At 36.7% G+C, this 110374-nt stretch overlaps 1 protein-coding gene across 1 annotated transcript; it reads right to left on the bottom strand.

Annotated features, from left to right (window-relative positions):
* Positions 1 to 7382: 7382 nt before the first annotated feature.
* On the bottom strand, positions 7383 to 101467 carry LOC146165465 (parathyroid hormone 2 receptor-like). Its single transcript, XM_083381181.1, has 17 exons — positions 101309 to 101467; positions 99322 to 99435; positions 44997 to 45111; positions 39064 to 39186; positions 34360 to 34508; positions 30554 to 30648; positions 24410 to 24605; positions 23367 to 23520; positions 20749 to 20809; positions 16081 to 16147; positions 15457 to 15554; positions 14313 to 14454; positions 12810 to 12851; positions 12337 to 12465; positions 10369 to 10479; positions 9464 to 9562; positions 7383 to 8830 (listed from the first exon to the last, which is right to left on the bottom strand). The coding sequence occupies exons 1-17, from the start codon at positions 101411 to 101413 to the stop codon at positions 8276 to 8278; spliced, it is 2355 nt and encodes a 784-aa protein (XP_083237307.1). The 5' UTR covers positions 101414 to 101467; the 3' UTR covers positions 7383 to 8275.
* Positions 101468 to 110374: the final 8907 nt, after the last annotated feature.

Here is a 110374-nt window from a genome sequence, read left to right as displayed (position 1 = left end):
ATCCGTTTTTTTTGGGGGGGGAGGGCCATGGTTTTTTTAGACGTGACGGCACAAAGTTACGTCAAAACGTGACGTCACAAAATTACATCTTAACGTGACTTTATAAAGAAGTAACCTTAATAACACCACAAATTTCGTTCATTTTGTTAAAGCTGAAGGTTGAAGGTGTTACTTTGATTACAAAACCTATAGTACAATGATATTATCGATTCTCGTTTAAACCATTTAGGTTGTAATCACTATGGGTAAAAAATTAAAATCGTCAAAAAACAGTTTTTTTTTCGGGGGGAATGGTCACGTGTCATCCCCCTTAAGATCCGTCCCTGATGAAGCCAGATATTCATTCCCGCTTATTTCCATCCCTGCGCCTTGGCTTATCTTGCGACGTCAAAGCCTCAGACAGACGGATGAGGCGCGCTTTGGAAGGCTTCGGCTCGGCGCAGGGAGAAGCACAATGAAAAGCACAGGCCGCAACACAAATAAAAACCTACAAGGACCAGACCGCAGCAGACTTTGCCATGCGGTGATATACGCACATGTGAAGACGGAAATTTCGAGACTGATTTCGCCACGGTTATCTCGCACCGTAGAGTATAAAACAGTGCTTCTTGAACTTTTTAATTTTGTTCACCCCTAGTATTTATCTCCATATTTCAATCACCCTTGTCTTTTTGGAAATTGTTACCTGCAGGTTTTTTTTTAAGGTTTGGTTTGGGTGACCGCTAAGTAGTTTTAAGAGACCGCAAGTGTTTCATTTAAATACCGAAAAATAGCCATATTTGCTTAAACGAATTATTTATTAGGCTATCGGCAGTGCACATATTCTTTTTTCCGGACGTGAACTATTGATCGTAGGCCAAATTCGTATTATCGACGAGACATAGCGAGAAACAACCATTACTTTTCTACTGTAGTTGCAAGTCCAAATTTTGGGAAACCGCTGGAGAAATTTGGGGGACCGTTTTGGTCGCCCAAAACACCTTAAAAAAACACTGGTCACATGTTCACTGAACAAGTTGAACACCCGGAATATCCGCCCTGTTCGCAAGCTATGATCCATTTATGACGGTTCACCCTTATTCACCCCTTTTGGTTGGTTCACCGCTGCAAAAAATGTATTCATTTTGGGATGAACCATTCAGCTGATTAAGAAACCCTGGTATAAGGAACGTTATTGCGCCTTCCGGTATGACAAATGCGCCCCGTAGTTAAACTTATAAATTTGGTAAATTCGTCTGATTATTAGCAAAAAATCAACACAAAAAACGCTATATACAGCGTAAAAATTGTTTTAGGAACAAAAAATTAAGACAAAGACCCTGCCATGCTGTGATACACGCACACGTGTATTTCGGTGGGAATGCTGCGACTGATGTGGCCACGGTTAAATCAAACCGATGCCAACCGCAGTTGCTGGTGGCACAAGAAACTTTTGTCACTTGCGGCACACCTACGTAAATACTAGGGCTATTTGGATTTTCAACATTTTTAAAAAAGTCACGTTTTTCGAACTGTTTCCCGTAATTTAGACTAGAGCTAAAAATCAGTGCCAGAAGAATTAGCGAAAGTCGGTAAACTGATGGGCAAAAACTCAAATAAAAAACAAACAAAAGAAAGCTATATACAGCATAAAAATTGTTTAAAGGACAAAAATTAAGACAAATCACCTAATTTTATTTAAAAATGTAACAAAAACACTTATTTTTAACCCAAAATATTTGTTAAAATGACAGAAGTCCACGTTATTGCGCCATGCGGTATGGCAAATCAGCATAGCCTCTCAATATAAAGTTTGATGTTGTTTCATCAATCAAACTGACAAATTTGGCGTGTGTGTGCTTACTTGAGGTTTCAAGCCTTTTGCTGTGCCCAAAATAAATTGAGGTGTTGAGCAAAACGGATGTCTATTTAAGCACAGGAATGTCTATTTTGTATTGTGTTCAGAAGCCCTATTTTTGGAAACAAGAAATTACGTCATTAATGTAAACTAGGGGTCACCAAACTTTTTTAACTAAGAGTCAAATAGCGTAAAGGCCTAACAATAGCGGGCCGGATATATTTTTGTGTTGAACATTAATAACTTGAAAGGAAATATAAATATCTTTATTACAACAAATAACGTAGTGAGCTTTACTAAATTGTCGATTAGTTAAAAATGTTAATAAATTTGGCTTGGAAATGCATCAATTATTATTTTGACTGTACTTTATCTCGATTAAGGAATCAACCGCGGGTAAAATAAATTGATTAAATAAACGTGCAAATGCAATGTTTTCTAGGTTTTAGGCAACAAAGATGCTTTCGCGCTGAAAATCCTAATTACTTTATCGTAAAAAATCACCGTAAACGTGAAAACTCTTACTTAAATCGCAAACCAAAAATGCTTGATCAACTTGGAATCGGATTGGCACCTAATCATCCTTATGTTCAATTGGATGAATATCAATAGTAACATGAGACAACGGGTATCAGACCGACCCGATGTTATTGAACATTCCTCACGTTAATTGTGTTTCAAACACAGCAGCACACCCAAGGATACATATGCCAATTTCACCCTGTATATAGGAATTTAGTCGAATGACACCGAGCTGTAGTTCGCCTGCCTTTCGCGTTGTACATGCTGCGTGAAATTTACACTATGCTGTGTACTTGGACGGTTTAAAGTTTAAGCAAATCCGAGGTGCCACAAAAACGAGGTTTAACATTGGGGTGTGTTTATCGCTAAGCCAATAGGTAGGGTAAGTAAATTATCAGGTAAGTAAATAGATACGGCTCCGAAAAGTCCCTTGGTGAGCCTTAGCAAACACTGTACGGCTTACATCTTCCAATCTTTGGAAGTTAAAACGTTTTTTGGCTAAAGTTCGAACCAGTTTCATGAATTACTATACTTAATTGGCGCGCTACAGTTGAGTTTTCAGGCTCAAAACACTTAGTTGGGGATGAATTGCAATCCATATTCTCCATAATAGATTGCTTGGCTACACTGTAAACATTATTCTTTCACATTTTGTTTTAAACTGCTTAATCTGTACATAGCTTAAGTTTAAGGGTCCTGTTGGTTGTGAATTCATTAACATTGGTTGGTTCTGAAAACAATTTCTTCAAAGTTTGAGAATATTGCGGAAACAGTACAAAGACATTGCTCATATTAATTAATTCGCACTGATTAGTGCTTTTTTTTCTTTTCAATTGTGCAGATGCCGTTGTTCTTTTATTTGTGCAGGCTTTTCAATTGTTTTGCGGGCTGATTTCGAAATGTCGCAGGTCATTCTACAAAGCATTTTTTTTTCAAAAACCACTGCTCCATGCAAACCGCCTATGCGTACATGCAGCTTGCGTAGATAATGGCAATTTCTGCCACAAATTGAGAATATTCGTCACGCTTTCATAACGTAAACAATTTATTTCCGCTTGCGTTTCCTGGCGATCAATAAATTTTAACGACAGTGAAGCGGCAGCTTAATATTAGGTATTGTCTGCTAAGCCAAATTTCACTAAGTGTACATAGCACATCAAATACTGGAGCCAAAGTTGTTATTTTCGGGTCTGATTGCAATGCAGACCTGTTGCATAATAATCAGTTCGTTTGACTAAAATCTATTCAAACCTCAATTATAAAAAAGGTGTAAAGTATTAAGTAATTCCCTAAACGTTTAGAAACTTAGAATGATAAGAAAAGTGTTAAATGGTATGCTTGTAATATTAGGACACACTTTAGAAAAAAAAAACAATTTGCCGTTCTAACCTTACCCATTTTTCGAAAAATTATTATTTTCCTGAAAAGTTTTAAAACCTTTTTCTATCTCTGGTTCGGTGCTTAATTGTTGTGTCTATAAATTAAGCAAAACATCCAGCGAGTTTCCACGTGTGCTGCAACTACTGGTGATGTCGTTGTTGGCCGCAGAAGATGACTCATTCAAAATTCCGGCTCCGCTTAATCGCGGTAAAACTTGTTTATTTGCCGCTTATTGCAATGCGTTATATCTCGCACCACATCTGCTAAAAGAACCCGGGCCGGTGCTTGCAGGAATTTACGAGAACCCGCTTGGTTTTCGATTAAAATTGCGAGGTTTACGTCTAGTTGTTGCAATTTGTCGGAGACTTTTTTTTTGGACAGCAGCTGTCCTTGGAGCCAAATTAAAATGTATCCGCCTGAAATGAACATAACTGAAGGATTGCAATTTAGTTTTAATTGTAATTTTTTTTCTCCCCTTTACTAGGGACTTTTATTTGATTAGTCATTTTTTTGCTAAAGCGCTCGTTAGACACTTTGTACAACATCTAAACATTTTCACTAAAAACAAAAAAACGTTACAACCTAACGTTGGTATATGACAGTGACCCGCGTCTAGTTAGTTATACGTGCAGCCATTATTTAGTTAGTACGAAAAGTAGTTTTTATACACAGTTCTGTTCAGAAAATTGTTGAATTGCGTGTCAATTAATGCAACTTTTTAAGCTTACTAAACTTAACCTAATAATTGTTTTATTCATTCAGCAAAGATATCAGAAGAATTTTGAGAAGGATGACGAAAAATCCAGATGTTTTCATCATTTATCTTTGCCTTTTAACAAACAAATAAAACGAATCTAAAGTTTGGGGTTACAGTTAGACGTATGAAAATGAATAAATATTTATGCGAATCATTGTCATTAGTACAACCTCCAGCAATTATCTTAAAATTATTCAACACCTAAGAACGTGCCACCTATACTTTTGTATGGGCTTTTATATTTATTTCACGTGTAACTCGAATGATTTGTATGAGTTTATGTTATACTTAAGGATTTTAGGTACATTTATCCCTATTGTTGATCTTTGCATTTTGAACTATAGAATAGTTTTTATTTATTTTCAATTTTTGAGTCTTCTCATTATTAAGATTTTAGAAGGTAACCGAAAACAAATAACAACAAATAAAGCATTACCTCTGTATTGCTAACGAGTAAAAACAGCATTTGTGGAAACTTTGAAAGTCTAGCGGGAAATAAAACGCCGTTCGATGCGAACAGGAAAGTAACGCGGAGAAAAAACACGACAAAAATAAGGAAAACAAAAAAGAAATCGGTAAAAGTGAAGGTTTGGCTGGCGAAATCGCACAGCCTGGGTGCTGATAACAACTGTTTAAGCAAAACCAGTCAACACAATACATCAATTGTTCGTTTAAATTAGAGCAAACGGCATTGTTCGAAATGACCAGCCAGTAAAAGTTATGCCCTAACAGTTAAGCCTATCCAAAGTCAGACACTTTAAAATGTACAAGAAAACAGTATAAATTACTTCAAACCAAACAAAAATTGTTACGATTTTAATTTATACCTTTTTCGCACTGTTAGGAAATGATCAGGCTGAATAAAACGGCCAATTCAAGGTGGAATTCGAAAAAATGGACAAAATAAGCTGTCATTTGGCTAAATTGTAGCACAAGGAAAGTAATACAAAAAACACTTGTTCGAAGGTAATTTTGGCAAAGAAGAAAACTACACAGCTTATTTTGTACGTTGGACAAAGCATAAGCTAACCATTCAAAATTCGCCTTGATAAATACTGTTTTGTTTAACCAGTGCCTATATATAAATATACATTTTCTAGTGACAATGCAACACAGTTCTTATTTACTGCAATATACAAATTGCTTAAACGTTAGATTCCAGAAGCGCTACTATGACGTAATAGTCGTAATAGTGATGGTTGTCGTTTTTGTTTTAACAATGCATTTGAAAAAAATTGCTGTTTTTAAATAGAGCATTTTTGGCGAAGCACCATTTGCGATTGAACATTGCCGTAGACATTTCACTTTTTTTAAAACAAATACAACATTGTAAATTAGGTGATAGATTGTGTTTTACACCTAATGTTGGCAAGCGTCTGCCCAAAACATACATGTTCGAAAACAGCTCAATAGATGGAAAGGTAAAACGGTTAGGAGAAAAAAGTACAACGCCATAACGTTGACTGTTTGTAAGGAAACTAAAACAATGATGAAAAAGTGAAAGAACAAGCCTATGCTTCTCCTGTTGTGACTAGGAATGTCCAATATATTACCGGCACGTATCCGGTACCCAATTAAGCTAGTATTTCTAGATCCAGTGATGTCTGCTTTGGAAGACATTTTAGTCAGCAATTTATATTTGTAAGTTACGCAGAATGAAACTGGATACTTAGTGAAAATATTGAATGTCTTAAAGATGTATTGAAAACGACGCAAACAAAGCTAGAAAACCCTGGCTTTCTTGTGGTTTGAACTCACGACCTCAGCTAATTCGGGCCGTGAGCTATGCAGGCTCAAATAAGACAGAAGTAAGTCGAAAAACAACCATGCACCGTTGTCTGCTGCATGCTGCTCGTGAAACTAGTCTGCAGTGAGATTCGTACTCAGGATTCAATATCATGATTTGAACTCAAGACTTCGGTATCATAGATATGTTTAGATATGTTTATTGTTAGGGAAGTAAATTCCATAACGAGTTTAGTGATTTCATAACGAGTTTATTGACGCCTTAAGTAAGACCAGCTTAAGTCTAAATTGTAAATAAACACGATTTTTTGGCTTTAGATCTACAAAATTGGTTTACCATGAGTCAAGTGAAAAAACGTGCTTTTCTTATGCATTTTAGTTATACATTTTAAAGGGGCCCTGAAGGTAAAACGGTAGTATCAAGATGGTGGATGTCGTAAGGTTAAACCCCGCCACAGGTATAAGTTTTCTAGCCTTGTCTTGCTTGTGCGAAAATCCTAGATGAAAAGATTTCAGCTAGCCCCCTACCATATCCCTGTGTACTATGATAAGTGTTTATCGATGGTCAGCACGACTTAAGTGCTTGATCATAATTCAACACGAATTGTGTATGAATGTTTCAGTATTTACCAGTGAGTTGAACATTTATCGCTGAAGAAGATACTGACTCAACGCCGTGTTTAAAATGTTTAATCCATATGTGAAGTGATTCTCATAGCTACTTTGTCCTAGGTTAAAAAAACTAATCGGTATCAAATCGGATAGCCGAAGTATTTACGCCCAAAACATACAAACACACAAAGTGTCGATTTTACGACTCAGGTGCCTTTGGAGAAGTGAGCGACGAGCAAAAGTAACACGAACAAATGGAACATACGCAATATCTAGAAGGAAAATAAAACTCTCGGACATTCGGAAGTGAAAGAGAAGCGACCTTCGTAACCAGGGCAACCGCGCGTCTGGCGCCCCAAGCGGCACAAGATCCGGAAAAATAGAAATCACAAACGAAACATCGCGTGAAATAGAAATCTTAAAACAGTCGGAAAACCGAGTTCATTTTTTCCCCGAATTTCACTCTGGTAGACCTAAAACTGAAACGGGTCGCTTTGAAGAATTGGGAGTGAAGAAATATAAATTGGGATGACGCATGTGAGCGGTGTGAGCACTGACGTTAAACGAAATGATTTGCTCGATAACGAATTGCTCCGAAATGATATGCACGATTAGCACCTTATGAAAGACGAAATCAGGAAAGAGCCCTTTCTTGTCTATCATCATAAAAGCAATATTTAATGGTAGTTCTTATGGAGTAACACTTATTTGGCGGACATAGCACCAGGTGACAGCGTTTTCAGCTGAACAGCTATAAATGACTCTTGTTTGAAGATTACAACACCATTAGAACAATGGAATGTTAAGCAGGTCCAAATGGATGATTTTGCTTGTCGAAATGGCATAAGTTTAACGTTTGCTGTTCAGTATAGTAATAAATGTTTGAAATATTGAGGTTTTATTTTTTCAACAAAATTACCTACATTTAAAAAAAGCAAGCCATTTAGGTTTGAAACCGTCTTTCTGTTGGGTGCATTCATTTGTACAAAACCAAGTGTAGGATGTGTGGACAACTGGAAATCGTTCTAACTTAGTAAGTTGGACACGGTTGTAATTTAAATATGCAATAAAGTATTGAAATGTATGAAAAATAGTTTACAATTTGTGGGTTTTGTGTCCAAAGTCATCCGTCAAAAACGCTTACAAACGGATGATCTAACCTTATCGTCCAAAAAGTGTTCGTGAATTTTCAACTGGCCGGGAGTCGTCGAGTAGCGCACTCGACCCGAACTTAAAAAACTCGCTAAAACAAGAGTTACCGAGTATCGAACTGGCACCGAACTCGAAAAAAAAATAGTTTCAACGCGTCACGAGTTTGCGATTAAAGCACTCGCACTGTCAACACGTCACACACTGCTACACCAAGAGTTAGCGAGTCGCGAACTCGAACCGAACTCCAAAAACTCGCAGAAAATCGAGTTTCAAGCCGATCCCTCGTCGCTCTCGAGCAAGGGCGCCACCTTGCAGTCGAGAAAACCCTCGCTCTCGCTGCCACTAGCGGCGCTGTCGCACGCGCAGTTGCTCCTCCTCTGTTCCTTGGCTCTTCCGAGAGCCGGAGCGCCTCCAGAACCGCGTCTCATGCTCGAGAAGAAATTACTCGAGATGCCAGAATCTTCTGACTCGGCTCTCTTCACTCGCGACCGATGCTTCCTCCACATCACAGCGTTCTCGTCATGCTCGATTACCTCGTCGTCCAGCTCGATTGCGTCATCACGTGATGACGTCATAATGTCCTCTTGCTTCTCCTGCTCCTTGCTGAGGTCGAAGCTCCCGGCCGGACACGCGATCTGCTCCTCAGTGTGTCTCTCGATCGCTTTCTCGAATTCCTCTTCTAGTTCTCCTTCCTCTGCGATCGGAAGGATGACGTCAGGACCCCTGGATGCGAATCCTCCGAGTCCTCCTGAAGATGAGCTGTGGGTCCGGATGCAGGGAGCGCGCAGCAGGGGAGAGGTGCTGGTCGTGGTGATGGGGGGATCCTGAATGGAAGAGGTGTTTGTTAAGTTGCTGTGTGGAATAGTTGATTGTGTTGTATCAAATTTTAAGGGTGTTTTCATGAATTAAAGGTTAGTTCAAAAAGTATATTGAAATTTTAAACGTGGTAAGGGGATTTTATAAAATTTGAAAGTATATCGGAAATGTTGAGGGTAATTCGCAGAAGTTTAGAGTAATTTAATGAAATTGAGGTTGTTTTAAAGAAACTGAGATTATTTCATATAAATTAAGGGGAGTTTGAAGAAATTGCAGTTATTTCGAAAAAAATGGGTTTCTTTTCGGGAAATTTGGGGTAAGAAGAGGTGCACGTAGTGTTGATGGGGGGATCCTGGATGGAAGAGATGTATATTACGTTGCTATGCGCAATAATTGATAATGTCCTATCAAATTAAGGGTGTTTTTATGAATTGAAGGATAGGTGAAAAATCATATTGGAATTTCAAAGGTGGAAGGGAATGGAAACTTCAAAGATGAAACTACCAACAAAGATATGTCCCGAAAATAAATTTTCCATTTAATTCTAAAATTAGTTTTGGAACATACTTAAAAGACTTAAGACTTAATAGACAGTTCGGTGCGTCCCTCAATCATTGCAAAATCCCCCTATAGAAACTTACCCCATTCTGGTGCAGGGGAACAGTAAGGTTGTTGTTGTCGCAATGTTCCGCTGTGAACGAACTCTCCATCTCACAACCAGTCGGCGCACTTGACGCGTGCTGAAGAAAAAAATATATCGGTTGCAGATTTACTCCAAATCGGTGAACAAATAGATTCTTTTCAGACAAACTCTAGCTGACTGTATTTGGGGGGTGAACACATAAAAACTTGATTAACATCGATTGATCCAGGAATAAACACCTTTAAAGCAGGTACTTTCAACCTTTGTTCAACGAAGTATAGTTTTGATTAATTTGAATGAATGGCGCACCCCTTAAAAAAGAATTTAAAAGACATAACATGTTGGATTATCTTAAAAAACCTGTCTTAACTACCTTTAACACGCCATTGGACTCCACAGTACTATATTTGCGGTCAGTAACGTCACAAAGCAAGCTCTATTACGAAACAGACAATAGTGGGCTACCAAAGAAAAATAATGTCAAAACAAAACGTTGGGTATGGCTAAGTGATTTAACAGTTTGCTACTAATAATAGCATTCCAATAACAGTAGTTTGATGAAGTCTAGCAGCAAGTCATACAAAGATGTACAGAATGGTGGTTTAAGCTAAAACGCTCCATTTAGTAAATCAAATTTTATTCTCGATTGCCACATAAATGTACTCAACGATTTATTGAAATTACTATTACTAAAAATCGTCACAGGAAAAAAAATCGTTACTCTTGGCGGATTTTTTTCTCAAAATATATTAGTAGAGTGTATGCTAGGAACTTATTCAACTAATAGTAAACAGCGATACAATTGCGGAGTGCTAGTAGTCTATTCATACTCGTCGTATCCCAAAGTAAGTATATCGCAAACGAATGGAAACTGTTTAACAAGCAGCAAGTACTACAACTTACATTCACCTCTTTCAGATCGGGCGCAGTGTTGAAGGGTCGAGTCATGTGTGAACCGTTGTGACGATGAGCCATCCCCTTTCCATTGGTCGAACCTCCGATGGAAAGGCGCGCCTAAGGATCGAAAATAGGGGTTAAATTTAAGTAGATTTTAATACACTTCGATGCTTTACATCTCACTTTTAAGATTAGAGATGACCAAACTTATTAATAAAGAGCCGAACAACTTAAAAAACAACAATTTAGCTTAGTTTTGTATATGAATCAACCTTTCGCCAATAAATGCATTATAACCTGTTTTAAGCTCGTGTCGAAAATATGCTGCGGACTGCAAAAATAAACCTGTGGACCGGAAGTGGCCCGTGAGCCGTGTATTGGTGACCCTTGCTTTAAGTCCCAAATCAATAATAGCGTGGAAATACATCTATTTAAGGTGTAATATAACTCATCCAATTAAAACAGGCACTTCAGAAATAATAATTGTTTTTATAGTCCATAATAGCTGTTGTTGTAGTGTTTTTCATTTTAATTTTTGCCCAAAATACGTTATATTTTTTATGCTACAACGTACGAAGAAGCCATGTTGGGTGAATTTGGAAAAATGACTTTGATTTAAGTCATTGGGTTAAATAACTTGGTTTAAACTTTAAAATTAGTTTTTTTTACTAAATAGTATTTTGTTTCCTTGTGGTTTATGACGATCAGCAGCCACATCAGACGAATTGCGCAGTAAAATTTGCGTTTGCGCACTTACATCATTCTTTTCCGCGGGATCGCTTTGTTGCCATATTCTTAAACGTATTTAAATCCGATTGCAGTTGCACATACAAGTTTCTTGAGAATATTTGTTACATGACGTCACGCTTTGTGGCGCCATCTTTACCATTTTTACGACTCAGTTCAATACAAAAACATTGATCTTTTGCGGGCCCCTGACAACGCAGCCTTAAAATATTCTTGCGCACTACAAAAAAAAAACTTGCGCAGTAGAAAATTTTCTTAGAGGGAACACTGCTTAAGTTATTTTTAAACTAGCTGTTTACACCACTTCAAAGTACTAACTACGAGTCAATGGGTTCAAAGTCGATCTGAAAAAGTAGATAAACACACGAAAAGCTTGTCATACCAGAATTTCTCCCTGGCAAAAACGACAAAATGGACACAAGTACTTTGTGTCATTGGGAATTGAGAAACGTTCAGTGTGGAGCCAATCAAGGCAAAATGTATATTTTTGTGCATTTTTTGTGGCATCCGCAATACCGAATACCGACAGCACAACCCACATACTTCCACGATCGCCGGAAACAATAATAATGTCTGCGTTTGATTTGCAAAAAAAAAGAACTCATGGCGTAGGTTTTTCGCAAATACCAAAGCATCGGGTAAACTTAAATTGGTGCTTTGAAATATGATTTTTTGACTTTTCTTGTGACTCCTGTGCAAACTTTTTCTTGAACGTTTTTTAGTCGCAAGTTGACATTCGTGAACAATGAACATTCACGGAATTTCTGTTTTATTTATTCAGTGTGATTGCGTTTATTCTTTTAGTTTCGAACCTACTGACTGGAGGTTGTAGTGAGACGAAATGATGCAAAAGCTTCTATCATGATAGCCTTAGACCGAATGCATAAACATTGAAAAATCACAAAACAAAAAACTACATGTAATTAAATATGAAAATTTTTCGTAGTTCGGAAAAAATACTAAAAACTGAATCAACTGATTAAATTCTGTACTATCTTCATTAAATTTAATATTGATTCCATTATTTTTAAAACTAATTCCACTACTTCATAAAGTTTGTAATAATCATCTCAACTCTAACATAGTCATGTTAAATAAATCCAACATTGACGCAAAATACAATTTTTTTAGCAGGGAACACTGGCCACAAGCCATAAAAAGTTTGGCAACCACTTCCATAAGGTTCCCTCGGTAAAAAAACACCTTGCGATCCTGACGTTTGCTCACCTGATGGGAGGCCGAACTGTTGAAGCTTGTGAGCATGGTCACGGATGACCGACTTCGCTCCCTGCGCCCTTTCTGTATTTCCACCGAAAGGTTGAAACGTTCCCAAGCCTTTTTGAATTCGGCCTGGACCTGTGATAAAACAACAGGGCTGGGGTTATCTAAAGAAAAGCAAAAAGCTGAAATTTTAACAAAAGTTAAATTCTAAACTTTAAAAAATGTCAAAGCTAAAATTTTAACAGAAGTAAAAAGTTAAAATTTTAACAGAAGTAAAAAGTTAAAATTTTAGCAAAAGTAAATATCTTAAATATCTATAATATCAATTTAGTATCGGATCGGCACCGATACCACAATAGTATCGAACAAGTACCGTTGGTATTGAGTATCGGCTCCGATCCGATATTATGGGGATCCCTATTGAATATATGTATAAACACAGTTAGTATAAAACATTAGGTAAAAAATCAATATCTTACCTCTCCATTGCAGAAACAGTATATGATGGCCACAAAGAATCCCTGAGAAAAAAACAGTAAGTTAGTTAAGATGTTAAGTTAAACAACCCTGCTATCATTAAGGTCCAAAGAAAAAAAATCCATAGAAATAAAAATTAAATCTTAATTGGTCTGGTTACAGATAATTCGATGATACAGACATAAAATTGAGAATAGCTTACCTCAAAAAATTAAAATTACTCATTAATCGAAGTGCTAAAAACACCACTTTTAAAAAAATACATTGTAAATATCTGTATAGGACTACGTAATAAGAATATCAAAGCCCATACCGAAGTAGGTATCATTTTTGAACGTTTCGAATAACTCTTTATTCATTGAATAATAATATTCGAAACGTCCAAAATGATACCTACTTCTGTATGGACTTTGATATTCTTATTACGTCTTACTACAACCTCCAACCATTATGCTCCAATGTACAGGACTATATTTTAGTTCTCACCTAAATTACTATCTTTTTATATATTTTTTTCGATGCCATTTTTGCATTTTGCCCCAAAAGAATTTTCTTTTTTTGTCGCACCTGCCGCCGGAAACCCGCAAAACAGCGCGACAGAATGACCTTGAGCTGACCGTGAACCACGTGTTTACGTCAAGTGGAAAATCGTTACATTGGCGCGCCGCGGTGACCTTGAACAAGGTCATCGATTGTGCAACGCGCTACGGTCTTTTTAGTGCAACTGTTATTCGACTGAACCGCTTTGAACCAGACAAGATTTTAAATTTCTCTACAGCAGTGGTTTTAACATTTTTATCCAGTGGACCCATTGTTGTAAACAAGTCAATTTGAAATGACTTAAGGCCAAGTTAAGTTATTTGTGAAAAAACTTAGGTCGAAGTCAACTCATTTTGAGTAAATGACAAAGTATTTTTGAGTAAAATGACAAAGTTCCAGTCAAGTCATAATTAGAGCAAGTCAATTTTCAGTGTACACTTCTGTCAAAAATTTATCACGCCTTCTAAAAAAATACACGCACTTTTTAGATTTTGAAGTGGGCTCTGCTCATAACTTGCTACAGAATGTCACCACTAACTAAAACGTGCTGTTTTGGCAAATTCTACCCCCCTAAAACTTTAAGATTGCTGGTACCGAAATAAAACGCACAATATTCGACATCCCTACACGATCTATTACACGGCGTGTCAAACTCGTTAGTCACTTTTACAGGGTGTGTCAAAATCTCCTGGATCGAGTAAAAGAAGAGCTCGAAGTATCGGGTAGCAAAATAAAACGCTTTTGTAAAATAAAGTATCAGACATCTCTACACGAGCTATTACAGGGCGTGACAAATTCGTGTGTTACGAACAGGGCGTGTCATATTCATTTGAAACGAGTTAAAGAAGAGGTAAAAAAACGGGTATCAAAAAAAAAGCAAAGAATCAGAGTCAGACATCCCTACAAGAGCTATTACAGTGCGTGTCAAATTCGTTCGTTACTTTTACAGGGCGTGTCAAAATCACCTGAAAGGAATTGAAGAATAGGTCGAAGTACATCCGGGCGTACCACCACGTACCGGAAGTGACGTGATCTGGCATGGCGATGAAGACAATTGCGTGAACTCCGAACATTGGGATCAGGACAAGGGTCGATTTGGCGAGTTTTCTATAAAAAAGGGAAAATTTAATGGTTGATCAAAACAACAGCGATGGTTTTTCTAGAACAGCTGTTTTTTATTAACTGTGGAAAAAATTACCAAAAGGTTAGTATAAAGATTTTTTTATATTTATACGAAGACATTCAGTCGTAAGTCTTCAAATTATGTTTTTGATAATTTTATTGATTAAAGTAATTAAAGAGCAACAATAATGTGTGATCAAGGTCGATCAGGCAAATTTCTGAGAAAAAGCTTAATAGTTGAGTTTATGTCTTTATGCAGTGCATCTTGAATTGTGGGTCATATTTCCTGAGGAGGTAATTTTACTTGTCCACATTTAGATTCTTACGACTTCAAATCTAAGACAAGCTTCTGTTGAAATCCTAGTATGATTTGTGGCAAAATAGGGTTTTGGAAATAATAAAAATGCTTCACGCTTGAAATAAGAAATGTGATTCGGTGGAGTCGTAAAAAAGTCAAAACAGGTAAAAATCTAAAGCAGCGTGTCAAATACGAGGTCTGTATATTAAGAAGATCTGTGTTTAAACAGTGTGGAAGTCCGCCAGGTAATATCGTTTAAGACAGGGTTTCCCAAACTGTGGTCCGCGGACCATCGGTGGTCCGCAACGACTGCCGAAGTGGTCCGCGGCGATATGACAAGAAATTCAAAAGTCACACATATACGTTGTACAGTATAGGCTACGTACCTTTTTAATAATGGCCGCAGTTATTCTTACTTGTTGCGCGAAAATTGGTGAGTAAAAAGTTGGTTGTGAGGCAGATATGAGAAACGTAGTGCGGTTATAGGATAATTTAATTGTGTAATTTATACTGCCATTAAATTAGTTGTTAACTTCAGTAACTTAACTTTAATTGTATTGCGGTCCGCGAAAACACAGATTTACAAATAGTGGTCCGTGGTCCAAAAAAGTTTGGGAAACCATGGTTTAAGACCTACTGTTAAGGAGTAGATCCTTAGATACCAGGTTCAACAAATATCTCCTACTCACTTGTACTGCCTCCTGTTGTCCGACCTTCCCGTTCCTCCACGTTCCCGCATCTTGTACCAGAGGACTCGGATGATGTTGAGGAAGAGGAGGAAGTTGATCTGGGAACAATGGGAGATTAACAGCAGGAGGAAAAAGAGAGGGTTTGAAACAAAGCCAACAACAAATAAGCGGAGGGTAAATTTAAAGATTTTTTGCAGTTTCTTTTACATTTCGTTTTTTTATATCATATATATATATTTTTTTCTAATTGTTTTTTGAAAAACCTCTCAAAGAAATTTTTGAAAAAAATCTTCTTTTTTTCCCAACTTTTTCAATTTTTGGCAGTTTTTTTCACATTTCCTTATTTTATATTATATTTTTGTCCTTTTTTTCAAAAACGTTTTTTAAAAACTTCTAAAAGCAAAAACTAAAAAAAACAACATATTATTACCCTTAAGAGTTAACTATTGCCCAAACAAAACATAGCTTAGTTTAAATAAAAACGATAAAAACGATGATAGACCGACCACGTATTTTATCCTGGACAAAAAAAATGCATGAATTTCACAAATTTAACTTACTCTTTTAAGCTAGTCTATTGTCCGCTAATTCAAACCTGTCTGATCTATATACTGAAAAACTTACAACGCTGGCGACAAGAATGGGTCCATTGTAAATCCACTTGTATTCTTCAACCGCCACATCCCAACATCTGCAACAAAAATCAACCGAGGTAGAAACAATTATAGTCGGGATGACGACCAATGGAAGAAATGGCTAACGAGCTTGCAAGTTAACTATTGATAAAACCGGCACGCCCAACCGTTGTTTTATCATGTTGCTCAGCTTTAAACAAGAATGCAAAGTTTTTACAAGAGTTGGCCTGATAATTATATTATTATAATAATCGGCAGGGTGGTAAAAGAAGAACAAACGCGACCACTAACTTAAGTTTAAACCTCCTTTTTCCTTTCCCGTTTTTATTAGAAGTTTTTTCCGAAATGCACTTTTTTACCTTGCGCAAAACTAATTTTTTAATCTGCTTTAAAAGCAACCACCACAATCAAAAATTTCCCAGGAGCAAAGCATCAAACAAAAAAGGCAATTTTGTTGCCAAAATACACTGGTGACGTCATAAACCAGATGCACCTACGTCATTGTCAACAGCGACAGTGACCTCGTGTCAACAGCGGTCAATTGACCTTGACGAAAGGCGTCAGATCAAAAGATGAATTAAATCTAAAGTAGAGTCACTCTAAACCAATGCATCAAAGACTATAGCGGCGTGGTGCAACCTCACTTAGCCATGTAGCGAGCTAAACTGCACGGTTGAAATGCATTTGAGTTACGGGTTCCGGCTCATTATACGTTGGGCCATAGATGTATTCACTTCAGAGCTAGTGCAGGGTATACAATGTTCTAAAGCAGTGGTTCTTATTTTTTTAACTTGCGGTATAAAATTTACCATGCCCTAATACAAGACAATTGGAAAGAGAAGTAATATTATCGGTTATAGTGTGTATTTAAACTTGCATACCTCGCTTGTTTTTTTAAAACGAAAACAAAATAATCCATATTACAAAAAGCTTTGCGGCACACCAGAAAATCTCTTGGGGCACAAAGTTTGAAAATCACTGTTGAAAAGGCATTTTCTTGACCCAAACACATCACAAATGAATAGGGACTTTGATGCTTGAACAATAAAAATCAGGTTTCCGTATTGTGGCTTTGAAAAGGTCGTTATATTGCAACAATTTAGGGACAAACGCAATATTTAAAAAAAATAAACTTCCGCCTCCCAAGTTTCATTATCAGCTGACAGAGTTTTAAACAAGTCATATACAAACGATTTAAGTCAAGTATTTTCGCTTAAATGACTTTAGTTAAATCAAGTCATTGGAAAACCATGGTCATTGACTTATTTTCCTGTACTTTGACCTGAAAGACCTTAGCGAAGCAAAATCCACAGAAGACGCCGATTCAGTGAAAGTGGATGACAAAGTGGCGCTCGATTAAAAAGGGGATTTTATGCCTCACAAGCAAAAAGTGCAAAGTTCATTTCCTTATGCAGGTGGCACTCTTTAAAAGGCAAATTGTCGAAAAATAACCAAATGAAAGTGAGACTTGAAGTTAAGTTAAACTTTTAGAGGTTTTTAGAGGTTAAAAAATGAAATAACAACTTATTATCAATTTACTTAAAACTTTAAACTATTGATGGTAAAATTAGTGAAATGGCTACCTGCGAACTGATTAACCTTACGTACAGTTGGGCACTCTCTTTTACTTCCTATATATACACGCTTCTTGTGGATTAAAAATTCAAGGGAAAAGAAAGGAATGCCGTCATTCAGGTGTCAGGTTGATATCGAGCCAAAAATTAGACGAACAAAATTCTACAAATACGGCGGGTCGCACGTCAATCTTCCCTTGAGTGTACTTCGAAATGTCAGCCAAAAAGTATATTTTAGCCAACTTCCTATCCAGCGAGCGCTAATTAGATCTTATGACGGGAGTGCGGTTTTGAGAGTTGGAACTAATTCATTTAAAAGTCTATTTTTGAAAGGCTCTTATGTTGTTTTGGCATGTTGTTGTTTTTTTAACCAACGGGGTATAAATAAAATTATTGAACAAGGAATCGGGACCAAAAAAGTAAAACACGCTGACAGCAATTTTATAAAAAATAGATTAAGAAAAGAAAATATAATGAAAAACCTGGTTGAAAAAAAATATTAAAAAAACACAAGTTAAAACAATAAAAAGGAATAATAAAAATAAGTTAAAACGGAAATAAGGGGTTTAAAAAACGGCAAAAAAATTAAAATTACGATAAATAAGAGGCGCTTCTCAAATTTGCCGTAAAACCCGGATTACGACGTTTTCTTGCAAGGTGTTTCTCGGTGGTTTAGGACATGCGCAAAATTACTGCCTTGCCAGTCAAAGTACAAGATTTAATGTATACGTTGGCCCTTTAAGACGCTACCTAATGTACTTCCTAATCTGGTGCCAATGCAAGGCAAAGTTGGCTTTAATTGACAAGCTGAAGGGACTGACATTGTGTTTGTGATTTACCGCAAGGTGACAGCACAGAGACGTATACGACGTTTGGCGTTTTATGCGCAAATGCTACTTTTGGCAGCAACGACGGACGAAGGGTAGGATAATCAGGCTTATATAAATGAAATTACTGCCGTAACGGTGTACCGGTTAAATGCATTCTTTTTTTTTTACGAGACCATGTCACAAAATTTTATTATGCCTACTCTAAAATCGTAATTTCAAACATCGGTAAGCAAATATTTGTGTTTACGTCTCGATAATATCGCTTTTCGACACAAAGAGTCCACATGAAGTCAAGCAGTTAATCATGTTTATTTTGCATGTAAAACAAAGTTGCGAACGTAACTTAAAGTGTTTTTCTCTGAGCTAAAAAAAAATTGAAAATCTCTCACTCGGCTTTTGTGTAATTTATGCTTCAATCCACACAACTATGTACTTCGTTATAATTAAAAAAATGCCAAAAAACATGTTTTTTGGTAGAAATATAGTGTAAGGGGCCATGTTGTCGCAAGTTCATTTCTTCATTTCTTAAATCGTGTTCCTCGACTGATATTTACATTTTTTTTCAAAAATCAGATTAAAAAATAAAAGTCACGTTCAAATCTTTAGCCAGCATTCCACGTTAGCCTAATATAAAAGTTTATCCAACACTTATTCGCACATAAACCTTAACCCCAAATAACCCCCAAAACAATCCCACTTTCTGTGCGTCACAGCGGAATTACGTCGGATTTTAAACGAACAATTTAAACATCGAGTTTAAAGAAAGCTGAATGAGATGACGTGTTAGTTTGCATAAAAGACAACAATTTTCTGACGCTAAGATTTGCAAAAACGACAAGATTAAAGGGTTCACGTCACCGGATTTCCCCAGGGTTAGCAGTGGAATTTTTTTAGCAAAATTACACGCTATCAACTGTTTGGCGAAAAAATAACTAATCTAGGAGGTTATGGTGTAAAAAGTGTTTTGTTTGTGTGTAGGGATTTATGCTTTTAACCGTGAACAACAGCTCGTACTGTGGTGCTCCGTATCCTGTAATTACGATTTGCAAAGACAAATACCGGACTCAACACGTCAATGGATTTGCGTCAAAACTGGTGAAAGAAAAAGTGGAATAAAAAGTGTATAGGATTGGTTTAGGCCCGTCGATTTTAAACTTTGACGGTTTTGAGAGCCTGTAATTGAGGTTAAACCCCATAATTAAAAAAAAGGGAATTGTGAAAACAACAAAGCGGACAGAAAGATGGTTTTCACCAAAAAACAAATTATTAAGGTAATTTTGCCAAAAAACGCTTACTTTGCAAAGGCATCGGTTCAACTAATTTCCTAATGCAAACCCAACATTTGCCTACACCGATAATTTAAGGCTACAAAAATCTAAGAAGAGGGGATTTTTTACATGTTAAAATAGGTAGGTGTACTATGCACGGATCTGCCATGTAGCTTAATAACAAAGGCAAAGCCACATATATTAACTGACTACATAGTACATATATTAATTGATAAGTGCGTATCGAAATGTCTTTATCAAGATGATGTCGACTTTCTCGATTTCTTAAGGGACGACATCCATTATTAAGCTATAATACAATGATCGCAAAACATCTGTTGTTAAACGCAGCGGAAAACAAGTGATACGGGACTTTTTCGCACTTGGGTGGTGCCGGGGCGGGTGGGTATTATTGTGGACTAAACCGCGAAGTTGCAATTAAGTTTATACCCAAAACGAATTAGCCAGGTGAGACTGATGAGGGAAAGTTCCACCGATACTTCAATCAGTCACCACAGTTAACCTACAATTTGGCTCCTAGTATTTCAACGAAAATTTCGCAATTTTTATGTTTTTGTCGAAAAAATACATCCGGCATATTACGATTGATTTATATTTTTTTTATAATAAAAAAGTATAATGTTTTTTTTTATGAGAAAATTAGAAAAGCAAACATTATTAAGATTAATCCATGTTTCGCAGAATTGCAAAACAGATTAAAAAATAAAAAATAAAATCTGCACCGCTATAATATGAATAATTCATTGATATTTTCCAAAATTAAAAATAAAAGAGTAAAAAGGTTAAAAAAAATTCAAAAGTTTACCAACATACAACAATAGATCGAAACTAAAGTTTAAACATTCACAAAACAAAGCGAAAGAATAACCAAGCAGATTCACCGTCATATAATGGTTTGTCTCAACTTTGCAAAACAGTCTAAATATTCAATATTGTTGAAACATTAGTATTCCAAAATACTTACGATTCTCCGTCCAGTACAGCTCGTACGATGGCCCAAGGTACAACAAAAAGCACTGGAACGCCTGAGAAAATAAGGTATACGTTAAACTTTATCAATTAAACGTAACAAAACAAAAGCTGTTTCATCAATAAGGCTGTGCAGTTAGAAGAGAATTTATAAATCAACTGCAAAAAATGTTTATAGCAGAAATATTATTCATTACGGAAATAAACAAAATTGAATTGGTGGAAAACAGGCTTTAAATATTTTTATTAAATGCTTAAATTCCAGTGCCGTCCCGCTAAAGATCTTTGGAATACCAAAATCACGCCAGTGACATCATTTGGCGTGTAATTTAAAACATTTTGACGTAGGATTGCGACCATCAATTATGGAATGCAGTCGGGCAAAGTAGGAACACAGGAGTTACAACTGAAGAAATACTGGTCAAGGTTAACTTTTCATTGTTATTGTGTCCCGCTAGGCAAAAAGTTTGAAACTTGATTCTTTGACCAACGTTTTCGAGTGTAGTTCTAAATTTAAGTGAAAACCGGGTTGTTTTTGTAAAATTTTTGTGACGGTGACATTTGATCCCAAAAATACCAGTCAAAAAGCGTTTAAGCTGCCATTTTACGGTCTGTCACCTCGCACTAGCCAACTGCTAACAAACGAAGTTCGAACAAGGACCAAGATACAACGCAAGGCCAGAAACTTGTTGTTTTAACGTTAATCTTGAGCTGTTTTTAGTAAACAGAGAGAGTGGTTTTTGTCCGCTTAACAGCACTTAACACGGTAATTATTGTGGTTAGAAAAACACGAAAAATTGAAACTGCAGAGAAACCAACATGGTTTGAAAGGTCACAGAAGAACGGTCTAGCAATGCTGGTATTAAGGTCAGACATTTTATAAAGATGTTAAAAAAGACAATTATATATATAATTATATTCGAAAGTATTCAATTATATTCCAAAGTGTTAAGATATAATGACTTTATAAAGTGTCTGACCAATAAATACAAGCATTCCTAGACAGTTCTGCTGTGACCGTTTAGGAGTTGAGGTCGTTTATTTTACAAGGGTCAAGGTGATTTCAAAGATCACACATTCAGTGCAATATTTATTTAAAAGCTAACATTTTTATAACGTGCATATCTTTGGACGTCCTTTTCATGTTATTTACAAATTTACATGACTCAATTTACAAATAAATAACCAGTTACATTTACTAAATGTTTTTTTTTGAAAATTTTGTGAATGAAATTATAAAGATTTTTGTTCGATTTATTGTTTTTTACGTTTAGTTGATAGCATTTGGTTTGTTAATCGTATTTTAATAAATCTGGTTGTAAAAACTGATTTTGGCGAAATTCTACAAACATTTCATTTAACTAACAACACAAAAAACAGCCCAGACACCTTGACCTAGTAAAGGGCCGCTAAGCCACGTTGACTAAACCCATTGTTGCGTCACGAGAGAAAAAGAATGGTGCGTGACGTAAACGCGGGACCACTGTGACGTAACAAACACTAAGCTGGATACTTAACGCCGCAGGGAGCGCTATAGTGGGGCGAACACCCGGGGTGCAAAATGAATTGCAGCTCGCAAAATAATTGAAGGTGTTTTCAGGAGATTTTGCAATTTGAAGTTTGATATATAAATTCAGATTGTAGCAAAACTAGATTAACTTATAAGCAATTTCTGCCTTAATAGACCTATTTAAAGCCAACAATTGTTTATTTTTTATGTTTTGCGGCAAATACAGATTGTAGCCAAACTAGGTAACTATTTTTTTAATTTTTAACGAAGTAACGTGACTTTTCTTTTTAGTAACGTTATCAAGGTATATGTTTTTTATAAAGACAAAATTAAGACATAGCAATCCCAGAACAGGTTTGGTTGGTGTTGTATTTTCTCGTGTTCAACATACGAAATCACTACCAATGCATACATTTTGGCGGTAAGTTTTAAAAAAGGACTTCTTCCTTAACATGTTTAAAAAATTGTCGCGGCTGGTTTTCAAGCCTTTTATAATATTTAGATAAATTTAACACGGTTTACATTGGGCTGTTAATATATATATTTTTTTTGCAACATTTTTTAATAAGCTAACCGCATCGAATGGGTTTATATTCTCCTATACTAAAAAAAGCTCTCATAAAGGATACTGCAAAACTATAGTAAGCTCTTTTGTTTCCGTATAACGAAAAATCTAGTGACGTAATTAACATAGCGGGTATCTGCTTTTCCGTTTTCGTGTTGGAGTTGTAACGATTAACTTGACTTTCGCGTGATAATAAACTACTTAGGCATTAGGTTTAGGAAAATCAATTTTTTTGCGTGATACTTTTATCCATTATACGTGAATTCTCTCAAAGAGTTTAATATATTTGTGTTTTGCATCAAAGTCAACTGTTTTCGAGTTTTGTACTTAATTGAATTCTACTCGTTATGATATCATTTTGGTGCAAAGTGTGCCGCTGACTTATTTCGCTTATTTTAGAGAGCTGGACGCCGAAAAATTGAGAAACACTGCTTTAGACACTGATAATGCTCTCACAGGAGTACAATACCTATATTTTACATCCAAACAAACCGAACCTCGGTGTCAAAGTTTTGTACTGTAGTTGGATTTTACTCACCCCAACCAGTTATGATGAATCTCCAGAGGTACTTTTTGTCGGAGAAGAATGCGACAAAGATGAGGCTGTGAAGGTAGAGAGCCTCCACTAGGATCCAGTAGTAGTTGGTCGCAACAAAGTAGTGAAAGAAGGTCATCACAAGCTTACACTTTACCTGCAAAGCACCCACACTTACCGTTAACTATAACGTTAAGACTAAGCGTTTATATGAAGTAGTGAGGACCATAGGAGGAGAAAGAAAAAGAAACGAAAAATAAGTTTTTTTTATTCAAGGTCAAATTGTTTTTAGAAGGTCTCCCTATTTTTAGAGGAATTTTAGTTGTTGGACATTTTAAGAGACATAATTTTTTTAGGATAATTCACAGCATAATTCTATTCTGTTTTTAAATTGAGTATCGTTTTAAAAACATTTAAAGAAGAGTTTTAGGTTTTCGTATTCTTAGGTCAACATTTTTGACATTTTGAGATAAATCGTTGTAGGAAATATCAATATGATTTTTTGATAGGTCAAAAATTATCACATAAGTCGGGATATATGCATAAACAGGATTTACAATTACCATGCATAAATGCATACACAATTGCACTTAATTGTAGTTAAATATAAAATTTGTTGGCGATTTTATTACATTTTAAGACGAAATTTCGTTTAGAAAGTTTCGATACGAGATGGAATTATCTTCATTTAAGATGACCTTATAAGGCTTTGCAATTCATTATCAAGCTACATTGAAGATCCGTGCATACTACGCAAGTATTGTTTTTTATTTTACGAATTTCCAAAATCCCGCTTTAGCGAAATGCCATTCATTGGATGCTGTTTAAGATCAAAATAAACACTACCAGAAATCCACAACAGTTCTCATTCACCATTTGAGCGCGTATTTTTTTAGCAATTCAAAACGAAATGCAATTTTCTTAAAACAGTGACAAAAAAAATTAAGACAAAATTCCTCAGAAACTTATGTAGGAGCAAAAAGTTATTAAAAGCATTGCTGTTCAAGGCACAATTACCCCATAATTAACAAACAGGTCTCACTCACCATATGAGCGCCTCCCTTCTCTGCAGTGCTATTAAGGTAGGAATGCAAGGCGTCAATGGCTCCGTTGCTTGTCGAAACGTCCAGGATGCCAGAACCGTAGAAGAGAACCTGGTCTTTGACGAAGATGACTGTGCCGCGCAGGATAAAAGATGCGAACAGGTGCATGTGGATGTAGTTGCGTGTGCAATGGAGGCGTCTGCGCGGGAAAAACACAAACATGTGTGGTTAGTACACCGAAAGCCATTCACGACTCACCGAATCTGTTGATCTATGATGCAAGCAGGGCAGGCTAGAAAAACAACTAACCTGCGGTGAGGTTCGAACTCACGACCTCCGGTCATACCAGGACTGTCGTTCTATTAACTGAGCTCCACAGGCTCAGAGAGGAGCGAGTCGAGAAACAACCATAATGCTTGCTCAATCTGTTAGTACAAGCAACTTCATATTGAAGGGGGTCACACGTGTGGTCATTTAGTGTTGTATTAACTTGACAGTCAACGACTTGAGTTAAGTGCACTTAAGTCACTGTTTTTAAATGACTTGATGGGAATTTTTAACAAAAAGTCACTTGACTTAAGTCTTCAAGACAAATGAGTTGGTTTAAATGAAATAAAATGCTTTAATTAAACATTTCTTATTACATAATTCGGATATTTATCTTAATTTGTACAAAAAACAATTTGTTTGCTATATGTTGCGTTTCCAATAATTTATTCGTTCAGTTACTGCTCGTAATCAGGCTAGTCTGCCAAATTTTAATAGTTTAGCGTTTAATTTTTATGATATATACTTCACTTCAAATTGACTTGGTCTAATTATAACTGGATTTGTTATTTACTCAAAATGCCTTGAATCGAGCTTAATTTCTTTTCAAATGACTTCACTTGTTTACAACGTTCACTGTTGTTGTGGCCACCGGGTGGTGACTAGAAGGCGTTTTATTACGGAAAGCGGTAAGCGTTCGGATAATATTTGCGAAAAATGATTTGCTGCTTTACTTAAATAATTTGTCAAGACTTAAATTAAATTATACAACATAATCTAATTTTGGTAAATTACACACTTTTTGGAGGGCGCATGCAGGAAAAAGGAATAAACAAAGTTGAGTGGAAAATAAATTTTAACGTAACAATTAGTATCACTACTGTTTGTTCTTTTAATTTTTTTTGCACGTTTGAAGTTGGTTTAAGAACAACATTCATAAACAACACCTAGCAGGTTAGCAGCTGCAATGTTACAACACAACAGCCTTTATCCCAACGGAAACCAAATCAGATGAAAACAGCAAAAACAGCTTCATTTGCAGATTCCCCAGTATACCCATCAGCATTTGTTTTAAATTCGATCGCGTAGCAAAGCCCAGTTCAAATACTGAATCACAGTTTTTTATGCGGGCAAGGAAATCGTCAATTGCAGTTTACGCAAAACGCAGTCAAGCGTAGCAAACGACCCCGAAAAGCGAAATTCTCCCGAGTATCGATTTACATGAATTGAAAACACTAAAACCGCAGCAACCCAAGCCGGAATGTTTGAGGCAAAAAGGCTGAGAATCAGCACTTTTAGAGATTTCTTACCGAGCTTTCACACATGGTTTGATATTTTTTTTGGAAATTTTTTTTTTTGAATTTATTTTGAAAAAAAAAATATAATAAATCATTTTTAGTCGAACCTATTGTTTAAGCGGACGTTTCAAATCAAACCCCCTTCCTTTTTTGCGCTGTTTTTGTAACATTTTTCACCCCCAATATTTTAGACGTTTTCGGGCGTTATAACAGTTTCAGTTCACAACGAACAATTACACTTAAAAAAGCCTTTCATTTGAATTAAAGTAAGTTTTTTAATAATTTATTTTTTATTTTTACCTGACAGTTTAAAAAAAAACAACAAGATCCTGGTATTTCTGCCTTATTTTCGTTTCTTGATGACCAGTATTGCGTACTTTATAGTATCACTTGGATACAGTTACAAGGCAGCATTTTTTATAGCAGTGGATTTTATTTTTTGCCCTTCTTACTTTAAGGATCTGTCACACCTCGTAGCGATGAAAGTAAAACGGAATAGTGTGATTTTAAAGCTTCTTTTTGCCTTTTTATAGAAGTGATTAAGTAAACGAGCCAGGGAAAGCAAAAATCAAAATAGTTTTAAGCTCTAGTAATAAAACATGGAATAAAACGGGATTCTGGCTCTTCTATAAGTGGCAAGCAAGGAAAACATAAACACATAAAAGTTCATTAAAAACGGAGACATGGCTTTTAGAATAGGCAAAATTGCCACGAAGTCTAAAATCGTAAGAAAAGCAAAAGCATAGCAAAAAATAAAGCAATGGTTTGTCAAAGTGTATTTGCCAAAACTGTCAGAAAAAATACAATCAGAACAAAAGCGCTAAAAATGGTTCCAGGGCATATTCGAATAGGCCAGCAAAATGCCCGGAAACTGTGGTAATATGGGAGAAAAAATCGAGTGATTGTCGCGTAAACGTCCGCACGCGGCGTAAGTGAGGTCAATTTGCCGCAATTTTTCCAGTGATGACGCAATACAGGGTTTTTGGTTACAGACGGGAAAGAAATGGTCTTTAGGTCGTCTTTTATCGCCTCAAAAATGGCGTGTATTTTGCGCGAATCGAAATGGGAAAGTTGAAGCTGACGGTTAAATTTACATTGGCCCAAAAACAGAGCATTTTGTACATATTTCAAAACCATTTTGCTACGTCAGGCGTGTTAGAATAATACAATGTCAAACTGGTTAAAAAACAAAGTTCGGAAATGATCAACCATATCAACGAAATATTGTTACAGCTTAACAATGTGCGACTGTAACAATATTTCTTCTAAAATTCGAGGATTTAAATAGGTGGAAATATAAATCCATAAATGCTAGTACAGTGATTCCCAACCTTTTATGGCTTATGGCACCCCTACTAGAATTTCAGTTAAAGTGGTCAAGTGCAATGTTGCTTCAAATGAATCAGAAACAACACATTTTATAATTGATTGTACTTGTAGTCTCCAATCTAAGAGTTGCATCAAAAGGCTTTACTCAATGAAGCAAATATATGAATGGTAAACGACCTCATTGATCATTAGCGATGGCACACTTCGTTGACGCGCTACCCCAGCTTAAAGCACCGTGCTAGTGTGTAGAATGTTTTCGCATGTAACCTTGGCATTATACGGCAATACATGTCGATAATGTACGCTTGGCAAGATTTTTTTGAACACTAAAGAAGCGAAACCAAACCAAAGGCGGCTATTAAAAGCTAACAATAAAACTCATTGAAATGGAGAATATGTATAGCAAAATACAACAAGTCCTATACATGACAATACCAGCCAAACGCTAGTGTGCAAAACATATTTTCGCAGATGTAACCTTGAGGTTATACAGCAATACAGATTTGACAAAATACGCTTGATAACAATTATTTGAACACTAACCAAAGGCGGCTATTTACAGATCCTTGAGCGACAGAGTTGAATAGGATGGTAGCACGTTGGGATTCCAAGGGTGTTGTATCTATTTATAGGGGGCCAGGGTCGGCGGGACAATGTACAGACCCGGAGATGCTAAAGCGACTTTGGAAGCCGCACAGTTGACTCAGGAATAATGGCCCGAGTTTGTTTGGTTCGATAGAGCCCTTACACAAACGAATAAAGTAGAAACGCTGTTTTGTAGCAATGTGTCGCGTCTCGAAGTTTCGACGATAACGTCGGATTTTGGTTGCGCGGTTATAAAGTATGTTTGGGATTGGTACAACGGCCGTTTTTGAGTGATTTTGAGTCAAAGAAAACGATGAAATTGCTTTACCTAAGCGTATATAATGTGCATTTCGACAACATAATTATCAACAACATAAGTTGTATTATTCTTATCAACAATATAAGTTTCCTAGCATTTTGTAAAGTCCTATGGGTATTGAATTTTATCCTTGTTTCTGTATGCACATTTTATCCTTGGATTCTGTATGCACATTACTAAGGTACATGACTTGTCATACCCCATCTAAATGTCTAAAAACAACTAAACTTCTAATTCAATGGTTCTAAACGGGAGTTTTCCTAGATTTTGATCTTAAACTTATAGCGAAGGAAGTAGAATAAATTTTAAGCTCATACAGAAGTAGTTATATTTTTGAACGTTTCGAATAGTTCCTAAGATAATGGCTTGAGGTTTAAGTTAGAAGTAGAATGAATATAAAAGCCCGTATACAGGAGTAGGTAGCATTTTGTTAACGTTTCGAATATCACTTTATTCATTTTCAACATTGGGAAAAGGAATTGCCCTAAGTAAGAATTTGCAAGAAACTTAAATGTTTAGAAATGAATGTAAAAAGTTTTGGTTTAAGTTACAACGTTTTCATGACTTAGACAAACAATCATCAGCAGCGCTATAATATTGTTTAAAGTTAGGCTTAATGGAGCTTTACGAACTTTTCTAGCTTCAACCAAAACAAAACAAAACAAAACAAAACAAAAAAATCCACCGACTATCGTGACTATATTCTTTCAGAGTACAGTTCAGTATAATCCCGTAAAAGAGTTTAAATTTTTTGCGCACCTGGAATGGGCGGCGCTGTTTCGTAACAGAAAGGGCGATTATCGGCTTAAAATATTTGCAACGGCGGGGAACGCAAATTGCAACCCGCAAAACAACACTCGTGACTCGGGTATCTTCAGTTTGTACTCGATTTCGACGATAATCTCTAAGACGTCAACAACAAAAACCCTACTCTGCAATATGGTATATCGACTTCTAAGCTTAGAGCAATACGAAACGGTCTGAGAAGGCATTACACGCAAGGTCTGATCCCTTAATATCCGCGCAGATAAGCTAGTAGAGGCGGTATATTGATGGCTAGGTTTCACAGCGCGACTACAATGCGATTTTTTTATTGATATGGCGCTGTGTAGATAAATGCGATTGTGATATTAAAAGCAGTAAGAATGGCAAAGCCCTTACAGAAGTAGGTAACATTTGGAACGTTTCAAATATTTCTTAAATCTATTTCAACATAGTGCGAAGGCACTGACCCTATGTGTATAAGATATTAATCGGATTTGCGGCTTTTGGGGATTTATAAAAATACTGGGGACTTATTGGTTGAGTTTCAACTTTCTGTTGTCACTTTTGAGTTTCTTTACTTTGGAGTTGTAACATATTTGAAAAGGGTAAGTGGGGACAATGGTGTATACCTAAACCTCACGTTAGGATTTCGCAAAGCCAACCATAACCAAGTTAGGACAAATAAAAAAAAAATAACTCCACAGGAACTAACATAATTGTCTCCATTTTTGGCATTGTTGTAATCGTCGAAATTTATGACTTTGTTTAAATTAGGTGTTTTGTACGAATGGCTTGACTTGGATTCAAAGTAATGCCAAATTAAGTAGTTAATTGAGTACGATTTTGGCAAAAGTTAAGCATTTACCTGTTTTAGTAAACACTTATAAAGGAAAGACTTACTCTATACTTTGACTTTTTTGCAATAGACTTGCAACACTTATTCTTGTTTAAACGTTCCCTGAATTGCAATTTAAAATTCGGTAAATAAACTGCTTCTGTACCACAGCATTTTTTTATGTAACTGTACAAAGGTATTACTTATCGTTACGCATTCAGTTTGCTATTAACTACCTTTTTACTAGGAATTTCAATATTCTTAGTATGTTTTAAACAACAGAATCTAGCCCTCAAACAAAACAAATAATTTTGGAACACTACATGCGGATCTGTTCATAAGTTTAATGGTGAAAATAACGGCCCAAATAGACATAAAAAGCGACATGCTTTATTGTTCAAACGTTTCGCCAAATGCTCATGCCATCATCAGTGGTATGAAGGCCACGTCAGGTACACCCGTTTATATAGACTTTAGTAGCACAAAGGAATGATAAAAAGTTGCGAAACAAGCGTCGCAAAAACGACAGACAAAAAGGTGTGCTTTTTATGTCTATTTGGGCCGTTATTTTCACCATTAAAACCAATAATGCCGGAGATAAAAGATCATTTTTTAAAATTTTAATATTCCTATTTCAAGCATAAAAACACAGCAGGATAAAAGTGCCCAAAAGAGCCAAGCTAGAACGAAAAGAGTAGCACTTAAATTTTAAACGAAATTTAGAAAATGTACAAAGGAGAATTACTCACTTGAAGTATCCGAGTATGATCACCGCTATGATGAGTGAAACGAGTGAAAACGAGTACCCGACTGTATACAACTGGATCATACTCTTTTCTTCGGGCTAAAACATTCGCACAACACGAGTAAGAATTTGAAGGATCAAATAAATGGTAAATACAAAAGGCTTTTTTTTCTTTTAAAACCACCAGATCACTTGTATTACCAATTGTAAAAACAATTGAAACAATTGTTTTTTTGGAGGAGGGATTTAATTTTAACTTTTATTTAATTAAAAATGTAACGCGAGTAATAAATTATGAAAAAAAACCTAAAAATAATACTTTAAAAGATTTTTAGTCTATAAATACCATAAATCTCGCTTTACAATAAACAAAAATAATAATTTTTGGTCACATTGTTCGAACAAAAAATGTAAGTTGATAAATTTAAGTCATTTTATTTATCGCTGTGTGCATTTTAATCAAACAATTTTTGGACAAACAATGCGTAAAAAACGTTATACGGAACACTACAATTAAATAGTGATCTGGTGGTACGTATAGAGATTAACGTATAAAAGCAGCAAAACAACACTTGTAGTAAACATGCATGCAGTCAGCGTGTTAGTTAATAAGCTAGTGTAAGCGAAACGGCAAGCATTAAACATGCAGCTACTAAACATCATCTAACGGCGAATGTGGGTTAATGAAGTCAAGCAAAACCATTTTGACAGCTCAGGCCCAGTTCTGTTTCGTTTTAAGAAGGGACATCGCTTTTAACTGTTTAATCGTTTTTTAAACGTTTTTTCAAAATTGAAATGTGCTATCAACATTTATGACAGTGTCATTGTTGTTTTTTTTAGAAAAATAGTTTATTTACTTCGATTGATCATGATTTTTTCGTCATCTTGTTTAAATAAATTTAATCAACCATGATTTTTATTTCCTTATGTTTTGCTAACATATGTTTTAAAATAAATAAAGCTAACTTATGAACTTCACGCATTCAGTGGAACCTTAACGACAAGGTATATCATTCCTGCAGTAAAAATTTTACCAACACCCACACATGCCACCAAAGAAAATGGAATATAAAACCATATTTGCCAAAAAACGAAGCACACACTTTAAAAACCCCATATCCAACGCTAGGTGATGATAATTAACTGGCATTTAAGATATAAACCTGTAGCACCAATGACCATACACTTAACTTTTATTTGGAAAGAAAGTATTTTCCTACTTGTTCCAACCGAGAGATTTTCCCGGTTTAATGAAACCAAGAAACTGTGTCATATTAGCGAAAAAAAGGTCATGCTGGTATGGGTTGTCTGGTAGTTTTGTTTGTACCCTTTAACGCCGGCGATTTTCCGCAACGGTTTCAATCTTTGAATGTCTTTGAAAACGATATATTAGAAAAATAATGAAGCCCGAAAAGAAGAGTAAAAAAATCTCAAAAATTTAACAATGTTTTGGATTGGAAACTAAAATTTAAAATATTGTTTGGAACACTTTAAAGGCATTTGCACTTGTATCATCATCAGCTCATTATCAGTGTACTGATGAAACAAGTGCGTATCAAAAATTATTTTTCTGTAGTTTTACTTTTGATTTTAAGCAATGATTTGTTTAGACAGCAAGCAATCAATATCAAGAAAAAAATGTTTTGAAAGTATATTCCAAAAAGTTAGGCATAACATTTGGAGTAGTACCTTTCTATTTTCTATAAAATAGTTCCAGCATTTACCAAAGCTACCTCCCTAAAACCCTGGTTCCTAGATAGCGGTCGCAAAAGTTAAACTTTAAAAAATCCTGATCAAGATTTCCACCTAAACCTTAAAACGTTTACCTGGCATCAAAAAAAAAACTTAAATATTCGCTCAAAGATTGAAACCGTACGCAAGAAAACCCAGTTAGTTGCGTTAAATTGCAAAATGGCAAGAGAAAAAGAGTGGGGGAAAAAGAGCAAGAGAAGAGGGAATATGAGCGCTCCGGAGCTCCTCCAGAAAAAAGAAAGAAAAAAGGAGCCATCGGCTGTGTATATAAAAGAGAGACAGAAAAGGGCCGGGACTCACTTTAGTTACACTTAGTGCCCGGTTAGCCTCGTCCAGGTCTGGGTACCGGCAGTCGCTGTAGTCACTCCATGTTTGGTTGCCGTGCTTGGTCAGCGCCCACTTACCACGCGGGTTGCAATAGCGCCTCGCCGTGCCTGCGGTAACACAAAGGCACCAACGCGGTCAGAATCCGGGAAAACTGATGGGTTTGAGGGGTATGGGAAGATTTTGCCGTAAATGTGAAATCAAAAATGGCCTAGATGTGACAAAATATGGATGCTGAGACCAAAAATGGCGCGCTGAGAACAAATATGGTTGCTGAGTCAAAAATGGTCCACTTAGACCAAAAATGGGCGGGGTAAGACCAAAAATGGCGCGCTGAAAAGAAATATAGTTGCTGAGACCAAATATGGTTAATGAAACCAAATATGGCGCGCTAAAACAAATAAGGTTTCTTAGACATGGCTGTTTAAACCAAATGTGGTTGCTCATGTCAAATATGTCGCATTAAAATAAAAAAATACGGTTTCTTCGACGAAATTTGAATATACCCCCTTTAAGACTGACAAACACTTCTTATTACAATCGAGCACGCAAAAGCGATGGGAAGCCTCTTATCATCACATTGATATTGTCCCTAAAATCGGATCTTTCCTTCTTTGAATATAAAAGTTCTGCAAAAAAATGCAAAGCCTGTTTTTCAAAGTCAACCTGAATTGTCGACTTTGGCAGCGACGTACGCTTTTGTGTTAGTGTTAAACCCTACACATCCCTTTTAACAAGGCACAGCAAAAATCTCTACAGAGTCTACACAGCCCGCTATTGTGACGTAACACACAGCAAGCAATCGCAAGTCTACTGCATTTTCTATTGGGCCTTGCATATCGCGCAGAAAAGGGGATTGTGACGTTGCAATGACGTGTGGTGACGAGCTATGACGTAGGAGAAATTGTGACGACAACACAAAACAGTACGAACACATAGATAGATGATTTCGTTGATACGAGTAAACTGAAATAAAATTCTTTGGCAGCCATTCCTCTAAGTTTCAAGCCGACTAAACAATGTAAAGCGGAAAATAAAACACAGACAGCTAAGGTTTATAGGTGTAAAAAATGATAAGTGTGAAACACAGGAAATGTTGGACAGAAATACTGATGACTACAGAACACCAACAACGACAACAACGAGTGTAGGATCACAGCCGCTCATTTGCGGAGCTTTACTGATTGTGGAGCACACTGAATCACGGAACACGGACACAAATCGACCCTGAAAAGCACTCTTGATTGTGGGTGAAATGCCGTGAACTTTTTTAGGTGTTTTAGCCAATAAAATGTGTGTAGTATACAAATTATTTTTATTACCAAATTAAACAATGTGTGATCACGTAGGTTTAAATGTTTTGAAGAGTTTTTACCAATACTACACTTTATAATAAAACTTGGGGATTTTATTGATTTTATCAACAGCGATATGAATTTTTCCAAAAAAAAATTGAAACTAAATTAAGAAAAATTAAATGACATAAAAATCAATAAAATTAAATTTTGTTTCATTTTTACAATTTTTTTTAAATTACCTAAGGGTTCCACTTGTTGGGTTTTCTTTACCAATTTTTTAAAACATCTTGCCAAAAAATTTTTTTTTAAGAACTTCAAGAGTGCCTTCTCGCTTGTCCGAATTGCGTCCTAAAAACTACCATAGCACCGCACCCAACGCGAAAACGGTAGGTGGCACACATTTTTGGGGGGTAACCCCCTGGAGGGGAGGTCTTACATGTCCTCCGGCCTTGATAAGTTGCTCGATGGTCTCGCGGTCAGGTAGGGTGGCCTTGGGACAGCGTGAATAGTCGGTCCAGGTCTTGTTGGTATCCGAGACCACGTTGTGCCAGCTTCCGTCCTTCTTGCAAAACCTGGTCACTGTCTCTGCAGCCCAACCAGCGCCATGGCCGCAAAATAACAAGGAGCCAATGGCGAGCGTTAATTCGGACACAAGTGTAAGGCAAAAAGTCAACAGAGGGATTTAAAATTGGGACACAATTTCACAATTTCGGGTCTATGCAGCTATGCTTGTGGTGCGAGCTCGATAACGAGTTTGTAAAGTTGATTTTTTGAATAACTTTCACCTACGGGCTTTCCTAGCCTGGTTTGTAACCAACTTATTTCGAAAGAGGGCAAGTTTGTAAACGCTCAAAAACATACTTTTTTTACGAAAAATTGGGGCATAATTTTTCGATTAATAGTGGGACGGGAGCAAAAAAGGTGGGCTTTATTTGTTTTTACGTAAAGCACAAAATCACGCTCATTCTAATGCAGTGTTTCTGAACCCCAAAATTTTTGAGGTGAAAGGGATTGGGGAATGGCTCAGCTGAATGGGCGACAAACTGTGGTAAACTAGGCGTAATTATCTTCAACAGTGTAATAACTTGACTTAAGTCTTTTGTACAAATGGCTTGATTGGGACTCAAGTCATTGTGTGTGCGTGTGCCTTACCCCATTAAGTTTTTATAATATATTTGGATTATTTATCATAATTTGTGAACGTAAAACAATTTTCTCTCTATATATGTTTCATTTTTGTTTAGTCATTATTTGAGAAAGTCAATTCCAATTTAAGTCATTGATATCAAAATAAAACAATAAGCTATTTAAATTGGTAAATCTAGATAAAACTTAACAAAATTTTACAACAAATTAAGCTAATACGTACAAATAATGAGATGAAAATAACCCAATTTTAGAAAACCATGTTATATGAAAACACTCAATTTAAACCGAAGTTATTTGACTCACTAGCCCAAGTCCAAACCAGTCATTTGTATGAAAGACTTAAGCCACGTTAAGTAATTTTACCGCAATAACTTAAGTCAAGTCATTAGCTTAAAACAGGGGTTCTTAAACTGGGGTCCATGGACCCCTTGGGGGTACGTGAGCCAGTTTTAGGGGGCCCATGAAGGCCTAATGGAACTATTAGTGTATATTCAAGCAATCTATTTTTCAAAGAAAAGAGTAGGCTATAGTTAAAAACAAAACGTTTTTGCACTGAATATATACTTGAACTTTATTTCATTTCACATTTTTTGGACCGAAAACAGCAAATTTCTGAAGTCTGTTTGTATTATGACGTCATCACTAAAAATTTCTTGCCTTCGCTGGTCCGTGCGAAGCAAAAAATTTTTTTAGGGGTCCGCGGTAAAAAAAGTTTAAGGACTCCTGGCTTAAAACATTGCAGCATACCCATGAAATAACTTTAATCAATAAAAACAGTGAGTTAAGTCCACTTGAGTCAAGTTATTAACTTAAGTCATTACAACACTGGAGTGTCTGCAAAAGGATCGGGGAAGAAATCTTGGCGGAAAAGAAACAATAATAACGTAAAGGATTACAACACGTGGAGAAATCGTTTTTTATATACGTTTTTCAACCATGAACAGTACTGTACAGTTTGAGACTCGCGGGCTTAAGCATATCCGCAAATCAAAGTCAACAATTTACGACAAGTTACACGTTGGCGCCAATACCAAGACAAAAAACTGCTGGAAAAAGTGTGATTGACACTTCCCAGTAATATTTTAGCTGTTGCTACCAGGCATAATAATAAAAAAACAGTGCCTTTGGTAATTGTAACTTGTAACGTTGAAACATTGGTTAACGATTACAATTACCAGAGGATCTGTTTTTTATTTTTACTTCCCAGTAATGTAGCTGCTTTCTGCACAGGACAAATTTAAAGCAAAATGCAACGAATTTTAACTTGGCACTGAAGGCTGGTTTACTTTGAATTTAGTCAAATTTTTTTGCCTTTTTTTATAATGCAGTTTAGGTTGTATTGTAAACGTTAAAAAAAGCAATTTTTCGACTTTCGGAAAAATATTAGAGCTGGTCTAGAATCCTACCATTTTTTAACAGTAACGAAACGCGTTTTCAAAATTGAAATCGGAAGAATGAAATAAAAACGGGGAAGTAAATATAATAATAATAATTATTATAATACTTCGCCCACCCAAACTCAAGCCCCACAACTTATCCTAAATAATGTTGGCAATATAAACCCCCGGTAGAAAAATGTGGTAGGATTCTAGACCAGCGGCAAAACATTAATTTGGCCAAAATGTATATAAATAGCAGTCTCATTTTCCGTCGAAAAACGCAAAAATAAAATGATAGGCCGGGTGTTGTTGAAGTGAATATGACCAAAACTTCGTCTTTAAGCGTCAATCGAGAACATCAAACACACATATTACACGTTTTTATGCAAGTGATGATTCCAAACGTATCACCGTTGGGCTTTGCAAACACGTTACATGGCGATTGCTGTGAGAGATATGCAACGCGAAAACTTATCACGAGATTTAGCATAAGCTAGTAATTTGTTTCAAAAAAGACTACCCCTTTTTAAAGTTATAAAAAATTAACTTCAAAATTTTCGATCGGTAAAGCCAGATGATTTGCAAATTAAATCACATATGAAAATAAAAGAATCGAAATTTTTTAAAGTAGCTTTCAGTAGTGAAAAGGAGGTGCAATTTAGAACTATAATTGTCCAAAAAAAAATATTTTGTCCTGTGCTCAAATGTTTTTTCCGTAAAACATATATGGGTCAAAATAAGGGGATCAGTAATGGAAAAACACTAAAATAAAGATAAATTATAATCCTTTATAATCGGTATAAAACTTTGTATTGACCTATTTGACTTGATGGTTATTAAGCGAAGAAAACATAAACAACTATTCTCCAAAATATATAGTAAGCCGTTATGAAATGTTCGTTCAGTTTGACATTTCATCAGAATTTAACCTTTAATTGGCATGAGTCATATATTCCGGCTAATAAACTATTAATAACCTCGTTTTAGGGTATATCCCACGGGCCGTAGTTCGGTGATAGATAAGTTGACCCTAAACGTCATCATGCTTAGTGGCGAAAAGCGAAATCTGTTTCCAAAACTTGACCTTTGCAAAGGGCGAACTTTCAAACAATAACAACCTATTGTGATGACGTTTCAGGTGTGCACATCATATCGGTTCAACTCGCTGACAGAAAGTCAATCGACCCTTCTACTTTTCGCAAAGGTCATAATATTAATCAGAAAGAAAAACTGGATCAATAATATTGCGAAACAAAACGGCAGCGACTGACCGCAACGTATTCAGCAGTTGGACGGCATTCTTTTTGGTTATTTTGCATTTTTAATTCAGCAACAAAGGTTGTAGCAAAGAGATTTTCCGCAAAGTTTTCAGAGCAAGTTAAAAAATATAAACAAATTATCTGTAATGTAACTTGGAAATGAATGACAAAGCCAACAAGGTCGAGTAAATCGACATCTTGATTCAGACAATACCTGATACGCACACAAAGTTTTTGTCTCATTATATGCGATTTGGAATTAAAGGCAACTTTAAAGTAGGTTCGTTTGCAACGTGTTTTTAGTAACTCCACTTGTGTAAAAAGTGAAGTGCTCACTTAACTATGAATCGATGAATGAGAAACAAAACAGGAAAAACGTTACCAACAGTTGGGCACTGAACAGCATTATGGTAGATTTCAATGATTGAAAAAAGACAGCGTGGTTTGCGAACCCTCTTAGCGCTAACGCTTTTCCAATGTGACATTCGTTAGCGACTCGTGCCTATAATAATCGTATATAGGACATCGATTCGCTTTGCGTATAACAACGCTGTTCTCGAAAGATCGATGGTTAGCGCTTTCATGGAAGCTTGCAACGCGAAACAGGTAATGTGGGCTACAATTTCAAAGGCCAGCTAAGAAAGAACGAACTTAAACGGGCCTGCGTTAAACTTCCGACTGATTTAAACTTTCAATTCAGCAGAGAATTCATCTTTACAAAAAAAAAAAAAAAAAAAAACATCTCGAAAGATCGATGGTCGATGCTTTTTTGGAAGCTTGCAACGCGAAACAGGTAAAGTGACCCGCAAGATGCAAGGTCAAATGAGAAAGGATTTAAACGGACCTGCGTCAGACTTTTGACTGATTTTAACTTTTAATTAATTAGATGTAATCTTAAAACCATTTCTCAACTAGTTCATATCTCATTATAACAACGCCATCTTGAAATGTCTACATTTGAAAAATTTTTATCGGGTAAAACTATTATCAGACATCTTTGACAGCAAGAAAGTATAAAAATGAAATACGAAAATTCAAGAATATTTTTTTCACTTTTTAGGACAAAAAAAATTGCACAAAGTTATCAGCCTTGTATCCGTCCCCTGATATGGGCTATCTCTGATTACATAGCACAAAATTTTAAAATTTAAAAAATTTAAAAATCCGAATAATGAAAGAAATCAAAGATAGTATAAAAATCTTAAACTAAAAAAATTCAAAAATAGCATAAAAATATTAAAATAAATAAAAAAACAAACAATTTTAATTTACTAATTTTGTGATTAAAACCTAATTTTCCAATTTTTTTGCTAGAAATAAACCTTAAAAATAAAATCGCCCGAAAATTCTCACCGGAATGATCGAAGTCCTCAACGTACTCTGGGCAGTTAATGCTGACAGACATTCCAGGGGCGCTGTTCGGCCAGCACGATATCTTGTCCCACTCCCCGTGGCAGTAAACGGTCAGATACTCGCCTGTAGAGACCAAGAGAAAATGTTCAGCAACGCGTATGTGGTATGCGGCAGTTGAAAAAAGTAAAAACATGTTTAGCAACATGTATGTGGTATGCGACAGTTAAAAAGTCAATTGTAAAATTGTTTTTCAGGCGATATTTTATTAAATGAACCGACGTTCCGATAAACTTTACAGGAATTTATTTATTAATTTTATTCAGGACAATGAATTGTTTAGCAGCGTGTATGTGGTATGCGGCAGTAAAAACGTCGTACCTAAATCGCATTTCCTTATAAAATTATTTTTTTTTTTCAATTATGTAAGTAGGACTTTATAATTTTGCTAAAGAATTAAAATTGGAGAATGCCGACAATGGTTTAGAAATATTTTGAATACTGGGAAATGCGTAATTATGCTACTGTTAATAAGTTTTCCCAAACGCTACTATTAATACGTTCTCTCAAAACTAAAATAAAGAAAGAATAAGGAACTTGTTTATACTGTCCTATATTGCAAGTCTTTGATATTGGTTTCAAATTTACGGCAAAATTTCACCAACACTGCAAACTGATTGGGTGAACTTTTTACAAGCAAATAATACATAAGATTTGATCGATTTCTGTAGCGAGTTATGGTGGTTTACAATTTTAAAAAGCTTTCAAAGTTGAATACACAGCAAAACTCAGCGACCGCCAAAACCGAACCTCTAGTAAAACAGGGTAATCAGGTGGGAATTTACAACGACAAATTCAATTGAAATCTTCAATTTTTTTCTACTTCGACCTGATGAAGCACGGTTGTGCGCAAGCTTGACAGGATTTTAATACAATTTGTCGTTTTACAGTCTCACCTGATTTCCTTAGTTAGAATTAAGCAAATACGGAGTTTCACAAAATCGTGTAAAACAGGAAACAGCCCGATTCAATTGAAACTCTCGTAAAAGCCAAAACGTCAAAACACAAAGCAAAGCCCTTCCGTTCTGTGAGAGCTTTAATATAAAGTCAAGGGGCGAAATGGGGTTGCCGTTGGGGTAAGACACACCCAAGGCACTCGAAACGGGGTTAAATTTAGCCGCTTGGACAATCCGATCCCCGTGGGTTAGGGTGATGGGTCCTAACCCCCTACCGTTGATCACTTGCCCCAGTATGGGGTTGTTTATACCCAACAAAGGCAAGTGGGTTAAAGTTGGGGCAAAACGTTGAACCATGAAATTGAAATGAAATCTTGATTTTTTTAAATGCAAAAGACTTTATATGATTGACAATTGATATTTGGCGTATAAGTTAGCTGAAAGCACTTAGCCAAAACAAGAATAGCATTTAAAAAATATTGAGGCATTTTGCTTAAAGGTTAACAAAATATTTTTTATAAAATATTATTTTGCAAAGCATTAGTTAACTGTACTTGAATAGCCTGACCTTGCAAAAAATATACATTAAATTGCTTTAATGTTAAAAAAACGAATTAATTTTACAATGTATAAATTACTTGGCAATTAAAATCAATTAAACAAGAATAGCTAATGTGCAACTAATACTTATTGAAGTAGGGTGAATATTGAAGTAAGGTGGTTTGCTTTGAAGTTGAAAAAACGAATTATTTACAATTATTACTTGGCAAAGTTTAAGTTAGGTAAAACTTATCCGAAAAAAAACTAAATATCGAGCTTACATATAAAATAGTAAGATATAAAAATATTAAATGAGCTTTTTCGATGTGCAACAGTGATACCGCATTGACGGTCGATAGACACATATCTATAAGACAAAAGCATTTCTTCTTCTATGGTAGTATTGATACACCAGGTAATTATGCAAAATAAAATAAAATTTTCACAAGAATTATTGACTGATTAAGTATATAGCACTAAAAACAAATTTTGTTAGGGTTCTGTTTTAGTGAGTAGTATTTCAGTATGACAGTGATTTGTGAACGTCAAAGAATTTTAGAGCGTGTGAATTAACGGTACCGAAGTTGATCACATAACCCGATCAACAAATAACATCGGGAGGTTTTCATCGGATTAGAAATATTTTTAACCCGATCAAGAAAGAAAAACATCCGCCCATTGGCCACCGTGCATTTATACATACAGACGAAATCGCGCAAAACATCCAAAACACGTTTTGATTCTCTGTAGCATAATGACTGAAGGTTGTAGTTAGACGTAGAACGAATATCAACGCACAAACAGAAGTAGGTAGCACTTATACGTTTCGAATAACTTCTTATTCATTTTTAACAACATTTTTAACAAGAGTTATTTGAAGCGTTTAAAATGCTATCTACTTCTGAATGGACTTTGATATTCATTCTACGTCAAACTACAACATTACGTCATTATCTCAAGAGTTATTCCAAACGTTCAAAATGCCTTCCGCTTGTTTATGAGTTTTGATATCCCTACTACGTTTGTTGTTTGTGTGTGGAAATAGCTCACGCTCATATTATTTTAGCTTTCACCTTAGTATTGGTCACACCCGCATACCTACGGCGTCAATCATCCCATTTTACGCAGCATGAACCCAAAAGGGGGCATGGGGCTGCCCCAGGGCACCCCTAGGGGCATCCGGATTTAGAAACACGAGTAGCACGATTTTAAGCCTTTCTACATCGCCGTGAAGTGTTTGTGGGATTGTTATGTCACGATGTGCGTTAAAAAGACCCTTTTATCTCCGAAAAATTTTCCTTCCACAATTCAATTAACGAAGCATTTACCAGATAGACCTTGTTTAACATTAAAAAATGAACTTGACATAAAGTTTAACAAAAAAAAATCGAAAAATAGGAAATTTGTTTAATTTCAGGATAAACTGTATCATGTTTTCGTACTAAATATCGGATAAATTTACCGATACCGATATATCGGTACAAGGTAAAAAGCGACCGATATTATCGGTAAACCGATACATCACTCTATCTATAAATATGTAAAAAGACTAAACTTTACGCTAAAATGTTGGAAAATTTGCACAAACAATTTAAAAACTATAGATTACGAATCTTTTTTTGTTATTATTATACAAAGAAAAGTTGCAAATTTTTCCAAAAAAATCTGTTCTGAACTTCCTGGTGAATTCAAGCCGACACTGTCTATTGTAATAAGAGATTAGGTGAATTATTTCCGGGTATTTAAACGAACCGATAAACGACCGAGACGAAAATAAGCTTCGCAACGGGATTACCATTACTATAGGCCTAAAAAAAGACCAGATTAAGATTAAAAGGTTACTCACGCTGGTGTGAAAAATTTTTCAAAAAATTCAAATTAAAGGTATAGTGCCGTGTGTACTGCGATGGCGGCAATATTTATAAATACAATTACAGACCCCTTCAATGTCGTAAATAATATATGGTTATGAAACTTGTTGTAAATTTAAACGTGAATGCTTGTTGTAAATTTAAATGCAATGCAAAGAAATAAAAAAAAATGAGTTTTTGCATGTCTTATTTTGTACGAAATCATAAAATCATGTTTCGTTTTTCGGTAACGCAATGGTCTTATGCAAAAGTTATGCAACTTAAATGTAACATAAATTGGATGTTTCCAAACTTGTGCGAGTAAAATGGATTTGTCTATAATCTCTATTTCCATGTATCTTACGGTTTTAAAATCATTAACCCTGAAAACAAATTGGTGAATTTTTATCTAACAAAAGAACTGTAGTTTGACCTTCAATTCATTAATAAGATTAACCTATAAAGTTACATTAATTAAAAAACTGTTGTTCTATCAAGTTATTGAAAATAATCTAAAAGTAATTGTATCACTTTTACGAAACCTCCCAAACAACTTTATAATGCGCCTTTTAGGGGTTAGTTACATTAGGTTTAGGAAGCACTGCTCTAATCCGTTGATTTAGTGTAGGGGTGAAGCACTAACGCTGCATATAAGACAGGAAACAAAGATTGCACGGCATGCTTTAACACCGGATATGTCAAGTCTTTAACCTTAACGTTAAGCCACCCCGAACGTTTAACATGCACAAGGTTCGGAAACAGCTGCTTCAAGGCTGTTTGACCGAGCGGCGATTTTGAGGTTCACATTTCACTACTCAGTTTCTTTTTTGAAAATTGTATTCCGGTCTAGCTTTATAAAACGCGAAGCCATTTTACTGCATACTGATGGCAGATTTCTGGGCGCTGGTCTAGAATCTTACCACTTTTTTTAAAGTAACAAAAAGTTGTCTAAATTGAAATTGCAAGAAATAAATAAGGGAGAATGATTACAGTAATAAAATTGATGGGTTCACAAATAGCAAATAGTGATAAAAAATAGCAAGAAGAGTCCATAAAGAAGGTAACACTTTGAACGTTTCGAATAAATCTTTATTTGTTTTTAACATAGTAAGACGTACTTCTGTATGGGCTTTGATATTCTTACTACGTCTTGGTCCAACCTCTAACCAGCATTCTCCAAAATATATATCAATTTTTAATTTATAGTTTTTTTTATTGTGCTATTGGTTACGGCAGTGGTTCTCAAAGTATGGGTGGCGACCCAAACATGGGTCGCGCAGGGTCAAAAAATGGGTCGCCTTATAGTGATTCAATCCTGCGCAAACAAACTTTTTTCATTTCATTTTTTAAATATTTTCAATTCAATCATAACTGAGTTATTGCATGATAAGCTTTTCACGTGGCTTCAAATCTGTAACCTGGATTATTGCATCATAAGTGGTTTTATGAACGTTTTGATGGCAGCCAACTACTGTAGCTGCTAAGACTGGTGTAAGCTCCAACAAGCCACGCTAAAGGAAAAAAATCAGTTTCACCAATCACACTAAAATAAATCAATCATTTGTTTGTAATCATCATTGTTTCATGGTTGTCTGTGTCTTTTTTCTATTTCATGCATGTCAGAAAAAGGACATTGTTTGATGTTTGAGACTTGGGTCGTGAGATGCTCATAAAACTCAGATTTGGGTCGCGCTCAAAAAAGTTGGAGAACCACTGGGTTAAGGAAACCACAATCGCTTTGTATACAACATAAGTTGAAGCGCAAATAAAAAACCTTTCAAAACATATTTTTTTTTAAATAAAAATTTCTGTCATTGAAAATTAGGTTTCAAAACACACTTTCAAATAAACGCTTGATCTTGTACTTTCCTCGGTTTTCAAATATCGTGTTACCAGTTTTTTCAAAAAAGCGGTTGTTATCACCAAACACAAGAGCCAGCCGCCGCTCGTCAAAACAAACTTGTTTTGTCAATTCGCCATTTCGCAAAAAGGCGACTTCGGTAGTCAAAGGGTTAGCTTTGCGGCTCGTCACCCTTAATTTGCCTTGAAGCGTTCCCGTGATATCACGTTTCTTTCAAGTCCTTGCTCAACTAACTCAAGTCGCGAGTGCGCGGTCGAAACGTTTCCGCTAAACTCACACGCAATCTCGGCGAAAACGGTGATGGAGGGGGTGTTTTCAGGGTTTGACATTAGTCCAAAGGCAGCAAAACACTAAAAAGCAGGGCTAGGGACTCGAGTAAGACGACGTAAAATAACCTAGTCCCGGGTTGAACGTGCGCATACGCAGTACCAAATTTTGGAACTAAAAACGCGCCAACTGTAAATTGTAATGGAAGAAGAGCATCTGGTGAAATTTTTTCAACCATATTGTGGGTGATTTCAATTATGACACCAATATAGATTGCGGAATATCCACTTTTACTTAGTTACGTAAATTTGTGAAATACAGGAGGCCGGAGTCGGACTCGGGTTTATTTTTTAAGTCGGAGTTAAACGCGGGTTCATACTTGTTAGTCGGAGTCGGACTCGTGAGTTTTTTTAATCGACTCCACATCTTTGCATAAAAGCAATTTCTTTAACCACGACTCACCGTCAGCATTCTTTGGTCGTTCCTCGCTGGCGAGTTTTCGGTGGCAGTTTTGCCTCGCAGCCGCCAGCAACTTGATAAACTCATGAGCGGTTGTCAGTCCGTCGTCAGCCATCACCTGAGATACCCACAGCAATTGAACATCAACTTAGTCAAGTTTTAATACATATATAAGCCTATATAGGGTCTTATGCTGCGGATAGAAAGTGCTAGGGTTAAATCTTTCGGTTGCGGCCAAAATACGTATCAGACACTTTGACGTTTGAATCAAGTCAGCCACGACAAATACAAAACGCCAACTTGATTAGAACTCTACAGGCCTGCTAAATTTCTGACCAACCACAAAGTTGCTCCCTCCTGAGCCAGAGTAGCTCAGGTGGTAGAGCGACGGTCCCGGTATGACCGAAGGTCGTGAGTTCGAACCTCACTGCAGGCTAGTTGTTTTCTAGCCTATTCTTGAATCAGACTGATTTCAGTAAGCCTCGCCGAAGGCGTCTTATCAACAACTAAGTGTGCCGTTATCGTTAGCCAGTACGAATCAAGAAGGGCTTGATCACAAAGCATACAGCTATACACGTTGTGTGTATGTTTCAGTTACAGCTACAATAGTATAACATTAACTCGGTGAGTTCGAAACTCACTATAGCTGCTTACAGTTGTTTTTCTATCCTGCCTTGACAGATTTAGTTAGTCAGTGATTGCTTCCAGTGGATTACCTTAAAAGTTTAAAATACCAGCAACTAAAGGGATTTAAATATTAAAACAGCAAAAAATCGTAAAACATACACTAGCGGCAGTTACGCAAGCAACACAAAAAACTGCTGTAATACCAAACATTCCTCTGTACTTTGTTTAGCTGTTTTACTTCACTACTGTGTATTGTGTAATCCATGTGCTTTTAGTGCTAAAAACGCGAAAATATATATTCTCGTTTTATCTGATTCCACAGAGCGATAGTATCACATAAGGTCGCATTCGTGTCGCTAAGCCTGCAAGGAATTTCGATTTGGCCGAAGATACATCGCGTGTTCTTGTGATAACTACGAAACGTACCAGGCTTTGATGTCAAGCCCAACCTTTGCGAGTTAACTCGCCTCTTGGACGATTTACATGGCCGTTATAGTGCATGGCCTCACGGAACGAATTTACTTGCACTACCTTTTTATTGCTCGTAAAAAAATAATAAAAACAATTAAAAAGGCGGATTAAAACAAAACTACGACACAATCCCCGATAATATTTCAAGTTGCTTTGTTGGACGCCTAACGTAAAACAGGTGGCTACAATTCATCATAAATATAAACGTTACAAAGCCATGGATGGCGCTATATTCCTGACTAAACCAAATGATTTCGGTAATTGCCTTTTCAGAAGTATATGAATATAAAGTTATTGCTAAATTACGCTTGACTAATAAATATTTCGCAGGTAGCCATAAACATTACAAAACTTCTTACAACTCTAAATCGGTACTAACTGCTTACTGTACACAAGCGGTGAATGACATATCTTTACAACTCTATGAAGAAAGCGTTCCTGCTTAAAATTACCAGCCAATGGATTTAAAAGTGTAGCATGAACTCCATTACACTTGCCACGAACCCCAATGAGGCTAGCGGACCCAAGTTTAACACCCACAGCGCTAAACATAATTCTTAATTAGGTTTCTTACTTCGCATTTCGCCTAAATTAGGCGATTTAATGTTACATTGCTGTTTGTTGGATATAAAACGATGGTTACTGCCAAAAACCTAAAAAACCCAAACCCAGTAATAAATGAACCTGGAGTCGCCTTATCAAGGGTTTATCTACTTCGACTTCAAATAATTATCAGAGAATCAATTTTAAAGTGTTTCATGAACGCTATTAAAGCTGCAACGAACCCCAAATTGCGCGGCGCAAGTTTAAGAACCACTGCTAAAAAAAGTGCTTTTTAAACCGGTTGCCTTGACCCGTTTTTCCCCCGTTTGTGATATTTTACCATTTAAAAGCAATTCCCAACATATTTTCCCACATTAATTGTCTGTACGCCACCAAAACGTTCAAAAAAGTTCGCCGTTTTCCGCTGTAAGGTTCTATTTCGGGCTGTCGACCAACTGGAAAAGTCGCTTTAGGTTATGACGTAGCGGAAACAATTCAACCGAACTAGTTCGTATTTTATGCCCATCAAAAAAAAAAAAAACGCAGCGCAGACCACAGACCGCTGAATGCCAAGATTTCGGCCAACTTTCCGACAGTTTTCCACGTTTTGTAAAAAATCAATCAAAGCATCGTTTGCCCGGGATTATCGATCACTTGCAATCGCAGCCAAGTCAGGTTCAAGCTCGCAGGGAAATGGCTTTAATTTGAAATTAAGACCACGACAGGGAATCGGCTGCGGCTGGTGGCACGACACTTTGACTTGGATAAAAAGTTTATTTTTTTTCGATTTCCGAGTTTTACTGATTTAAATACAAGGTAAAAATGAAATACGGCAATGGAGAAATTGTTAAGATTTTTAGATATTTCAGTTCTTGAGGAACAATCAAATTAGAAATGCTACCTGCTGGGTAAACACAATTAACGCAATTATTTCACAGTTTATTTCACAAAACGTATACTTTACGTAGGTTGCGACACGTTTCTCATTGTGCTCCACCACCCAAAAAATGATCTTTGTTAAATTGGTCAAACATGAAGTTTTTAATTTGTTTTGCAAGCTTGATGTTTAGCTGACTTCACAACATGTACACTTTAGTCATGTTAGATTTAGAAACTTTTTCCTTTAACTTTTTTTGCTATGTTAAATTCTGCCATATACACACCATGTAACCAGTTTTTCAACTTAGCTTATAGCTAACCACACAAAATGTCCTTCGCTTCAATTCTCTAAAATTTATGCGTTTTTTAGTAGATTTTCAAAATTTAAATATTTTCACAATAAGTTCTATATCACAATCCTGCAAAATACGCACATCAACTGCAGTTTTTCCACGTTGGCTTTCAACCAAACTCACCAACCGTGCTTTCCAAAAATCTCTTATTTTACAAATGACTGGTTTACAACACTGATAGATACTATATCAAAATGCTGCCTGATAAGCATATCAACTGTGGTTTCACCAACTATACAGCTATAATCTCACAACAAGCGCTTTAAAAAAAACAAAAAAAAACAAAAATCGGGCACATTTCTAACCAATTCTGCCCAGCTGTTTTTCCTTATTAACAACAGGACACCCAGTTTCTTTCCTTATTAACTTGCCCAGTTTCTTTCCTTATTAACAACAGCGCACTTTAAGAGTCAAAGTAACACAGTGAATGGCAGCTCAGACCACCACCAACACTACTAGTACTTTCGCCGGAACGCGCAATAAGGCTCAAATAATTGCCAAGTCGAGCGCTTCATTGCTCGCTGTCAAATCTCGGCCTTCTGGGAGATGCTGGCCGGCGTTTCTTGTTGTTTTGCCCAAGTTTGTCGCGTGAACGAACGAAGTGATTTTCGTGGAGAAAATGGGTCGCACTTTTGGTTGGAACCCCTTTTTTTTCTCTCAGAGGTGCGAAAAACCAGAAACAATTGCTGTTTATTCAGGAAAAATTTGAAAGATGAAAAAAAATTGGACACAAACTATTTATCAATGAACCAGTACAAAGTGTATAAACGTTGAAATAAGGAAATTGTTTTTTTGAGAACAAATGAAGCGATATTCGAAACGATCACAAAATGCTTCCTACCTCTTTGTGTGCTAATATACTACTTTGCCTTTTACCAAAACCTCCAACAAACATTCTCTAATTATGTGATCTAAAAAAATTAGGGGGGGGTACATGTTGTTTTTCAATTTGTCCGATCTTTTTTTATATGTACTTAGTTTGTATTTCGGTAAAATGTTACACTGAGTAGCTATTTTGATTATCGAACACTTGTTTCGACCCTCACGCCATGCTTTCAAGGCAATATCGAACAATAGTCGTAACTTTCATGCCTAAATTATTTATCGCCTCTCGGACAATGCGAGATTAGACATTCTAGTCGTGGGCACTAACCCAAACAAACAGCGATTAAATGTCAGATAATTATTGAGGCGGCGATTTTAACTGGAAATGCCTCCCCAATGGCGAATTGAGCGCTAAAAGTGTCGATTTTGGTCAGAAATAGACAGTCTGAGCGATTGTCCGTTTACCACAGTAGTTTTCAACCTTTATTTAGCCGCTTACCACATATATGTCCTAGAATGAAAACAGCATATATCGTATCTTGTACAGCACTTTATAGAAATTCGATTTTCCTGTCGCCGCGCTATTAGCGTTCAAATCCCCTCATCCCCTAAATCCGGCCGTTAAAGAGGGATTAGTCGGCGTTGCATTGAGCAAGGCAACGACAAATCCAGTTCGAATTCCTCGCTGTCGAAATGGGCTTATTCGCCAGATATTTAACTTTAACTAAAGGTGTTCATGTATAAACATATCTACTGCTTTACTGAAGGCGGTTGTTTAAACAAAATTGGTAGAAAAAGTCTAGAAAATGTATTTTCTCCCCTTGATTTGGACATTTTGAGCTGCCTTTTTGTTAGATGAGCATTTGCCAACAAAAAATTAAGTAATTTATAAAGGTTTAATTGAAGATAAAAAACGCACAAATGCTTTGCGACGCATTTTTTTAGAAATCCACTTGAAATGAAAACTATGCCTTAATTCATTTTCTAGCATTTTTTAAGCACATAAAACAAAAAAGGATTCAGTCTGCTAGTTTTAAACCGGCATGTAAAACAATTTAGGGTCATAAAAGACAAAACAGTAATTTGTTGAAGAAGCCATTTAGCCTACTGGTCTATAACGAGGCTTGAGCGACTAGATTTTATTTTCAGCTTTTTAAATTAGACAAAATTTAAAAACCCGAATCCGCGAATACAACAAATCAAACTAAAACTTTAACTAGAATAACCTAAAGTAACTTCAATGAGTTTTTCGATAAAAATATCACAACGTAGCTTTATAACGAATGTCAGAAAAACTAAAAAGGTCGCGTAAATAGACCTCATCTTTATAAAACCGTTTCAAAACGCACTTTTATCAACATCAGTCATGTGATTGAAATATATCAAAACCTCATCTCTAAAACCTGAAACACATCACAATGCTAATACAAAACATTAGAAACCAAGTGCAGGCTAAGCTTAGGGGATTCAAAAAATCTACATAAATAGCCACTTTTTAAAGCGGCCTACAAGTGCCTTTAAGATACATATCAACCCGTGAAAGTGCTAAACGGCGCTGACAGATTTATGGGCGTTAAGAAATCTCCGGGGCGTGTTTTGCTAACGCCACCATCCCTCACAGACCGCACACGCCACGGTTAACAAACAAAACAGCCTTATTCTCGCGCCCTTCTGCTTTTTGTCCCACAGAAAAACGAAGCACGCACTTTGGCGTTTTTCTGCGGTTAAATTACGTGACTTTCGTATTTTTTTTCCCATAATTAAAGCTGTCGGTCAAATAAAACCTCTTAAGTGTGGGTCTGGGTCAGTTGATTTTAAATTAAAGGACATGGATTTTTTTGGTAAAAATTGTAGCCTTTTTAAAAATTTAAAAACCAGACGCGAAATTTTTTGGTGTAATATTTACGCTATAACTTTTAAGTGTGCATATAATAAAACACTGATATTTTGCTGAGTAAACTTTGAAATCTTTACCCTTTTGAAACTACAATTGGAGATGGAACAAAAACTGTTAAAAATATCATTTTTGTGTTACAAACGTTACGAGAAATAAAAGTCAAATAATGATTTTAGTCTTACAGAAAAGCCATTTAACGATATGAAGACATTAATATTTTTTTAAACACATTTTTGATCATATCTTTAAGTTACCGGACTGCTGTACATGTTTTAAAAAAGATGTCATTACAACACTGCAACTGTAAATATACCGCTGGTGTATAATTCAGAAGAGAAGGCTACAAAAAATGGCAATGTGTGAAAAAACCTTTTAAATGCGACAAATCAGTTAACAGCGCTTCGCATTTCAACACATTTTAACTTTACAAAGAAATTTTTTACACTTATCCAACCACAAAGAATTCTTACGCCCTTAAGTGCGTGTGTCAACGCCAAAATCACGAGGCGACGCAAAATTGGCGTCGGTGCGTAGCCCTTTAAAACGTCGCACGTAATAACGTTTAACGTCGCCTAACACAATACATTGTCAAAACACAGTCCTATCTAAGGAGCCACAAACCAAGCTACACAGCAAGTAACTATTCAGCATTTTAACGCTGCTTTGACGCCGGACAAAAGACGCCAATGACTCAACAATGCCTTGAATGGTTTTGTGCCTTGTTTTGAAGTTTTAAGTAGGCTGTGGTGCTGGCATTTAAAATCAAGGCTAAAGTTGCTGTTCTAGCTGTTATAAAATCGAAGTTTAGACTGTCTTATTGTTGTACCTGGCCTGGAGAACAATAATTTTTGTACTTTATCTTGTTATTTTAAGTCCCTATGCACGGATGTGTAATGTAGCTTGAAAATTTAGCTCAAGGTTCGAAAATGTTATAAGTAAGGTTCGAATAGATCTTAGTCATACTAACTGTTGATGATACAAGTGCGTATCGAAACGTCTTTATTAAGATGATGTCGATTTACTCGACCTTTTTGGCTTTGACATTCTTTTTCTTCTTATATTTAACACTATAATTTCGGGTTAGCAATGTAATTTCGGGTTAGCAATGTAATTTCGGGTTAGCAATATAATTTCGGGTTTACAACGTATAATTTCAGGTCTGCGTCGTACCTAATTTCAACGTAAAAACGCTAATCGCTTTTCGCTTTGTGTCTCTTGGTATGTGAAATTATAATATAAGGGTAAAATTGTATCTCATTGCAACGTAAAAAAGCTTTAATAATGCAGCAATTGATATTTACGGTTAAGAACTACGTGTAAGTCGTTTTGTTTCATTGTACGTGACATTAAAGTAGGAGGTTTAAATCTTATCTAATGGCAACAGAAAACATATATATTATGCCAATGCAACTGATATTTAGACTAAACAACTGCAAAGTTAGGGTTAGTAAGAATATCAATGCTCACATTCAAGTCGGTATCATTTCGAAAATATGCTACCTACTTTTGTATGGGCTTTGATATTCTTACTACAACCTCCAACCATTATGCTCCAAAACTGCAAAGACACAATACAACCATGTGAACAGTTGAACACCAGACACAGTGGGCTATTTGAAAGCCCAGACATGGTCTAAACATTTTTTACAGTTTCCGCTTGGATTTCTGCCAATTGAAATGATTCACTGGGCGAAAAAAGGGAATTTCTCCTAACCACTGTTCCAAATAAAACTTCCCCTTACGCTTTTAACTGGTTAGTTGTTTAATAAAATATTCCACAACAAAAACATCAAAAATGGCCACAACAAAACAGCACCGACACAAACAACAACATGAGTATCGCAATGTTAAAAAAACTCATCAAAATCAAAACAACAATATACAAGAAAATAACAGCGACAAGCTGGTTTTACAGTCAAAATGGTTTTAATTGAAAAACAAAAAGTTTTAATCTTGCACATAATTGCTCTGTCCAAAGTTAAACTAAAGTGGGTTGATTGTGTACCGCACTTTGTATACCATTGAATTGAATACGGGCAATTTCCAACATACGTGTCTATAAATACATTAAAATGGGTGTGCAGACGTGAAAAAGTCACTCAATTTAAGTACTAGGAATATTCGGACGTTTGGGGATTAAAATTTGTGTTATTTAAAACCTGGATTTATTTCCCCACTGTGCATTGTCATATTATGGAAATATCTAAATGTTATTTTCAAGAATGTATTCTTAACATGTGTTGTCATTTAGGCGCTTTAATCCGCTTTGTCACCCTTGTAATTCGCGCTGAATCACCGAGATAAATTATTTACTTGAGCTTGTGAGTTCCAAAGATATTTATCGCCCTAAAGAAGCCTGCTACTTCACTACAGTTTAGCACAGAGCGGAAAAAAAGCGAAGTTTGCGAAAACCGCTGTAATTTAGCACACATTCCAAGAGACCACAATTACCCACTGACTACAACCGACCCTTTGTGTAGTTAATGAAGTAGACTATATTTTAAGGAAATAGAGCAACTATAGCCTACGTCATTTTTCTTCAAGAAAAGTGAATGTCCTCGCGGATATGGAAAAAAGCTTAATTTCGCGTTTTGTTTTTCAGGGTTTATTTAGATAACAACTCATCTTTTTTCGTATTAATGTTTTTTTTTTTGAAAAAAAGGGTGAACAACCAAATTTTCATGACAGGAATCCGGGGAAATATATTGGCTTTTTTATGTGTGTTTTTTCACACTTTGCTGCATATGCGTTTAATTATCGAAAAATACGTAATATATTCGTTAAACGTAAAACTCTATTTGCTTTTTTTATTTACATTTTACATGCTAGCGAAGTTGTCCTCTGTTTGGGCAATAAGAATATGGTAGGTTCAACATTGGGGAAATTGAGACACAGTTTAAGTCCCTCAAAACGCCTTGAAAACACTGGGCAAGCACCAAAATAACCAAAAATTGCCTATCGACATCATAAGACTATACAACGATACACATTATCGCCGACCGGTAGCCTCATGTTTGCACAATAAAGACAGCTACCCGCGCTAAAGCGATAACACCGCCGGCGTTGCGGCTTCGAGAGCTTGTTAAACAAGAATTAGGGCCCGCGCCGTTTGATGGCCTTTGCGCCGCTCATGTCTGACGCACGTGCCGTTGCCTTGCACGCATTTCGGTCGCCAAACTTTCGCCGGTTATTCGCTGACGGCCGATAACCTTGGAACGAACGTTTAGCAAGTTGTTTTAAGCATTCAGCTGAATTTCTGTACTCTTAATTTCCTGTACCCCCACAAGTCTAGAATCTCTGTTGCATGAGTCGAAAGTGTAAGTATCTCATTTGCCTTGGAGGTCGTTTTAAGAATTAAAACGTCCTTTCCAGTACTTTTGACCTGTTTAGCCTATGCTCAAATCAAGTCTTAGCGATCAATTCAAACGCCCACGCAGTTTTAGGTTGTGACATGTTATTTACTAATGTATGGGCTTTAATATTCATTTTACGACTAAGTAAAACCTCCAGCCATTACGATCCCAAATAGATACTACTTTTAAATTCTGTATCTAAAAAAACTTGAAATCCATTCATTCAACAAGAAAATGCAAAACCTTGTCACAATTGAAATGCACAAACACGACTTTATAAAATAAATTAAAAATTAAATTGTTCAAAATTCCTAAAACAAGTCAATTCGAAAACCATTTTGTTACAAAACAGCAGCACAGTTCTTGCGTTAATCTAGCGACAACATACGAGGAAACCAGCTAACAGCGTAAAAAGCAAAGCATGCGACGCGCCGACTTTTAGGACAAATCTGAGCTGATGTTGCGCGACTAAAAAGCGATGAAGCGAGCGGTATTACGCCAATCCCTTCTATTGCTGGCCGCCCTGGCGTAGGGCTGTGGCGGTCTGGGTACTTATCGGGCGGATGCGGGCTTCCAATGGCACTTTTTGCTTTGGTGGATTTGCAATACTTAGGAATGGGAGTGCTGAATTTGGTGCGTTTGCTTTCAAAAACTTTGACAGCGATTAGACTAAATGAAAGAAAACCTTGTTATAAAGTCCAGCAAGTTTTTGTGTTTTGGTCACCTAGGCCTAGACACACGATACTTTTGCTTTTGTTGGTCGAGAGGAACAATTTTGGTGTTTCTAGAATTGAGGCCACAAAGTTGGCGTATTTCTTGGACTAAGGGTCACGATTTTTGGTGTTTTTTGGTTCGATGGCCACACATTTTGGTGTATTTTGATCGAGGCCAACAATTTCTGGTTTTGTTGTCGATAGTAACAATTTTGGTGTTTTTATGGATCGAGACTAAGAACTGCGGTGCTTTTGGTAACCGGGGTCCGTAATGTTTGGTCTTTTTATAACCGTTAACCACACTTTGGTGTTTTCTTAACACAGGATCACCATTTTGGTGTTTTTTTATTAGACTTGAAAAACTTCAAAACGAGAAACACAAGCGATTCTGTAGCAGCAAAATAACCCTACACCAGTTTGGTCCTAATATTAAGGTTCAGTTAAAAAACTTCGGCAATAACCAAAATGGCCAGCACAAATTACTCGTATCTGTCAAGAAGAAAAATGTCTCCGTTAACAGCTCAAGTAACCTCCACCTGAATCACAATGCGACTTGAACTCACAAAAGGTAGCAGGGGCGGTACAAGACTGACAGTTTGCGAGACGCAAAGTTAAACAGGAAGGCGTGAATAATGGATGCAGGTGGCAGGCCGCTTGCGACCTCAAACCCGATGATAAACGACCGACTGCAAACTTACAAGGATTTCAACCTCAACAATTTAACCACGAACCGTTTTTTGGGGATTTAAGAACTTCGAGTCTAAAAATTGGGGAACAGAAAAAGAATTCCTGGGCCCAAACTAAACCAGTGTTTCTTAACTTTTTTTTCGAGGAAAACCAAATACCAAGCATGAGTTAGCAGCAAAACCCTGGCGACACAATTTAATTTTTCAATTTATCTTCACTGAACAATTGGCAGGCAATCTTTTTGAATTTTGAGAAATTTTGCTTAGCACCAATCTCAATAACTCCTAACCATCATAACAATTGCAGTCCATAAAACGGCGATTCAAATCGGGGTCGCGACCCATGAGTTGAGAAACACCGCGCTAAACAATTGACATTAACACAGAGTTAAAAACTAGCCGAACGAACGTAACCATTTAAAAACAGCAATGCTTGGATGTTGCAAAGCCAGTTGATGCCGTTCGTATCGTTTCCACAAGCGAACAAGGCAGTAATGGAAAGTATGACTTCCCCTTTGGCAGCCAACGCCATCGTTTCCAGCCGATAACGGTCGCTTACCAAACGCGCAACGCACAGAAGCCGGTAAACAAACGAACGGCGCACAAGTAGAGTACGAAAATCCCGGTTTTGAGCGAAATCGATGAACGTTGTAGTTAGACGTATAATGAATATTAAAGCTCATACAAAAGTAGGTAGAATTTTGAACATTTCGTATAAATCTGACAAAAAATCGCTGGAGTTTGTAGTTAGACGTAGAATGAAATTCAAAGCCCATATCAGTAGGCAGCATTTTGTAAACCTTTCAAATAAAATTTAAAATAATGGATGGAGGTTGTAGTACCTACAATGAGTATCAAATACTATACAGAAATTTGCATTTTGTGAACGTTTCGAAAAAAAAAATCCTATCATAGTGAGTTAGTGGCTAAACGTATAACGAATATCACATCGCACATAAGTAGGTAGCAATAATTGTGTAAACCTTTTAAATTTAGCCTAAAACAATGGCTGGAGGTTGTAGTTGAGCGAATGAACGTCCAATGAACATGAAATCCCATACAGAAATAGTTGGTGTTTTGTAAAGCTTCTAAATAAAACTTAAATCGGGAGGTTGTAGTTAGACGTACAATCCATATTAAACATACAGACGTTGCTAGCATTTTGTCAACGTTCCGATCAAACATGTGATACGCAAAATGAATAAAGATTGATTGAAAGCTGTCGCAAAATGCTACCTACATATGTATGGACTTTAATATTTATTTTTCGTTGACCGATGAGCTTTGGCAACCTCCTTTAAAAACGCGTTAAGCTATTAATTCGTACTCTTTTCAAAAGTTTAATGCGTGACATTCGTTGGTTCAGCAATGCAGAAAAATCAGCTGCTCTGGTAATTTCAAAGCTAATACTGGAAGCGGTACTAATCAATCAGTAGCCGTTCATAAACGTGTGGTCATTCTGCACACTACTACGCAGATAAAAACTCGACTGCTCTGGCAAACTAAGACTAAAACGAGGTTTAATTAAACTGTCTGCGGACTTAAAATCGTGGCCTTCACACAGTAGGCCGTGCGGAAAAATTGGCTACTTCCGTAATTAAGACACAATGCAACTGGCCCCGGTATTCAGTCAAACAGTATAGCATTGCCTTTCATACTATATCCTTCACATCGCTTCTGCTTTCATTAGCTGCAAAGTTTACCTAGAGACCGGCGAATCAAGCATGCGTTTATATAGACCGCAGTGATTCGGCTATCAAACCAAAACGCTCGTACTTCTTCTGAGCACTTCGCCACTGAAAAGCACTCGCCTTCTACACTTGCCACTGTGTTCACCTTTCAGCCGCCTTTTTCTCGCCTCTCGAAAGAGCGCTCGACCGCGACGAGGCCGACGTCATCGCTTTCGAAACGCGCTTAACCCTTTCGAAGCGAAAGTCGCGCTTACGGGAACATTTGCGAGAAGCCGTCGCGAGTGTCGCGTGTTATTTTTTGGTTGTTCTGCAAGTTGCATTGGCGTCGTTTGTTAAATGCCTTTGATTGAAATCGCTGTAAATTCCATTGCGTTTTTCCATAGACCAGTGGTTCCAAACCTTTTATGGCTTGAGCACCTCTCAGAAATGATAAATAGATTGCGGCACCCATACTAGAATTTTCGTTAAGTAATTCATTATAATGTCACAGTGGACGGAACTGGAACAATACACATCAACTCTACACAAGGCAGGAAAATATTATTTGATTTATCCTACACTAATCGTACAAGGAGATTTAGCAACTAAGCAAAAATCAAATCCTGAAGATTCCCAAATATTTCTCGGCACCCTTAGGCGGTAAAAATAGGACCCAGTGTACCGTGGCACCCCGGTTGGGAACCATTGGAAGCCCATTTTAAACTTCAAAATAGTAAAAATCTCTTTCTGGTTTAAATGGAATATTAAACGACGTTTCAATAGCGAATATTTAGCTAAAAATGCTCTAATAGTAAGTATAATCTAACTTAACTGTTGAAAATTATCTAGTGGTCAAGTCTGGTAGTAGGTTCAATTTTGCTCAAAAACATTTATTTTTTTCGGTAATTCATTTATTTTCGGCCAAATTTAATCGCGTCAGCTTAAACAGGTCGTAATTTGCACGAGACGCGACACATTTGCGCTGAAGCCGCGATCGATATCAATCGTTCCTACGGAAATACGTGACGTAATAGAAGGATCGGGCGATAATTTTATTAAAAATCTGGCAAAAACGAAATTGACAAGTCCCGTTTGCATTCCACTGCCTTCCCGCTAGAGATCTTTGGCGTGGAATGCTTACTCAAAATCACGCCATTGACGTCATTTGGAGTGAAATATCGCCGACCTATAGTGTATTTACCAAAAAAATTGTCGCGTTTTGCGTATATATCGTCCTGTTTTTTTCACGAGCACTCGAGCAGTGATAAAATCTTGGAAATCATTGTTGGATAGTTTTAGGTCGTATTTGAAAACGCGTAAAAACAAGAACATAGCAAAAAATATTGTTTTTTTTTTCAGTGCTAAAAAGTCACTGTTTTCGAAATAGCTTGACCTGACTGAAGTCTTTTCAATAAAGTCAGTTGATTTGACATAGTAAGAATATCAAAGCCCATACAGAAGTAGGTAGCATTCTGAACATTTCAAATAAATCTTTTCAACATGGTGAGAATAAATATAAAGGTATATTCAAAACGTTGTATGTAGCCTACTTTTGCCCATGGGCTTGATATTCTTACTATACGTCTTACTACAACTTCCAACCATTATGCTCCAAAGACTTTTAGCTCTTTTGGACAAACGACTTGGTTGAATAAGGTGTTTTTATTTTATTTTTTTTTAATTTGGATATTTATCTTAATTTTTATAAAAGAGAAAAATAAGTGTGTTTCTGTTATTTTTTTGGTCAAGTTATTGCTAATAATAGGACGATTTTACCAATTTATTACTGGTTATCTATTACACAAAACTTAACTTGGACTTAAGGTATGTAACAAAATGATCTTAATTCTTATAAAACAAGTGTTTTTTTTTTCTATTTTGTAGTCGAGCTATTGCTGTTTTTTCTCGAAGCGTAAAGATGGTATTCATCAGCTCTGTAACTCATGCAAAAACAACCCGAAAAAATGCCATTCAGCACCGACGAGTAAGATTTGAAAAAAAATCCCTTGAGAGAAGATTGTGGTTGGATGAAGTTGAGTTACATCAAGATTTTCCTCGATGCGAGTCATATGAGTAATCGAATCGCAAATTTATCTGTTTTTACGGATTTATTGCAGATTACACTCGTTAATTATTTCTGTTAACTGATTTCTCGTGTCAAGATTTATGCTCGCTTAACCAACTTACTCACAAACCAGAGATATTTTTCTTTTTTTTTTCATTAATTATAAGATGTACGCTCGCTTATGCTTCTTAAAAAATAGAGAGATTTTTATAACAAGTTATTCTTTTAAAAATTAAAATAAATTTAAGGCAGTCTTGTTTGTACTGCACTTTTTGTTGCAAAACTGTAAAAATATATCGGGTACAGAAACGTTTTAAGTTGTGTCGTGCTATTTTAAATATATTTTCTTTGAAATAGTGTATTTTGAAATTGACTGTTTAAAGATAGCATTTCAAGTCAATGTTAAACTTATCCCTTTTTAATTGTCAAGTATGCTATTTTGGGTAAGTACCATACAGTTTAAGAAGAATCGAGATGGGGAGTCAACAAACTTTTTAAATAAAGGCCCAAATAACTGTAAGACATGGCCATCGCGGGCCGGATAAAAAATGTAATCTTATTACGCTAATTATCGTTAAACGAGGGCAATATAAATAACTAGGCAACGAAACTGTATTGAGGTTTACTAAATTGTCGTTCAAAGTAAAATTTCAACAAATTTAGTTTTGAATTGCAACCGACAACAGTCCAACTGTACTTTATCTTATTTAAGCAAATATTCCCCCAGCCAGTAGAATTAAATTCTACGCGCGGACCCAAGTTTGATGACCCCTCATCTACATCAGGGGTACGTAAACTGGGGTCCATGGACCCCTTGGTGGTCCGTGAACTAGTTTTAGGAGGTCCATGAAGGTCCAATTGAAATATTATTGTATATTTAAGAAGTAATCAATTAATTAAAGAAAACAATTTGATTAAAAATTAAACGGTTTTGCACTGAATGTATTTAGACTCCATTTCACTTTTGCATTTTTAGACCAAAATCAGAAAATATATAAAGTCTATTTGTACTGTGACGTCAAGTTATGACGTCATTTTTTAATTGTTTTGGGCCTACAGTGGTCCACGCGAGATGAAAGAGAATTTTAGGGGTCCGCGGTAAAAAAAGTTGAAGAACCCCTGATCTACATCAATAAGAAAGGCAAAGGTGAGAGAAAGAACGAACTGCATAATTTAAACCGAGTCTTTTAGCAACGCAACAAAAACGAATTTGACCAAAAGAATCCTATCCAAGGTGAACTCAAGTTGCGTAAACCCCCTTTTCATTCTACTCTTTCCTCGTAACCCTATTTAACCCCTTATATCGACTGCCTTCACCTCGGAGAATTGCCTTTCAAAGTGTCGGACAATTAATTATAGTGATGTAGGAGCGAACTTAGCAGGCGTGCGATTGTTATTGTGGTTGTGACATTGCGGTCGATTTTCTGAACGAACCAATTTGGAACTTGCTGTTCAAAGGTGTAAGTTGCTTCGGTCAATTTCGACTTCGACAGTTGATTTGATTATATTGTGAACGCTAAAAAATGCCTTTTTTACGAAAACATACAGACAGGCTGCATAGAAAAGACTTTTTTGATGTTTTTTCGTGTGTTGCACCAATGCAATAGTTTTAAATTTTCTAGTTAAAAAAATAGGAATTTCTCATTTTAGAGGTATTTTATTTATATAAAAATGGGTTATTAATAGCTTGATCAAAAAAAATGTACAATATCTACTGGCAATTCTTTAAATTCTTGAACAGCATTCAAATAAAAAAATTACCTAACTTTTGTATTGTTTTGTCATCAAATGACTGTTAGCCAAATTTGTGTATTTTTTGGAAAATACTATAATGGGAAACCTTTTGGTTCTTCCTGAGGGTAAAAACTGAAGCGCTAGAACGGTCCTAAACAAAATAAAAAAAAGCCTTTTAATTAGATGAAAGTCTCGTTCCAATGATAAAATCGCCATTTATGTGTAAATTGATGTTCTAACGTTTCAGCAAAGAAAAATACAAGCTAACAACATTATGGGTGTAAATATTTGTGTTTGATCCACAATATATCACGTGAAGAGTAAGCCGAAATTTTGTCAATAAACTGAACTCGACTGTTTCCATGATTTTACTGACGCAGACGTCAATATACGTAGATCAATTGTGTTTCCAAAATTACGTAATTAACGAACTGCCTGCACGCAGTTTAAAAGAATAAAAACATCGGATATTTGTATAGCAATTATACACAAAGTATATCCAATAATCTAGCCTATTAAACAAATGTTGCCTAAAGCTGTTTATATCTAAATGCTGATCAACTTCCCGGATAAACTATAGACAAAAGGTGTGTTGTAATGATATTAAAGCGAATGCAGCTTAACGCTTTGCACAAGCTTACTATCGTGTCTTACAGTTCCGATTTCTTCACTATCGCAAAGCCTGCCTTGTATCACGAGAAGAGAAAAGTGCTATTTTGACAACAAGCTTTAAAAGGTTATCCTGTGGTCCTTATCCTGATATGACCTGCTCGTTTTAAGTTTACGTCCGAAACAGTTAATATGTTGTGGTATAACATCAGGCCAAAACGTATGGCTTCTTAAAAATGAAACATGGAAGCGAAAAAAATAAACACGCTGACTGTCAGTAGCCTATACGTGATATAGTTAGGTAAGAAAACTTCAGCATTCAGGCGGTGCTATTTAGATAATTTGTTTAACACGCAAATAAAACTTTGACAACGATGACAACAGAAAAATCTGCCTCAAATACATTTGCATAACCCTAAAAAAAAATCGTTATCTTAAAGAGCATTTTAAACATGTTAAAACCTTCAGCAAATGCTAAACCAAAGGTAAATTCTATAACTGCAAACATTTTTACTAAAAAACATTTACAAAGTTAAACTGTAAATGTAAAGTGTTGAAATCAGATTGAACGACAAAGTGTATTAAAGTCGGGACAAGCTTTCACACAAGCGTGCTCAGGTCAAATAAGAAATGCTTAAGACAAAAAAACGGCTACCAACAAAAAAAAGTTTTATTCTAAGAAGCTTTTGTCGGCCACTATATACCTAAAAACAAGAAATTACCCAACAACCTATTGCAAAATCTTACAAAACACTGTAACTCGTTCGCTTTTTTCGGGAAGTTTTCAGCTACTCTACACAGCCCTATACAAACGATATTCAGGCAGTACACCGCGTAAACTGACATAGTACACATCGACAAGGCAAACACACCCGCACTGAACAGATAATGCTAGGCTATTACGACGATTCGGTTGGGGTCGAATTACAAAGCAACCTGTGTCGTTCGTGCTTACAAAACAAAACGATACACAAGGTTTGCAATGCGACACCGATAATCCAACATAAACACTCGGAAGGACTTTTCTTTTTGTCTGATGCTTTGATGTGTCAAGTAGGGAGGCCTATTAGTATGTGTCAAAATTAGGGAAGTCAATCCTATGACAGTGAGTAACGCTTTAAAGGCCTCCAGCCTTAAGATCGAAATAAGAACAACATCAACGTCGAAATAAAACACAGTTCGGAATAAGACCTATATCAAAAGAACAAATACCCAATAAAGGTAATACCGTTTAAATCGGAATAACACTTAAACCCGACGGAATAAGACATAAATTACCGGGATAAGGCCTATAAAACCTTTTACCTAACCTCAAACCCCCCCCCAAATACATCACTAACTCCCCCAATAATTTTAACCCCAACCCAGCTTCCAACCCCACCCAATATACGCCACTAAAACTATTTCCTTTCAATAATATCGAACCGTCCGAGTAACAAGTAATACTCGACGAGTTGGTAAACTTTTTTGATGTGTTGTTTTACTAATGTAAAGCGTTCATAAAACATTTTGTTCTTTTTGAAAGGAGCAAGAATAGAAAGCAACAAGCATTAATTTCTCGTACAAGCATCAATTTTCTGAGAAAATGACTAGGATTAATTACAAATACTAAAATTCAATCCTAACTACAGTTCTTACAAAAAAAAGTTTATAAAATTCTTAAAAATCCGTTTATCAAAAATCCTTTTTAAATCCGGAAGAATAATGTTTGGAGGTTTCAGTTAAACTAAGTAAATCAAAGTACAGGGCTTTAATTTTTCTATAGTATACTATACGTCTAAAATCCTCCAACTATGATGCTCCAAAATTACAATCTTCCTTTGTAAATAAAAGACAATTATTATTTTTTAAATTCGTTTCTTAAAAATCAGTTTACTTTTTGCAAAAATATAACACCCGAATCGGCGCATTTCCGGGTACAATGCGTCTTTCCGCATTTCACCTCTACACAAAAGGCCGCAAAACCTTTACAAGTCCGCCTTAAGTTGGGAGACTTTTTACACTAGATCCGCACAGGTAAGGTGAAGTTTTTACGCAAGAACAAGCCGCAGACAGAGAGCCGAGAATCCCGGCAAATTACACGTTCGGGGGAAATTGCCGGGTGCTGCCACAAGCCAAAGCAAGCCCGGTACGACCGAAATAGCACGTTGGCGGGCAACTTACAACGCTAAAACACCGGCTGTGGGTTTGCATCGTTCTCTCTTACGGCTAAAGGCACTAACAGTGGAATAGGTTACATTTTTTCACGCGCATAGCTACGTGGGCCTGGGTTTGGATGCCATTGATACAAAATGGTAAAAAAATGACGTAATTTGCAGTTTTTTGTCACCACGTGACGTTTTATCATCTACGCAGCGCTTCTCTGCTATTCGGCCATTAATTAAGTTAGTTCAAAAGGCATAATGTCATTTTGCGTTACTTTTTGTGGTTAGCGTTAAACCATTTTTAGCTCATTGCATGCCAATAAGCATTGTGTGAAATATTTGTTGGTTTTGTATTACATTTTGAGTAATTTGATTGTAGAACATAATATGAAATAGTTGGGCATATTTATATTTGGGGCCATTGGCATTTTTGTCACAGACTTGATTTATTTGCATTTTGCTGCAGACATTTCATTTTAGTGAAAACATACCACCCATGTAGCAACATTAAACCGCAATCTACGGACCGCACACGTTTTCGCGATAGCACCGGCTTCGCAAGGGAGATTACACTTCATTCAAAATCTCAATTTGACAGGCAAAGGCCCAAGTTAATTTGCAAAGCAAGGACTCAACTTGAGAGTCTCCAGAGAGCTCTGGACAGCCTCAATCGAACGACAACCACAAGAAACAAGGTCTGCTGTCAATTCGCTGAAGTTCGCCTAGTAACTAGCCTAGGTTTGATCCACTTGTAACTATGCTGGGCCTTTAGAGACTTAGAGGTGGCATTGAAATGTAATTTCCAAGTGGTTTTGCGATTGGCATTTAGCAGTTGAAAGGCCCACAACTTTTAATCAAGTGGTCGCATTTGGGATTACGATCTTGAATTGCTGGAAAGTCATCGTCTGTGCAACGAGCGGTAATTCCCCGCTTGTGCTTGTAATCTATGGAAGTGGTATGTTGGTTTTAAACAGCTAAATCGATACACGTGATTGTGTGAAGCGACGTTTACAAATTGAGGCGATTCGAATGCCTTTTTTTCCATTGAGGCGGTTCGAAACTTCAAATATGATTCCTGCGCTAAGACGAATGCTGCAAGATAAATGGTTTCTTGCAAATTACTTTAAACCGTTTAAAGCGGCGACGTTAACTCGCGTTATCGCATCGTATTAAACAAATGCTTTCAACATCTTAACTATAATATGAAAAAATACTTAAATCTTAGCTATAATATGAAACAATACTTAAATCTTACCTATAATATGAAAAAATACTTAAATCTTACCTATAATATGAAAAAATTCTTAAATCTTACCTATAATATGAAAAAATACTTAAATCTTTCCTATAATATGAAGAAATACTTAAAGGGGTATCAAATTGTTATTAATGGGTTGCTGTAAGTTTTATTTCGACTTTGCTACGTCATTGTAAAACGCCAGAAGTGGCAGATTCCCACGGATACTCTAATCTAGTGGATCCTAAACTTTTTTATCTAAAGAACCCCTCTTTTGTATAACCTAATATTTTAAACAGAGAAAAATTAGAACCGCGGAACCATAATTAGTTTAACATTTAAGTTGGTGCGTAGCAACTGTGTGTTTTATGCGGACCCCAGTTTGAACTCGTCTAACAGTCAATCTAAACATATACTTAGGTGTACACTAAAGGGAATGTCAAACCAAACAGGTTAAAAAGGTAAATCATAAGTAAATCGACTTCATCTAATAAAATACGTTTCAAGACGCACTTCAGTATAGTTTTACAAAAAAAATTAACCTGTTTTTTAACAAACATTCTTAATATTCAATCAGGGCATAAGTTTGTAAAAAAGCAACAAACTTTGTTTTGTCTGTTTTTATATATCAGTCCACGATTCAATTCAACGTATCTTTCTCCCGCTTTTGATTCAATTCAATGGTTTTCCTTATATTGGCGGTGTCACAGCCGTATATGGCCCTTGTGTATATACGACCGCTAATCGGATGATTCCTACCACAGCAGCGTGAAACGAGCGTGTCACCTCAAATCGGCGGAAAAACACGGACAGCTCTATAAATACGAAGGTCCCATGGGCACCAAGGTCGCGCGGGCACTGAGTCACGTTTTATTGAGGGATTGTACAATGCAGAAGGACGATTTTGGGGCCAAAAGCGGCCTTTTCTGTTTTGCCGCTCATTTTTTGTGTGCTGTGTATTGCTAGGGTGGCAAAATCGAATGTTTTTTGTTTTATTGCGTTTACAGCATTTTTTAGAGCAACCGCATGTTTACTTTTATAGTTCTTTATCAATCCTCCTAATGTTTTTAAGGATAAGACAAACGACAGGTTTTAATACTCCATTTTGACTAGCCCAATTTTTTTAAAACATTACTAAAATTATTTTGCCAAATATTCAAGAAAAAAATTCTGTCAATTTTTTAACAATAAACCACTTTGGTTGCGTATGCAGTGAGTTCAATATAAAGAAAAATGTAAATTCGTTTTTAGTAATAAACGCGGAACCGATTTTGCAGTTTCGGGCTTCATCATGAAACATATGCTTGTTTTTAACATACAAACAATACAGACTTTCGGTTTAAATGTCCTGCATATATAACTTAATTCAAAAATAGATTAAAAAATGACTTAAAATTGATGAAAAATACATTTTAAAATAACCCTTTAGGCTCAACAACGACTAAAAAACACGCTTTAAAATCTGAAAAGAAAACGGAAGTGGCCCTTTCCATCAATAGGCCATAGAAAACGACGTATAAACGCTCGCGACCCCGTGTTTTCACAGCTTTGCCAGAGATAAAGGGAAACAGTGAAGCGTTGAGATTAAGGCTTCGGGGCTTTCAAATAAACAGAAACGGGCGTCCACAGATAGAAGGAAAATATTGTGTTAGACCCGAAATAGTCGCGCATCGGAGGAAACCGAATCAGGTGACACACGATTTGCCCGTAAACTGATGACGTAACAGGGTCAGGGGTCACGCGTATCGTGTAACAACCAAAGTAATCGGATTCCTGACGAAATTACTGGTCTTTTGCACAACTTAGGTCAGTGTTTCGCAATTTTTTTGAGCTTGCGGCACCCTATACAGAAATAGCTTGCGCCACCCTTGCTCGTATTTTTGCTGAGTGGTTAACTTGCTATTAATATTAATTGCTAACCATTTCGTAAAATCTTGCAAAAAAGGATCCTATAGTTGTGGTGCAAAATCCTAAATGATGGATATCACAAAACCAACCCTGCTATACCTAACAACCGGTGGGTTTTCAATGATATTTATTTGGTGTTTACAGGCGCAGGGCTCTCCAGTTAAAACGTCCACACACGTTGAAACGTCAGCCGCAGTAAACTGTGTTATGACATGGATGACGCAGGTTAGGTCTATGACTGGTGCGCAAATATATACAAGAGCGAGATTTCAATTTTTTCACTTCCGACGTTACGGAATTTAACGGCGATAAAGATCTTTTATCGAAATGAGCGGAAAGCACGCATCTGAAATAACCGGGAAACATTTTAAAACGTCTAAATTCGAAGCGTTGTTTTTAGCGATAAAGCATATTTCAACAAATTCAGATCCCATAAAATTTTTAATCTTCCTTCCGCAATTTAATGGAGAATTGTTTCGCATAAAATTCCTGCGGTTTTATAAAGGTTCAACAGGCTATTACTAATACATAACATTCTCAAAATAATTTCGAGACCTTGTTTTTACCGATAAAGAAAAAATACAGTTCCCAAAAAATTCTTAATCTTGCTTCCGCAATTTAATGGAGAATTGTTTCGCATAAACATCCTGCGGTTTCGTAAAGGCTCAAAAGGATATTACCAAAAGATGACATTCTCAAAATTTCAAACAAAGTAAAGCGACATTGCACAAAACCTTTGTCTAAATTCCGATAAAGCAGACCAGTGAATAAACAAGCTTTTGAGATATTAATAACACAGTTCTCATACCCGATTTGCTTGTGCATTTTGCCTAAAGTCGAAGGTCCCGAAATATACTAAACGCGTATTCAATTTCGATTTAATCACATTTCACGGAGTATGTGTAATGCGTGTATTACCTAATGCTATATGTCTCACAAAATATGGTTAGGTTTCACGTAAAATACCCCATTGTAGTATGCGAATCTGTATTACTCTCTTGTTTACGTTGTATCTCATTTATCACGAAATAATTTCACTTATCCGCACAAGCTCACGTATCACGTAGCAATCTCACGAAAAAATATGCTCTTTATCTCTTTATGTTGTAATAAGAGTTCAACCCAAATATACATTAAAACTCGATAAAATGTTAACAGATAAATTAATTTTATAGAAAGAAATGTGCTAAACATGAAAAACGCAAGGTTCGAATTAGTTTGGGCAATTCGCGAATCGTTCAATGACCGCCGGGTTCGAAACAATTGCCCGCTATGCGTCCCTATATTTAGGCCACATGGCAGAAAACAACACACAAAGTCCCCCAGGGACATTCGCGGAATGCCCTTAACGTTTATTTGCGAGAATATAAAGCTTTCAAAACGTCATAACAGTAATTGCTTCTGTTAAAGCCTCTAGAATGACTTGTGTTAAAATCAGGTGTAAATGTTTCTTCCTATCGATTTTTCGAGCGGGCGCAAATGCGAATTGCACCGCTGAGAACTGGAAATATTTCCCCTGGGGTAAATCAAACTTGAATTTGAAAATCAATTGAAATTATTGTGCGATTTCAAATGATTGTACTCAAATAAATCGTGCCGATGCCAGAAGTATGAAATAATGATTGCAAAAAGGACTACAAAGTTTTCCAAATTCGATAACATTAATTGCAAGAGCGACACATGGAAAATACTTAAGATACGCCTGACATACGTGAAAACAGCATTTCTTACAACATGTTTATATAAAAATTTTCAAAATACAATTTTTTCTCTGGATTAATGCAACGCCAATAGAAATAAAGTAGCCTAAATCAGTGGTTCTCAAACCGGGGTCGGCAACCCCTAGGGGTACGCGAGAAGGTTTAAAGGTGTCTCCAGATTATCTCTTGTTTTTAATCTGATATTATACTAGTCGGGAGAATATTTTTCTTACTAAATTTTATTCGTAATAATCAATCTTTCGACTTGTGTACAGTAAGTATAGTAAACATGAGTAGCTTATATAAATTATATAAGTAAATAAATATTGAGTAGTAATTATTGTACGCAAAAATTCAATCTCCGCTGTTTTCAACATTAAGGGGTCCTTCATTATTATAATGGGGCATGTGTACCGTCGAAATTGCAAGGCTCTAACACCAAATGAGCTACAAAGGCTCAGAGGAGATTAAATCAAGAAACAACCAAACGTCAATAATTTTGTACCATATCATCAGTCAATGAAAGATATACACACATATGTGTTGAACAACTGGGACCTAGCCCCTCTGAAGCCGTTTATTTACCTTGGCTGTGGGTTTGGCTTGTTTTGATATTACTATACTAAAAAACATTGCTTTATCGATGCAAACAACAATTCAACATCACGCTAAGCGACGTAAAGTGATAGAAATTGGACAAATTCAAGCTGTAGCGTTCAGTCGAGTTTAAAAGCATTTAAGTTCCAAGCTACCGAGCGGTTAAATGGCACTATGTGCGTCAAACGTTTGGGAGTTTGCGTCTGGGCTAAGTTGGGCCGCGCTAAATATTTGATGAGATGTTGTCACATTTGAATACATATATGCTAGCCGCGGCCGAAGGAGACTTATTTTAACCAAGCGCTTTTTTATCACGTTTTGGACTTTTTTCCTGTTTTTCTGGCTATTTTAACATTAAAGACTTTAACGTTTCAACTTGAGGCTTCAAGACACTATTATTAGCTTATAGCCATTTTTGTGGACATTTCAACAAAGGCCTGCTAGGCTGCTCCTGCTCGGTTTAATGCCTACTTTTAAAAAGATCTGGCTTTATTGGTTGAACAGTTTCTGGATTTTTGTAAACACAAAATAGAAATAAGGAAAATGTTTGATTTTGTAATAAAACATCAACAAACAAACGGAGCTATTGAAATTGCAACAGGAAACTCTTTAATATTTAGCATGAATGAAGCCGGCTTATAACCTTATATTCTTTATCGCAGATTTACATTGTTAATCAGTAGCTTTTAACATTTTAGGAGTGCCATACGTTTAACAGCAGTTTGGGGGTAAATGTTGTTTAATGGAAAAATACGATAAAATATTATTTTATAAACACTGTGTAATAAGTGTATGTAAAACTCTAAGCTGGTACTTAACCATCATACTGATCATTTTCTGCACCTGGATCTCTGTAACATATACCCCAAATCAAATGACATTAAAGGGTTTAGGCGCAGACAAGATATCGGCTAACAACATTAGCCTTCGGTTAGATTCCAACGTACGAGAACGTATTAGAACCTTAACGATTAGGGTCGTGAAGCTGTTAACTTAAAAAAAGCTGCTCTGGCAATACTCAACTTGATTCACGTTAGACTAATTTTACAGTTCCATATTCTTTACCTTATCTATCGAAAACCATAACTTTTTCAGTAAGTGCACACCAAAACAGGCATTTTTAACAGCTTTCTGGCACACTGTATGATAAAACAATATTCAAATCGCATCTAGAAAAAACAGAATCACCAACAAGTGTCGAATTAGCTCAAGGGCATCCCGGTAGTTTTGCAGAAATGACCTAATGAACAGGTACTTAACAGCCCACGTCGTATTTGTGTGCAAACAGAATCGGGCGGCTTTTGGCGCTATCTCTTTAGCTTTACCTGTGACTGAATATGAGTAATGGCAATGTGTTAGCAAGCAAAAAGAAAATTTAAAAACACGATAAGTGAAGCAACGTTATATTTGCTAGTTAAATCAATCATTTAATTTACTTTTCTAGCAAGTTTCAAGCAGGTTTATCGTCATTGGTCGCAGCTTAAGAAAATCGTTTAATACATAATATTCGAGCAGTGTTATAATGACTTAAGTCAATTAGTGCACCTAAGTTATTGTTTTTAAATAACTCTGCTTAACTTAAGTCGTTTTGGTCAAACGACTTGGGTTAAAGTTAGTGTATTTTTTTAGTAAGTACAATATTACGGCCCGAATATAAATTTTGTTCTCATCCAAACGGGCCCGGATACCGCACTAAGAAAACCTGACATAAACATTTTGTTGTTGTGCTGTTTGGTTTCAAGAATTGTTTATTTATAAACCTTCGCATGGTGTTCCGCAAAATTATTTTAATGCATGAAAAGTGTTCCGTGGCTCAAAAAAGGCTGAAACCACTGGTTTGCAGCGGCATTAACAAAAGAGGCTTGTATAATGCTCAATGGTCAAGCAACATGGTTTAAATCTGCTTAACAAGTCAAGATAAAAACGATTTTTTTACTTTGGAGAATAATGTTTAGAGGTTGTAGTAAGACATAGTAAGAATATCTAATCTTATACAAGTAGCTGTTATATAAACCGTTTCGAGGGGTTTATTTGGCAAGTTCAAAATGATACCTACCTCTGTATGGGCTTTGGTTTTGGACATATATAGGTAACCAATGAAAATTCTCGAATGCAAAATCTACCAACTCGGTCGAGTGGGAAAACTGACCAGGGCCCATATATTTGGGCCTGAAATTCTGCACTACAGCAAAAAAACAGCGTTTGTATCGAGTTTGCCTCACTCCCAAGGATACCTGAGAGACACGCGACAGCCCGCAACAACCAACGGGTCTGATGTGTCGCCGTGATAAGACAAAGAAGGACGCTAAACAACCCATCACCCGACACCGAATCAGCGAATCAGGAGCCTTTTTATCAATAAGTAATGAGACGTGAAGGATGGCCTACACCAGCTCCCTAGGGCCTGGCAAAAGACAAACTACACCTTTGCTTTATTTTACCCCCTTTCCCTTTGGATTAGGCTTGTAAGTACAGCAAGGATCGGTGATTAGCCGTAACATCGCTTTGACGCCCTATAATTACAGTTACGCTCAATTTATCAGCGTTTCTGCTTGATTTTTGAGATTCTAACAGGGCGGTTCTTAGACTTTTTCGTGTCGTTATGCAAAAAGCGTGAGAAAAACAAGTTATAGCCTGAATTTGCACTAAATAACCAACACTCGGATTTCTTAATAAAAGCACAGCAGATATCGGTGATTAGCCGTAAAATCGTTTTGACACCCTATATTTGCAATTACGCTCAATTCATCAGCGTTTCCGCTGGATTTTTGGGATTCTAACAGGGTGTCCTTTTTCGTGTCGATATTCAAGAACCGTGTAAAAACAAGTTATAGAAATTGCACTGAATAACCAAACACAGGATTGCCTAATAAAAGCACAGCAGATATCGGTGATTAGTTGTAAAATCCTTTTGACACCATATACTTGCCGATACGTTCAATTCATCATCGTTTTGGCTGGATTTTTTTATATTTTAACAGGGTGGTTTTAAACCTTTTTCGTGTCGTTACCCTTATAAACACGGAGACGAACAAGTTATAACCCGAAATTGTATCGAATAACCAACACTAGGATTACCTAATAAAAGCACAGCAGATATCGGTGATTAGCCGTAAAATCGTTTTGACACCGTATATTTGCCGATAAACCAGTTCATCATCGTCTTTGCTGGATATTCGAACAGTTTTGAGCCATGACGCATTGGTTCATTGATACATGGGAAAGTCACCCTAGCGAAAATCCAAGTTATGCAATACATAATGCACCTAATTAGCAACTCCTTTTTCATTTTTCGTCTAATTCTGGTAATGCAATGCCTAACATTTTCAACAGTTTGACAAATCGCGTAACATACGTCTCTGTAAAGAGCAAATGTACGGTAACCTTGCATAGTAATAAGACAACTCGCTAACCTACATGACAAATGATACAAGTAATTTTTCTTGCGAAAAAATATAGAAAGAAGTGAAAAACCATACCGAAGCCTTATTATAATACAAAGAAACCTAATTTTGTTGAAAATGTTTCTGCTTAAGACGAATGCTTATTTCAGTAGATTTTGCCTCAACGTCAAAAAATGAACCAAAAATGTCAAAACTTTAATATTCTGGTCTCTAAATTTAAATCGAATTGTAAAAAAACGCTTACACTCAACTACACGACACTTTCGCAAAAATACGAGATCCCCATTTCAAAATACGCGTAAAGAAGGGCACAAACAAATTAAAACAACAAATAGAAGAGGGGAGATGTCTCTGACTCACCCCTCCCATAGTTCGGGCGACCGCACTTGGCCATTGTCGCGTCACAAACGGCAAGGCAGTGGACAATGGCGAGACAAGCGACATTCAAAAACGAAAGAGACAACGTGGCTTCCAGTTGTGGCTATTGTGCTCGGTGCGAGCGCCGCTCAAACTTGTCTTCCGGCCTATCCGAGAGGTCTTGAGGCGAGATTCGACAAAACAGGGCAATGATAACAAACATGGGGGTATTTACGACGTTTAAGTGGGGGTGGGGGTGGATCGGAGGTCCTGCTTCACAAGGGTTGCTTTAAAAGCTACCAAACTTGTGGATCTGCCGGATACCAACTCGTGGGTCTGTTTTCAACTTGCTACAGCGCAATGATAACAAACAAGAGGGAATTTACGACTTTTAAATAGGGGGGGGGGGAAGGTTTCCGAGGTCCTGGTTCACCAGGGTGCTTAAAAAGGGACGGATACCGACTTGTGGGTCGGTTTTCAACCATTATGACGTGGACAACTTGCTACAGCGCAATCATAACAAACAAGAGGGTATTTACGACTTCTAAGTGGTGATGGGGACAGAAAGACGAACACATTGCAGATTCGGCCACGACCGCCAAGAACCTGTGCCATGTATTGGACGAAAAACTAGAGCTTTCAGACAAATTCGGCTTCTCTGTGTTCGTAGCTTTTTGCGATATTGTGGGGACAAGATTAAATTATCGAAGGCGATTTCGCGCGATTAAATGTTTCTAAATTTAACGCTATAAGCTTGCGTTCCCTCCTCACAAACCCACTGTCCATCACAAACCCTGTCTCTCCGCCCTTCACACGGCCCCATAAGTTGGCGGCAAGTCGTCTTGTTGTGCATCGCTTCGAACTTGGTTTTAGTTGTCTCGTTTGAACAATAAATCACATCAACGAACCCACAATGTTAATAGGAAAGAAGGTGGGTTTTATATTAAAGTTTTTATTTGGTGACCTCTAATTACCTGATGTAGGTACCAGGGATGCCGAGTCGGTTTTAAATAACCCGAGACCAACTCCGGGCAAATGAGCGATTTACAGTAGAACAGAGCACTGAACGAAGATAATTATTTTGATCAAAGCCACAACAAAAAAATAGTTTTAACGAAACTTCGAATAAAGGTAAGTCCACTAAAACTGCAAACTGTAAGTGAAGGCTTGTAAAGTTCTTAATTAATACACGTAAGGTGGAACTGCAACAAAACAAAACCTGCTCACAAAGAATTCAGCAAAACCACAGTGTTTGTTAAACCAGCCATAACATTCTCGCAAAATATTACTCTTCTGACCACAAAGCTCGAATGTAAAGGCAGCTAAAAACAGCTTGTAAAAAACAAATGCAAAACTCACACATCACAGCTTGTCCATTAAACCAGCAGCAGCACCTTATAAAAACGCTTGAAAATAAAACAGGCAAGTTCATCAGAACAGAACAAGCTTGTCACGAGATAAAGTTTAGTAAAACTGCAGTGCTTGTTTATTTAACCAGTCACAAGATTCTCGCAAATCCCCGGAAAATCTAGGCAACCTTTCCAACATCACAGCTCAAAAGTGAAGACAGCTGAAAACTGCGTGTAATTTGATAAAAACAGGCATACGCACAACCACCCAATCCAGTCTAATAAACCAGCAGCAGCACCTTAACAACGCCTGGAAATAAAACAGGCAAGTTTATCAGAATAGAACTGGAGCAGCAGCTTTACAAGCTTGTCACGAGACAAGGCGAGGTCTGAAGAGGTCTGAAGCACCAAGAACAAGTCCTTCGCGAGTTTTTGAGAGACCACGACAAAAGGGGTAAGGGTGTCGGGCCCCTGGGGGCCGTAACGTGAAACCCGGGGGCCTCGAAAAGTGAGGGGTTGTGTGGGTCCGGGGTCAGAGGACAGGCTTTTAGTTGGGGGTGAAGATTAGGGGCGCCTGGGGCTGCGTTTTTCTTGAAATTTTGCAGAAAGGCATGCGAGGGGTAAAATTGAGCAAAACAAATCACTTGATGCCGAAATGCCGTAAAAAGCATCGGTTTTTGACTGTTTTGAAAACTGAATATAGCAATGGTGGAAAAGGAAATGTAATATGTTTACAAAAGGAATAAAAACGTGGTTGAAAAAAACCACACAAACCCTTTAAACTCTTCAACATAAAAAAATCTAAAAAAAATGATAAATTGACCTCGTGTCCTCCCAATGACATGCCGACGGGAAAACAAGCAACCGATTATTAAACCGCACGCCTTCTTTCGTGGGTTTCACGCATGAATGCTCAATGCATCCAAGCCGAGGCAGTTAACACAATAGACGCAGCCATGCGGAAAGGAAAACCAGGTGGCACGTGGGCTGTACAGCGCGGTTTGAAGCTAAACATAGTGCCTACCGTATTTCGTTTCAGTTATTGCTCGTAAACGATTCTATCCATTTTAATAGTTGAACGTTTTATTTTTACGACAAGGACTTGACTTGAAGTTGACTTTCTCTAATTATGACTTGACTGGGACTTCTTGACTTGCTATTTTTTCGAAAATATTGGACTTGGAAAATTATTGTACAAATGACTTGACTGAGACTCAATTCACTTTAAAATGACTGGTTACAACACTGCTTTTCATTGAAATTAAAGTTGGTGTCAGCAATATTTACAGGATGTCCGAGCTAAATGTTTTTTTTATCAAAACCTTGTGTAAATGTGGTACTTTATTATTCCAAGGAAGTCAAAGGGTCTCGTCAGGCGAAAAGTTCAAGAACCACCGATTTAGAGCAGGGGCCACCAAACTACGGACGGCGGGCCAAACTCGATCCGCCGGCTCAATTCTTTTGGCTCGCGGCATATTTTCCAAGTTTGTCGAAATGCAAATTTAAGCTAGTGTTTTACGAAATTTTCACACAACGACAATTTTTATAAAGCTAATTTATATATTATAAGAAGTAGAAGAATCAAATCAAGTTTGAAACAAAACTGTTATATTCGGCTCGGGATCACCAATTCCTACAGTTATTTACCTCTTTATGAAAATGTTAAGTGTCACCTGATCTGGAGAGTTCCCAATAATAATTCATTAATATTGCGCTTAACGCAAGAGCGACGAAGTGGAAAGCTTCATTTAAACGTCCTTACTGCTTACAGATAAACCAAACGCATTTTGGCGACGGCCCAAGGCCAATTTAAGGCCAAGAGGCCCCTTGACATTTTTTGTCTGCGTCGAGTGCGTTTAATGATGAACTGGTGCGCTGGGAAACAGAAGATAAGTGCGCTTCGAATTTTGCGCTTGCTCTATTAGTTGTTGACCTCTTTACGAGTTGAACGTTTATGGTTCAAAGCGGCTTTTTGTAAATCTGGATTGGTTTTACGTGTTAAGCTCCGTCTGGGATATTAGGGGTCGGCTTTAGGGTAAAACAACCAACAGTTGTAGCGGTGTTTCCCAGCATTTTCGACTTACCAGAAACAGACAAAGTTTCTCCATATAAAATATGTTCTCTCCAAGAAAAGGTGAATGGATTGCGGCACCCTTACTAGCCTTTTTCGTCAAGTCGCTTAGTAATGTCACAGTGAAACACAAAATCGAAAGAACGAGAAAACATAAATGTGAAAAAAATGATCCGTTGAACCCTGATGGTTTTTATCATAAGGTACGAATAGAGCAACAAATCACAATTACGAAGAACACTTGAGCATCAAAAATAGCACAACTACTTCGAATCTACTGGGTTCAAGCAAATGTAAAATGTATTTTGTATCTTGTTTTTGAACATCGTCAACAGATCCCCTAACAAATGCAAGAGAAAAAAAATGCTTAAAGAGAATTCTATAGGTCTTTCATAGATCCATGAAAGGCTGAAAACCTGCGGTGCCCTTATAATGTGTCACGTGACCTCGGGCGGTAAATCACGTCTTTCGAGAACACTTGAAGTCGCCCTTGAGCAACGGCTGAAGTGGCGCGAACAAAAAAATAGTCGGGAAAGACCAATTACCACTAATGTTAGGCTAAACCGCCAAATTGGAGCACCAGCTGGTTAATAAGGCGTACGAATGTTTGTACTTTTTTCTTGAAACAAAATGTAGGCTAGATGTCGTTTAAATAAATTGTGCGAATGTTCCAATAATACAATGGCCTTTATTGGCGTCATAATGCATTTTCTAATCTGTAAATAGAATAATCTAAAACACCTTCGGAAGAAGGAATCTCCCGCAGACAATAAAATGCAAAAGAACGCCTTTTACTTGTGCGCTCCTCAAGCTTTCTTTGACCAACGGTTACGGCATTTTTTAATTGTTTTGTCTCATTCTGCAGCTGCCTCGTTCACCGAAGACAATCCCAGATTGTTTTTCACAATCTTTCTGCTGTTTCTAAGCTCTGCATTGCTTTGTCGTATAGCTCAATTTTCAAATAACATTCAGTGACGCTTAATTGGCAACCGGCATTAATATTTGCCACGCATTCGTCTGGATCGATGCAAGGGTACATTTTTGGGGTCCAAATAAGGAAAATACCCCCTGGGGTTGTTTTGCTCCCTGGGTCTATAGTGAGATTAGATTAAAATTAGGAATTCGTTGATGGGGTTCAAGCGCCTTGTTCAAACACCCTTCACAAAATCGCTGGACTTTCAGCAGTAATTTGGCCTGAAGGCTTAGTCGTGACTTTCAATAGGGGAACTTGTTGAGTGAAAAGGCTCAAAAGGTTCTGATCCATCTGACAAGTGTTTGGTTGACGGCGGCTGTTTTTTGGTGATTTTTTCATCAAAGTGCAGGCATACAAATCCTGATTGACAGAAAACAAATCATCGGCACAGCTTGGCAATATGTCTTGGAACGTCATTTGGTATAACTTTTATTTTGTTTTTTCACAGAATGACCAAAGTTGCGGCGCATTACGAATTTGCAAATTAACGAGAATTTTATAATGATAAACCGATTTAACGAAACATAGTAAAGTTTTTTTTTAATAATCTCACCCAAATAATTCAGTATCTCTATGAATTTATCTGAACAAAATAAGCATCATTTTTTAAATTAAAAGCATGCTTTCATAACTGTTCTCTAAAGTTTTCGAGTTAACACCATTTCGATAAGACACTTGATATTTTAATGTTTTTTTTTTTTTTTCGTTTTAAAACATTTTTTCATATTTTTACCTAAGATGGCAGATGGTTGAAGATTCCAGCAAGATTGTCATACCTTACATCTGAACTGATCCGCATTTTTATCCTTTGACGTACTTTGAGCAAAACAGTGAAAAAATAACAGGTGTAAAAGTGGGCTAAAAATTTCGCGGCCAACGTCAGACAAAGGGTATTTTCGTAGGTAACCACCAGAAAAACATTGGGAAAATTGGAAAATGCGGGTTCGGTCGTCCAACGTTAATATGTCAACCATAGCAAAAAGCGTTTCAAGTGGCTGAAGTCGTTGGAATTCGTCCATTTTGGCCAAAACAGTCGCTAATTTGGCCGCAGAACATCAGCTTGTGGGAAATAAAACTGAACAACAGCAATTTTTGCGATCGGTATGTCTATTATACATAAACTGTCGCAACAACCTTGTTTACAAGACCTTTTATCTTCAAAGGCAAAGTTTCGAGTTCAAAGGCAAGTTTCGAAAAAACAGTTGGACACATGAACGTGGATCTGCAATAGACGCCTTACAACAGCAATTTGGGGGTCAGTATGTCTTTTTTACAAAGACTATCGCAACAACCTTGTTTACAAGCGATTTCATCTGAGGTCGACACTTCAAAGGCAAGTTTCAAAAACTAATTGGACAACTATAGACATTTTAAGAACTACCGCAATAGACGCCTTACATTCCCACGATTTTTTAAAATACAGTTTGTTGGTCTTTATTTAGTTTCAATAACGTCCTTTTTGCAGCTAATGTCGGCCATATATTTACATATTAAAGAATGACTTTTATCCTTTGGTCTTCGCAAAATACCCAGACACATTTCTTGCGAATAACCAGTGGGGTTCAACATTTTTATACACTCGAATCTGTTAAAGCCAATACCGCTTGGAATTGGTAAAACGAGTAAAAACACCCGAAATTAATTAATATACTTAATACACATTTGTTTCGTTTTTTAGGGATACTGTGGGAGTTATTTTCTAATTCATTGCGAAATACTAGGTCGTTTGATTCCACAAATTTTGCAGCGGACTTTCGGTTATTACAAACTTGTAAAGCAAGCCAGCTGAATTGCAATAGAAACAAACTCCTAATTTAGGTTAAACAACAAGACAAGCGAAATCTAAAGCTGCCACTAGCACTCTATTGCCCCTAGCGGTCAACCGAAACTACGACTCCAACCATGAAGTATAAAGTTGTTTGTTTACATTGAAACGCTATAACGCAAATGTTTTACATTTTACCAGACAGATAGACAAAAAATCCAAATCTATTCTTGCCCCTTGCATTACAAAAAATCCTTTTTAGTTTTAAATTTTAAATCTGACAATGTGGTCACAGATCTAGAAATAAAATATGTGATTTTTAATGAAGCAAGTTCAGCTTTCTTTATATTTACAAATTCTGGGTCCACCGAATATGGGTGGATTAAGGGGTTAAGCTAGCGTCACCCCTAAATCCGCCCACACACGGGTTGCAAAAAACCCGTTAGACCTTACAAGCCGAGTTTAGGATAATATCACCAAAAAACTTATCGCGAAAGCATTGGAAGGCTCCTTGACTGACACGGCACATATTCGCACATTTGATCAGCTTCGTTAAGCCTATTTAAGATTTTTCCATTTTTTAGGTTTAAAGGATTCCGTCGGGTCATTTTTTCTCCGGGCAATAAAACTGATTGGAAAATACCTGGACATTCTGCAGCAGTGGCTAAGTTTGACTTTCGCAGGCTTCAGTACCAATGTATGCAATCCTTGCAAGGTGTTATCACCAGGGTTGTAAACAAGTCATATTGGAATGACTTAAGTGAAGAAATATGTGAAATAAAGTCAAAACCAAGTCTTTTCACACAAAATCAAGTCAAGTCCCAGTAGAAGTCATTATTAGAGCAAGATATCTCTACGTCAAAACACTGATATAAATATGATAAACCATTAATAATTACCTTGCTTTTCAAATAACGTTTTATTAGTATCTATAAAATGGCCAATTATAACCTTGAATAGAGGCCCAGGGCCATTCGCATATACGACTTTAAACGATCCCAAAATAGATTTATCGAACATAGACTAACAGCTCATAACGCAAAAACGTTATTGGTTACATATTTGCTACTTGCGCAGATCTTATCTGACTTCATAGCCTCAGCAAACACAGGATAAATTTTGCCTGTTTTCTGACGATACGAAGGCTTAAATTTTAAAGCGCAAAATTTTAATGAAGTCGTCCGTGTGCGAGTTTATGTGCGAAGGTTACATTCGTGCAGAGGTTAGGGCGAAAAAGCAGTGAAGCTGCTTTGGCGGGTTATCGCGGGTCGCCAGTGTTTGTTGCGATTATAGATGGGCGAAGATGAAATTATATCTGCCGCGAACTGTGCGCGTTTTGCAGAAATGTTTTTAAAAAATAACTTTACATGACTTGACTTATTTCGAAAATGTCATGATTTGTGCCTAAATTAGTTCCAATTTATTGATTTTGCCTTATTTGAAAAAATATTTTGAAAATGTCTTAAATTGGCCTTTATTTAGTTTAGAAGTGACTTGATTTGGACTTGAGATAGTTTTCAACCGTCTACGTTTTGGCTTAATTTAATTTGGAAACGACCTGACTGGGACTTTTATTGTGCCAAATAAAATGTTTACAACACAGTTGTTTGAGACCTACCTGTAAAGACAGTATAACTCTAGACCAGCGGTTCCCAAACTTTTCTAAAAATTTCGCTTGGCGGACCCGTTGCAATTTTTTTGAAATTTCGCGGCCCTATAAAAATTCAAGGGTCAGTTGACCCATGTTTCTTGTAGTACATTAGTGCAGTCACGATTCTTTCTAATGTTACAACTTTCTAACTAATGTGAACGATTCGCTGATAACAGGTATAGTACAGCATAATAGATGCTTTATGATGTCACAAGAGACATCATAAAACACGCTATATGATCGAATAATTAAGCATAACTAAAGACAATCATGATGACAGATAATGTTTAAAACTTAGACTAATGTTTAAAAACATTCGCTAAAGCCTATAATGTTGAGCAACTTAAAGACTAACTCTCCTCGCGGATCCTTTGAAAATGCTTTGCGGACCCCAGTTTGGGAACCGCTGCTCTAAACGAAGTAAAAATTCAAACAGAAGTAAATGTTAAAGCAGAAAATGGACCAAAATAAAATGTGAATTGTAGCCCTGATTTACGATACAACGCAGCGATTTCTACATTAGACTTTATAGCAAATTAAAGAATATTTCTATAGTCATTCGGACAAGAAAACCTAATTCCCTCTTAGGAAAATGTTACTCTTTATTTTGCAAATGTCTTGGTTTTTACTCAATTAAATTTGGAAATGACTTGACTGAGACTTTTTACCAAATGAAAATGTTTAAAACAGTGTTATATGAGACCTACCTGTAAAGACAGAAGAACTCTACACAAAGAAGTAAATGAATAAACAGAACATGGACCAAAGTAACATAGGAATTTAAGCTCTGATACGCAACGTTTTCTACAGTATATTTCATAGCAAAATGAAGAATATTTTTTGCCACTTAGACACATGAAAATAGAATTCCTTTTAGGAAAATGTTACTCTCAACTTGCTTCTTACAACAGTAAGCCGAAAAAATCAGGTCGCAATTGTGTAAAATTGCAGTAACATAAGTAAAAGGCCTTGTGCATTGTCCAGTGAAATTACATTCATGTTTTGCCACGTGTGGTATATTAACACTTCTAAAGTTTACCGGGTCAGCCATTTTCACTGAAAAAGAAAGCCACGCTAAAAACGCATTCACAAAAAAGAATAATTCCATATAGAGGCATTTCTAGCCCGACACAGCCTAGTTTTTCGTGTGTGGCAAACCGCTAGTGTTCTTCAGCAAGCAACAAGCCTTAATTACGGCGTCCAAAATTAGCGGCATCCCATAATTAGGCGAAAGTGCTCGCAGCTGTGAGAGGTTGGGTAAGAATTTCTGCCATGTGCGCGCATTTTTGGGGAAATACCCGAATGCGGTGATTGACTTTTTATTGATGTAAAAGCCCCCAAATAATTACAAAATCTGGGCAAATTTTTGGAGAACACACAATAAGAACGACAAAGCAATATCTAAAGCTGAATAATCTATATAATCATAGTAATAATATCAACGACATAATAAAGCCCTATGCGCAGTAATAACCATGCGAGAATAAGACTTAAAATCGTCTAAATACGACTCAAACCTGTCGAAATAAGCCCTAAATTTATCGGAACAAGTCCTAAATTTAAAGAAATAAGGCCTAAATGGACAAAGTAACGCCCGAAACTTTAGTAGGAGGGTATGCGACATCCCATGTCCTAACACATGGCTGATCCTTTTAATAAAATGTGATGACCTTTGGTAGAGTTTTATAAGAAGGTTGCACGTGAAAGTCATTTAGAGAAGTGCTCGAAAATAAAATTCGAACAAAATCGATCATAACGTTGACAGCGATAATAATGCACTAAGTGATTTCTATCGGGTTCGGAGCAAGATGAGCCGATTATGCAATAAAACCTTAACATGAAAATTTTAAATTGCATATCGAAAAATTGATTATAAAGGGTTGATCGATTTGGCTCTAAAGTGCTACTAAGCGAAAGGTCATACTTTCACTAAACGGAAAGAACTATTTCATACATAACTTTTTTTCTATTCTGAAAACTGCGTTGTAAATTTGCACAAGGTGGTTGTGCATAAGATTTATATTTTCTTAAAAAAAAAAGTGTTAGGATTTGCATAACATAAATCACCCACTTAACAGATTAAAATAGAAATGTAGTCTCGGTTTGAAAGATGGTTGTTACTTAAAACTTTTTTTTCTGGTGCTACACTTTTGAACGTGACCTAGCCAAAGCACATTTAAATCGGTGCGAGAAATTTCGTCGGCTAAATTTTCGCAATTTTATAATTGACACGTTGGCTAACAGGTTGTTCACAAACACAAATAGGAAAATTCACGTTTTACTAGTGCTGCCATTGAGGTGTGGTGTACGTGACTTACGAAAACTACATTTAAAGCTCCTAGAGAGCACACATTTTTTAGGCGCACAAAGAACAATATCGTTGGAATTTTATAATTACCACCGCGAATGTAGTTTGTGGCTGCGCTTGATGCTAATTGTGGCTGTGTGGCAAGCAGGGCAATTGTCATCGTGACAGGCGCACATGTCAGTCGTCAGCGTGCCACCGGTTGCATGCCACGAAGAGTGCTTGCTCACAAGTGTGTCGAACCGCACAAACCAAGAAACGCCGGGCCAATAGTTATTTTAAGTACCTAATTTTGAAGCTATACTCTGAGTGTGAGAGGTTAGGTCATGCTTTCGCTTTAATTTTAAAGCTCTGGCCAATTCTTTTAGAACATCATTTTGTGGAAATTAATAACTACAGTTATGAATTTCACACTACTATAGTAATGTGAGACTATATTGCTTTAAAAACACATATCACCAAATTATATGACGAATAGGAATGTCCGATAATTTTGGAGCCGATACCTGATGTAAAGTGGTAGTATTGGTATTCATTCGATCATATAGGGTGGTATTTGTATTTATTCAATATTGATATAGGAATTTCAGCCATGTTTTGCGATTAAACGCAGAGAATCCAATCTTTAACGGTGAATTTATCAAAAATAGCAGTTTTAACCACTGAAGGCAGCAAGACGCGAATTCCGGCCTAATACCTCGGATGAAATGAATCTGTTTTTATTTATTTTGATTGTTTGTGCATAGTTATGACGTCACTTGGCAACAGACCGCGATACTTTTGAGTTCAAAATATCGGACATCAAAAGAAAATGTCAATTTCGGAGCATCTCAGGTCTTATACATTCCGTATACCAATAACTTGTACTGGTCTGCACTCCATGCCGGTTTATGGCCTTGGCAGCATTCGTTATAATGACACACAGCGGCGCTAGGCACTTGGGTTATGGGAAAAGTCAAGTGCCTTTTGAGAACTGATTGATTCGAAATAAACGCGTGACATAATTGTTTTTTTGAGGCCATCTTCTCGGCTTGTTTGTCTCGGCTTCGAGCCACGTGGCAACGCAATTCGTTCAGATATTCAATGCATTGTATAAGTAATATTTGGTGGATTCGATTAAAAACCTTTCGAGTACATATTTGTAGTGCTATAGTTTAAGTATTTTTTTATACGCAATTATTTAAAAAAATAAATCACAAAATCTTTTTTGTAAGAATATCACAACTGCTTGAATCAGAGGATTCAAATGACAATTATTACAAGGGGGTTCTATCATTTCTGTTTATGGAATTATATAGGTTGAAATTTGTGATAATTTTTATTATTTTGAAAAAAAAACATAGGTTGAAAATACGGGGTTTTTTGCCTTCTATGTTAATTGTCCTCAAGTTTACAGGGTGTTGTTATAAGTAAAATACACCAGGCAACAAAAACGAACTGTGGCTTGAAAACAAACAAATGAAAGCTGTGAGAAAATTATAAAATTTATTGTAGGACGGGTTGGTTTCTCATACTCTGTTTCTGGTTTTATATTTTTTAACAATAAAAAAAGCGCATGGGGATTTTAATTACCCCATTTCCCCAAAGCAACAACTAAATCATTACCAATGCGTTTGACATAAACGAGAACTAAACCCTAATGACCCTACGTCACAAAGTCCACTAGTGACGTCATCACAACAAAAATGGCGGCGTCATCGTCGGCGAACGTGCAATTCTGCGATAATCAGCAAGGGTGTGAACGGCAAGCGAGCATTCAGTGAAACCGCAAGTCTGCACAGCGCGGTTCTGTGGCCTTATAAAGAGCTGACTCGGTCCTACCGGTGTTTTATGATTGATGGAAGGGAATTGATCTGCGCTGGGTCGCCAGAGAGAAAGGCAACGGGGTTTGGGGGTGATTTATTGTTGGGGTAGGGTGAAAATTTAGGGGTTATTATAGTGACGTATTTCGTTTACACCCAGGTATATAATAGATAAGGAGTATAAAAACAAATCGTTTTTTTTTTTCCTAAACGAATATGGGATATAATATTTTTAAACTTGTACAAAACACAATGTTTAAAAAAACTATAGAAGCTTTATTTGTGCTCGTTATAGAGGCACAAAAAACATTTTAAGATCTTCATATATATACCTCAGGTTTTTGAAATATTGCTCATCGAAAATCAAACAAACAATAAGCATGCTTGTAAAAGAAAAATCTGGCTTTTATGATTGATGGAAGGGAATTGATTGCCAGAGAGAAAGGCAACGGGGTATAGGGGGTGATTTATTGTTGGGGTAGGGTGAAAGCTTAGGGGGTGTAAGACAATTGAGCGATGGGCCGTTATTAAACTGAGAAAAGGGTGCCTGGGGTTCTGGGGTTCTGGGCTTTATTAGTAATGAGTTTTGTTCAAGGGTTAAGGATAAGGTGTACCCCAAAACGAATATTGGATATAAGATGTTTGGAACTAGTAGAAAACACACATAGGTCTATATGAGCATTATTTGTGCTAGTGCTAGGGGCACAGACAAAATTATAAAACTTCTTCATAATAAACCTCAAATTTCTAAGAAAAGATGTCTCCTCGAAATAAAACGCGCCTTCGTCGGGAAAAGGCACATCTCACCCAAACAACAAATCTACAGAGCACCTTAGGGGTGAACACGTGTTTTTGCAATTCAGAAGGTCACGACAACCTCAGAGCACAGGAAGTGCTTTCAAACCACGACAGGATTCCGAAAAGTCCAAAAGCGTGCCGGAGTTTTGCTCGAAGCGAAACGACGCGAGACCCGCGATTTTCAAAGCGGAAAAATATTAAGTTCGGCCTCCGCCGACCATCAGTCACATTGGGTTGGTAAACATGAGAGATTCGTGCTTAAACAGTGAGGTGATTTAAAATAGGTATGTTTGTGATTAGTAAACTTTGAAATGTGATTAGGTAACCTTTTGTGATTAATTAACCTTCTTTTTTGTAATAAAGTAACCTTTAAAGCGATCAGTGTAAACAATAAAAAATAACAAAATTTATTGATCATTTCGGTGAACAAAAGTTTCTTAAAACGTTGAAAACCGAACAAAAAAAATCATACTTTTCTTAAACATAAAATCAGTGAAAGAAGTGAAAAGACCTCATATGTGTGGCCTAGCATCCTTAAAAGACAAGCAGAGAAATCAATATTTTAATAAATTTGGTTTAGTACACCGAAAGCCATTGCAGATGGTATGGCCGTATGGCCGGAGGTCCCGCACCCCAAAAAATAACTGGTTAAAAAACAACAATACAAGCAAAATAAAATACTCCATTGAATGGTTTTGGGGTGGACATCCTAAGTGTGCTTGCCTCGGTCTTGTGGCCGAATCTTTAAACGAAAAAAAATCGTGCGCAAATCCAACAGTGATTTTCCGCAAGAAAGATTTTGATCAAATTAAATACGGAAACCATATTTTAAATAGAACCAATCATAGGGGAGTTTTTCCAGGCCGCCTCCCTCGTAAAATCACTCTGGTCAGTCCACTGGAAACCAGGAAGTTTACATATGAGGTTCAATTACCCGATGATGTTTAAGTTTGTACTCTTTTCGCGTATCGGTAGCTCGTTATTATTTACTGAAAAAACCTTACACTGGCAAACTTAGATAAACAATGTGTGAAGATCGTAAAAAAACACACGGGCCCGCCTGCATAACCCTGCATAATTCAACTATAGAGGCCAAACCACGCTAGATTTTGTCTTTCAACTAAGCTGTTGCTGAACTACATCACACAGGCTATAGGCATTAGACCATTAGTGATAAAAGTAAATACCGTTTTTGGTTTTTTTTGTGTTGGGAAGGGTGGTCTATTAACATGCTTTTAAATCGTGATTTTGTGTTTGTGTATTTTAAAAGAGCCGGGACTCATTTTTTAATATTTTGGTGTGTTTTTGGTTTTCCGACATTTGTATTTAACTACATCACAAATGTAGCCACAGACAATGGACCATTGGTGTTAAACCTACAAGATTTTGTCGTTTTTCGTTGTCAGACACGATTTGAACTAGAAGGACTTGATTATGTGTACAAAGTGATATTTTAAACCTTTCACTCTTAACTATACATCGCGAACATAAGTGTTTTTCGTGCAATGCCAAAGTGACAGCTCCTAAATTGTTTTTGTCGAACACCAAGCGATGTTTTAAGGTCTCCTGGTAAAATGACTAGTTGTCAGTTCTGTCAGATAAAACGTTTTGAATTCATGCGTGAGAAAACCGCTGGTGCCTGACGTTACAATAGGCGCACTTCTAAAAATAATTACGTCCAGGTTTGAGGGCGCAATTCGATCTCAATCGACTTGATTTGCGTCACAGTTGACCGAACAAGGGACAAACAACTTTTCCTTGTCAACTAAAGTGCTTTACTTAACTCGCGAACTTGTATTATTTCAAGCTGATTTGCGAATCGTGTGTTTAATTGATCGGACGTTTTTTGACTATATAAAATAAAACATAAAAGTTTGAAAAAAGTAACGACATAACTGTGCAAAAAGCGTTTCAGAAAAAAAAACACCTTTATAAGCAAGAGTCAGAAAAAAACACCTTTATAAGCAAGTATCAGAAAAAACACCTTTATAAGCAAGGGTCAGAAAACAACACCTTTATAAGCAAGGGTCAGTAAACAACACCTTTATAAGCAAGGGTCAGTAAACAACACCTTTATAAGCAAGGGAAAGCCTTAAAAAAAAAATCAAATTTGCGCTTATCTAAAATGCAAAAGGCAACGTTTGTCTTGCAAAATTTTCTATGTAAAGCAGTTTTCGGTAAACTTTTACGATTTTACCGTCTAGCTAGAAGAATTTAATTGGTTTTAATTAAACCTGAAAAGTCACAATAAATAACAATACAAACTGAATGCATCAAATGTTAGTTGTTACATTTTATTAATTGTTCGCCCTGTAATGCGTTATTACTATTAATCAAAATAAAATTCGGCATTTTAATATTTTAAACTCTCCCAAACGTTTAAACAGCCCTTTCAAGGGGGTAATTACTCATAATTTCAGAACCACTTACCAAAACGAAAAAACAAAAATTAATATTTTTCACGATAAAAAGCCGAAAACCGACGCAAGAAAAACACAGGAAGTTATGAGGAGTCCGCCCGTAAGTTCTCGATCCTAGCGAAAGACGGAAAAGCGAAAACTCGGATGTTCATTTTCACCCTTCGCCCTTTTGGCTCGCGTCGCTCAAAATTGTCCAAACAAACCCGATCAAGCAAAACACACGATCAAAAGCAAAATAAGAGGAACTCTAAGCCGTTGAAAATGCGCCTTGCCTTCTTATTGCGGCGCGTGAAAAACATCTGATGCCATAAGAAAGTGAACGATGCTTCGATTTTCTAGCTTATTTTTCGGCAATATTTCAGTCTTATTTGCGTTACGCTAGGCCGCTTTAAAAACAAGTCGACCCGTTTTTGTTCAATCCTATATTTTTATGTATTTGGCAACTTAATAATCGGTCTGCGTGGCCGATTTTTAAAAAAATGGGTCATTTTTACCCATGCCTATTTTTTTTTTGAATCCCCTGGCTGTTTTACATTGCAAATATAAAAGCATTAGTTTATATTTTTCGAATTGGCTCATGAGATTTTTAGCAACACTTTGGCCGACTTAAAATCACACCGGCACCGTTTTGGGCGTTTCTGTTTTTCAATTTTTTGGCTAATTTAGCTTTTAAAAATCATGCAAAATCTTTTTTTATAAATGTTTTTTTGAAAAGCCTTGGCCAGTTGGTTTAAAGGTCGATTTTAAAAGCAGCTAGCTTTTGATTTTGTGTTTGTGTATTTTAAAAGCGCTTGGACTCATTTTTTACCTTTTTTATAAAAAAAAAAAATGATTCATTATTTTTTGCGCGCTTTTTCAAAGAAGTCATATATACTCTATGTGCTGTCGTAGTAGGCACGTATAATGATGGTAAGAAGGCGGCCCATAGCGTAGCCTTAAACCGCAATCGCAGCGATATTGCGCTAAAGCTTAGATTGCAATTAATCGCATTGACAGACAAGTTCGAATCGGCTTTCGTGCGAATGAAGTTGAACGCTTTTTTCACCGACCTGGGATTTCATCGACCGACAATCGCCATTGACCTGTCGCCTGCGTTTTATCGATTTAGAGGATTTAAAAAATGGCTAAATTGACTAAATCTAATGGCGCGCTTCTGTTAAAATGAAGAACAATTATGACACCTAATCAAATGACTTTGAAACTGAGAAAAACATAAAAACAGGTTTTGTTACAAAAAGTTAGTGATTTATTTTGGTATAATATTTGTATTCATATACCGCCTTATTGGTGACGTAATGAGGATTTGAAACCCATTAAGTCTTCAATAGCATACAATTTTTATTCACACTGTAAAAAAACATAAGAGTTAAGTATAAGTGCTTTTTAGCATTTTTTGCAACTTTTCTCTTGTGTGCAATGACGCTCAAAATCAAGCGAAACGCCAGAAAAAACCGTAGTAACAGTTAACTGAGCAACTCACGGGTATATTTCTGCCTTACGCGTCTGGGCCGATTATAAGAAACATTACATCCTTGAATAAATAAATTTACAAAAGCAAGACATCCCTTCATTTGTCGTCGCAGACTAGCGAAGGGCAATTTTAGCGATTGCCGTGTGTCGCGTGTCGCGATAGGTTTGGCGACACCCGACGCGACATTTTTAAAATTAAGACGTCATCGATCATCTAACGGTACAAGTAAACAAAGAGGTCGAGAGAGGTGACTTTTTGATATTGGATCGATGCCTGTAAATTACCTACTCCTCTCAAGAGTGTTTACGTTGATGTTACAAATCCAATTCATCACCAGACACAGAAAACCCAGCGCGTGCTAAACTAGTCAACCAAGCCTTGATTTTGTAAACACTTTATTGCTCTCATTGCAGGCTAGTTGTTTTTCTAGCCTGCCTTGCTTATGGATCCACCGACTTTCGGTGTAGTATTGATACGTAAGCCGTAATCGTTGGCCGAAAAGCAGCTTCAGAAGGGCTGGATCACAGTTGTTAACGCAGTTTGCCAAATCCCTTTTGTTTTTTTAAACTAATGGCCGACCCTATTAATTTTCTATTTATAAAATGCGTCACGCGCACCTCAAGAAACTTACTCAGACCCTCGTTTAAGAACCACTGCATTAGAGCACAATATTGCATATACATATATATGTTAAACAAGCTATTTTAGCCAGTTAAACCTTGGAATTCAGCTGTTGTTAAACAGTTAATATTGAGCAAATAGAAACTGGATTTTTCCCGGTTTAAACTATACGCTCTATCGCCGGCGTAAACCCCACAAATCCACTCGTTGAAATATAGTGTAAGTCTTTTACAAGTAACACGGTGAAAGCGGTCTTCAATCGCAATTTCGATTTGTGTGCATTCCATGGTTTATCCAAATATTGCCTACGGATTTTACGCTCTGTCGCTTTTGTTTGAAATAGGTTGAAGGACATTTGAAACATGTTAATACCAGGGCTTTCCACTGTAAAAATAGGAAAAGTTAAGTATTTGTGTTTTACTGACCCATTTTTAATTTTTTGAAAATAATTTTAGTCTAACATAAGTTCAGCCAAGTTCGCATTTAAACACACAAGACTTGCTTAGTTAACCTATTTCTTTTGTCTATTTTTACCCAGTTTTGGTAGTTTTTACCCTTTATGCAAAATAAAGTTTAAAGCCGGGCCGTGCCACAAAAGAAAGCAGAAAAATGGCATTCTAAATTAATAATTACACTTTTGCTGTTTTATCTTGACGAAAAACGCCTAAAAGCTTTAAAAATACATCAGTTTTTTTAGCAGCTTGAACCGCTTAAAAGGAGATAGAGGTAACATAAAAAACCACTCACTTAAAATACCCGATGGAAGGCCCATAAAAAAAGTGAGCACAAGTATGATATTCGAACTGTATTAGTGCATTGTACTTATTGTTATTAGCCACCCCGACTACAAAACTCCACACACAGTAGGTAAGGTGGGGGGCAGGCACGGGGTCGTGTCGCGAGCCTATTTTTAGGTTTCCTGGTTCTTTGAAAAGGCGGGTTTGTGGTGAAAACAGAACGCGCCATTGGTGGCGTCGAAAGCCAGGGGGCCTTTCTCACAAAATAAAGGGTTTTCGGCTAGTTTTACGTTAAGGAATTCGACGATCTAGTGTGGTAGACTTGACTTTGAACATATGTTCAGCTAAAATAGCCGCTTAAATGTAGAAAAACGAAGGATTTTACGGAAGTAGGTATCATTTTGAACGTTTCGAATTACTCCATGTAGTCTATGTTGAATAAAGGGTTATTCAAAACGTTCACAAAATGCTCACTACTTCTGTATGGGCTTTGATATTTTTACTATGCCTCACAACAACCCCGAACCATTATGCTCGGAAAGGGTTTTACGGTAAGAAATTCAACGACTTATATGTGGTATACTTGACTTCGAACTTCTGTCCAGCTAAAATAGCCGCTTTAATCTAGAAAAACAAAAGGGTTTTACGGAAGTAGGTAATATCTTCCAGAAAATGAATATAGAGTTATTCAAAACGTTCACAAAATGCTTACTACTTCTGTATGGGATTTGAATTCTTACTACGTCTTATTACTACCTCCAACCAGTATGCGCCAATATTAAAAAAATATATCTTTAAAAGCCAAAAAATCGGGTTCTGTTAAAAACGCAAAAAGGGTTTAAAACATTGGGGTTGGCGTAAAACATTGTGGGTTCGCGAAAGGGTGTCAGTCCACTTACGGGGAGGAGGGGTATGGGTGATGGGTCAGTTGGTAAGGCGCTTAGCAAGTCAAAACAAATAGCTTAGCGACGCCGAGCTGCCGTGAGCAAAGTGTGGCGCTCGTGCGAGACTAAAAGCAGAAAATGCAGCTTTCTAAGCATGGTTCGAGACGCCTTCTAGCTGTGAAATCGCAAAACGCATCGATACAAAACCGTGAAAATTGGTGTGTTGTGCTCCTTCGTTTTTTTGGCTGTTGAATTTTGAATGAAACGCCTTTTCAGTTTAAAGAGTTAAGCGCATCAAGTAAAGTCAAATCTCCAAAAAACGTGAAAATTGGGCTGTTGTGTTCCAATATTATCGTCGCCTTTGTTTTTTGTCAATTTTCGCTGTTGAATTTTCACTGAGGTGCCCTATCTGTGTTTACAAATTTAAAAGCGCAATAAAAAGAAAAAAATGTTCACAAAAACGCGAAAGTGTTGCTTGTTCCAATATTATTATCGACTCGTCTGTTTGTTTTAAGTTTTGCTGACTACAAGCAGAAACAGCAGCATTTCTAAGAAAGGCGCGAGACGCCGTTCAGTCTTTCGCGATTTAAAAGCGCAATGAAATAAATATCCACAAAAAACATGAAAGTGGTGAGAAGGGTACTTTAAAGCCGATCATATACACGTCAATTGCCTCTCTATGCCATATATTATTTTGATACAGAAGCGTTGACGTTTTATACGCGCACTTGACTTTGCAAGGAAAATACAGCAGCAGGCTCGCGACCACCTTTGAGCTACGAAAGCTTTTAAGTTTGGGAAAAAGAAAATAAGAACGCCATAAGCATCAGACGGTATAAAACTTTGTGCTTTTCAATGCCTTTCGAGAGTGCTTGGTGTTTTTGTCTCGGTTATGGACGTTGATTGCGAAAGATTGAATTCGAGTATCTATTTTGAGCTGGCGCGATAATGCTTTGATGCGTATTGGAGTTAGACCCGCGTGGGGCTTGATGAAAGGGAATTTAAAGTGTCAATTGGCGCTGTTTAGTCAAGTAGATATTTCCGTTGATTTTGCATCAAATTTAGAAAAACTAGGGCTTTAACTGTGACAATAAGCTGCATTTGTGTATATTCGCTCAGACAAAACCGTGCTATACACTCTGGGTATTAAGTATGTTGAGCTCAATAAAATTTAGTGAAACCGCACTAAAAAAATATTTTCAGAAAAAAAAAAATTTTTATAGTTAATAATGTTAACGTTTCGTTGTCACTACAAAAATATCTTATATGGGAATTATTCCACTTAGTTTTGGGGGGAAATTATAGTCATACGTAGGCCAACGTTCGTAAGGAATTACGTAAGAAGCGAATTGACATGGCTTACAAATTAATATAAATACATAAGAATTAATAGAGACGAATGTAAAGAAAAACAGGATAAATGTGACAAAAGAAGGGTATTATGGGCTTCATAGAAATTAATTCTTAAGCTAAGAAAATCGCAACATACTTTTCCCAAACTGTACAAAATTGTCGGATAATTTTAAATTAACCTTTGTAGTCGAGTTTGTTTTTCATCAACACCGGATGCCAGCGCTAAAAGTATGACAGCTAGTCTGAACGTAAAGCTCAAAACATCAAACGAATGCCAAAAACAGAAGAAAACAACACTTCTATAAGCAAGGGTGAAGCCTATAGAAGCAAAAGGCTTTAAACTTTACGCCGGATTGAAGATGCCAAAGACAAAAGCTCAATCGCGATGGAGCCTTTCCCCCTTTCCTACGTGCAAAACAACACGCAGCTACTTGAGTTATATGATGTGTGAGTCGATCAGGCAAGGAGCCACTTTCTTTGGAGCCGGCCCCCTTTTTATGGCTGTTTTTGGTGTATTTTGTGGTCAATTTAAACTGCAGCTAGGTCGCACAAACGGCTAAATAAGGAAGTAAGATGGGATTGCTATTTGAGCGTAGCGCACGTAATATTAATATTTAAAATTACAGGATAACGCATATAAAGTCAAAGCCCATACAGAGGTGTAGATGACAATTCGTAAACGTTTTAAATAGTTCCTATTTTCACCATGTTAAAAAATAATTGTTTGTTTTAAACGTTTGTTATGGAATATATTGTTTGACATTAAAATAAGTCCCTTTTTATTGCATGTAAACTAACCACACGGTTTGGACAAAATAAGACCTTGTAAATTATTGAAAGATAGTTGGACAAAAGCACAAATACCTAGAAATAAAGAACACGTTCAAATGTTACTCAAACGGTGGAACAACGTCTAAAACATGGTAAATAAAACACACTGAATAAATTAATAAACAAATACAGGGTGCATAAGTTGGCCAACGGGTGGTCCAACGATCCAACACATGTTAAAAAACCTGGCCTTTTCTTTCTAAAAACGGCCTCACTTTGCGGTAAACAGCTGAGCCAAGCGTAGGATTTAGACAGGTATTGTTTTACAGGACGAAAGTCGAACTCTCTCAACGCCCCACTTGGAAGTGACACTCAAGCTGCTAGAACGAAGAGCTTGGTGGCCTTCTCTGTAGCTCTAATTGCCGGTCTTTGCTGAAGAAGTTGCAATAACCAACTCTCCTTTGGTTGGCGGGCTCGAACCGCCGGGAAAAAGTCCCGTTTTAGTATTTTTGGATTGGTTTGAAATTAATGTGATGATTTTTGTTAGTAAAGTTTAAATTATGTGACCCTTATGTCCGATAATATAGGATCGGAGCCGATAATATAAGTGAGAGTATCGGTACTCTTTCCAATTGATATAGGCATTGCAGCCTGGATTTGCGATCAAAATCAGCTATTTTTTCACACAATAGTTGGTTAACATCTGGAGGTAACTAAACTTATTTACGCTAAATCAAATTTTGTCCCAATATTTTGGCAAAAAATACCTTGCACAGTTTCGGTATGATCAATTATGACGATTTCACCACAGTAATGACGTCATTCGGTATCGGATCGCGATAATTATCGTCTAAAATATCGGGTATCGGAATTGGAATAATATATCCAAGTATCTGACATCCCTATATGCAAGTATTTCCCGTAAACAACGGCGCAACAAAACCGAAGCCAAGAAGCATACGGCCATAATTGCGATGCCGGTGTAATTTCACGCTGTCAAGCAAATCAAGGCCTGCGTTCGGCATCGGCCGCTGATTGGACGCCCAAGCCTGTCATCTCCATAACCACATTCTCAACGCGACAGAAATAGCTTCGTCAAACGCTGGGATCATCGCTTCACATCGTCGTCGGCTAGTTTGCTAAAAGTTGCGAGATGGCGTTTCGGGTATTGTTAAGTTGTCACACATAGTCCTTTGGAAGATATTCAAAGGTTTTTCTAAGAAAATATACAGGTTTTCAAATCCCAAAATCGGGTCACTCGACAGGTTTGGAATAAAATTCCAAAGCAAAACAGTATGCATGCCATGTTCGGCACAATGACAAATACCTCGAAATTTGTTTTCCAGTGGAACTTTCCTAACACATAACTTAAGGTAAACATGAAATAAATTCGAACCCTACATCTAGAGACTTCTGGAAATTCGGTTTTGACTTTTCAATAAGTAAATCAATTTAGAGACATTCAAAGAATTAAGTATTCAAATACTTTGTGATAACCTTGTATGCGGTGTTGTGTGTGAACTGAACTGTGTAGCAGTGTTGTAATAACTTAATCATTATACTTAAGTTGACGGTTTTAAATAAATTAGCGACTTAAACGTACGATTTTCGCAAATGACTTAACTGGGACTTTGGCATTTCAAAATGACTTGTTTATAACACTGTTGTGTGGTATGTGTCTCAATATAAAATAAATATGCACATACTATTATAGGTTACTATAATACGAATGTCGGTGGGCAACTTTTCAATACGGCCCCTGTGAGGCCTGCGGTGTAATAACAGTTGTAAATTCAATCATGCAAACGAGATAGCAGTGCTGTAATGATTTATGTTAGGTGTTGGTTTTCAAGTTTCGCATGCGGTTCTTGTGTGATACAAGTGTCTTAACAATTTACGTCATTTACTTGAGTGAAGTGCACTGAAGTAATTGGTTACAAAAGACTTGACTTGACGTAAGTGTTTGAAGAAAAATGGCTTGGCGTGACTTATTCAGACAAATCACTTAATTTGTTTTTGGTTGTTGTCGATTTTTTCGATGAAATTTCAATGTCTTGAACAGGGACTTAACAGTTAACTGAAGGCACGCTTTAGAATAGAACCAATTTTCCCATTTTTTTACGTAATCAATTGACTTACGATTTCTAAATTACTAACAATATTCATATGTATTAATGTTTGATGCACTTACAATGTAAAAGCAAGGTTGAAAAACCTGCGCAACTGTTAGTACAGCGTTGGTTATAAAGTAATACCTCTCTATATCACACTGTATAGATGGAATAAAATTGGATCCAACAAAATACTTATTTATACAACCGAAATCGTAATAACGACAACATTCGCATACGAATTAAACAGCAAAAACATGCTAAAAAATAACGAGCGTAGTTTTTTCACCAAAAAGTATCGCATACATACACGCATCTGCGTGAAAAAGTCATGGAACGCCTTTCTCGAAAAAGCTGACAGTAACTAGACTACCGGTACGTCAAAAACCCATACCTTAAAACCCGACCTTGCTTCATCCATTTTTAATGACGCCCCCGGATTTCTTGCCAAATCCCCCAAGCCCCCAAAACGCCGAGGCCGACACCTGTCGTACAACCGCCACTTACGGTATTATGCGTGTTCGCGTGCCAAGCTTTTGATCCAAGGATGACTAATCCAGCCTAAGGAAAGCCAGCAGCACGAAATTTCAACGTCTTGGTGAACTTTCGGGCAGCCAGCTTCAGTTTGGTCTAATCCAGGAGCTACCGAACTTTGTTTCATTTAGGGCGGGATAACTGTAAAGATTAACGGTCGCGGGCCGGATATAACATTACCATTTCAGCCCTAAGTTTAAAAACTCGGATATCGGTAAAATGAATAAAACAATCAATTCAGTTAAGTTATTAGGTGATTTTAAATTAAACTGAACTTAAATTCTAATCAATTAAACTTCATTTGGTGCTAATGTATTAAACTTAATTTCGGTCCTTATCAATTCAACTTTACTTTAGTTTTAGGTGATTTTAAATTAAACTTCCCTTAACTGCTAATGAAATTACTTGAGTTAGTTTAAATGAAACTTCAAATAAGTGATAATGAATTAAACTCCACCTAGGTGCATTAAAAGAACAATCTTGTATCAAGTAGCTGAGCGTTACTTCAAAACCTTGAATTATTTTGCCTCACAACCTGGTTGAATCCACAAAAAGCAATAAAAGTAAAACAGTTTGTGTGTTTGTTTTGTTCACCTGTCATTACATTTGTAAGTAAGTTATCGTGTTTGCAAATAACACATAAATAGTTTTTTCCAAAAGCTGGGCGACTTAGGGCGAATTTCAAAGCCCACCAGAAGTAGGTATAGTATCTTTTTGAACGTTTTAAGCCAATAAATTTGTGAAACACTCATCAAATTCTTATCATCCTTTCTTATGGGTTTTGATATTCATTCTTCGTCTAACTCCAAACTCAAGCCTTGGGGTTTTACGAAATTGTAGTAGTTTCAAGTTTCAATAAAAACTTTTCGGGGCGCATACGGTCCGTGGCCGTAGTTTCGTGACCCTGGTTTAACACGCGAACCCCAACATATGCGTACAATACATGACACGCGTCCAATAAGCCTACAATGGTAAGCCCTGGATATGTTATGTACGCGCATGGCGGTATCTGTGCTGACAAAAATAGACACTTCCTCGGGTAAGTGCAACATTTTTTTTCCGCACTACGTCAGATAGCTGTCGGAATACGCAGACAATAAGTTCAGCTTGAGGTCAGATAACAAATATCATCCTATATAGATTTCCTAAAACGGTAAATCTAATCCAAAACTGTGAAACTTGAAATTGCGGTTATTGCAGCAAGCGTTTAAAAGTTTATATTTAAATTTAAATTTTGAGTGAAAACGTATGTTTAAGAAATAGCCTTGACAGCACTCAAAAGACAGGAACAAATATTTTAACTCTTAAATCTGTTTAAATCTGAAACAAACGCAATTTCATTTATGACATACACCATTGTGTAAAACTAACTGGAAATGACAACCAAAATCCATCAACAAATTAACGTTATTTAAGGTAATAAAATAAAACGGAGAATTTGTGAACTACAACCATATACGCACTTTTGTATATTACAAATGTACTGCAGCCACTTGTTGAGTTGAACCGGCTTACGATTTTGTCACGCATACCAACGTAACACCTGAATTGAAGTATTCGGGAAGTTCGAGTGTACTTAGCTTATATTGGCCTGAATTTTTCCACTAAACCTTAGCAGCTCATATAGGTGAGGCAACCGCCACGGCATGACCGAGTTCGTGGGTTCGAATCTTACCACAGCTGTCATGAAGCCACTTACTTTTAAGCTGTGTTAGCAACATTGAGGCTTTCTTAACTTCAAAAACTCATATTTTATAATCTTCGTAAACTAAGAAGTTCACATTACAAAGCCATCTGCAAAGCCGGTTGAGCTACCAATATACTACGTATAAAACTTGGAGCCTGCATAACAAAGCCAGCAAAGCCGTTTGAGCTAACAATGACTACATATGCGACACGTTTTTATTCAGATCTAGCATCTTCAAATCTATATTCTTTACGAACAATAGCCATACATGTGCGCCAGCAGGATTACGCCCTAAACATAGATCGAAGCGTAGAAAATCGTCTCTTACAAATCCATGACGACTACAGGATGGCCATGCAAAAGTCAATTATATGCGTTTTGAGTCGAACGCTAATTCCCATAAAATCCGTTTGAATCTGATTTATGCGAGCGATGAAAAATAAACACCAATCTGGTTGTACATTAAGTATAAATAAGATAAAATTATTCACAACATTTTAAACAAAAAATACAGTTTGTTTAGTAGGGGATATATTGTTCAATTGCCTTCATTGTAATTTTGTTGTGCTTTATGTCCTTATAATACTTCCTATATACGTAGTAAAATTTAAACGATTATATTTTCCGAGTTCTGTGCTTATTTCAAACAGTGGCCGAGCTTATGTTATTTTGGTTGAGTCTGAGAATGGTTGGACTTGTTTAGGATTTGAAGATTGGGATTAGATCTGTTTAAGTCAATTTCACGGCTGCTCAAAACGGAGAAACAAAATGACCACTATCTATTTCAAGGATCTGAGCTTAGATCCAACAACACCTATTTAAACTGCCCTTTCTTGGAAAGAAAATTACCAAATGGCGTAGAAACAATGCGAACAGTCCGTTCGAACTTTATATCAGATAATAAGTGGTGAAGAATTTATCACATTTTTTCATTTATCTGATATGCCACAACGCATATGTGTTTTTGTATCAGTGATTTAACTAGGAGTTGACTTGACTGAGACTTGATTTTTATTTTTTGAAAAGACTTGAATTGGAAAGTCATTTCAAAATGACTTGTTTACAACACTGGTGTACGCACTCATCCAAAGTCAAGTTAATAAAAGAAACATCTGTATATACATCACACAGCGACACACTTCATACAGCTAGAGTCACAATAGGAATTGCACTGTATAATTAAGAATGGAGCTGTAGTGTATAATTAAGAACACGATACTATCAAACATAACTTTGTTGTGTTATTTTCCTACCTTGGGAACGACGATGACCAGCACCAATGCAGCGGGAAATAACGTTCCGATGACGACACAAAAGTTGAAGCAGTCAGCGCTGTGGAGTGCTGTTTTCTTGGCTTCCAGCAATCTCTACAAAATAAAGTGCAGGCTATAATACAAACCGAATATTTGAAAAAGAAGATATCTCCTCGCCCTAATGCACGTTAGTGACGACAATGACTTCGAATGGTAGCAAAACAGTATAGATCACATTTTCACGTAAACAACGCTTGAGGAGGATTGTTCTTTCCCTCACACGTAGGTCTATACTGTTTTGCAGGCTATAATATAGCGTTATAGAGTAGGTTTAACAGAATATCATTTATAGACCTGAGCAATGAGCATGCTTCGTCAAGCTCTATGGCAAAATTTAACAATGTAATTGTTTCTTAAATTTTTTTGTACCGATAATTCCGTTTTAAATTGTATTTTTCTTGATTTAAATGTGCTGCGGATATAATGAAACGAAACAAATTTATCATCAAGGAGTTTTTTTTTCTTTTCGGATGCGTAAGTAAAATATCGTGTAGTATGAGCTAATTTTATTTATCTTTATATTAATGTGGAATAATGGGCAAGTTTTCAAGAGTCGCTGCGTAAGCTTTAACTTTGTAGAAAGCATAAGAACGTGCCTCTCCCATATACCCCTGAAAACAGGGTTTCAGTACTCGATATTCTTCAAGCATACAGATGCCCTACTTTCCTGTCGTAAAAGAAGACCGTCTTGGCCGACACCAAAAATAGCCCCTACATCAGACTTGAGCAAAGTACGGCCCTCCGGCCCATCATGCAAATCCGACCCGTGGCTTATTTTAATTTAATTTTTGTCATGTAAAAATAAGCGTTTACGTTTTTTTCTTGTTTTTTAAATACCAAACTATTTTCCAATCATTTTTTAAAATAAAAACAAGCGTTTACGTTTTGGAGCATAATGGTTGGAGGTTGTAGTAAGACGTAATAAGAATATCAAAGCCCATACAGAAGTAGGTATCATTTTGGACGTTTCGAATAACTCTTTATTCATTTTCAACATCATGTTGAAAATTTTTCTTCATTTTCAACATCATGTTGTTGATGTTGCAAATGAATAAAGAGTTATTCGAAACGTCCAAAATGATACCTACTTCTGTATGGGCTTTGATATTCTTATTACGTTTACGTTTTATTGCTTGAGTATAGTTAATATTAAACTAAGTAAATTACATTTGTACCAGCTTGTCATGCCAAGGATATTTACAGACACATTATTACTGGAAATCACACGTTATATTACGTGTATTTCAGATCGTATTTTGACACGGCCCTCCAAGATATGTTCTTATTCCCATTCATCATTCATAATTTCCCACCCCTGCCTTAGATAGAAGGAGTCGCCTAAGGTTAAACGGACACTAAAAACCGGCACCTATACATTAAGAAAGGAACATTTGCGCACCTGCGTCACAACTTCGCACCTACCTCATAGTTACGTCATAATGACGCAGACTGGTGTGAGGGAACTCACCCCTCTGACGCAATAGCTGTATAGAAAGTATGACGAATACACAGAGGAAAAAATAATGCAAGAAGCGGACCTAGGATTTTTGTTTTCGTTTTAATTGACTTGTTTTTATTACTATTAAAAGTGGTATACTCGTACTCGTCCGATTAATGAGCAATAACTCAACTAAAAATAACAAAAACCCAATCTATAGCAAAGCCAAATCGTTTTGAGTACACAAATTGAGATAAATGCAAGTTATTTGATACAATGATTTAAGTCCAATTCAAGTCAAGTCATTTTTACCGAATAACTTAAGTCAAGTCATGTTATTTGAAAACAAGGACTTAGGTGCACTTAAATCAAGTCAGTCATTTCTGTCGAAAGACTCAAGTTAAGTCAAGTCATTTAAAAACAGTGACCTAAGTGCACTTAAGTCAAGTCCTTGTTTCCTTGACTTAGTCATTACAACACTAGCGTTACCTTCCACATTTTATCTTTGCCATTCGAAGGAGGAGCTTCGTTGCGATTCTCGTCTCCACGTTGGATGTTGCTCGGACCTCGGGAAATATCGTCATACTGCGACATCGTGGTCACTGGGCGGCGCACTTGAGCAGAAGACACAGAAGCATCAAACTTTTCGAGTTGAACCTATTCGTGTTGCTATGTATACCTGTCGTTATTAGCACGAAACCATCTGGAAATATAAATGGAGGGTTGGATTTAATTTGCTATATTTTTTGGGGGGTAAAAAGTAGAATAAATAAATTAGGCATAAAACTATGTTTGCAACACAAGAATACGATCACCTCACTTTTTATGGTCTTTATCGATTTTGTCATCTATAGCTGAAATAATGTTCACCAAAAATTAGAACAAATGATGTATTGTAGAATAAATAATAATGATAATATAATCGTTATTAATGAATTCAAATTTGTTTGAAATGTTCAAAATATGCTTTCTACACTTCTATATGGGATTTGATATTCATTGCACGTCTAACTACAACCTCCGGCCACTATATTAACATTTATCCGAAACGTTGAACGTTTTACTTACATTTGTAAGGGTTTTTGTGTTAATTCTACGTCCAACTACAACTTGTTAAAATCAAACAAATAATATTGTGTCGAAAAAGGTTCATGGAATGGACAAGACTTCTTTATTCGATTATAAGAGTTTGACCTATTCGACAAAATAGTTGGCTATAATGTTTGCACAAATATTACAACTAGGTTAAACCAATGCTGACTTGCAAGAACGTGAATGTACGTCACTATACTTAGCGGTGGTGATTGCAGATCGATTGTAACAAATGGTCTTCATTATGGCATTACCAGACTCATTTAATACAAGGCAATTTCATGTATTGCGTGTGGCAAATTGGTAAAGAGTATAACTACAGTAAAATACCTATTTTGAAAATTCATTGTTAAAAACAAGTCATTTTGAAATCACTTAACCCAGTAAATTCATTAGTGAAATAACCGAATTTTGTTATTTTTTTTTTAATTTTTACAGCTATATATTCCAAGGCTTGTATAAGTTGTATAACACCTTATAATTTATTTTTAAAACGAAACAAAAATTTTACGTTTATTAAACGTTTTTTATAAATCTTAAGATAATGGCTGGAGATTTGTTAAATGTAGAATGAATATTAGAACCGTTACATAAGTAGTTCGCATTTTGTGAACGTTTTTAATAAATGCAAGATAATGGTAGAAGCTTGTAGTGTAGTAAGACGTAGAATAAGTACAACAAACTACGTAGTTTGCAACAGAACTGTAAACCGCTACAACGCGTGTTTAGAATAAAAAAAATCTAAGCTCAAATTTGCTGTCATACAAGTCTGACTTATCCTTCAGATTAGCTCCACTGATTAGCTCCATCACAGAATAAAAAACTTTGTTTCAAAAAAAGTCCACCTGTCTTGCTTCCTAACTTCAAGAGGCGTAGAAACAACACAACGTCGTCAAAAACCGCTTGTAAGCTGTTTCTTGCTGCACCAAAACATCCACTACAGCCGTTCAACACACAACAACTTAAAACAACGGGCTTAAGTTGACCAACGCTGCCGCTTCGGATATAGTTGACGCTATGAGGGCGTTTTCTTGCGCTTTACCGGACTCACGCCCGACACGCTTGCCACTTCTATATGCGCAATGATTTATAGCGTTACGAAAATATTTGTGCCCCTCTGTCCGTTTCTGCTTCTGCTACTATACCCTGACACGCACGGAACGGGTTATTTTTAAGTTTTGTCCTGTTTTTGTCCTATGCTCTTGACCAGTTTGTAATACGGTTTGAGAAGAACTGGGGCAAATCCGGCCCGCAAAGCAAATCAGTCCGACCCTTGGCTTCCTTTTTATAATGCTTAAAAAAATTGTTTTGTTTTTTGAAAAAAAAAATGGTAAAAAACAAGCCTTTACGTTTTTTGCATTAATTTTAGAAATATACTTTATATATTAAAATAATTACCGCTTTTTCCTACTGCTACCAGCTTGTCAAAACTAGGATATTTATAGCTATCTTTTCAAAGCAATTATACTTTATATTATGTGTATTTCGGGCCCCTTTTTTGTATCCGGCCCGTTAAGACATTTAATTTCCCGTGTGGCACCCCTGTCAAAAATAATTGCCCCTCCGCAGGCCTAGAGTTTTAATGCATGGGCCATGATTTTGCCCAAACTTTTTCTTTCTCATTCTTTTCTTCACAAACTTTTTCACGACTCTTTTTGGAGGTATAGGCTTTTCTAGCGTAAAAAAAATGACATTTCACAGTGTAAGCTTTCTTTTTTAGCAATTAAAAAAAACAAAAAACTCCGTATTGATTCTATATTGCATGCAATCTAAGGTGATTTCAAAATTCTATTGGCATGACTCCACGCGTAATGGCCCTGCACGCTGGCTTATACGTCATTTAAAAATCGAACAGCTTATATTTTACGTACTGTGCGTCTTGCAAGTTGCACATTTGTCGAAATAGCAACTTAACAAAGTTTGCAAAACGGTAACGGCGGGTCAATCTCCCCTAAAGGCGAAATCCTAGCTAACCGCGCTCCGCTATACCTTCCTTTTAATTCATAAAGCCTAAAAACGTTGCGTGGGCTAAATTACGCCAATCGCAAATTCCTCAAAAGCCACTCGGCCCCTGGGGCCTTTTAAATACCCAGGGGGCGGCTGTACGTTTGTATTACATTCGCACCGGTTACGTTAGCCACTGACCTCAAATTAAACCCGATCGATCTGGTCGATATGTTTCACATGATTCTGTCAGCTTGGAGCTAGATTACGGTGCTAGAAGTATTTGATCGAACGCTGGAATAAGCGTGATACGTGGTTGTTTATGTAGTAGAGGTTATGAGACGTGGGGAGCATTACATGGGATTTAGGCTTTCACATTAAGTACCCTTGTAACGTAAGCCTCGATGAACTGTGTTTCGTTGATTAAAATTCCGTGCCCAGACGAACAGCGATACCCTTGGAAAAAACGAAAAGGTTACAACGGCGTTTTTTAATTAATTAAATTTTGTTTCAAAATAACGTGTGGACATTAACCCCAGCTGAATTTTAACAATATTTTCGTAAAAAATGAAAGATAACTGCAACAGCGAATTGGGACTAAAACAAATTCCTCGACAATATAAACCATTTGTTAATCGTTTGCAGGTGATTCTGGCGTATTTTATTTAAAAACGATAAAATAAGCAAAATACGAGCATCACAGTGGATTTGGGCTTTTACTTTAAACTCCATTGTAACGTAATCCTCGATGCAATATTTCGCCCTAAAGATTACAACGTTGTTTTTATTTGGTAAAATATTTACGCCAACATAACATGTCGCCGTTAGGACTAAAAAAAATTCCTCAACAATATAAACCATTTGTTAATCGTTTGCAGCTGATTTTGGCATATTTTTTTCAAAACGGTGCAAAAAGCGTGATACGGGCTTCTTTGTAGTAGAGGTTATGACATGTGGCGGGCATTACATGGTAGTTGGGCTTTTACATTAAGTACTCTTGTAACGTAAGCCTCGATACAATGTTTCGTTGATTAAAATTCCGTGTCGAGGCGAACGACGATACTAAAATCAGATTTTCAAGAAAACAGCTTAGAAAAAAAAGTTTTAGTTGATTAAAATATTATGCTAAAATAATATTTTGCCGTTAGCCCTAACTGATTTTTACCAATACTTTTGCAAAAAAAGAAAGATTACCAAGTTGTCTTTTATTTGTTAAAAAATTTACGCCAACATTACATTTTGCCATTAGTCAGTGCTGATTTCAAACAATATTTTCGCAAAAATGAAAGATAATGCAACACCGAGGTTGGACCAAAAAAATTCATTGACAATAATATAAACCATTTGTTAATCGCTTGCAGCTGACTTTTGCAATTATAATTTTTTTTAGAAAGGTGGAAAAAGCATGATACGAGCGTTAAGAACGTGCGGCTGGTATCTATATTTCCGGGTTAAAAGGCAAACTAAGCAAATGCGAATTTCACGCAGCGATCTTTAAATGCCGCGCAAGTTTTGAGAATTTCTTCGCAGCGATTTTTGTGCATGTTTTATCGATGGCAGATGTAGATTGGTAATCGCTAATCGCGACCATCAGGGGGAGATGAAATTTGCCACCATTTGCTATAGCAGGGTTTCTGCGAAATCGCAAAGTAGCAAAAAAAGCAAAAACAATTAGCCAAAAGAAAGTATTTTTGCAGAAAAGCAATAAAAAATCAGGAAACAACGTATACCCAATGCGCCAGGTCTCCTATATTAAAGTGTACCTAATTCAAACCAAATGAACACGAATTTGTTTGTCGTTTCGCCCAATTAAAAGTCAACTTCTGTATTTACGTGTTGCCTTATTAATATATAATCGACGAATACTAAATTGCTTTTGCAATGATAGCCTACCTTGTAAATATCCAAAGGGGCGCGGTACAAAAAGGTTAACGACCACTGGACTAGAAAATTTTAGTTCGAAATGCGTAAATAAATACAAGAAATAGATTTAGTTAGAAAAAAATCTTCAAATATTTCGATTGTTAGCTTCCAGGGCAGTTAAGCTATTCGGCTTGTCTTTATAGTTTTTATTTTTAACAGTTTCGGTGATTTTTTTTTTGGGGGGGAAGGGGCATTTATTAACTAATGCTACTTGCTTTTGTACATAACTACACATCTGCGCTTTTTGGTCACCTTTTATACGCCAGGGGAGTTGTAAAACCAATGCCGTTTTGGGCTATGTTTAGTCAGAACAGAATGCTATGGTTGTCGGAGATCTAAGTTCTGGACACGGGTTGAGCACCATGCCAGCCTTTCCACAAACTGTGTTTTAGCCAACAACAAAACTGCGGAAAAACTTTGCGCTTTGTGCGAACCTGGCATTCGTATAACACAATTGGTTAGCGCCACTTTTTTGCGCAAATTGTTAAACGTATTTGCAGTTTATCCATTGCATTGCATTGTATTTCTTCACACCTTTTGAAACACGGTTAAGACAATGTTTAATTTTTGCTCTAAGGGCGACATTTTTACGTGGTTTCAGTGCAGCCTTACAACTGTAGAGTCAACGCCCTCATTAAGATGTTGTCAAAATTAGCTTGATAAAAACACGAGAACCTTGTGTGTGCCTAATGCGTCAGGTGTCCTATATTAAAGATACCCGATTCAAACCAAATAAATGCAATTTTTACGCTCTCGCGCGATTAACGGCAACTATTGTATTTTTTAATGTTGCCTCATTAATATGCATGCGAAAAATACCTAATTTTGTTTACCAAGATAATTAATATCTATTTAGGCGCAAAACGTTTACGCAAAATAATTTTATCCTAGCCATGACAGAAAATATTATTGTGGTAAGGCTGTATCCGGCCAAGGCAGCCATGTATAACGCTTCTAGTTGCGGTAAAGAACTTGGTTGACTTATAGTTGCTATTTTCTGAGTCAGCTGGTATGTACCAGACTACAAGATGGTCTAGTCCAGCGGTTCTCAACCAGTGGACCATAGCTCACTGGTAGGCCATAAGAACATTTAAGGTGGGCCACAGACCAATTTAAAAAAGCTAGATTTGGTTTCATTTGTGTCACTATATTTAATTTTCCAGGAATAATGGCTTGGGAAGGAATAAACAAGAAATGTAAATTTATTGTTCAGCCGCAAGTATCCCACTAATGCACGGTCGAATAAATAATCTGTTTTGAAATACGTTCTGCTGTGTTTTGTTCTAAACCTAATTTACATTTTTTTATTTCATAAAAATTTATTGGGCCACAGAATTTTTTGCCATGTAAGTGGGCCACGAAAGAAAAAAGGTTGAGAACTATTGCTCTAGTCATTATGCCATGAAATGTGTGTGCTATTGAGCGTTCTATGCCAATCGACAACGCGTATCAATAGAATATGAGTAAATAAATTTGTATAAATTTAATGAGTAAGTCATGGTGAGCTCAAAAAGTTCTTTGTTTCCACCAACAACATAGCTACTACATTTTTTCAAGACAACACACAAAACAAAAATATGCCCCGCTTCGTATGACTTTCCTATTAGGCCTTTCAGTACAACTACTATATGCAAAAGTGGTTAGTTTATCTGCTGGGTATAAGAGTTATTCTTTAGCATGCGTCTCTGTCAAAGCCAGGTCGCTATCTACTCGCCATAGCAGTGTGTCACGTTGTGTCAATGCGCGATAATAATCTATCAAAATACTAGCCAGCGGTTACTCGGGTTGCCAACCAATTAGTGTCACAGGCCACTCAATACGTGCCGCTATTTTTCGAACGGCGTCCCGTGAAAACTGATTTGGAATGTTTACATTAAGATTTGACGCATTTAAGGTTAAAAATAGGTGTCTGCTGTAAATAAAACTGAAAGGTAAACGCAGCCATGGCTATCTTTCGGCGCTAGTCTAGAATCCTACCACAGCGTCTAAATAGTTAAATCAACGAACAATATTTAGGTTAAATTTCCGATAGCGTTTGGGTAGGGGTAAGTTAAGTATTATTATATTTATTCTCAACAGTTTTCAATTTTGACGACTGTTTCGTAACTGTATTTCGTTAATGTAAAAAAAGTTGCTAGGATCATAGACCAGCGCCTGTTTTACTAACTTAATAACCAAAAAACTGCAGCCTAAGATAATTCAACACTGACTTATTTTTAAGCCATAAAATGTTACAGCTTACTAAAATCCAATCTTGCTTTTACAACTCACAAAAACACGAACTACTCACAAAACACAATGTCAATCAACTGTATAAAGCTCTGTAAACCACAGCAGCTTTCTCAGCCATATAATAGCTCGTCTGATTTTGGCGGAAGCCAGCTAGACTTTCTGGCTCTCTTAAGCGAAGACAGGGGTCACTGTCAACTGCATCTAAATAGAGCTTCTCGGCAAAACAACACCATAGCGGCCAATTCGAGCGCCAAGCAAAGAAGGCCCAGCGATTGCTCGCTACTACTGATTCAGCAGCGGCATTCAAATCTCGCCTGACGAGACTGCGATTGTTGCATCACAGTCGCGCCGTTTTTAAATGCCGCTCGTTTTTTTCGAGCATTCCGGGAAACTGAATCTGAGGCGCGGCAAGTCAAGCAAGAAGGTCGCCCGGCGATCAACTTACTAGCTGCCAACATCTACCGGAGCCTATTGTTTGAAAGTGTTTTGCCTATTTTTGTTTGCCTTCTACCACACGAACTGCCTCCAAAGCAGCTTCTTATTGAGATCATAGTGCATTATAGATAAGTCGGCTGGCGACAACTTTACCATGCAGCTTTTTCAACTGTCTATTGTTTTAGTGTTTTACCCGTGTTTATTGTTTTAAAGGTGTTTTAATATCTGTCACACTAACTACCTCCCAAGCAGCTTATTTTTAAAATCACAGTGCCTCAGTGTTGTAAACAAGTTATTTTGAAATGATTAAGTCCAAATGAAGTCTTTATAAACAATAACAAATCAAGTCAAACTCCAAGTAAATCACTGGCACCAAAATGAACTCGTCCTATTTCGAGCAATGAGTCAACTTAGAATAAAAGAAAACACAACCTGTTTCAATCCGATTGTTGTACGTACAACAATTGAGATAAATAGCTAGATTTTCAAACAAAATGTTAAATAAAGAATTACCAAAACGTCAAGTTAAGTCTTTGAAAACAGTGACTTAAGTCAAGTCGAGTCATTGACTTGAGTCATTACAACACTACAAAGCCCTATAGATAATAAAGTCGACTGGCGATAATTTTACTAGCCATACTGCTACTACTACTACGGTACTAACAACCACTGGTGCCTATTGTTTTCAAAGTGTTTTGCCTTGTGCCTTGCCGTCAGTGATTGACTGCCTTCCAAGTGGCTTCTCGGAGAGTTGACAGCGCCAAGTACTTTTTCTCATTGAATGCTCATTCCTTGCCTGTCTAACTTTGGTTCTTGCTAATTGGTTTCTGGCCTGTTTGCCACTATTAAAAACGCGACATCTACTTGTTAGCGCAGCTATATTTAGCATCGTACGTAGATTACAATTTATTTGCTCCCATCAGGGCCTACATAATGGCGTGCTTGGTCACTCCTAACGCACTGGCCAATGTAATTATAAAGACGTTGCTGGTATGTTGTAAATTGTTTTTTTTGTAAGCATAACAAGGTATGTACTTCAAACAAACTAAAAACTCATTTTAACTTCATACGACATAATTTGTATACATCTTAATCGTTATGGCGCCACTGTGGGGCACGAGTTTAGATCGTCGAACTTCATGCCCTCTACAGTACCAGAGAAATCCGTACAAATGTGCATATTCAAAAAAAAAAAATATATCACACATACCCGAACAAATTTTAATATTTATGCTTCAGGTTCTAATATCTTTTAGCCTTATGGTAAAATTGTATTACCACCAACAAAAAACTGTTTTTCTTACCTCATTTTTAACTTCACAGTGTTTCAACACTAAGTGCGAATATGGACGACTTGCCTAAGGTGTTAATTAGTTGCTTTGTGATTACAACTAATAATAACACAAATCCACATTGCTGCCAAAAGCCAGTTGCATTTTATTAAGTGCCAATTCACATGTTTTCATCCGTTAATGGTCGCATTGCGCTAGTTTTTTTTTTTAAACTAATATTTGAACTGCCCCATCCAAATGAAATATGCCTGACATCACATGACAGTTAAGAAAGGTTCATTGAACAAAATAAATGAGTATTGATTATGCAGACAACGTCTCAAAAAAAACAAGTTACATTCGCAATGCTGGGCTTATCGTTTGCATTTATTCACAAATATGCAACTGAAATTTTAGTTTATATACATTCAAAGATATTGCGGGATGGCCTGGTAAAAGAGGGGCATGGCCTTCTAAAAATTAATACTTTTCTAAACCGGTTTAACCTACCTTTATCAAAGTTTTGGTGGGAAAAAGTTATAAGCTGGTTTTGGTCAGCCAACGATAAACTGTTTCATATGTCGTTGCGTCAGTAAATGCATTTGTACGATTATTAAAACGCAGAAGGTTTGTTAAAACGTGAATGCAGATAATTGAG

The sequence above is a fragment of the Ascidiella aspersa genome, chromosome 2 (assembly GCF_963924565.1).
Source record: "Ascidiella aspersa chromosome 2, kaAscAspe10.2, whole genome shotgun sequence".
Classification (NCBI taxonomy): Eukaryota; Metazoa; Chordata; class Ascidiacea; order Phlebobranchia; family Ascidiidae; genus Ascidiella; species Ascidiella aspersa.
Note: the sequence above shows the minus strand (reverse complement) of the source record. Positions and strands in the feature narration are given on the sequence as shown.

What these genes read in the sequence shown, in the direction of transcription:
- LOC146165465 (XM_083381181.1), bottom strand. Translation starts at nt 101,413, where the DNA reads ATGTCGCAGTATGACGATATTTCCCGAGGTCCGAGCAACATCCAACGT. An exon ending in ACGACCAAAGAATGCTGACG is followed by an intron (nt 39,187 to 44,996) that starts GTGAGTCGTGGT and finishes TGGTCTCTACAG; the next exon opens with GCGAGTATCTGACCGTTTAC. An exon ending in GCTGTACTGGACGGAGAATC is followed by an intron (nt 16,148 to 20,748) that starts GTAAGTATTTTG and finishes TTTTTGTTGCAG; the next exon opens with ATGTTGGGATGTGGCGGTTG.